Source organism: Dermacentor albipictus, chromosome 8, assembly GCF_038994185.2.
Source record: "Dermacentor albipictus isolate Rhodes 1998 colony chromosome 8, USDA_Dalb.pri_finalv2, whole genome shotgun sequence".
In the NCBI taxonomy this organism is placed as follows: Eukaryota; Metazoa; Arthropoda; class Arachnida; order Ixodida; family Ixodidae; genus Dermacentor; species Dermacentor albipictus.
Window position 1 is genome coordinate 57,903,048 of NC_091828.1, and position 144,179 is coordinate 58,047,226.

Sequence of the window (144,179 nt, forward strand, 5' to 3'; positions counted from 1 at the left end):
CGTTCAGGTTCACAGAGGACACTGCAAAGTGACTTCGGGAGAGTTCTTTTTTCTCTCGTTCCCAGCAAGCGTTAGAACTACGCCGAAACTCAGCCGCTCAGTCAGCAAGCACGGCACAATCCTCACTAAGCCATGCCAGGCTCTTTCCCCTTTTATACTACTGCCTAGTTCCTTACAGTAGTCTAGCAGCACTCAGAACGCGTCCACAAATCGGAAAATTGCACTACAAAGCACATCATCACTTTGAAACACTACACAAAAGCAATATGTTAAAAATCCTGCCTCAGGAAGAAAAACAACAATAACAAACAATTTTGAGGCTGATTCCCACGTTAGCGGCTTCGACTTAAGCCATCGGCGTTACCGTTGAGACTCCCCTTTTTGTAACGCACCTCAAAGGAATATTGTTGCAAAGCGAGGCTCCAGCGCAGGAGGCGGCCATTTTTGGGAGAGATGGTCTGCAGCCATTGGAGAGGGCAGTGATCCGTCTCAATGATAAACCTCGAGCCGGCTAGGTAGCATGACAATTTCTGAACGGTCCACACGAGACACGCACACTCTTTCTCGGTGGCGCTGTACGCCTGCTCACGACTGGTCAGCTTACGACTAGCATACAGGACGGGGTGTTCTACTTCTCCATTTTCCCGTTGGCACAGTACAACGCCCATGCCTCGCTCACTAGCATCGCACTGAACAACGAACCCTTTTGTGTAGTCGGGCGATCGTAGCACGGGCTGGCTTGTTAGGGCGCTCTTTAGGGCGCTAAAAGCTCTTTCCTTTGTCTCGTCCCAGACGACTGTTTGCGGCTCTGTCTTTCTTAGAGCATCCGTCAGGGGAGCCGCGATATCAGAGTACCTGGGGATGTACCTCTGATAATAGCCGGCGACACCTAAGAACGACCGAATATCGGTCTTCGTGCGCGGTTGCGGGAAGTCTCGCACAGCGGCCACCTTTAGTTCAGAGGGGCGGCGACGACCTCGACCAATCACGTGACCGAGGTAGACAACCTCGGCCTGTGCTAACTGGCACTTGGGAGCCTTGACTGTCAAGCCCGCTTCGCGCAGGCGTGTTAGCACTGCCCGCAATTGTGCCAAATGCTCAGACCAGGATGCGGAGAATATCGCTACGTCGTCTAAATACGGTAAAGCGAATTCTTGCTGTCCCCGCAACACTTTATCCATGAGGCTTGAAAAACAGTATGGCGCGTTCTTCAAACCAAAACTCAACACTTTAGGACGGAATGTTCCCATTGGTGAAATGAACTCCGCATACCTACTAGCCTCTTCTGTAAGTGGAACCTGCCAATAACCCCTGACGAGATCTAGGGTGGAAATACACTGAGCGCTACTAACTTTCTCAAGGCGCTCCTCGATGTTAGGGATCGGATAAATTTGATCCTTAGTTATGGAATTTAGCCTGCGGTAGTCGACACAAGGACGAGGTTCCTTGCCCGGTACCTCAACTAAAATCAAAGGGGAGGTATAATCACTCTCACCCGCCTCAATAACACCGAGCTGTAGCATCTTCTTTACCTCAGCCTCCATAATATCGTGCTGGCGGGGTGACACCCGGTACGCCTTCGATCGTACTGGCTCTGGGGAGGTAAGTTCTATATCATGGGTAAGGACAGAAGTCCTACCAGGCCTCTCAGAGAACTGACCTTGAAACTCTTGTAAGAGCTGGTGTAGTTCGGTTTTCTGCTCAGGCGAAAGCGGTGCTTTACTGATTAAGTCACTAATGACTTGATCGGTGTCTTCCCTGTTCGTCACTGAGCCTAGTCCCGGAAGCTCGACCGGACGCTCTTCGGGAGCGTTTACCATCATACACACTACTGCTTCCCGTTGCTTATAGGGTTTGAGCAGATTACAGTGGTAAACTTGCTGTGCTTTCCGTTTTCCTGGCAGACTCACCACGTAGTTAACGTCCGACAGTTTTTGAACAATTCGTGCTGGGCCCTCCCACTGCACGTCGAGCTTGTTCTTCAGCGATGTGCGCAATATCATGACCTCATCGCCCACCTCAAAACGACGGGCCCTGGCTGTCCGATCATAATAAACTTTGGCCCTCTGCTGGGCCTATGCCATTGCTTCACCTGACAACTCCTGTGCCCTTAAGCGTTCGAGGAGCTTAGGCACGTACTCCACCACGACTGGGTCGTCGCCCCTGCCTTCCCACGATTCTCGAAGCATGCGAAGCGGAGACCGAAGCGAGCGACCATACACCAGCTCAGCTGGCGAAAACCCCGTAGCCGCATGCGGTGCGGTCCGTAATGCAAACATCGCCCCAGGCATACACAGCTCCCAGTCAGTTTGATGTTCAAAACACAATGCTCTCAACACGCGCTTCATGACGGAGTGGAGCTTCTCAACGGAATTCGACTGGGGGTGGTGCACTGAGCTGTGTAGCAGCTTTACCCTGCACCTTTCGAGAAAGGCTGTCGTCAAAGCGCTAGTAAACACTGTGCCCTGATCTGATTGGATTTCCGCAGGAAAACCAACTCGCAGAAATATGGACAGTAGTGCACTGACTATCTCAACTGAGCTGAGTTCTTTAAGCGGCACTGCTTCAAAGAACTTTGTCGCTGGGCAGATCACAGTCAAAATGTGTCTGTACCCCGTGGCTGTTACCGGCAGAGGTCCCACTGTATCAATAACGAGCCGTCTAAAAGGCTCCGTAATGATAGGTACCAACTTCAACGGCGCCCTCGATTTGTCCCCTGGTTTGCCCACCCGCTGACAGGTGTCGCATGTCTTCACAAAGTGGTCTGCGTCCCGAAAACACCCTGGCCAATAGTACTCTTGCAAGAGACGGTCCTTAGTTTTCTTAACTCCTAGGTGTCCGGACCACGAACCTCCATGCGACAAGCGCAACAGATCCTGACGATAGCATTGAGGCACGATCAGTTGATCGAACTCCACTCCCCTGCGGTCTAGATACTTCCGGTACAGGACCCCACCTCTTTCCACAAAGCGAGCATTTTTCTTGGCGATACCTTCCTTGACAATGCAGCGTATGTTTTCTAGGCTGCCATCCTTCTTTTGCTCGGCTATCAAAGCCGACCGGCTGACGCTGAATTTTAGCAACCTATTAAGTCCGTCTGACGTAGGCGCGATGAGCAAATCTTCAGATAGCTCTTCTAACTTTCCCGTGTCGGGCATTTCCTCTCCAGTATCTGGTGCCTTTAACGCTACAGGCTCAATTTTATTCAGTTCGGGCGTGCTTTGAATATCAGCTTGCTGTGCTTCTGACCCTTTCTCATCGTTCGACAACGTCGGCCCCGCAACTACCGCCTTTGCAGCGAGCTCCCGAACCTTCGATCTGGTTAAGGCCTGAACGCTAGCCTCACCAAACAAAAGCCCCTTCTCGCGCAGGAGGTGATCGGACCTGTTCGAAAATAGGTACGGGTACTGGGGGGGGGCAGCATAGAAGACACTGCCGCCTCCGTCTCAAGTGCTCCGAAAGGTCCTTCAATAAGCACTTTTGCTACGGGCAGACACACGCTATGAGCTTCCACGGCTTGTTTGATCCATGCGCACTCGCCCGTGAACATATCGGGTTCTACGTAAGAGGGGTGAACTACATCCACCGTAGCTGCGGAATCGCGAAGCACTCGGCACTCTTTCCCGTTCACGAGGAGGTCTCGCATGTAAGGCTCGAGAAGCTTCATGCTCTCGTCAGTGCTGCATAATGACAAAAACACTACTTTTGTTTTTGTTTCCGGACACTGCGCCGAAAAGTGACCCGGCTTCTGGCACGTATAACACACGCGCGCTTGCCTCGTCTCGAACCGCTTTCTGCGTTCGGCTTCGGCTGCCGCCGTCTCCTTACGTTCGGTCGGAATGCTTTCACTCGCATCCGCACTACGTGTGTCCCCCTTTGCTCTCATGGGCGCGAACTTCGGCCTCTCAAACTTGGAGCCAAATTCACCCTTTTGACCGTCCTTAGCTCCGCGAGCCCGACGCGTCACAAACTCTTCGGCTAGCTCAGCGGCTCTAGCCACCGTACTAACGTCTGGCCTATCCAAGACCCAGTACCGCACGTTCTCAGGTAAGCGACTATAAAACTGTTCTAGCCCGAAGCACTGCAGAACTTTCTCGTGGTCACCAAACGCTTTCTCTTCTTTGAGCCACTCCTGCATGTTTGACATAAGCCTGTAGGCAAACTCTGTATACGACTCACTTTTGCCTTTCTCATTTTCTCGAAACTTCCGACGGAACGCTTCCGCTGACAGCCTGTACTTTTTTAGCAGACTCGATTTCACTTTGTCGAAATCCTCTGCCTCCTCTCTATCCAAGCGAGCGACTACGTCGGCCGCCTCGCCGGGTAACAAAGTGAGCAAGCGCTGTGGCCACGTTTCCCGAGAGAACCCCTGCTTCTCGCACGTTCGCTCAAAGTTAACCAGGAACAAACCAATGTCCTCTCCAAGCTTAAACGGCCGCATCAGGTCAGTCATTTTAAACAATACTCGTTCTCCGGCACCGTGTGCCTGACTTCCATTACGAGCGCGTTCCATCTCTACCTCGAGACGCTTCATTTCGAAAGCGTGTTGACGGTCGCGCTCTCTTTCTTTCTCTTGCTGCTCTCGTTCTATCTGTTCTTTACGTTCACGCTCATCTTTCTCTTGTTGCTCTCGCTGTTGCTGTTCTTTAAGTTCGCGTTCCTGTCTTTTTGCCGTCTCCCTCTCCTCAATGGTCTCAAGGCATTCCGACAGCTCGTCATCCTCAGCTCCTAACTCAAGAATAGCCCTTAGCAGTTCTGGTTTTCTGAGTTCGTCTGAGACATCCAGACCCAACTCTCTTGCAAGCTCCAACAATTTCGGTTTGCGCAACGACTTCAAATCCATGGCTGCTCTGTATGCTGCTTTCTCTGCTGCCTACTATTGTCTTGCCGCAAACTAACCCGGCAGCAACGACAACCACAATTACCAGCTCTGTTTCTAACACTAACAAAAGCCTGGCAAAACTCAGAAGAAGAAAGTCCCGCACTCACCAAACCTCGCAGCCAAGAATTCAGCGCAGTCGTTCCGCTGCAGGCAACCAGTCATCACACAGGGCTCGTTGCACTGCTCCCGGATGGTCGTTGTGCTGCTCAGCATACAGTCAACCGCATATCTTCGCCGCTGGCCTCCATTGTCGCGATCTCACCGCTAGCAACCAGCTGTTTTATCCGCACCGATGGCACCGGCTGTTGGAATCTCAGCGCGGCCACCAGCTGTTGGAACCTCAGTGCTGACGCCCGTTATTGCAACTGGGTCGCAAGCCCCAAGGGTAGCGTTGGCCTGGCGGCCTGGGGCACACTGGAAGCATCCGAAGGTCCCAGCAAAGCATGAGGCGACTGCTAACAGAAGAACTTGTTTATTCTAGCATCGCAAAGAGCGGGCGGTCAGGTCGACCGAAGTAGAGAGACGGGAGAGCACGTTACTCAACAGAAGAAATCGGAGCCTCTCTCCTGGCGTTCGGGGGCAGCTGCTCTTATACTCTTGGCGTCGCGGGCAAGAAGGAAGGTCACGGGACGACACCACGTGACAGCGAGGCACGGACGGACTGAAAGACATGTAGAGACAAGGAGGTGACGCATCAGCCGGGCCGGCGCCGGTCAGACCTCCTCGCTTCACACTGGGGGAGCTCCTCTCCCCAGCTGCCACGCTTTGACAAGCGTGGGCACACACACACACACGCACACACGAAGACACGTGGCACTGAAACATGCCGGGACGCGCTCGGCGTTGATGCGTCGCGGCCGCTCCGAACGGGCCAAAATGTCCGCCGCTTTGAACGAAGCCCCGGCGTCCGTTGAATCCGCGCCGGCTACAGCGCGCGTCATAGGCGAAACGTAACAGTAGTCAGGGCGCTGGTGCCTAGATGCCCCGATCTAATCAGTGCAGCTACCTAATTCAATCGCAGGTACGTAGCACGCGTTTCATCTATAGCCAATATCAAAGCGTAAACTACCAATGTTCATTTATCATATACTGTAAACTTGTTCACTTACTCCCGTAAAATTAGGGTGTCAGTTAGAGAGACTGGAGTGTGCCAAGGGTGTTTTCTTATAGAACACCCTTTTCGGTTAAAGAAAGTTGTTCCAAGGGTGTTCACAAGAGTGAAAAGATAAATACACCTGCATTACACGCATAAGGATGTGAAAATGTTAAGTGTAGCTGCGTACACGAACGCTCATTGGCTATTTCTACTGTTTTCTTGACCGTTACTACCACGTGACAATAGTGCGTTACCGGGCCTTCCCGCGGTGGAAGTGAAGCAGGCTTTAAGCCCTCCCCGTACGTGGCCGTTCCCGAACATAGTGCAAAACCGGACCAGCGCGCGGTGGAAGGGCAGTTCGCCATTAAGGGTTCCACATACACAGCTTCGCTGGTCATCCTTCTTCAGAAAGTGGAACGTGGGTGCGTGCGTGCGTGCGTATGCGCGCGCGTGTGTGTGTGTGTGTGTGTGTATGTGTGTGTGTGTATGTGTGTGTGTATGCGTGTGTGGATATGTGTGTGTGTATATGTGTGTGTGTATGTGTGTGTGTATGTATGTGTGTGTGTGTATGTGTGTGTGTGTGTGTGTGTGTGTGTGTGTGTGTGTGTGTGTGTGTGTGTGTGTGTGTGTGTGTGTGTGTGTGTGATAGCTTTATTTGGATTCCGCCTATTGGGAGGCCTGGGGCCGCCAGATAGCCACGGGGAGCTGCTGCTCCCTTGCGGCTTCCTTGGCTCGCTGGACCGCCCAAAGTTGGTCTTGTAGTTCTGAGCTGAGCAGCACGGCTAACCACCGCGCCATTAGCTTTTGCGGGGAGATTTTGGTGTATTTCACATCCCCACAACATGTGTTGAATGGTGGCTCTAACAGAATTGCACAGCTTGCACGTATCGCTCTCGTATATATCGGGGTAGAACATTTTTAGTTGCACGGGTCTCGTATAAGTTTCTGTTTGTAATCGCCTCCAAGTAACGGACTGAGCTCTGTTCAGTTTAGTGTGAGGTGGTGGTAATACTCGCCTCCGATTTTGATAGAATTTGGTAATGTCGCTTAATCTTGTTAATCTATCTTTTTCTCTCCAGATCTCCTCCTCCGCGTTCTCCCGACCGATGAATGTCACTGTTTGCTCATTTCGGCGAGTGAGACCTCGGTCTTCGCGGTGTGCTACCTCGTCGAGGTCGATTGCGGGAATCCATGGAGTCGTATCCGCTTTGAACCAGAGCAATTGCCTGCCGTTCTTCTCTGGGTTGGAGAATTTTTCTTCATTGACTCTGGTGATGCGCCATACCTCAGGAGAGATCCTACCTTTTCCATAATTTCTAATGGCCGCTTGAGAATCGCTAATGATGTACTGAGCATTCGTGGAGACCAATGCTTGTGCAATGGCTACCTCCTCTGCTGACTCGGAAAGTTTGGTATTAACTGATACACTTGTAAGGGATTTTCGGGTGTGATCTACGATTTCTGCTGCGTAGCTATTTCTGTGGGGGTATTCAGCTGCGTATACGAAGGCTGCTTTGTCGTCTGACCCAAAGCTTCGGGCACTCAATTATTTAGATGGTTTTATATCATTTCATAGTTAATTACATTCTTTACCACCATATTCAACTTGCTATCAGAATTACGTTCTGTACTGTTAGTGCAACTCAACAAACGTTTGCTGGCACTTTTCTGCCTAATGATAGACGTGTGGCGGTTTCGCATCGCTCAAGTAACCTAGACTGGCCGGCACATTAAGGTTGACAATAAAAAAAAACTCATGCCAGCCCTGCGAAAGTGGATGTCTAGCGAAGCTGTTCAAACCACTGTTACAACTGCAGAGGGGGGTATGTAATATGCTTTATAGGCTTAGAGTAACGGTAATAGTGCTATTTTAAAGTAATAGTAGAAATTGGAGTAACGGTAATTTTTACAGCAAGCCGCCGCCCTTAGCGCTGCTGCAGCAACATTGAAATCAGTTGCTAGGCTGGTTACAGTGTATACGAAACGCTAGGGACGTCACACCCCACGTCGCAAGTTAGCGTCGTCGCGGCAGCTGGCATAGCAGTAATCTTTAGCGGGAAGCTTATGCTGGGAGCGCTACGTGCTTCGGATATATATCACACGCGCCTATCAGTTATGTGGTGTGGATGCTTGTTTTGAGCTTGGTATTTATTGAGGCGTATGCTGCTCTTTTTGTTGTATGCATGATTCGAAATAGAGCGGGCACTCTTCGCTTCATTTTGCTGAATGCTGATGGCCTCTGCTTTAAGCAAGTATGAGTGCTGTTACGTACTCGGTGCAGAACCACAACTGGTGGATAAAGAACGGACGACCAGCACCGAGGTCAGGAAGACAAATTCCATTTATTTGTGTTAAACGCGCTTTTTGTGGCTTTCCTGACCAATCGCTTTGGCGCGAACTAAAGAAATTCGGGCCGAACCATTCATACGGTGGCGGATTAGCCGGTGAAGCTGTCGACTATAGACCGAGCAACTATGGCTAAACTCCGCGTCCAGAAACTTTATCGTGAATTTGGAATTTGCGCCGGTGAAAGTCGAAAGAGGTGGCAGGTCACGCTTCTACCACTTAGACGCAGACTTGAACGACCTAGCTTGACGCTTAAGATCGGCCTCCAGTGCACGATATTCATCGGTAATTTGCGCTCGATTCCGATCATTATACCCTCGCAGCTCCTCTCGCTGACGTACTTCGGAGGCAAAGTCATTGGCCGCATTCTCCGCTTTCGCAGGGGCACGTTGTCGTTGGTTATAGTCACGTCTCTGCCGTCAACGACTCACCTCGTACTTGGCTTGTTCTTGGGCCGTGCGCACTGTACGTGATCTTCCAATTCTTCCCATTTTCGTTTTGGAGAAGGGAAGAGAAAAGTAGAAGGCAGGGGGGTTAACCAGAATAATGTCCGGTTGGCTACCCTACACCGGGGGAATGGGACAGGGGAAAACAAAGATCACAGGGAGAGAGAGGAGGGAAGGAACGAAGGAAATTGGCGCGAGTTCGCTGACGCATGTGGTCTCAATGACACGTGCCCACAGCGGGGTATTGGCCAACAAGCGCAATGGTACATATCGTGCCAACTCCGACAAGCCGTTTGAAATGATCGCCGCGTGTTGATGGACGATTGTAATTTACAAATTGAGGCACATAACCACAACATTGGATCGGCCACGAAGCGGCAGACAAATGTTCACTTAAATGCGAGCGAGTAAAGAAACGCGGGCCAACATAGATTTTATCCTATTGCATAGCACGGGTGCTCAAAATGACATGCGTGCGTCAGTTTCCTCTACGCCAAAGACGCGGAAACGAAATGTGCAATTTTATAGCAACTCCTTCGCGAAAGCTTTCGCTTCACGTAGATTTCCACGTGCGCATTGGATCTGCACATCTTTTTAACACGAAAGCATTTTATGCCGGGCTCCACCAAGAATTCTCATGCGTATTCTCATTCAATGCCTCCCACATTCGTGAAGCTGAGCTCGTCGCCAGTTATCGGGCTGCTGAAGACACTGCCGAGCCGGGCCAAAATGCTCCTACGCTATAGCGATAGACGCTGTACAAACTGCTGGTCTTGCATTTATTATCCTTCACCAAAGCTGCGACTACTTTTTTTATTATGCGAAGCATATTAACGTAGGTTTGGGGCCTTCGCGCGACGCCCGGCGGTGGCCACCATTGACCCTGAAGTGGGATCACGTGACATGACGTCACGTGATGACGTCACACAGGCTGCAGATGGGGCCTCATATCGCGCCGTCGGTCGCCTCCCGGCGGTGGCCACCATTGACCCTGAAGTGAGTTCACATGATGTGACGTCACGTGATGACGTTACACCAGCTGCAGATGGGGCCTCATATCGCGCTGTCGGACGTCGCCTGGCGGAGGCCTCCACGCTTCGGTTCGCGGCGGCGCTACCATCGCTGCATCACGTGGTAAGTGACGTCACGCCAGGGATGGAGCGGCGCGCGCCCGCCGTCGCGTCAGTCTCTGTGCCCGCAACCGCGCCAGCGTCTTTGCGCCGGGCGTGTATGCGGTCAAGATGCCTCCAAACGCTAAGGAGCCCAGTTAAGCCCAGTGGATGCTTCGCATCCACTGGGCTTAACCTTGATAAGCTTCCAATTTTTTTACTTTACGTATTTGCAGTACCCTTAAAGACTGACTTCACAGAGGTATTGGATAAGGGGGGAGGGCATTATTGGACACTCACAGATAACATAAAAACAAGAAAAATCTCAGGCTTTTACAGAAGATACAGCGGCACGAAATACATCAGAATTTTCGATAGACGCATCGTCTTTAAGCGGTTAATTCTAAAGTGTAATAGCTAAAAGCAAAGGAGAAAATTTCAACAAGTTAGTCCTGCAATGGGGTAGGTATACTTTGAATGGATCATCATTGCGCTGGGAGATGTATGAAGCAGGGCGAATATGTTGTAGTGGGAAAGTACAAATGCTGTGGTAAGCTTGAAGAAGTAATGAAGTAAAGAAATGCATCTTCGTTGCTGAAGTGTTTAAAGATTAAAAGTGTTTCGACGCTATGTAATACAGTAATACTTCTATGAAGACACCATTCACTTTCGTGTTATGGGCGATTCATACGAAAGAGGGATCAGCAATTTTTTTACGATTGTCAGTGAAAACAGTACCACCAGGTGTTTGTCATCATTAATGGTTGCGGCCGCGTTATTTGCAATAAATCTTGACCCCAACGTCCGGTGGAATATCTCATCCTGTTGTGGAAGCTTTCTGTTCAGATGGGGGTGGTAATGTCCATGAACGGACCGAGACAGGCATTTGTTGCGTTTTCGTGGTTACTATACAAGTGTATCCTGTTAAATTACAGTACCACATTTCACCAATAGCTCTCCGTGTACAACCACTCACATGTTCAGTAAGCTAGAGCCGCCCAATGTAACATTCTATATCTAGCATGCGTACTTCTGGCAGCATTATTTACGCTATAAGGCAGCTCACCACGAATTGAAGAAAGCCTTGAAATGCAGCGAAGGCACTTTCAGCGTACACCGTTTCATTTCTTGTTTTGCGTTGTCGAGGGTTCCCAACTTTTAAGGAGTCATGCGGATGCGTTCCGTATGGGCTCCCTAGCTCTTGGTCTTTTCCGAGCGACTATCTGTACTAGAAGACCCGGTCCTGCTCCCACAAGGTCACGAAGAGTACCTGGAACACTGCCGCTGTTTGTCGAGGCCCGCAAGACCCCTTTTTGCCCCTTTAGGGGGTATTTTCGTTCACCGGCCGCAACTAGTCGAACTGGGCCTACTCCAGGCCTAGCGCGATTAGGGACGCTATCGGCATCGCCGCCGGCCCCTCGAGCCGTCACCGACGCTGTGGCGATGGAGTACGCCGTAGACGGAGAAGAAATCACCCCGGAGGAATATGAAGACCGAAGCCAATGGATACAGACTGCCATCAAAGCCTATGATCGAGCTCGCCCCAAGCATGGGGACGCCAACGCCCAACAGGCACCAGCTATGACACCGACGGTCGCCAACGGCAAGGCCGTCCAGACCAGTGGGGTGAACCCATCGATAAGACACCGCCCATAAAGAAAGAAGCCGCTCCAGCATCTGCCAGAGAACGACTACTAGATCGTACACCGGCCGAGAGGCGGACTTCGGTTCCGAGACTACACGGCCACTACACTACTGTACGCCCTGTGCCTGGCCATCGGAGTGAACTTTGGGGAAATCAAGCAACACGACCATATAAGGATCAATCCTTTTAACAACTCCTTTACCGTGAGCACCCCTTCTATCGAACGCGCAGGGAAATACACGGAAGTACAACATATCAAAATCCTAGACCAAGTCTATTCGACGTGTGCCTACGTAGCGGCACCGGACAACGGCATCAAGGCGATTGTGTATCACGTTCTAGAAGACCAAAGCCACGCCGAGATCATGGACGGCATCGTTAAAGTGAACCCACAGCTAGAGATTGTGGACCCAAGAAGGATGGGAAAATCATCAAAAGCCCTGCTCATCACTTTCGCCAACACCAAGAGAGTCCCGGACTCCAATCGATTCGCCGGGGGAATCTACAACTGCTACCTCTTCAGACCCAAAGTGGAAGCATGCTACAGCTGTAGAAGACCGAGACATCGCTCGGACGTGTGTCCGGAAGAACGAAGAAACCTTTGCTACAGTTGCGGCGATGAGCATCCGGTCCAAGACGAGCCAACGTGCACGCCGAAGCGCATCCTGTGCAAGGGAGAACATTTCACGGGATCCAACCAGTGCAAGATCAGATATGAGAGACCGCTCGCCAAGGGAAACAGGAAACGGAATGGCAAGCCTCAAGTGGAATTTCAGCGACCAGAGGGACAGGGAGCGCAACGTGCGCACCCGAAACAGCAGCAGCAACAGCGAGGCAGAAGCAGATCGAGAAACCTAGCCCAGGGTAACGACCGAGGAAAACGAGACCGCTCGGAGTCTTACCCGGCGCTACCGAACGCCTGGCGGGAAGGAGCACCACATCAGGTGAGCGAGACGCCGCAATCCTCCCACGAAAGTAATTAAATTAAAGAACTGAAAGCAATAATTCGCAAACCGGAAAGAATCATGCAGGAACTAATGAAGGCAATAACGCAACAGCAGCAAGAAAGTAAAACACATATTGCTTAACAACCCGCGATCTTAACACAGGAACCGCGGAAGGCCTCCCTCCCCCCGTCAAACGCTTCCTCGAGGGCACCCTCACCTGCAAGAGGGCCACCGGCAAAAAAGAGGTTTATGCAAGACTCAGAGAATCACGAAAACCCGAATCACGAGGAAGTAATGAGCCTATTAAGAACAGTGGCAACGAGATTAGACAAAATTGAGGAAAGGCAAAACAATATTGAAGCAAACATAGAAGCACGCTTCACAGCTCTCAGAAACGAGACCACAGAACAATATCAAACCTTAGTAGAACAAGTGGGAGTCCTTAAAAACGCAGCGAAGGCTACAAAAGAGCTAGTGCAGAAACATGACAAACAACTGGTTAAGGTGATGGGCAAACTCTTTCGGGTCCCAGGACCCATGACCTCCACCACAGCGCAGTCCATCTCTATCCCTAAAGCCAGTTATGGGGAAGGGCCAAACGGAGATAAGAATATGGTAATGGAACTGTAGGAGCTTCCGCGGAAAGTGGGAGAACCTAGAGCTCCACATTCAAAACCTTGAAAAAGAAAAAAATCCCAGATGTCATAGCCCTACAAGAAACCAGAAAAAAAGTAAAGTTACGGGATTATAAAACATATGAAAACGGCAAGGAAGAAAAACCACTCACGGCCTTCTTGGTCCATAGAAATCTAACGGCAATAGAGCACGAAATTCAATCGAACGGTGCAGACTGCCTCATGATAGAGGTCATCCCACTAAAAAGAAGCGAGGCCCCACTCTTCATTCTAAACATACATAGCACCCCCAATACGGAATCCTACCCCATAATAAAAGCCATGAACGAAGCCAGAAAAATCGGTAAAACGAATCCGCTAATATTAGTCAGAGATATGAACGCACAACACATGGCATGGGGTTACAGAAGAAATTTAAAGAAAGGAACTAGCCTCTGGCAACATGTTCAGGACGAACGATACGCGCTGCTGACAGATCCTCTAGTGCCAACTAGGATAGGGAACAGTGTGCAAACGAACACATGCCCTGACCTGACCCTTTGGAAAAGCATAGTAGACGCACAATGGCACGACACGAAAGAAAACCCCACCCGCCGTGGTTGCTCAGTGGCTATGGTGTTGGGCTGCTGAGCACGAGGTCGCGGGATCGAATCCCGGTCACGGCGGCCGCATTTCGATGGGGGCGAAATGCGAAAATACCCGTGTGCTTAGATTTAGGTGCACGTTAAAGAACCCCAGGTGGTCAAAATTTCCGGAGTCCTCCACTACGGCGTGCCTCATAATCAGAAAGTGGTTTTGGCACGTAAAACCCCAAATATTATTATTATTATTAAAGAAAACCCAGGGAGCGACCATTACATTATAGAGACCATTACACCCAGCAGTACGCTCAAGAAGGAAAGAAGAAGGGTGACATGCGTGGTAGACTGGGATAAATTCAGAGAAAGGAGACAAGGTAACGCAGATGGCAAGAAGATTGCAAACCTAAATGAATGGATGCACAAATGCTTGGAAGACGCAGAGCACTCCACCAAGACGATAGAGATAGCAGCCGAAAACAAATCCCCTGACAGCAGATTATTACACATGTGGCAGGCACATAATAGCTTACAAAAAAGATGGATGAAACAAAAACACAACAGAAAAGTTAGAATTAGAATAGCCAAACTAGAAAGAGAAATCGAAAGTCATTCTCTAAACTTAGTAAAACAACAATGGGACAAACATGCGATCACATGAGCGGAAAATTGGGGTTCAAAGACACATGGCATCTTCTGAGACATCTTTTAGACCACGAAAACAGCAGAGCCGCTCACCAGAGGGATGTAGCACGCATAATTCATGCAAGCCCACTTAATGACGAAGAAATTATAACGGAATTACAAAACCGATGCTTATGCACAACGAAAAACCTCACGCTTCCCAACTACAGCGGCAACCCCAACCCCGAACTTGGCGAAAACATAACGGAAACAGAGGTAGAGGCGGCCATGCAGAAGCTTAGAACACCCTCCGCTCCAGGAGCGGATGGGGTGACGAACAAAATACTAAGAAATCTCGATTCAGGGGATCGCGGAGTACTTTAACAAGTGCTGGAAATATGAGCGGATGCCAGAGACGTGGAAACACGCCAAGGTAACTCTGATACCCAAGCCAGGCAAGAAACTCGAACTAAGCAACGTCAGACCCATATCCCTAACATCATGCTTAGGGAAGCTGTTGGAGCGCGTGGCGCTATCTAGATTACAAGACCACATGGACAAGCCCAATCTCTTTCCACACACCATGATAGGCTTCCGGCCCAACCTGTCTACGCAAGATATAATGCTGAGGCTTTCGGAAGAGGTAATAAATACACCGAATAACACCAAAATTAAAGCAATAATGGCACTGGACCTCACCAAAGCCTTCGATAATGTCACCCACAATGCCATCATAAATGCTCTCTCCGACTTAAACGTGGGGGAGAGAATATACTCATACATCAAGGCTTTTCTAACCAGCAGAACGGCTAAAATAACATTCGCAAGCATCAAGTCGGATACACCGCAATTACGAAGCAAAGGCACACGGCAGGGGTCAGTGCTGTCACCCTTTCTGTTCAACATAACCCTCCTACTCATGGCTAAGCTTCTTGCCGCCATACCAAACTTATCCTCGGCACTCTACGCAGACGAGATCACCCTCTGGACAGTCAGGGGAAACGAAGGTGATATCGCGAGCACGCTACAGGCCGGAACGAATATAGTGACCGGATATGCCAGGAGAGTTGGACTAACGCGCTCGCCATAAAAATCCGACCTCCTAGTTATCAGACACAGACCTAAGAAAAACGATCCCCCGGCGCAATTTGATGTTAGGGTTGATGGTACAAAAGTTCCAGAAGTACAAACCTTAAGAATCCTGGGAATGTACATTCAAAACAACGGGAAAAACACAACTACACTAAACAAACTAGTCGCATGCGTTGGGCAAACCAACAGGCTCGTGAGACGAATAGCTAACAAACACCAGGGAATGAAAGAAACAGATTTAAGGAGGCTAGTGCACGCTTTCGTGCTCAGCCGTATAGTATAATTTCTCCCCTATCTCAAACTTCAGGCAGCGGGCAAGAACAAGGTTGAATGCCTCATTAGACAATCATACAAGGCAGCTCTTCATCTGCCTAAGTATACATCAACAGAAAGGGCGCTAATGTTAGGCATACACAACACGCTTCCCGAGCTAGTTGATGCGCACAGAATCGCACAGTGCGACAGGCTAACAAAAACACCCACAGGAAGACGCACTCTAAGGACCTTGGGTATCAGGCAAGAATGCATAGCGACGGATGCCTTGCAAATGCCTAGAGACATACACAAGTATCTGAGAATAGATCCAATCCCGAAAAACATGCATCCCGGACACCACGCCGAAAGGAGGAAGGCGAGAGCCAAAGCCCTCCACAGGCAATATACAAACCATAAGGAGGCAGTCTGTACGGCCGTCGCAGAGCTCTGTGATCGCGATGCGTTTTCGATAGGCGTCGTGGGCATAGATCTAAAGCCAATCTCAGCCGCCTCTGTATGGAGCGAAAAGGCACACGAGGTGGAGGAAGCGGCCATCGCCCTAGCCATTATAAGCACTGAAGCCAACATGATATTTAGGGACTCGAAGACAGCCATTCGAAACTTTGCAAAAGGGAGGGTCGACAAGCCCGCCAAACAAATCCTAAAACCCCAAAATTTCAATGCCAGACCCATTCGAATCATATGGCTTCCGGCCCACGCGTCGCATCCTGGGAACGAGGCAGCCCACAACTTAGCCCGAGGTTTCGTCAACCGGGCAGTGGGCGAGCCGGTCGTGAGGTCGGCCAGAGAGATCTTGACCGCCTACCACGACATATTATATTACAGAAACAATAGAAGGACGCTCCCGCCGCCGGACAAAAGCCTTAATAAACATCAAGTGGCCTGGCAGAAGCTACAAACTAACACCTTCCCCAACCCCTATATATACTCAAAGGCCTACCCAGGAGTCTACACCCCCCAATGTAAGCTCTGCGTGGTCACAAAGGCAGATTTAAAACACATTTTATTCGACTGCGACAATCTAAAACCGAAAAGAGAATGGCAACTCTTTAACGAGCAAGAGTGGGAGGATGCGGTGTCCAGCTCGGACCCTGCGGTTCAACTGCAGGCCGTCAGTTCGGCTTTGGATGTCGCCGACAGACAGGGCCTCACGACCATAACAGGTGGCACTAGAGGAACTGACGGCCATCTCACGCACCCTGGAAGCCCATTAAAGTAAACCAAATCCTTTCTGTTGATGAAATAATGTTGTTACCACCACCTGCATTGTCGAGCGAATGTCGACCGCTCGCCGAGTTAGCGCCCTTGCAGCGGCGACGCGCAGTCACGAAGTGAGCAGCACCGCAGATGGCAGTCGTGCTAGAAAGCTCCCGGCGTGTGAGCCTACTGCCGCCAATCGAACTACCCCGCGCAACTATAAAACCGCTGACGCGCCATGAGGTCGACGCTCGCGCGATATTGTTAAAAAACATGGCCGGTGTATACGTTCTTTAATGCTACTTTGCACATCCACGCATTGTGCTATGATACGAGTGGACAAGCTTGCCCATAATGTATGGGGGCGATCGCCTTGAGGCCAACGGAACATTTAGAAATCGCCCGTGGTAGATAGCATAATTGTTATATCGAGCTGGATTATTCCAAGACGCGGACATTACTATAACGAAAAATCCAAACTTATCTTCAACTCATTAACGAGAATTTACTGAATAACTTCTTCAAAAATTACTTTACGGCACATATTACAATTTAGGAATTGCAGCCGGTGAGATTACAAGAGGTGACCACTTGAAATCGATTTTCAGGAAGACACCAGTTTCCAGATATATTTTCCCATAGTGTGGGACAAAATACATGGGCGGTCCAGTTATATTTGTGCTTCCTTCTTAAAAGAGTGGTTTATTTAAAAAGTAAGTGGAATAGCAGTGCATCTTTACAGTGACATTGATGGCGCATATCTCAAAACTGGTGGCATTCTGGAAATTTATTCCAATAGTACGTGCCTAGCAAACTCATCGGCTACAATTAGTAAATTGCAATATGTGCCGTAAGGTAATTATTTAAGAAGTTTATTACTGGAATATTTGAGTTAACTGAATATTTGTATGGCTTTCTTGGGGATGCGATTTCACCTCTGTATAATTTCGCTGAAGGACTAGAATTATGTGCAGAGACGATTTTGAAAAATTCCGTAAAACTTAAAAATAATCAAGGGCACTAACGGATCCAATGAATGAATGAATTCGCGACGTATTCCCGATAACGACTCGTTTTACGAAACGTAATGGTATGGCTTTCACGTTGCCTTGTATCATTTCTCGCATCACGTGTCTCGGCCTCGTTCGCGTACATGCGTGGACGTTCAAAGGACCCGGGCGCAGGTATTAATTTAGAAGTCCAAGGTTCGTCCATCAGACCACACAACAGAGCACACCGATGTCACCGCACCGACGGGCAGTGCGCCAGTGCCGCCAGCATTATGGGAACGTTTGCATGATGAGTGGCATTCGTGTCAGCTGTGCAAGAAGACGACGAGGAACGCGCGAGCTGTGGCACGACCCGCATCTCCGTGACCACGTGACTTTTCGTACCATCTCCGGCCACGCCGCCGGATTTTCCGCTTCAAGAGGCATATAACACTTTCGCATTCAATTGTCTCGAACCTGCGCTTTGAGGGTGATTAGACAGCTAAGCTGTAAACGACAACTAGAGCGATTACCCATTGCGACGTTCCCTGAAATTATACACAAGGCCACATTCACATGCACTTTACCTAATTATTAGCCTAAGACGTTTCAACGGCCTGCGACTTGGCTTGGCCGCTTCTTCGTGCACCTAAAAGGAGCAGACGAGAAGGAAGAGAAATTCACTTGACCATACTTTTGCTGCGCCTCGTGTATACGCTGCTCTTCAGTAGTCCTCACTATACGTGGCCTTCCCATAGCACTGTCACAAAACAAACCACTTGCTAGGCGGGTTATTCTTTTATATACATAAGTGTAGTTACGTCACTCCCTGCTTCGTGTACTGCAGTTGCCGCTTCCCGGCAACTGCAGTTTACGCAACCGTAATCTTTACCGCTAAATGCTTGCTTCGAACGCTATGCCCAAAGGCGAGCTTTCTGGTTGTTTTCTTGCTTTCCCCCGTACGACCGGTGCTTCGGCTTCCGCAAATACGTGGAGGCGAGCGCCCTCTGCTTGTGCTGCAAGGAACCCAGCGGCACGCGTGGCTCGCGCCTCTGGAGTCTTTGGCTACGAACACGACAGACCCATCGAAAGGTAGAGTTCTACAGCTTCATTGTAAAACACTCACCTCCTATATCGCAGTAACGTAGCGTATTGTACCTGGACTTCAATATTTTCCGCTGCGGAGCTGTTTCCGTGCCCAGTGGTCTCAATGTCTCGCGTGCGAAAGCGGCCCTGCTTAAGCCGTGAATCAATCATTCGATTTTCGCGTTACCTATTTTCAGTTTACCTATTTTCGACCCTCATTGATCGCGCATGTGATAAACGCAACGACAAATATTAAAAAAAGTTGGGCATGCGAACACTTGTAAATCCTTCTTTAATGTCCTCTTCGAGCTGCAGAGCACCAACATCGCTCTGCTAATGCTAGCCCCGTGGTGATATCAGGTGGTATAAGGTCCGCCTCGGAAGGATGTTGGTACCACTGGTTTGATCCTCGGACGAGGCCAATTTTACAGCGAAGCTGTGTATGGCTAGCCGATTCGTCCGTCCGTCTGTCATTGTACGCCGAAAACTTCTCCGGGCCAACCTCATGCACACGCATGAAAAAAAAAAGAGAAAGAGAGGCGCACGATTGGCTGCGCCAGTAGTGACATCGTTGCTCTCCGTCGAAGCCGAGCGCGCGTGCAGCAGTTTCTCTCCGGCTCCAAAATGGGTAGGCAACGCGTCATACATACTCATGTGGAGCAGGCAGCTTTCGATCAGCAATGCCGCGAGCAGAACCGCGAACGAGCTCGCCTACGCCGTGCCGACGATGAAGCCCCGGCACGAGAACAGGCTCGTGCAGCACAGTGCAAGCAGCAACTCCGTAACGAGGATCTGGCAGTCTTTAAGCCGTCGTTTAATAAACAGTCAGGTTAAACCCAGTAATAAACATCGGGACCACTCGTTTAAGCTTCGCTGGTTAACCATCAGTACGGAGTGGTTGGTCGGTGATTTTTGTATATAATTGGTGCTCCCAATCTCGTTGACGCAAGGTTCGCTTTGATCCACATAGGTCTTTCCACACGACAGCGATATTTGATATGCAACACCAGTAGCAAAATTTACGTACACTGCGGTGAGTTTCTTCTGCCATGCGACTCTCTTGTCAACGCGGCTGATACGTAAACATAGCGCAGCTAACTTAGGCGGCTCCAAGAAAACAACTGGCGCACCGCAATTATTCAACTGCGAAGCGTTTTGTCTCAATCAGCCGTAGCCGTATGAATTTAAATATGGACTTCTTTTTATTGTCATAGCAATTCACGCCAATTTCTGCCGGCGTCGCCGTGATGTTCGGTGTAGAGTCCGAGGAAGATAACATCGTCGCCGCGTGCCGCATACTGTATGTGCAAGCGAAAGCGTGCGAAGGTATGCCCTCGATGGCGACTCAATTTCGCGCCTGGAAGAGAAGAAAACAGAAAGGAAGCGTGTCGTCTTCCGTCGCGCGCAAGGTACCGGGGTGAGGGGGCCGGGGGTATTCTACTTTGGGAGGATCCGGGCACGGTGCGGCCGCGCGGGCCCTATCTTGAAACCTTCTGCGATGGCGACCGAGTGCGCCGAGTTCTCATAGCTTCGTGTGGGCTGTGTTCTCGCCACTTAGTTCACGTTGAAGCGACAGACAGCACGAAGCTCAATTCGCTCGCAGCTGCAAACGTGCTTTGTCACTGTAGCGTTTTGCCAGCGAGTGTGCGCGGTCATCGAGTGAGATGGGTTCATGTTTGCTTGCGCGCGCGTGGTATTATGCTTGGTAATTTAGTTAGCAGGCCAAATGTTTTTATACGGCCGATAAAACACTATCCTTACTTCTTATAGCTGTCTGCTAATTTGCTATCGGAATGGATCTTTCGCCTTTTGGGCAAAACTGCCACGTTTTTCCATTACGTATAAGTTTTAGTATCGGTTCTGGACCAATTCAAGAGTGCCTATGATATTGACCTGACGGGGCTATCATAAATAGCGCAGGAATATCCTAATGTAGATCAAATTTGCACGTATAAGTGCCAAAAGAAGTGGAAGAAAGGATTCGTTGCGAAAGGGTGAGCTCTGTGGATGATATGTGGGCTGCATTACCCGTATCAGGGCCTGTGACCTGAACGAGGCTGAATAAACTAAATGACGCTAGCGTATCCTTGTATCGTAGAACCACAGAATTGTGGCATACGCCTCCAGTCGGTTACAATTGTGACCGTTTTAATGACTGAATTGCCTTTGACCTAAAATTTTTGCCGGCGCACTTGTTCAGCTTTGACCTCAATATAACAGCCCGCATGTTCTCTGCCGTACATGTATCTTCGTGAGGAATAATGAGGATTTAATGAATTCATAAACTATCGGGCTTGAACTCTTCTTGATGTGGTTTCTGTGCTCTTAGTGAGTCGCTAACTGCTTCGAAAATCAGTCGCTGTTGCTCATACTGCGTGGTCTGCTGCTGAAACAGCGCTTGCAACAAGGCGTTATGCGAGTGCTCAGTCTCGTTCTTGGAATCTATCCTTGAATGTCCCGGAAACATAACCTCAAATTCAGACATAGAAGCATCGATTCTTACCACACCTTTCTCAACGAGGGCTGCTTCGTTCAGTTGACTCTTCTCAGCGATGATGCGAAGCAGTTCCGATGAAGTCGCTGATTCCTGAAGAAGCACTGGATCTTCGCCGTCAAGCTGGTAGGTCTTCACGGTCGTCTGCCCATCTGTTCTTCTTGCCAACGTTACTTCGAGCCACATGGTCGGCTGCGCCAAATATCAAGTACGAGTTAAAATACACTCATTTATTTACAGGTATCCATCTTGATCACTTCTTTCTCTTTCCCCCTGCTGTTCTTGTCTCTTCTGTCTTCTTCTTCTTCGCCGGAACATCACATCCTCCCGGACTTCGGTTTTCATCCCTCCTGGGATGATAGGGTATGACATTTCCCACTGTTGCTATTTCAGTTTTTCCTTCCGGTCCCAAATAGTGTAGCGATTTCAAGATTCCTTGTTGCTTGACGGTCTTTATCACTGTGTAGGGCCCAGAAAATTTGGACTTCGGTCCATCTAAACTCCTCCGGACTAAAACTGTATCGCCAGGCTCTATTACAGGCATCTTTGGGCTATGTCGCAGATCGAAGTGTCTCTTCATTGTTGATCTGTAGCGTGAAAGCTCCTCTTCTGTTTTGCGCCTTTCCTGCAGATCTACTTTCCCAACGATTCCAAGGTCGTAGTCGGCCGGTAGCCAAGTTGCTTCGCCTGATGCAGCAAAGTTAGGCGTGCATCCTAATCCCATGGTATGAGAATGATTGTGGTGCCTGACTGCTGCTTCCAAGGCACACTTCCATCCTCCATGGAAATCATGGTAAATTGCGATGAATGTTTTCAAATCCCGAATGAGCCTCTCAGCTAGGCCGTTTCCTTCTGGATGGTAGGGTGTGGCAAATCTCAGGGCAATTCCTCTATCACGGGCCCATTCTTGAAGCTTCTTACTGCGGAAAGCTGGCCCGTTGTCGGAGACCACTACCTTGGTGTTCTTGAACATATTCCGCTCCAGTAACGTCAAAACAGAATTGGCGTCTTCCTTTCCTGGCTTTGCAGCAGCCATGCGTGTGCATTCATCTATTGCGACAAGGAAAGCCTGAGTCTTACTGACTCCCTCTCCTCGCTTTTTTAGTTCGGCAAAATCTAGATGAATTACTTCAAATGGGACTTGGGAATGATGGGCGATGACCATTTGATTCCCTCTTGGACGATACTTGGCCTTGTTAATTTGGCACTGGTGACATGTTTGCACGTAGTTCTTGATATCTTCCTTCATATTTTTCCAGATGAATCGACTTTTTATCTTCCAATAAGTTTTCCAGAATCCATCATGCCCTCCTGACTCTGGGCTGTCATGGTACAGCTTCAAAACCTTTTTCACCAAAGTTCCTGGCACACAAAATTTGCCATTATTGCAAGTCAGATCTTCGGTGCCTTCCCACAAGCTGCAAACATGTTCATGATCAGATGTTCTCACTTCTGTGATGTGAAGCCTGGAAAGTGCATCTGCGTCAGGAAGCTTATCACCAGGTCGATGGCTTACATCGAAAGTGAACTGTTGTATTTCACTGATCCAACGCGCCACTCTGCCCTTGGGCTGGGTTAATCCCAAGAGGTAGGTTAACGCTCGGTTGTCAGTGAAAAGCCGGAAATGACGACCCTCTATGTAGCTTCTGAAATACCGGAGTGCCATCACAACAGCCAGAGCCTCTTTTTCTGTGGTCGTGTAATGTTCTTGAGCTTTTGAGAACGTAGAAGAATAATAGCCAATCACCTTGAGCTGGCGTCCTTGCTGTTCCGTTGTGTCTCGTTGATATAGAACGGCCCCTGTACCATATTGTGAAGCGTCCGTACACAGCTCGAAAGGCTTGTTGAAGTCAGGTAGCACAAGCACAGGATCCGACGATATAGCTTCAACAAGGTACTCGTACGCTTTCTCGCACTCTTCACTCCAGATAAATGGCACATCCTTTTGCGTCAGCTTGGTGAGGCATCTTGTCTTTGCAGCGTAATCCTTAATGAACGCACGAAAATGACCGGCGAGTCCGAGGAAAACACGGAGTGAGTGTAGGTCATATGGCTTGACGAGCTTCTTCATCCTTTGTATAGACTCCTCTTTGGTTGTTTTAGTTTTGCCGTCAAAAACTCTTCCTAGAAAGACAACATTTGTCTGAAAAAATTCACTCTTGTTCTTGTTAATCTTTAACTTTGACTTGCTGAGGGCTTCTAACACGCACGAGAGGTGTGTTTCATGTTCTTCTCTTGTACGTGAGTATATGATGATGTCGTCAATGTATACGTTACAAAACTTTCCCAGGAACTCATCAAGAATGCCATTCATCATTTTCTGAAACCAAGCTCCAGAATTCTTCCAACCGAATGGTAAGCGGTTGTACTCGTACACATCGAAAGGTGTTACAAAAGCAGTGTACTGCTTGTAATCTTCTTGTAGTGGCACCTGCCAGTATCCTTTACAGAGGTCGATCCGAGAGAAAACATTTGATCCACCAGTTTCATTGATGATCTCGTCTATTCGGGGCATGGGAAAAGGAAACAAATCAGTCTGGCCGTTGATCTGCCGGTAATCTGTGCAAAGGCGAAATGAGCCATCGTCTTTCGGTACTATGGTGACTGGTGACGCGAAAGTGGATGTTGATGGCCTTATAATACCGGCATTTAGCATTTGCTGCAGTTCGGCCTTTAGCCAGGTCTTTTTCTCGAGGGAAAGACTGTACGGCTTTTTACGCACTACTGTGACGTCACGAAGCTTAAACGGTACCTCGAAGACATCTGCTGCTGGCGGGTACGTCTCAACACAAATAAGTTCGGGAAAATTTGTCAGTATCTCATCAGCATTTCTAACTCTTCGATGTGAATTTTCAATTCCACGCAAGTTAGGCTTAAATGATCCGTCAATAGTCACTTCGTCTCTCCAAGAAATATTCATCTTCAATCGCTTCATATCAGGCCGAGATAAAAGAAACAGGAAATCAACACCCTGCATGACAAGGGCATCTACTTTTAGGTGATGTCCACCAAATTCAACCTCTACTTCTGCCCAGTGTTGCAACCTTCTAGTTTTTCCATCATAGCTTTGAACACTAACTATTCTTCCTTCATAAACCTTGCTCGGTTGGATGATTTCCTGATTTACCAGGCTTACAGATGCTCCAGTATCAACCAGGGAGTCCAGACATTTTCCATTTACCATCATTTTAACAAATAGGAGATTTGACTTCAGAAGGTATACATTTTCCATCGTGTCACATTGGTCGGACTCGGTATTAAAATATTCTACCGTTTCGCCATGTGCGTCAATGCTCAGTGGTAGAGTACTATGCCTTTTGATGGGACCGTGAATCAGAAAATCACTGGACACATACTTAAGGCAAGCAAGTAAGTCATCCGTGGAGGTTGGACGGTGTACACAAACCTCTCTTTGCGATTCGTTAGTCATGCCTTGAATTATCAGGGGAAGGATTGCAGAGTCTGGTAGATTAGGGTCGGCAATGTAGAGTAAACGTCTCTTCTCGAAAAAATAATCCATGACTGTCCCTTCTCTGTGTCTGAAAGCTAATGCGTCGTCCCATCTGTCAACCGGATTTCGCTCAAAAGCAGAAAGAAAACTATCTTTCCACTTCTGCCATGAATCACGGCATTGACTTGCGATTCGCATGTCCCACCATGTTCTGGCATTGCCAGATAAAAAACGGCGCATGTTACACACTTTGTCGTCCAATGACGTCCAGTGGTTTTGCGCACATGCATATTCATAAAATCTGAGCCACAAGTTGGCGGCATTAGACACCCCATCGAAACTATCGGGCTTGAACTCTTCTTGATGTGGTTTCTGTGCTCTTAGTGAGTCGCTAACTGCTTCGAAAATCAGTCGCTGTTGCTCATACTGCGTGGTCTGCTGCTGAAACAGCGCTTGCAACAAGGCGTTATGCGAGTGCTCAGTCTCGTTCTTGGAATCTATCCTTGAATGTCCCGGAAACATAACCTCAAATTCAGACATAGAAGCATCGATTCTTACCACACCTTTCTCAACGAGGGCTGCTTCGTTCAGTTGACTCTTCTCAGCGATGATGCGAAGCAGTTCCGATGAAGTCGCTGATTCCTGAAGAAGCACTGGATCTTCGCCGTCAAGCTGGTAGGTCTTCACGGTCGTCTGCCCATCTGTTCTTCTTGCCAACGTTACTTCGAGCCACATGGTCGGCTGCGCCAAATATCAAGTACGAGTTAAAATACACTCATTTATTTACAGGTATCCATCTTGATCACTTCTTTCTCTTTCCCCCTGCTGTTCTTGTCTCTTCTGTCTTCTTCTTCTTCGCCGGAACATCACAACTGTGTCTCATGTGCCTTCATTCGTGGCTATAAAATGTGCGGGCGCAGTAACTGAGGGCGCAATGAGGGCATTCGTTGCATTTTGTTGAGAAACATAGCCGCTGTTGAAGGGTATTTTTTTTTCATTGCCTGACAAGTTATATAAAACAAAATAAAACATGCCCAAGCTGTAGGTATAAAGCATAGCATCCCTAAAACGGAAGCAAGTTTAACGCGACTACGGCGTCGAATACCTTTTTTAAACCAGCAAAGGGCTTGTCTGGCTTCCTCCCCGCTGTGCCTATCCTGTAAAGAAGATAACACAATTGTTCCTTAGCCAAGGCTTCTATAGGCGGTCCGATCTTTCCATATTGTCGTTTGTCTGCTTATGTCACGGCTCCTCGCTTTCGAAGGCATGTCAACACGCAGGCAGTGTCAGACTTCGCACTGACTAGCGCTGCGGATTACCATCATCTTTCACAGCGAAACTGTTTATCGCCAGCGTTCAGCGCATTTTTCGTGCCCGTGAACAAATCTGTGCGAGCAAAACTATCATAATCAGCGATGTTGTTGTTGTTCTTGTTGTAGCCTGTGATGCGTGTGGCTCCTACCCACGATCGGGGATTGGCCAAGAAATGGGCGGATTATTCGAAATTTTTATGGAGCGTAAATTTCCTAATAGCTATTGAAATAGCATTGAATAGCGCAGAATTACATGTTAAATAAAATCAGGAAGGTCATATTGAATGAGTGATAATTAATTTAAAAGTAAAAACAAAAAGAACGGAATTTAGCAGGACATTCGTTTAGATTCCGTAAGGAATGTTCGTACAGCGAAGCATGCATCCCTGTGGCTGAATCTCAAAGTGGACGCTCCGAACGAAAGAATTGCAAGTTCTGTCAAGTCCAGGCCGATTCTTCGAAAAGGTATTTCCAGCCACTTTTTTCTAACCGCAGTAAAGCGGCGACAAGATAGAAGAAAGTGGTGTATCGTCTCTTCCTCATTACAAAAAGAGCAGAGGGGGGAGGGAACCAAATCTGACCTGTGTAAATAGAAATTCAGCGAGGGTATGCCGCAGCGTAATTTGGTGAGGCCGACCTCAAGCATCTTTGTGTCACAGGATTCGCTATGCCAAGGAAATGCCAGGTGCTTATGCTCTGGAGAAGCAGTCAAATGTGGGTTTGATAAGGTTAATCTTATTGATCGCATCCGAAATCATGCCGCCATGATCTGTGCTGTCACTGGTAGAATAGGAAGAACAGGGCCGGATAATGATGCACTTGCCAGTGAATCAGCAGTTTCATTAAAAAACAAACCTTTATGCCCTGGCACCTAAATCAAATGAACACATTGCACATGGGCTGGAACTAGTAAGTGAAATAGTTTTAGCATGGGTGACTCATTAGTTGCGGTAAGGCAAGAGCATACTGGAAGGTAGTCAGCCAGAATGGCAGCCGTTGTAATAATTCGGTCTAATTTACGTAAAGCTAGGATTACTGCTAACAACTCGGCCAGAAAAATAGGCACAATATCAGGCAACCTTAAAGAAAAAGACCAGTCGAGTGCAGGACAAAATATTCCAATGCCGGCTTTTTCCTCGCATTGTGAGGCATCTGGTGCAATGATAACGTTTGTTTCTAGGTTGCTGAGGTGGTCTTGCAACATGGCGTTTAAGATGCCGTAAGGGAGTAGTTTCGCGTGGTTTGGAAACATTTCATTGAACCTGATCTCTGGGCGATTTGAATGCGTATTATCATGAAGCACCTTGCGAATTTCCAAATTTAGTGGCTCAAGTAATGTTTGCACAAATATAATCTGCGGTCTATGAAACCTAGGCCAATGAATAGGAAAAAAATAATTCTGGATCAGAGAGGAAAATAATTTGAAGGCGCTTTAATGGGGATTCATATAGCCTTAGGAAAGTCTGAATTGTCAGAAGGCGAAATCGGCATATTATGGGTGGGATTCTTGCCTCCAGGCATAATACGGCATTCGAAACGTATTTTGGGAGGCCTAAACACAGACGTAGCGCCTCTCGTTTTCACAAAACTAGCGGCCGAAGCTTGCATGCAAGAACACCGGAGAATAAAACGCATCCAAATTCTAACACCGGACGAACATACATCTTATATACCATCAAGAGGGATTTTCTTCGCATACCTGTTCTCCGGTTGCTCAACTTGCGCAAAATGCCCATTGAACGAGCTCCTTTTGTCGCAATATGTTCAATATGCGGCCGTCAGTTAAGATTTCCGTTGTAAATAACTCCAAGGTATTTTAGTGACTCTACTTGTGAGATATCTTAGAGATGATAGTTAAGCGATATGTATACTGGGTCTTTAACAGGAAAAACAAGGACAGCACACTTATTAGCATTCAGGTTTAAGTGTAAGCAATCCAGCGAGCCTTCCAGGTCCCTTATATACGACTGCAGTATTTCGTCAAGCGAGTATATGTCGCTAGCCATACCAAAAAAGCCAATGTCATCAGCATAAACGTATGTACTGACAGCTGGGTGAACGGGGATTCTGCTCAGTAAAATATTAAATAATACTGGTGAAAGTACCGATCCCTGAGGCACACCTCTTGTTTGCTTCCATTTACAGGAAGAATAGCCGCTTCGAAAGCAATAGAACTCCCTGTCTTTCAAAATTCATGCACCCATGCTACAATATAGCCTGGAAAGCAATGGCTCTGTAACCGATTCATTAAAATTGTATGTTCAATGCTGTCATAGGCTTTACATATATCTACGGTAACTAGAGCCGCGTATTGTTTTTTCTGTCTGGCGATGTTAATGCGACTTTCAAGGTCTACATGCGCGTGCCATATTGAATAGCCAGATCGAAATCCAATTTCACACGGACTCAACAATCGATTGTCGTCAATAAACTCTAATATATGTCCGAGAAGCACTCTTTCAATAGGTTTCACTATGTTTGATGTCAACGCAATTGGTCTGATGTTGTCGATAGTATACCCTGCACCTTGTTTTTTAAGTAACGGAATAATTTTCGCGATTTTCCAATCTTCTGGAATCCATGCGTTACTAACAGAGTAGTTTAGCAACTTCAGAAGCTCACGTGGAGCTTCTTGAAACAAAATCTTTAACATTGCATTTTTACGCCGTCCGGGCCAGGCGCTGTAGTTGGCAATTGTAGCATAACATTTGCTACTTCCGAATAGGATATCTCGTTGTATCCGAGAATGCAGGAGAAAAGGCAGAAGTTTGGAGGCGCGTTGCGAACCGACTCTCCAGTCCTTTAGCCAGTAGTTCTAAGGAGTCCTGCATCTCCTGTGAGGTATAGACAATTGAGTCTACATTAATGCTCATTGGGAGTTTGTTTCTAAAACGAAGGTAAATAAATAAAGCACGTTTGTTTTTGGATTTAGATCTGTCCAATCTGTCCAATTTTGTGGGCTCTGATTATGTAGAAGTTTTTTCCAAGCAGCTTTCCTTCTTCTATAAACTCGTGTGCACTCGCTGTTCCACCAGGGGCTAGATGAGGAACGCTTAGCTGTCTCAATTACAAATTCAGACTTTTCTCGGGACGTCTGTATTTCTGAACAAATATTCAAGCCAATTTCTTCACCATTACTATTACTTAGTGACACAATGGTGAACCGCAAGCAGTCTTTATATTTTTTGCAATTCACAAAGATTCTGCCTTGTCGTTCAACTGAAATTAAAGGGCATGCAACTTCAAAGTATACCGGGACATGATCACTGTTTGTACAGAAATCAATCGTTGTCCAAGATGTCACAGTGGCACTTGTGCTAGAAAACGTCAAATCTAATACTGAGCGAGATTGTCCGCGGACAAATGTAGGTCCACTGATAGTAAGGCACGAAAGGTTTTTATATGGTCCAGTTCCACAGACGTGTCCCACCTTAATCTGTTTTGTAACCCCAAGACACGTGATGCGAGTTGAAGTCACCAGTAAGAATGACTTCATTTTTGCAGCTGGCAAGCGCACTATCCAATTGGTACGTACTGTGTACGCCCGTAGGGAAATAAGCATTTATAATTGAAAATGTACGGTAGCCTGGGATGCTAAGGTGCACTGCCAAAATTTCACAATCCGGAGACATTAACTTGAAAGCTATTTTCGGCTTATGACAGAATTTAGATGACAAGAATATCATTAGGCCACCTCCTTGTGAAAGGCGATCTAATCGAAAAGATCGAAAATCTTTAAAATGAAAGTTTTTCTCAGGAGTAAGCCAGGTTTCATTTAAGATTTTGAAGCAGGATTAAGATGAGTTGTTAAGCAATGTAAGTCTGTTGAAGCAGAAAACAGGGAACGACAGTTCCACTGTAGCACTTTTAAAGCTATGGCGATGATCTAATTGATATAGTTACTTCAGCGACTAACCTTGCAATGAACTTTCTTGGATGCCAGAATGAGAAATTGAATTACCCTTTTTGTTTTTGGTATATGGACAAAAAGCAGTTACTGGAGACCCAGTTCGTTTTTGCGGCCTGGTATCATGACCTGTTTCCATGTCGACCTGCGAGTCTGACTGACGCGAAGAACCAGGATCGGATCAAAGAAATGTTGGGTCCGATGTGGTACTCGGCACTAGGACTGAACTGGCTACCTGTTCTGCAGCACAAGCAATCGATTTGGTGATTGGTGTTGCAGCTGTTTGCAATAGCTGTGTCACCTTCGCAGTAAACACTTGGGAAAGACAGTCGGTAACACTTGTGACAATATGTTGCATAGCCTTCGTCATTGCTTTTTCTACGGCCGATTCAATGAGTTTCGACACGTTGTCTTCCTGTAAAGTAGATTGCCTTGCAGTGACGCCAGCGTATCCAAAGGCTCTTTCCTTGACGACTGCAATAGCTTCTCGCCGCGAACATCGTCGCCTGTCAATTACTTCGAGTACCTGTATCTCGTTAGCTCTAGCCGAGCAGTTTGCATAGTCAGCCGCATGGTTTCCTCCACATAGGCAGCAAGTTTCGGCTTCAGCTTTGCACTCATTGGGAGAATGATCGGCACCACAGGCGCGACAGCGTTTATTTGATTTGCAGCCTCCTGCACTATGGCCAAAACGCGAACAGTTCCGACACTGAAGTGGGCGGGAAGCCAGATGTTCCACTCTAAAAATAAGTGGCCACACTTTCAGTTCAGAAGGGCAGGACATGCCAGCAAAGGTAGCAATGACTGATTCTGTGGCAACTTTTTCTCCATTTACCAGTCGGTTACACCGGTATACAGCTATGACGCCAGCATCAGACAGTTTCTCCAGAGTCTCAGTTGGGCTCAATCGAGAGTCTACGCCCCGGACAATGCCTTTCGTGCATGCTAGATGAGGAGGAATAAACGCACTCACCGGGACAGATGCGAAAGTCTTACACTTTAGGAGGTCTGCGACACAGGTCGAATCTGATGACCTCCAGACTATCCCACCTCTTCCAAATTGTCGGACATCACTTATCATCTGGAAATCACGCATCATGGCCTGGAGCTCGGCCTGAACAGCTTGTGGGTTGTTCAGCCGGATGAATCCACCGTTCGAGGGCACCAGCACGACAGGGATGCTGCTAACACCGCTGCGGAAGAAAGCTTGCAAAGGCAAATCATCAGGGCAAAGGGAGGCTGACCAAGGGCTGGGCCCTTGCCCAGGAGAGTTTTTAGACATCAGCGTTGCTTCAATCACGGATAAGTCCTACAAAAATAAGATAAGGAAGATAACTAGGTCAAATCCACCCAAAACTCAGCCAAACCACCAAATAAGTTCCAGCTTGGGCACACCAGGGTGCAGATCGAACGCAGCTCGGCTCGAGCTCGAGGCCTTGCTCGAAGGACACGCGCACTGCTGGTGCTTCTTCTTTTCCACTTCTTTTCCACTTCTTTCCCACTTCTTTCCCACTTCTTTTCCACTTCTTTTCGCCCCCACTGGAACTCCCTCCTATGCATCACGCGTGACGGAAGGGGGCGCGCTTTCTTCCCGCTTTTATTAGAATGTGAAGATATCTGTCTAGCGGTCGAGTTAGGCACCACTGGCCTCCTTGAACTTGGGTTCAGCGAGAGCAGGGGAAAAGGAGAAGTGTTCCCAACAGAATTAGATGCGATTGAAAGATTGGTGGAAGAAAAGTAGGGAAACGAGGAGCAACGAAGCCTTACAAAAAGTAAAGTTTTCAATCGAGTTTCAGAAAGCTTGTTTAGGGGAATTTGATGTTATTTTCTTACTTTTTTTCTTTCTTTCTTTAACATAGCTAGAGCATTAGGTAATATAATAACGAGAGCTTGGTGGCGCAACTCACCACCCCGTAATAAAGGGAACGTTCACAATGTCCATCCATCCATCCATTTCTCCCTTGCGCACGCAAGACTACACCACCATTCACGGCTCATCTATTCCCCCCCTCTCATGCTTTCACTGGCACATACAGCATGCTTCGCGTGCTGTATTTATCGCACACATGCTGTATGTTATCGCTTCGCACGATGTTATCACCCTTAGACTTTATACGCGTCATGACGGCGACGCTAGGAATGTGCCTGTAGTGTCCATATAAATGCCATCGGCCATAATATAATAAAAGTATCCGGTAACTGAAGAGTCCCGTGACCCATTACTTTAAGAAGTAACAAAATCGAACTTTCACCATGCGACAATTCGCTGCGCCACAGCGACGTCTTTTTTTTGTTGGGCACCAAATGTGGCTTCTGAAGGAATATCGATGAAACTTGAGACTCTTGGTCAACAGAGAACCACACGCATACTTCTCGGTATCTTACACCGGCCAGACAAAATACGTTCCCTAGAGGTTGCGATAACATCGAATTGAAGGCAGTGCCCTCAACCGAATGCGTTGTAATCCGTCGAGTACCCAGAGTGATGGCGGCGATGACCATAGCTTCTTTTTCTCACTTGCTAGCCAGAAAGCATCGACCAGTCAGCTAGGCCAAAATCCACTCGTTCAGAGAAAAACGATCGCGCTCCGAAGTGCGCCGCGGGGTGGTCAGGGCAACACGAGAAAAACGCATGCGCTCTGGCTGGCTCTGGCGACCCGCGGGTAGCCAGAATTAGAATAAAAGTAAAAAAAAACATAAAGAAGAACGTCGTTACCTTTGCTAGCTTTAGTGTCTTGACATGCATGCTTTGGCGTTGGGGAAAAATGATGATATTTTTTTTCTATGGCATGACAGCACAAACGAGCCACCGCAGCACTTCGTCTCACCAGACCTCGCTGCGTGCTTTGTAAACTTGTGTGGTAGTTTGTTGGCTTGGTTTGTCCAGCTGTATGGTCCGATGTACGACTTGAAGAAAAGTCAATGCACCCATGAAGTTATGGAATTGAAAATCTACTGCACCACTTTGTAAATATCACCGCATCTTTCGCATCAAAAGCTTATGAGAACATCATACAAATAAAGTTTCGGAATAGAAATCCATGCGCTCCGTAGATCCCGCGGCATCCGCCAGGCGCCGCCACAAGCCCGCTCGCCATAGAACGCCCGTGAAATTTTGTGCTCGGATGGAGCTCCTTGCGTTATTGGACTCCAGGTGCATGGGCGTTGCCATGAAATCCGGCCCGAGGTCGCGCCGTGATGTCTTTTCAAGCGTGAAAAAGACATTCTAGAAAAAATCCAGAATGATTTCTGGTGCAGTGGGTTGCTTTGGTCGGCGGTACATGACAGCACGGAAAAAGTTCGGCGAGGGGGGTGGGGGGGCTGAAGTACCATAAGCTCCCCTCCCCCTCTGGCTCTGTGAAGGCGATAACGGCACTGGCCCACTGCCAGTCGGTGTGGTGAATTCGGTCTGAAATGAACTGCCTCAATATATCACGAAATGAAATACGAATGTATAACACGAACTAACGAGGATTTACACAAATAAATGTGTGCGTACCTTTCGTCACGATGACCACCGATCAAGACAATAAATGTGTTCGTATCGTTGTTCAAAATTCTGCGTCATCTGTTTGTCATATGCTACACAGCGTCGCTGGTCGTCCACTCGTACAGAGTGAAATAGGTCATGATATTTGTATTCCTGGGGCAGATAGTTTGGCAGGAATGAAAAATGGAAGTGTCCATCAGGGGGCCGTGCTCTGACTGACCGGCGCTAAATTTCTATCCACACAGGCCTGAACTGGTTCTCTCACCACTTTGCTCATTCTAAGTCTAGTAAGAAGAGATAGGCAATTTAGCTTTGTCCTGTAGACGCTTCACTGTGATAAGAGAAATATTACAAATTCCCCTTTGCAGAGTGTGTATAAAGAAATACGTGCCTGTGACTCGGTCTTTGGGAGCCTCTTGGTTTCATTGACAGAAATGTTTCCTCCACAGACAGACAGACAGACAACGAACTTTATTTAGTCCTGAGGAGCTACTTTCAGGACCTCCTAACGGGAGGCCATTGTAGCCGCTGGCCGCGCCCATGTAAAGGACAGAACGCCGTGACGCTCTGCTCTTTCCTGGGCCCTCTGGATAGCCTGGGCTTGCTTTCGGAGTACCGTGCTTCTGATGGCCTCCTCCCATCCGGCTTCGCTGGAGAGGAAGTCGTTAGGCAACGCGGGACATCGCCAGAGCATGTGAGCCATTGAGCAAAAGGTTTCAGTGCAGTCAGGACAACTAGGGTCCACATCCGAGTACATCCTACTGAGGAATCCCCGCGACGGGAAAGATGCCGTCTGCAGCATTCTAAGTGTAGCTGACTGACCTCTACTGAGCTTCGGGTGAGGCAGAGGATAAATTCTCCGACCAAGTTGGTAATGTTTAGTGATTTCATTAAATGTGAGGAGTGGATCGTTCAACTGAGGCCCTTCCTGCCCCTCCGGAGCCTCCAGACCGTCGCGGCGCGTTAGTTCTCGCGCACGGTCGTGGGCAAGCTCGTTGAGGTTTGGGAATCCCTCGAGAACGTTCGTCCCCATGTGTGCGGGGAACCACGTGATATAATGAAAACCGGGGCAAGCCCTTTTTTCTAAAATGGAGGCCGCTTCTCGTGCGAGGTTACCCGACTCGAAAGCTCTGATTGCGTCTCTCGAGTCGGTGTAAATGTAGGAACGCTCTGGATCACTCAAGGCCAGCGCAACCGCAATTTGCTCTGCTATACTCATGGTGGCCGCTCTGACCGAGGCCGAGGACCGAAGCACCCCCCGCCCGTCTACAACCGACAGCGCGAACACTCTCATGTTCCCGTACTGCGCCGCATCGACAAAGACCGCGGAGTCTCTGTCATCCCTAACTTTCTTCAATATGGCTCGTGCACGGGCTTTACGTCTACCCTCGTTATGCTGCGGATGTACGTTCCGCGGGAAGGGCCTCACCAGGTATTTTGCCCGCGTTTCTCGTGTCAATGTTATACGCCGGTCCTCCATTATCCTAGGAGCCATGCCAACCTCGTCGCGAATTCGCCTGCCAGCTTGGGTCGACGATAGCCTAACCACCTGGGCAGTGACCTGTGCCTCTATGATCTCGTCTATGCTATTGTGCATACCGAGTTGATCTAGCCTGTCGGAGCTCGTGGCAAGAGGCAAACCTAGCACTTTCTTGATGCTCTTGCGCATGAGTGTATTTAATTTGGTCTTTTCCGTTTTTTTCCACACTAGAGCTGATGCCACATAGTTAATATGGCTCATGAGGAACGCGTTGTACATCCGAAGGAGGTTGTCTTCACCTAACCCCTTCTTTCGGTTGGACACCCTAGAAATTAGCCGCAACATATTCTCTGTTTTAGCTGTGACGTGGGTAATTGTTCTGGCATTACAGCCCCTCGCGTCTATGAGCAGGCCTAGGATCTTAACTGAGTCGACTCTGGGAATTTTCTGCCCATTATTCGCGTATAATGCCACGGGTAGCTGGTTGAGGGGTGTCAGACCCCGAACCCCTTGCCTTGCGGGTCTGTAAAGCAACAGCTCCGATTTACTCGTAGACAGCTTGAGACCCGTGTCCGCGAGGTAAGCCTCCGTCTCGTCCAAGGCCGCTTGTAGAGCTTGCTCCATTTCAGCGAGGGAGCCCCCTGGGCACCAGATCGTGATGTCATCTGCGTAAAGTGCGTGACCTATGCCCTGGAGGCCGCCCAGCCTATCTGATAGACCCTTCATGACGATATTGAAGAGCAGTGGCGAGATGACTGATCCCTGAGGGGTACCCCGAGCTCCCAATTCGTACACGCTCGACCGAATCTGCCCCACCTGAATAGTAGCAGTTCTATTCAGGAGAAAGGACCTGACGAAGGCCTGGAATTTGACTCCCAGGCCTATCCCGGCCGTGGCTTGCAGAATGTATCTATGAAACACTGTGTCGAACGCCTTAGTGAGATCCAGGGCGAGAATCCCTCTCACGTCCCGGGTGCCGCTATCAAAGATTTGCTTCCTTAGCATTAGCATAACCTCCTGCGTCGATAGGCCGGGCCGAAAACCAACCATATTATGTGGGAAGAGGTTTTGGCGCTCTATGTACCCGGAAACCCGGTTCAAGATCGCGTGCTCCGCTACCTTGCCTATGCACGAGGTTAGTGATATTGGCCTCATGTTGTCCAAATGAAGAGGTTTTCCTGGTTTAGGGATGAGTGTCACTATAGCCGACCTCCATCCGTCAGGCACCTGTCCTGTCTCCCATACCCTGTTGACCTCCTTAGTAAGTAGTTCCACTGCTTTATCGTCCAGGTTTGCTAAAAGCATGTTAGAAACGTTATCCGGTCCCGGAGCCGATCTGCTGTTTAAATTGTAGATCACCGCCCTGACCTCTGATTCTCTGAAAGGCGCGTCCAGTTCCTCTACCGTCGCGCACTAGATCTGCGGTAATCCTCTTCCTGCGTCGGCCCTATAGGAAGGTATCTATCCGCGATCGCATTCAAAAGTGACTCTTCACTACCTCCCTCCTGTTTGTGCCGGTGTATGACTTTACTTTGTTTCCTCCGCAGCTGGAAATATTTCTCTGAGAACAATCGATTGCCCCGCTGAATTGATTCTCTGTTTAAATTGTTTAGTGGGTGATAATTTTTTCCATCCCTCACAATAGACTTCCTAGCTATATTTGACCACTGATTTTTTAAAAATGTTTTCCTTCTCTTGTTCATGTCACCTAACTATCCAATTCATAGCTCATGCCGCGATATGGGTATACGCTAGAATGATTCAGAAGCATTACAACAGCAACGACTGGGAAGGCATCGCGCTAGAGCACAAAAAAAGCACGCACACCGGCTCTATTCAATACACAGATGTTGAGCGGACGTTATCTAGTCGTGGCAGCTGCTGGTATGTTTGCACTCTCCGGGATCAGTATCCTACACTGCTGTCCGCGTTTTCCACAAGTCATTTGTGCCTGAAGTAAATGCAAAACAAATGCGTCGCGGACATGTCTCCTTTTTTCGAGCATTATCTGTCTATCTACCGTTACCTCGCGATACAAAGCAGAATGCTATAAATGGCAAATTATTTCCTTTTTGAACATTCAGCGCTCATTTTGCACATCTTTAGATGTTTATAGACAACTGTCAACATTATGTCAACTTTAATTCGCATTCTCGTGGCTTTCTTTTACATAGACAGAAAATAAAAAAGAAAATGCAAGGGCAAGAAAGCAAAAGCTGCTCAACAGAAGCTTGATGGGATGCCTGCTTCTTTCTTTAATGGTCACTTACAGCGAATACAAAAATAGGAGAATGCATTGCAGAGGTACAAAACATATCCATAACGGTGCATATACCAACACGCACGCACGCGCACACGCACGCACGCACGCACATGCACACACACACACACACACACACACACATATGTACATATATATATATATATATATATATATATATATATATATATATATATATATATATATATATATATATTGTCACAGTCGGTAATGCGGGAAGAGGACGATGCTGGTGCCCTTGGCGACGACTAAGAAGAGGTTAGTATTATGGCTGCTCTACGCTGGTTGGCTCAGCCATTAAAAACCATCTGTAAATAGACGCACGCTTCTTCCTTCCCGTAAGATTGGTGGAGGTGCGCGGTAATCATATGCGCAAAACGGAGCTCCGCAGCGGACGTAACCTGGCCGCCATGTCATCGGAAGGAGAGAGTTCAACCACGGCCCCGTCATCGCCACCGACGGTCATCCTGGCCCAGCCTCGCGACCCTGGCATGTTTTCCGGGATCGACAACGTTGACTTCGATGACTGGTTGCATAATTACGAACGCGTCAGCGCACACACCAGGTGGGATAGCACGCTTATGCTGGCCAAAATAATGTTCTACCTCAAGAAAACAGCACGGGTCTGGTTCGAAACACACGAAGAAGTGATTACGAGTTGGGACCAGTGCAAATAGAAGCTCACAGATTTGTTCGGCAAGCCTGTCGGCCACCATCGTGCTGCGAAGAAGGACCTTGGGACCCGTGTAGAGACGTCCACTGAACCTTACGTTGCGTATATCCAGGACGTCCTCGTTCTTTGCCGCAAAGTGGATAACAATATGGCAGGGGCAGACAGGGTCAGGCACGTTTTAAAAAGCATCGCGGGCGGCACATTTAACCTGCTTGTTTACAAGAACATACCAACGGTCAATGAGATCATTAAGAAATGTCGCCGCTTTAAAGACGCGAAGATTCGCCGCATAGTTCAACAGTTTACCCGTCTACCTAATACCGCACCTTCATCGACGTGCGAAGACATTTGTCCACCGCGTGAGCCCACCTCCTGCGAGAACGTCGTACGTATCGTACGGCGAGAAATCGAAGCAGCGTCTTCTGCCACGCTAGTGACGCAGTGCATTGACGATTCCCGGCCGCTTGTGTGTCTCATTCAGTCGGTAATTCGCCAAGAAATTGTCAATGTGGGTCTTCCGTCCATCTGCCACGCCAGCCGTTCTGAATTTGCTTCGCCTGCTGCCTCTGCCCCTGCTTGCCGGAGCCAATACGGTCCGTATCCGAGCTATCGCAGCCCGACCGAATGGCGCACACATGACGATAGACCCATCTGCTTTTACTGTGGACGTGTGGGCCACATCTCTCGCCACTGTCGAAGTTCCTGGCCAGCCCACTTTTGACCGAGCTTTCCCGCCTACCACCACTCCCCACTGAATCCTCCCCCGCCATCATTCTCCACCGAGGTTGAAGATGCACCTGACAGCGCTCGAGCCACCGCGACCAGTCACTCGCTATCAGCACATAGTCACCGCTCCCTTTCGCCCCAGCTGGGTGACTCTCCATCCGATGCTTACCGTCGCCGCTCTCCGACGGGAAACTGGGGCAGCTCCTGGAGGTGACGCTGCTCTAGAACCCCGGCTTGAAATTCCTCTGCTGACCCTGCCTACTAATCGGAACCTTCTGGACGTGGATGTGGATAGTTTGCCCGTTGCAGCACTCTTCGACACTGGAGCCTAAATTTCCATCATGAGTGCGGAGCTTTGAACGCGCTTGAGAAAAGTACTTACTCCTGCTCCGACTCGACTGCTTCAGGTCACTGACGGTGGGATTCCGGCTGTGCTTGGAATGTGTACTACTCGTGTCCGTGTCGCGGGTCGTCACACGTCCGTTTTGTTTAGTGTGCTCGAACGTTTCCCTCACAATTTGATTCTCGGACACGACTTTTTGGCCGCCAATTCTGCTCTGATTGACTGTTCCGCAGGTGCTATACAACTTGACATGCCCCTGCCTGTTTCCGCTGACCTTCATCTTTATGCTCCAACTCAGCTTTGTTCCGCGGATCTTATACGTCTGCCATCGCTTGCAGCAACCTGCATCCCTGTCTTAGCCTGCGCACCTGTACCTGACTGAGACTATGTCCTTACTCCCGCCACTTCAGTCCTGCTTTCTCACACTGTTCGTCTCTTCCCGCACACCATCGTTTCTGTTGCGGCCAATCAGTCATGTCTTCCCATCCTAAATTTCAGACAGTGCCCACAAGTACTTCCTCGAGGCATGTCTCTCGCCACATTGTCACCGACGCACGAGTGCCACATTTCTGCTGCGCCGTCTTCGACCAAAGCTCATTCTGCGCCTTCTGCAGCAGCCCCGACAACGACTTTAAACAGATGATTGCACTGGACTTCTCAACCCAACAAGCAGTAGAGCTTCGTGGCCTCCTCGAGTGATATTCCTACATTTTCGACCTGAACGATCGCCCTTTGTGTCAAACTACGGTCGTGAAGCATCGTATAAATACCGGCGATGCAGCACCTACTCGCCGACCCCCATACCGGGTGTCGCCCTCTGAGCGACAAGTTATGCAGAGCTAGGTTGACAAGATGCTTGCCAAAGGGATTACTGAACACTCTTCAGCCCGTGGGCGTGCCCTGTCGTTCTTGGGAGACATAGAGAGAACAAAGGTGCGATTGCGTGTTTTTCCTTGGCACCTTTTTTACACTGGATCCATGTGGCTTATGAACCCAGTGCAATCCCAATAGTTGTTTTCGAAGATATCTTGTATGCTATCTTCACACTTTGACTGCGCAATGCCTCCGTGACAGCTGATATCTCTGGTGAATCGAACAAATATTCATAACCTGTGAAGTTCAATGAAGAGGCAGGTTGCATTCCGCAAATCGATTTCACGTGGCTATATCCATTCTTAAATAAGGTGTTGCACGAATTTTGTTCACAATTGCACAAGTGATTATTTGACAGAACAGAGATGCATATATGTTGAGTATGAAGGGGACAATTTATTTTTTATTTATGTATTGTTTGCACCAAAATTACGTTAGAAGTCATGAAGCGTTGCTTATAAAACGTGGGAGCTTTCCGGGTAAACTATCCCACTCGCCTCTGCAGTTAAATTACGATAGCCTGTCATTTTTCAGTTACGCGAAGCCTAGCAAATCTTTCTCTTTGTGAGGAATGGGTTTCCCGCATTTATTCATGGCACATAAAAATGAAAACGAAATCATGCAGAACTACGTAGCTGCGCGACCTCATCCGGCATAGCACAGACCGGAAAGGTGGGCGCCCAACCCCAGCATAGAACACGCGTCACCTGCCATGGGCGCTCGTTCTTCCACCTGCCACTCAGACGCGCATGACAACCCTTAGCTATCGCTGTGACTGCCACGATAGCGCTGCGACTTTGCATATATCGGGAACGCGGACGTCCCATGCCGTTTCTTTTGTTTTCTTTTGCGATTGTGCTTCTTGAGTCTTTAACGCTGCGAATGTCTCAAATACTGAAGTTTGAAACTGTTCACATCGTCAACTTGTACTCGTATGAGGGATATGATGGCGGTGCTGTATTTGCTGCACTCCCTGCAGTAGTCGGCTACTGCAGTAGTCGGCTACTGCAGTATAATTAGGCGATACGTCTTCGCAGGTCCGGAACAGGGAAAAAGAAATGACTACCGTCATGTGCTTTTGCTCAATATCCCAAATCCACTCTAATAAATCTGCACCAGAAATTCTGACGTTTTATTTCCGAAGTATGAAAGGTGCATTTTTGAAGGCGCAGACATGCTGAAGAGCTGTTCTCAGGGAAGCGCCGAAGTTTATCTCAGAAAGGTTGTCAATTGCTTTACTGAAGAGAAACTAGAGCAGCTTCCTACTGGTAAGGAGGGCGGCTTGGTGTTCTTGCGAGGGGCATTTATGACAAGAATGACTGGCGCCGTTATTTCAGGGGTTCGGATCTGCAAAGACATATCGCTTAAGAAGATTCACAGCTGAGCAGAAATGCTCCGCAAAAGTGTTAACTTCAAAAGGATGGTTTATTGGGCGAGTTGGCATTCCATTCTGGAGGCGAGCGGAGCAACAAATAAAAAATTGGAGGATGCTTAGGCTTCGTCTTTAAGAGTGGGACTTGAGAGCATTCAAAGATCTCGAAGTGCTTCTCAGGCTTCCCGGGAAACACAGATTATGTAGCCGTCATGTTTACCCGCAAACGCTGACGGCGAACGCTATGCACGAAATCTAGCTTTCTGGTTCCTTGTTTATTGTACACACACCCCCTCCCTTCAAGGGCGAACGCCGCCTATGCTGCGGATGCGTGCAGGCTTCTATTTTTTTCAAACCTTCGAATATTTAAAATGTCTTAGCAAAATTCAGGACCTGAATCAAAATTTCGCTTACAACAGTCACTATAATTTAACTTTCTTTCTCACATGCAACAAACTTCGTTAAAATCGGTCCAGCGGTTATCTCAGAAAAACGTTTTTGCGTTTTACATGCATTTGAATAGGCCGCGTCAGAGTTGGGCCCGAGCTAAAGCTTCCTCTAAAACGCGCGAGTCACGCTGGGGGCGGGGAGCGCGGATGGGGAGTAGCGGCAGCGAATATATCTGTTGAAGTGTTCAGGTGTTCTGTGCGCGAGCGGTGGATGTGACGGGTGGAGAACTTCCGGACAACGGAAATATGGTATTTTTACCTGTGAACGCGGCGACGTTGCCTCAGCAAAAGAAACTGTGCTTGCAAAGGTTGACAACGAGTGAAGTGCGACTGTGCATTTCTTCGAGTTGCGCAATACATTTACGCTGAAGCTCTGAACTCCTACAACGAAAAGCAGGTTTTTGCATCAGTTGATGTTCTTTCGCGAATGCACATACTTACGTTGCAGACACACCGTACGAACAACAGGCAGGCAAGTACTGATACAATGCACTATTTTGACGTCGCCTTGCAGTTATCTTCAGGCACATGACGAGTTCTAGATGAGAGATAGCGGCAGCTTAATTATACAGCACACGGGGTTGATTGATGCATGTTACTTTCGCACGTGGTTATGAATACTCAACGACGAGTCACTAAGCATTTTTTTTTGCAACCTAGATTGTTGTGTTGGTGATGTGTTCATTCAAGCAGGGAGGATATTTTACTGCTGGTATTGGGCAAGCTTTAGTGATCTGCATAAACTTTTACACAGTTTATTATTACAATACAAAGGGTTCCCCAAACGATGGCATCTAGTCTTCTTCGGAATCTTCAAGCAGTGCATTGTCGATACGCGGGCTCGCACCACAGGCTTCCCTTGAACGACCAGCGGTGAATATCTGTGCAGCAGATACTCTTTCATGCGTCGCTCGTTCGAGAAATGGCATACCGTTGAATAAAACCGTAGAGTGTGAAAATTAGTCGAGCATGCGCAAACGATAATTAACAGCGGAAATACGAATGTGGGGTATGACAGGCCTGTGGATGATGTCTCGCGCAATTGGCGCAATTTATTCTGACCTCGCTATAAGGCGATATCCGAATCCACGCTTCAGCGACAGCTCCCACCGAGTAAAAAGAGGAATCTTGAAGGTTATGCTTTGGCTAACAGCAGGCGCCGCATGCAATCGCGCCGCCGGAAACACGTCATGGACGCCATGTTTCAAACACCACCCATACGCGTCTCCTGCCCGGCAAGGAGCGATAATTTCGCAAGAGGTGCAGCCAGTCTGCGTGCATTGCTAGTTCCCTGGAATACTGCGCGGGGTCGTTTCAACAACGTAGAAACGAGAAACAGCTGTTTCCGTTGCCAGTCGCCCTGTTGTCATCACCCACGTTACTCCCCTCTCTTTGAGCTTAATTCTTGTACTGGAGAAAAGGCTAGCCTGCGTAGCGGTGCAGTACAAATACGAACTGCGTTCGTGATGAGTGTATGACACTACATTGCTCCTACGATAGAATGCTAAATAAAGCCTAGTACATACGCGACGAACAAGCCTGAGGGTGTAATTGGGTACGTATGCGATTTTCTTCTTCGAATGTGTGGGACTCTTCTGTATCGAATGTGCGAGTAGAAAAAAAGAGAATTTTGTACTTAAAAAACGGTCGTTTATCGAAAGGAGTCGGTGATGCAGTTGGTTCTGTAGGGTCATTTTTTTTCTAAAGCTGACTGAACAATTCCACCATTGTAGTAAACAAAGTACTATGACATAACATTGTGCATGTTTAAAGTTTTTATGCCATACGAAGTAGCATTTCTCATTGCGTTAGCGGGTAACCTGTACCTGATTCAGCAACAGGATTATCATTCGATAAACACTCACGAGGCAAAGTGAAGTAAATTTTCAAGAATGCAATTTCGTGAGATATTTGGATGTTCATAGGCTTTAAAACAATCTAGCTGGGAATTCTAATTCTTCAATGCATAGCAGTATTAGAGTCTAGAAATGAAACAGCCCAATTTATTAAGTTTACAATAACCACACCAGAATAATTTATTTCGCTATTGCGAAATAAGGTTAGAAGTTGCCCGCACTATAGTACCGACAGTGTAACAGCATATATTGGGAGAACACCAATATATAATGATACTGAGTGGAACTTAGCACTATTTTATTACGGCTACTAGCCTATTTATTTCTTCACACGGTCGCGTATTCCTGTATATTTAGAATTTTGTTCAATTTTTCAATTGGTATATCTTGCTAAACGTATTATTATTATTATTATTATTATTATTATTATTATGCATTTGTATTAGGTCTTTTATTTACGCAAGACAATTCAATATGCATGCTAAATACCTGCAGATAGCATATCTTCTTTGGAACTGTACTTAGAACTAGAATAACAAATGAATAATTCGTATTCGTTCTCTCCAAATAAAAACGAGTTTCTTTTTCTTAATCTAGTATAAGCCGTTGGACTGAGCGTAAAAGGTAGTGCGCTAAGTGCCAAGAAAAGTAGAATTGTGCGATGTGAGCATAGAGCGTCACGAAAGTTTTGCTCTTTGCAGAGTGATTTAACATCCGAGTGCATCCTGCAGGAAGGACGCTACAGGCTTTGAGAACGGGAGGAAAGAGACCTATTCGGCGATGAACGTCCTGGAATATGTCCTGTTCGGAGTTCTGGTCCTCGCAAACCTTTCCCTGGGTCTTTGGTTCTCCTTACGGAAAAAACATGGTCGACATAGTGGTTCGAATTCCGCAGCGGTTGAAGTGTTTCTCGGAAGTCGGACGCTCATGATGCTTCCTCTGGCAGCTTCAACCGTGGCATCCATCCTTTCGTCGACGGGGCTTGTCGCCTTGCCTGCCCACTACTACGCGTACGGCTGGCACGTGCTATGGAGTGCGGGGACGCCTCTATTACTTTTCCCTTTGGCTACGCGCGTATTTGTGCCCGTAATCTACGACCTTGGGGTTACTTCAATCTTCGAGGTGAGCGGCGTTCACTTGTTCTTGAATAGATCATTCTTTGCGAACAGTGCAAAATTCATAGACGGCAAAACGACCGATATGCTGTCACATATATCACTTATGCTCCGGCACATTCGACAAGAGCAGTGCCGGAAATCGTATTCAGTGGTTTCATCACGGTACAAAAGCAACTCGCTCAGCGGAGCCCTGCTTTTTGGAGGTTAGGCTTTACTTCAAAATTGAGCATGAATGCTTCTTTTCAGAAGTTTTCCCTGTCCATCCGTTGTATGTCTGTGTCTTCCTATCAAACAATAACAACAGTAATAATAGCAATTATAATAGTAATGATAATACACGGACAGGTGTATTGTTGCGAAAGCATTGAGTTGAGCTCATTTTGTTTGCGTTGTGTCATCTCAAGCGCTGTACCAATATAAGCGATGTCACCATTAGCCTATCTTTATGTCGAATGCAGGACGAAAGCAACTCCCAGTGATCTTCAACTACCCCTGTCTTGCGCTAGCTGATTCCAACATGTGCCAAAAAATTTCTTGATTTCATCGCCCCACCTAATTTTATGCCATCTTCAACTCAGCTTCTCTTCACTTGGCACCTAAGCTGCAGCTCTAATGGTCCGCTGGGTATGTGCGCTACGCCTTACAAGCCTTGCCCAGCGCCATCCTCTAGCCTTAATCTTTACATAGAATATCAGCTATCTCCGCTTGCTCTCTTATACACACCACTTCATTCATGTCTCTTAACATTAAAGAAAGAATTTTTCGCCCCATTACTCCTTGCGCGGTCTACCCCAAGTTTCTATCCCATATGTTAGCACTGGTAGAAAGCAGTGATTGTACACTATTCGTTTCCACGACAGTGCTAAACGCCCAGTCAGGATTTGGTAATGGCTGCGGTATGCACTGCAATCCATATTTATTCCTCTGTAAGTTTTCTTATGAGGATCACAGCCCCCTTTGAGTATTTGACCTACATACACGTACACCTGCACAGATTCTAGAGGGTGACTGGAAATCATGAATTTTTGTTGTGTTACCAGGTTGATGAATATTACCTTTGTCTTCTGAATATTCATCGTCAAAACCGCCCTTACACAGTATAACTTCTTGGGCGTGTTCTTTGATAGGCACTGATGTCACTGTAGCGCAAAGAAACACGGACAAGAACCAGGACCGGACATGACAGGACCCGTGTTGTCCTGTCCTCTTCTTTGTCCGTGGTTCTTGGCGCTACAGTGGCTTCTGCTCTTACACTTTCTCGGATAAGGTCCTTAATAATTTGACGATATGCATCCCCAGTGTTGCTGAACAGGACAATGCCATCTGATTGAAGGTTTCTAAGATATTGGCCGTTGATCTCCGCTCCTATGCCTTCCCATTCTAATAGCTTCTAAGCGTGCAGTGAATAGCACTGGGGAGGTAGTCTCTTCTTGCCTGACCACTTCCTTGATAGGTAATCTTCAAATTTTCCTTGTGGAGAAGCAAGGTACCAGTGGAATCTTCATAGATATTTCCCAAGATGTTCCCGTATACCACCTGTACTTCTTGAATATGCAATGCCTCTACGGCTGTTGGTATCTGTACTGAATGAAATGACCTTTCGTAATCTGTGAAAGCCATTAAGAGAGGTTGGTTGCATTCCCCGGATTTCTTAGTCTTCTGATTGATCACGTGGACGCGTTCATTGTAGAATATAAGTTCCTGAAATCTGCTTGTTTCTTTTTTTGGCTGATTGAAGTCATAATATATGTTGGGCTGATTCCGTTGAAAATTATCGTGATGAATATTTTATTCAATACTGAAATCAAACCAATGAGCCTTTAATTATTTAAATATTTAGCGTCTCGCTTCTTATGGTTCACTATGTGGGCCGAAAAGTGTTTACTAAGTGGGTCTCGCGCTACCTGCACGTGAGCGGTCTTCTTTTTGACCGGTTCTGAAGGTGATAGTCGCACCGCTACAAGTACGATGTGTGAATTATTCGAACTCTCTGGTGATCTTGAAGCCTTGAGACAGTGCGTATAAAGGGCCAAAAGTTTTTCAAGCATAATATCTCCTGCATCTTTGATAGAACAGACTGTTACTGAATCTTCGCAGCGGTTTGATACAGTGACGTGTCTTGCAATGCCCTTCTACCTTCATCGCTAGTTGTTACCTTGTTCAAAAATGTATGTGCTTGCAATTTCCACGCTAGTGACCGATGCGGCTGTTAAAAAATACTGATGTCTTTATCAAATTGGTCACCTTGGAATCAACTGCTTGTATTCCATCAAAGGAGTACTATTAAGTTTGTGATAGCTACCTCGGGCGTTGTCACTCGATAGACTAAGAAACAACGTGGCCTCACAAAGGCCACCCAACGCCAACAAAGATGGCTGCGCAAACTGAACCGTTTAACCTTTGGCAATGGAATTGTAGGGTCTATGTCCGCAAAAAGGCCCCCCGTGCAGCAATCAATTTGAGCCAAAGAAGACAAACCCCAAGTCATTCTCCTACAAAAGACAAATACCGCTACACCCTCGCTATCCGACTATGACGTGACCGCTACATCACCGCAACACAAATTCAGAGGTATCGCCACGTTGGTCAGCAACAAGCTAGCCCACACGACACACAACATTAATCACGACCGCAGAAACTGCGAATTCATTCTCACGGAAGTCTTCCTTAGAGCCACGAACGCCAAGAATAAATTTATCATAAACGTTTACAGCAGCCCCAAGCACAGAGCACAAAAATTTATGCAAATACTACAGCTCGCCCGCAACCGTGCCGGCGACAACCCCATGATCGTGGCCGGGGACTTCAACGCCCCTAACCAGGCCAGGGGATACGTCGCCAGCAGGGCCAAAAGCAAGGACTTACTAAACGACGCCGATGAACTTGACTTAATGCTCATCACAAACGCCGCATACCCCACAAGAACGGTTAACTCGGTCAACCACGACACAACGCCGGATCTCACTTTCGTCCGGAAGGTTCCAAACTATCAGTGGAACAACCTCTTCGAGGATCTGGGTAGCGATCATAACATTGTTGAGACAACGACTGACACCCCATCTAGAGAACCCAGAAAGATGACGTACGTCGACTGGGACAAGCTCCGCAAGTTAAGACACTAAGGCCGAACAGGCAAAGAATCAATGGAACAATGTACTTCGAAACTAAAGGCCGACATTAAGGCGGCCACGAAGGAAATAGAAACAGATCTCCCCGTTCAAAGCTTGGACAGCTGACTGACTCACATGCTCGAAGCCAAACAATCGCTCACCAAGAGATGGAAAGAAGAAAGACCCCATCGACGGCTGAGGAAAAGAATGTCTTCCCTCAACCGCCTGATTGCAGAATATTGCAGCCAACTATATAAGCAGCAGTGGAACGAAGTGTGCGACGCTGCGGACGGTCGCATGAACAGCGAGATGACGTAGCACCTGCGCAAACACATTTTAGACAGAACCAGAACCAAAACGGACCAGAGTCGCACGCTCAACAGGATCATGCACGAGAAACCCAAGACTATCACGGGAAATTACCTCATCGACCATCTCGCCGATAAGTACCACGCGCTGGCCAAAAATGCTGTAGTCATGACCGCCGAAACATGTCGCGGCAACACCAACCGAGATCTAGAGCTGGACTTCTCAATCGAAGACTTACGCATGGCGCTTCAGAACCTAAACAGCAAGTCAGCGCGTGGGCCGTACGGCGTAACTAACAAGGCACTTAAAAACCTCGACGAAAGCTCAGTCGAAACCCTCACAGAGGAACGGAGCACTGCCCGAAGACTGGAAAACAGCCCTCATCGTGTTCATCCCAAAGACTGGTAAGGCGCCCAACATCAATAAGCTCCGACCGATCTCGCTGAGGTGTTGCGTCCGCAAGGTAGCCGAGCACGTGGTCATAAACAGGCTCTCGAAACATCTTGAAGAAAAGATATCTAGCCCGCAACAATGATCAGCTTTTGACCCGGGCTATCCACCCAAGACGCCATGAAGCTCCTGAAGCACGATATCATTGACGCAGACACGAGAGACGCGAGAGTAAGCCCCTGGCTAGACCTCGAAAAAGCCTTCGATAATTTATCACATGACTACATACTGGAGACGATCTCTAACCTCGACCTCGGCACTAGACTCTACGCTTATACAATATCGTTCCTGAGCGACAGAACGGCCACCCTTCGCCTAGGAGAAATCAAGTCCCAGAAATACAAGCAGGGCAGCAAAGGCACCCCGCAAGGTTTTGTCATCTCTCCGACGCTTTTTATCCTTGCCCTAGCCGGCCTAGGCAAGAGACCGGATCAAATCGAGAACGTAAAATACACCATATACGCAGATGACGTAACGCTCTGGATACCCGGAGGTAGCCGCGGATCAACTAAAAAAGCTCGACAGCAAGCGATCAACGCGATCGAGGAATACCTCGCTCCCACAGGCCTGCTACGTTCGCCCGCGAAGTTGGAGCTCCTTGTCTACAAACTATCGAGAAGCAGTCCCAAGCCAGAGAGCAAAATCAGAGACACACACGCCATCACTCTCTGAACAAAAGATGGATGAACCATTCCACACGTCAGCAAAATCAGAGTCCTCGGCATGCCCATTGACAGCAACGGCTCTAACGCCGTGACAGTGGAGAAGATCATGACAAAGTAGAATAATTAATGCTTTGAATCTCATACGACGCGTAGCAAAAAGACAACATGGCCTTAAGGAAGAAAATATGCTCAAGCTAATACACTCCTTTGCGCTATGCCATTTCACGCACGAGGCGGCCATGCACAGATACACAGGAACCACTACACATGCGGCCATGCACAAACTCAATGTGCAACTGAGGAAGCTAGTCAAACTAGCGCTGGGAATCCCCAACAACACCGAGACAGAGCTCCTGCTGCAACTGGGAGTACACAATGCACTTGAAGAAATCGCCGGAGCTCAAGAATGGCTTCAACTGAACATACTCTCTGTAACCAAATGTAGAGAAATCGTAGCCAAACTGGGTCATAACATCACAGCTATCGAGATTCTATACCAAAGCGTTCCGACGGACACCCGCAACTCCTACACGGTTCGCCCAATCCCGGCGAACATAAACCCCGCGCACCATCAACCCAGAAGGCTGGCACGCGGATCATTCATCCTGCGCGAAATACATGATAAGAAGATCCTAGCCTGTTTCCTAGACACGGCGCAGTACCCTTCCAGGAAGGCCTTCGTTGCAACCACGATCAACAAGCTAGGTCAAGTCACAAACGCTCTCTCAGCCAAGACCCACAAATCCGAGATAGCAGAACAGGTGGCCATCGCACTCGCGCTCATAGATCCGACCACCACCCACGCCTACAGCGATTCATGCTCGGCCGCGAAAGCCTTTCAGAAAGGAGCCGTTGTAAGAGAAGCACTACAAATAGTCAATACATCCGCACCACTGCAGCATTACACCATCTGCTGGTTCCCGCCACACCTCGGATAGATCGAGGACGTCCCTCCCAATCTCAATGAGATGGCTCACAGGAGTACGCGAGACCTAACCCTCCGCGACGCCACCTATTGTGGTCGTGGCCACCCCAGCGAGAATCGGGACTCTCCCTCCACATACAACGAGATCACAAAGCACTTTTATCTAGATCGCAGAATATACAGCACACCTCACAATCAGCTCACCCGGCCTCAAGCCCTCTCGTTCAAAATGCTTCAAACCAACACGTACCCCCCGTAGAAAAGACTACATCACTACATGCCTGAGCTCTACACTTCATATTGCGAAAATTACCATAGCACACTAGACGTGCACCATTTGCTCTGTCCGTCTGGTCGGACCCCCGCAAACAAGAATCACGAGTACGGCAGGCTACAAGAAGCATTACGCAGCACGGACCTGGCGGAGCAGCTCTGGGCTGTCCAGCGAGTCCACGATGCCGCCAGGGAGTTACAACTCCCAGTCACAACTTGGGAGTAACCCTCTCTATGGGGCTTTGCGCCCCGTAGCTCGCAGAACCTTCCAGTAAAGTTATTCCATCCATCCATTAAGTTTGTGATTATCTTCTGTAAAAAAACGGCATTCAAAGTCGTGAGATGCCACTAGTCAGCTGAATTCTCTATTTATATGCATACCTAATATTTATCTATGTATGTGACGAATCTGTGAATGAACTTAACAGGAAGTTTGAGCTTGCACGCTTCCATGTGAATACATCAGAATGAAGAAATTGTCTGTCTCGGAAACCAGTGCACTGAATTTCATATGATTTGTTGCTAATAAAAGAAAATATATAAGTACAATGCAGCAAGCGTCATTTTTATATAGGCAGCGAGTGTTCAGAAAATTTGTTGAAATTCACAGAATAATAAATGTCTAAAATATCAAGTCTACAGCTCTTCAGCAAAACAGAGAACTGAACGAGTTGGTATTGGTTGACCAATAGAACTCTAAGTAAGCAATGAAAAGTGATACCAAAAGTCTCTAAACAGAATTGGTACACTACACACTGTTCTGAAATATACAACGAATTCCGAAGTAGTACTTTTGCAGAACCCTCGTAAATAATGCAGTAACTTCACGCAAGCTCTGAATTCGCATATCTAATTTTTCCGCTACAGATATCCTAACAGAAATAGTGTACAGAAATGCGATACCTATTTCTTGTGCAGGATTATCGATTGATAAAGTTCGAGCTTCAGGTTTTTAAGCTGGCCATTTTAGGGTAATGTTCCCGAAATAGTACAGGTGTTATGCAAACATTTGGCTTCAAATAATTGCTCAAGCTTCCTAAGGCTGCTTTCGAGTGTTCTAACTGCTACAACGTGTAAAAATGTATTCTGGTGAACGTAATGTCTGATCAGAGTAAATAACTTTTCCGTACAGAAGACATCATTCATAATGCATTACAGCTCAATAGAACGCTAGCAGAACTGCAGAATCCAGAGGCGAATACATTACTGTGGAGTCATATTGAAAGACAATGTTTTTATCGTATTCTGGTCGCATGCATTTCGATAAAAAGCGGCACGGAAGTGAGACACCAGATAAATTTTTCTCAGTTGACTCTTCAGTGTTCGGTAGCATAACTTCGTCATCCTTATCGCAAAAGGAGGTACAATATCTGCAGCGTGTTTCGTCTGGCACGCATTTGTAGTGGGTCTGCACTGCTTTTACTGATTCCTTTCATGTACACATACACTATCGCTTCCGGAAGAACAACTGGGGTTGATAGTTTAATGTTTCTTATGCCCCTACACTCAATGTATGTGCGCGTCTTTATTCGTTGTGCTAGAACATGGGCACTCTCTCATGCCAAACAACCAACGCAGATAGTCAACGTATCGAACACGTATTAACGCTATCCTTTACGATTTCTCTTTCCGCAGTACATCCGTATGCGCTTCAACAGCGCTATATCATTCACTGCATGTGCTATTTACATCTTTTTAACGGTAAGTACAACAAAGATCTTAATGACTACAATGCTGCTTCGTAGTGCCCGTTCCTACGATCAGCACAGAATCTTGCAGCGCGTGGATAATCCGAATAAAAGCAATGACGAATAAAAATAAAAATCGGGTGATTTAAGGGCAACTTGCACTTTTTAGTGACAGGTTACTGAAGTCCATATCCCCCCCCCCCTTTTTCCCCCGCTGTCTCCAAACCCACGAGTAGGAATATCGTGCGAGCTATACGTTGTCATTTCGCACTATTTGTGGCATGCGGACTCTAAACATTAATTGGAGCGTTTTAACAAGGCTTTTATGTTTTAAAGAAACTGCCATATTGTCTGGTAGAGATAAATAATGAGGGCAAGCCTGATTGCTTAATGCTGGGGCCATTGATCAGGCGCCGATTCCGGGACACCGTCTGTAACGGGCCAGGTGAAAGGCAAAATTCAAAACGGAAAACAATCACTGAGCACAATAGTTGCGAGATACGAATACAGGACCATTTGAGTCTAAGACCGATGCTTTGCCTTGTGGTCTTTTATCACATCATAACCACAAGTGTCCGCACAAAGTCGGCGGCTGCTGCTGCTGCCGCCGCCATGTGCATATAAGAGGGGAGTAAACCCGATGACAGAACAGTTTCTTGGTGAACGTAAGCAAATGTGCAGAAGATGTCGACGGGCATAACGAGAAAGCGTAGTGAGCGTGCCTACGCTGTGCTCTCGACCAACTAGCACAGACGCATAGGTTGCAGACTTAAAGCTAGAAATATTTTACATTTCGGGCACTTTATGAAATGTGACATAGTAACCACTATTACGCATGAACATGATGTGGCAGCCGTGCATAAACGAGGTGTCAATGAATTCATGCAATAAGACAGAAGCCAGAAAAGAAGATCACGCAGCAACAAGGAATTTTATTTGCTTGTTGCTAAAAGCACCTAACCGGCATGTGTTGATAGTGTTGGAGTATTCCGTGAGAACAGTATGGCGGACGGATGCAATATGAAGCGTTCTTCGGATGCGGGTGTGTAGAATAATCTTTCTTTCCTTTGCGCTAGTGCCTTCTCTTCGCAAACTAAGGCTGATTTCTATTTCTGCCAGAGTGTCGAACATATTGTCAAGCATCCGAGGTATAAACGACATTTCCAAATGCAATTTATAGAGGCCATGAAACAATGCTGGCTAAAAAATGTGTCATATATGCTACCTATGCATAGTTTTCGTTGAACATCTGCCATTTTCAGCATTACAATCAATGTGTTTTAGCATAGACATATACGTAGTGCTAGAAATTATTTTGGGCACGGCGTGCGAATCCACCCATAGACGCAGTCCTGCTCATAGTTGTTTTACGGGCTTCTGTAAAAATTGTAACTTCTTATGCAGATTCCATCCGGCTATTTGCAGTCTTTGACCGATTACATCCCCCCATGGCATTGACCCTTTTATGTATTTGTTTCTTCTACTGCGTGCCATCTGCATGTGCTATACTTGCAAATTGTTCATGCTCGGGGATTTCTCATCTTCTATATTCTGGCTACAGGGGTCAATAAATGTCGTCAGGAGTGTACAAATGCATCATTGTAGAGCCAAAGTGCTTTCATTTCTTGTAAAGATTGGAGGCTTAAAATTCGGAATGTGCGACGGAATTTCGCATTCGCAGCAAGATTGTTTATAGTTTCGTTGTGCGTCTAGAACTTACCTGTAATCAGGACGCGTGGAAATTTTATGGACGGATGTTTCCAGCCTTTATCGAAATGTTGAATGGTCTGCTTGCGCAAAGTGTTTGTGGGCTTGACGAATTTAGCCCAGTCAACGTCACAGCACAGTGACAAGTTTGCCTTCCTTCACACATTACGTGTATTCTTGGAAAATGATCAACCGACATTTTTTTTAGAGCTAGAACGCATAGTGACGATAAAGTACATAGGCGACGAGCAGTTATGAAAGTTACAAGAAACTAAGATTATCGCCTTCCTTCAGATATTTAGACGATGAAGATTCTGACTACTGGGGAAGCTTTGTTAACACTACACTTTCATTTTTTTTTCTGGTTCCTTGGAGACATTATTAGTTGACCTGGCGCAGCGCTTTACAGGCTATTTTTCGCGAAAGGCCCAAGAAGTACATTTGAAGGTGTTTTCCTACAATGTAAGCAGGTCAATATCGCAGGCCGTAGAGTTTAAATAAATTGTGAGACTCGTATGCCAAAAGCCCGATATGATCATGACGTATCCCGTAGAGGCATACTCGGGATTAATTTTGACGAACTGGGTTTTTGTAACGTGAACTGAATGAGTGGTACAAGGGTGTATTTTTATTTAGTTCCCGTCAAAATGTGCCTGCCACTGTAGGTGGGATTTGATACAGCGCCCTCGGGCTCAGTAACGCAACGCCAAAGCCATTACGTCACCGCGATGCGCACGCCGTCAAGTAGCGCACTGTAACGGCGAGTGTAAAAGTAGCCCTACTATCGCGCAAATTGTGCTATTCACCGAAGCACGTTAATGCATACGTTTGAAACATCTTCCCTTTTGCTTCTTTCAGCAAAGTGTCGGTGCTATCTCTATTTTCGCAGCGTCCTTGGCACTTGAAGCAGGTAGAGTACATCTTATTTCACGTGTTTTTTTTTATTATTAACGAAGCCCAAACGCCTGTTACGGGAATAGCACAGGCCGTTGAGAATAACAATAAAATATGGTTACACTTACCACTCTTACTAAAAAGTTAGAAAAGATAAAGTAAATGCTGGTGCCATGGCACATCTGACGAAATGTAAAGGCCTAGATATTTTACTATAGGAGCTTTTTTTTATGGCAGCGTTATTATTTCTGTAAAAACAGACATAAGGTACTTCACGCACTTTCAGGAGGTCAACTATCTGTCTTAATATCTATGTTTGTATGTAACCATCTTCCCGCCTACCCGGGAGCCTGGGAACTGCGTGGTTGAATGGGTACGGCAACGGACTCGTGTGCTCAGAGTACAGGATTCGAATCCGACAGTCGGACTGGCTTTGCTCATCGGGTATGTTAACATGTGTACATATCTGGCTTTTACACTTTACAGAAAAGCCCAGTAACCGACTGCAATTACTCCATTCAAAAATATGGTTGAACGCAGTTACCAATTAGCGCCCCAAGAAATAAACTGAGTAACTTATCAATAGTAATCGAAAATTTGTATGTGACTTTCGTACGAACCTTTATCAGCATTGCGCAGATACAGCAAAAAGAACCAGTTGGCTTGGCAGTTTCAGTGCGTCCTCGGCAGCCCTTGATAATGTTCATCGGCGCGAGCAATTGCAATATAAAACTTCGTAGGTCGTCGTCCCTAGCTTTTGTTGTGAAGGCATCTGGCAGCGTCACTGAAACTTTATCCAGGAGAAATAAAATGAGCGAAATGCAGGGAGATTAGCCAGTTTGGTCCACGTGCGCGCTGGAAGGTAGGGCAGTGTTGTTACATATACAGCTATTACGCAGGGTATTATGGTTAGTCAGCATCAGGGTCTTCTGTGAAGCACGCCCTATTGGAAAATCCTATTTAAATTCAAACTGGGTTATACAGGTTTAAACTAGTTTTAACAGGGACCTGTTTAGCAACAAACAGGTACAAACAGGACCAGTTTACACACGAACAGGTTTGAACGGGGTCCCGTTTGGCATGCAAACAGGTATAAACTGGACCAGTTTACACACGAACAGGTCTGAACGGGGTCCCGTTTGGCATGCAAACAGGTATAAACTGGACCAGTTCACACACGAACAGGTCTGAACGGGGTCCCGTTTGGCATGCAAACAGGTATAAACTGGACCAGTTCACACATGAACAGGGCTGAGCGGGGTCCCGTTTGGCATGCAAGCAGCTATAGGCACGACCAGTTCAAGCAGAAACGGGTCTTAACAGGGGCCCTGTTTGCAACTAAACTGGCTTATACTGGACACAGTGGCACCATATAGGGTCGCCTGTTTGGCACAAAAGCTGGTTTATTCTGGAGCTTTGTGGCAACCATACTGGATGGTATCATGCATACGAGTTTAATGCTTGAATAGAACTGGGGAGGAACTTTTTATTGTTCGACATCCTGACAATTCAGCCACTAGTGCTAAATTGGGGTCATTATTAAGCTCTACAGAAATTGCGTGACTACCTCGGAACATTCACAGACCATACTGCGATATGCTAGCTGCGAATTTCAAACCGATTCCCGGTCCTGCCCAGTTGAAAAAGAAACAGGAATTCCTGCTGCAACTACAGCAATTTCTGTTGTACGACAGAGGTTCCTAACGTTTCTGAAGTTGCGACAGACATTTCTGACGTTACGACAGCGATTCTGACGTCGCAACAGAAACATTCGGTCGCGACGGCCAAGAGTTGTGAAGTCGCAACAGAAGCACTTTCCGTCGCGGCCCTTTAAAATGTCAGCTTCGCATCGGTGGTGTACACTGTACTTTTTTTTCTTGCGCGGTATTCAATCGTGCTTCTAAGAAGCCGGCAATACTGATAGCACCGACACCGGCATTAAAGTCGACGTTGCCAATTGTTATAATTGTGCCGTAACGACGCGGCACCAGCAACGCCCTACCAATTGGCCCTACCGGCCTCCTCAAAATCGGCCGCTGATATAAATCATACCATCTGCGGGAATGGCTGCGTATCCGCGTTGTTTTATTTGGTAAGATGGGGCACACAGGCCTGTGGACTTGCATGTGCGGTTACCCTGACACATTAGTTAATTTCCCAGAAATGTTGCACAGGTATATGCGAAGCGGAAAAGAAGCTTTGGATTGTTCCACAAAGTTGCGTGAAAAGCTGTCTCGCTCGGGTCTCATTAATCTGGTACAGCGCTGCCGTGAGAAGCCAGTATTCTGTCGAGATGAAGACTCACCCACGAGTGTTTATGTAGCTGTATTGCATTGAACACACGAATTATATGCGAGCTCAAAAGTGTAAAGAGCAAGAGACAACTGTCGAAATTAGCAGTAACAACCCTCAGTGTCCCCGGTCACCCTCGTCTATTTCTGAATTTCGTATGAAATATGGATATCGTTACAGCACAATCGATGGTCTAGCACTCCACGATGTACCTGTCGATGGTAACAACGCTTTTGCTCATCTCTTCGAGATGCGGCAGTTGACGCGGTGAAGTGAAAGCGCATCATGGCTTTTAAAATGCAAATGTAAACAGCAACCCAGACAGCAATTTACACTCTTGACATAGCTTAAACGTACTGGCAGTGATGTTCGGCGTGGTGCAGTGCAGTGGAGAAAGAAGAAGACGGCGTTCCGAACGGTCGCTTTTCTCATGTTCTCCGCTTCAAAGGATTTATCGGCCCCTGGCCGAGGTGCTACTCAGGCTTCAGCCAGCAGCAATGACTACCGTGTTGTGTTACCCCGTCTTCCTACCGGTAAGCTGGTTGTAGACTCCGTTTTCCTGCATGCTGACTTAAGTGGTCGACCGTACCGAGCCCAAGACTTCAGAGACGCCCTTCGGACCGTTATTGACCTGAAGGAAATAAGTTCCATCGGACAATTTCAGATGTCGCACGTGTGGATGGTGACGTGCAAATCAGGGATGACAAAATCAAAGCTAGTCGCATGCGGGGAATTATCCGTAAAAGGTAGACGCTGTGTCGTCATTGATCCTGAGCCCACGGAAGTTAAAATGAAGCTTTTGTGGCTTCCTGAGCGTTTGGAAGACGACTACATACGAGATGCGCTCCAGGCTTACGGGAAAGTCAAGTCTATTTCAGCAGAAAGCTGGAGAGTATCGGAGATGGAACAAATGCGTACGCTAAATCGGGACGTGGTGTTGACTCTTGCCGATGGAGTGAGCGTGGGGGACGTTCCACATCTACTACCTGTTTGTGGAGTGCAGAGTCTCGTATTAATTCCAGGCCGGCCCCCACTTTGTCTGCGCTGTAACAAGGTGGGGCACATTCGTCGAAACTGCAGAACCCCACGTTGTGAAACCTGCCGGCGCTTTGGTCACACAGCTGAAGAATGTGTCGTAACATACGCCGATAAGTTACGACACAGAACAAAGCCTCCGGATGAAAGCTTGCAAGAACACATAATGGACATTACGGAGGTTCTTGACGCGACGGGAGACGTTCCCTCTTCAGCGGAGACCCGCTGTGCCACTAAGGCCCCTCTGCCTGTTGAAGACAGTCACAATGCCATCGCCCGTGAATGCCAACTGCCCACTGCCAACTGCCAACAATGCCAACTGCCCGTGAATAAAGAAAGTAGCGAAGAGAAAGATGACCAACCGAAGCAACAACCCAAAGGAGCACCCGCTACCACGGAGCCAGCTGCTGCCCAGCAAGCGAATGAGGGAGCCGGAAATGACTCATCTGATGCACCCAAGCAACTCGACACGTGCACTGAGCCGGCAGAGGACAGCCGAAGTAACGCGGATACTTCAGTTCCGAAGCGCCGTGCGACCAACAGATCGGAATCAAGCACAGACAGCGAGACGACCAGTACCACAAGAAAAGCACGTCGCCGCAAAACATCGAAACACTCAGGAAAGTGCCGACGATCACGGTCCAGAAGGCCTGGTGGGGTTTCGGAGGGAGCCTCACCGTTGCCCTCTAGGACCGATCACATAGATCATTAGGTCCAAATACTTGGTAGTCACCATGGCCCTGTCCCAGCAACTTCAATTCGCAACCTTGAACGTACGAGGCCTTAGGTCTTTGCAGAAACAGGCGCAGCTTCGCCGGCTTTTGTCTAGGAAGCGCCTCGACTTCGTCGCCGTGCAGGAGACGAAGATTGAGAGTGACGACGAGACAGAAAGGGCTTTGCGACCTTTTCTGTCTGAGTATAATGTTTGCGTTTCACACGCTCTTGGTTTATCCGCGGGCTGTTTCCTGTTTCTGAAAAAGAGCCTACTTTATTCAGCTTTTAGTTATCATGTCGACACTGAAGGTCGATATATATGTTGTGATTTTGTGTTGCAGGGTGTGCCATGGCGCATAGTCAACGCCTATGCATTTAATGACGCTGCAAAACGAGCTCTTTTATTTGATACTGAGTCTAGTCTATTGGACTGTGATCGCTGCATTGTTTTAATGGGAGATTTCAATTGTGTATGCGATCCGAACGATCGAAGCGGCCATAACACTCAGCGGGACAGGAGTGGTGAAGTTTTGTCTAACATAATAGAAAATGCAGGGCTCGTTGATATAGGAGTGTCGGGACAGGGAGCTCGCTCTTATACAAGAATTCAAGGTCATTCCTACGCCCGCCTTGATCGGATTTATGTTTCTTCATCAATCCTCTCTCGAGGACTATCCTGCATTACTATCCCCGTTTCATTCTCTGATCATTGTATGGTTATTGCAAACATTGGTGAAAAATTTGTAACTAATTTCCGACCACAGTGGGCACTCTGGAAGCTTAACTCTGAGCTCCTAAATGATCAGGAATTTATTAATCGCGTGCGCATGGCTCTAACCAATTCTCTGTCTAGTGACTTGCCATTATTTGCTGCTTGGGAACTCTTTAAACAAGAGGTTCGTACAGTGGCTATAGAAATTGGATCGGTGAAATCATTCTATAGAAAGTATGAAGAAAAAACGCTTCTTAAGAGCCTATGTAGCCTTTATGAGATTGAATGCGAAATGCCAGGCACTTACATTGTTGACATAGAAAACATTAAATGTGAGTTACAAAAGTATGACGCACTGCGTTACAGAGGTGCGCGAATTCGATCTCGAAACATGCGCGCTCTGCAATCTGAGCAACCAACACGTCAAGCTTTACTTGACGAGCGACGTCACGGTATTTCCAAAGTAATTCCGGAAATATACTCCGAGGGTAGTCTTTTAACAAATACTAATGACATCATTTCTCAGTTCGAAATTTTCTACACTATGTTGTTTAGTGCCCCTCCGAATGATCACGATGCAAAAGTTTTAGAGAGTTTTGTATCTCTTGTAAAACCATTACAGGATGATGACTGTGCAGTCATCAGTGGTAGCCTTACGATTCAAGAAATTGAGCTAGCTATTGATCAGCTGCCTCTGTCGAAAACACCCGGCCCCGATGGACTTTCAAGTGAATTTTACAAAGCTTTCAAATCAATTATCAGCCCCATATTATTGGATATTTTTATTACAAGTTTAGAAGTTGGCGCCCTTCCGCAGTCTTTTTGCAAAACCCACACAGTTTTAATTCCCAAAAGTTCAGATAAAGAGAAACTGCGTTCTGTTGAAGGCTATCGACCAATCACATTGTCAAACGTGGATTACAAAATTTTTGCGAAAGTTCTATCTAATAGATTGCAATTTGCGATGTCAATTCTAATTGGTTCCCATCAGACGTGTGGAATCAGGGGCCGATCAATTCAAACCAACATACATATCGCCCGTACCCTTCTTCAATACTGTTATGGTTCCACTGAGCAGCTTGCAATGCTCCAGGTAGACCTTGCTAAAGCTTTTGATCGTGTGAGCCACTCCTATTTATTTTCTCTTTTGGAGCATGTCAATGTTGGCTCCATTGTGCTTAAAGGCGTTAGGCTTTGCTACACCTGTTGTACTACTCGTTTAATTATTAATGGCCAACTCTCCGAACCCATTTCTATTTGCTCATCAGTAAAACAAGGATGCCCGATGTCCCCACTACTATTCGCCCTTTACCTGGAACCGCTATGCTTAAGCGTAATTCAGTCGAGTAACATCCATGGCTTCAATATACTGGGTAATGAAGTTAAAGTCTTAGCTTACGCAGACGATCTAGCGTTCTTCTGCACGGATAAGTCCAGTGTTGAAAAAGTAGTATCGAAAATAGAAGAATTTGGCAGTGTATCAGGAGCGCGAATGAACTCCTCAAAAAGTTTAGGCTTATGGTTTGGCTCATGGTGCTATACACCAGAACAGTTTGCAGGCGTTAAGTGGACTGATGTCCCGCCAAAGTATCTTGGCGTGCCGCTAGACGCATATAAATTAAGCGCACACTATTGGAAAGAACGGGTTTCGGTACTGCAAAGTTACGCCCAGACATTCGTTCCACAACGACTTTCTATTTTTGGGAAAGCCGAAGCCTGCAATAAGTTCTTGGCAACAAAAATTTTCTATGTATTGCAAGTTATCCATTGTGCTAGGCTATACATCCAACGCTTTCACCGTATCTTTGCGACCTTCGTATGGTCTTCAACTTTTGAGCCCATGAGGCGAGACAACATTTTTAGGCCTGTTAGCGAAGGTGGGCTGGGCTTAGTACACCTTTATGTGCGGCAGATAGTGTCTCGTTTCTTCTTTTTTCGCGATACTTCCCATCCTGTAATTCCTTCATACATGCAAGTCACACTTGTTAATGCGTTACCTGATTTAGTTGTTTCTTCAAGTTTTTCTTCGCGCTTATGCTTGTGGGGGTTCATGCAAGAAGTTTACTTGGCGGTTCGTTTCCTGACAGTTCGGTTTTCCACTGAATACTTGTATTCTGTGTCGCGCAAAACGTTGTACAAAGACTTACTATCCATGCTATTCCCGCCTCCACTTTACCGATCAATATACATTAAATTGCCAGGCCACGATGTGCTAAAGCGAGTTCGCAAAATGTATTTATCCCCTTGCTGCAAAACATTCTTTTATAAAGTTCATAGTGAAACCATACCGGTTAAAGCATGGCTACAAAAAAAGGGTATCTTTGTCTCTTCTGTTAACTGTCGCCTTTGTGATGTACCAGAGACAATTGAACATTGTTTTATTAGCTGCACCGACGCCATCCTTTTTTGGGATGTCCTCCAACGGACTTTAAAGAAAGACTTTGAGATTAACGCTCATACTGTGCGATACCTGCTGCCAACCTCTGATAATAGTGCACCTTTCGATATGTTTTTTGTGATGGGAATGCACAGTTTGTGGAAAACGCGAATGATGGACCGCAACGCCGAAACGGTTGTACCTACAAGGGCAAATTTCATCCAAATGACGCTACACCTAAAGCAGGTTTATGATGGACTCGGTGTGCAACCGGACTGGTACCCTATTTTGGTGAGGTGCTTATCCTTGCCACCCTTCTAAAGTGACACGAACGTTTCTACTCACAGTATGAACGCTGCCTCTTCTGTGTGACTTTCATTGTGCCCTCGATTCTCTGACTATGCAGAACTGGTGAACGTCTAGTTGAATGCAACTATAATAAATACCATGAAAGAAAGAAAAAAAAAATTCGGCGTGGTGCAGTGGTAAGATGCTTGTCTCGGAACCGTCAGGTCCTAGGTTCGAATCCTTGGCGAAAGGCATTTTTTTTCTACCTTTGTTTTTTTTATTTTATTTCGTATTAATAATTTTACATATCCTTAAACTGGCCTCTGTCAATTTTTATTAAATATTGATCAGGAACTACAGAATTTTCGACTACAGGGCGTCACACTACAGAGCACAGAACGACAGTCACAACGTCCCAAAATACGACAGACTGAAAATTTGCTGTTGTGTTTTTCAAGTGGGTGAGACGTCTATACGGCGTATACGCAGATTGCTGTCCTCTCTATTAAAAGCAACGTTGCTGAAACACGTCGTGCAAGACGCTGTACGACTCGCATAACATCGAAATACAACGCCGTCACCATCCATGAGATCACCGAAAGCACGGTCGCTTTCGGTGGCGGCCTACAGATGGCAGCACAGGGAGCGCCGGTAAAGTTACAGGTGATATTATTTTGCCGTCCTCAGTTGTCGCCACATGTGAATGCTTGCTGCATTGACGCCGTCCGATGTAGTTGTTTAATCGTGTGTACGCTGTGCCGAGAGAAATTGTGGTGCATTTTGTATGCATTTAGAATCACAAAACCCCTGGGACCGCGTAATGTAGCCCGCAGTATCCTTCGTGTGGTGCGCCGATGTCGAAGATATGACCCTTCGCGCTTCCTTTGTTCCGGGCTCATGAACAGGATCTCCTCCTCTGGCACTGTCGCATCGTATCGCGCTGTACGGAAGAATTTGGTGAAAGTTGTGCTCTTACATCCTGTAGTTGATCCGCAATTCAACAGTGTGTGCGCCGGAAGGACCGTTGGTGCAGTCGATGCCACGGCACCTGCGACACTAAAAGGAGCGTTTTCCGAGTACGCCTAGAAAGGTAAGTCCGGCGCTTGCGCGCATTCTTCCTGTCTATGGTTCGTGAAGTGTGCGTTGTTGTACGTATCGCAAGATCCGTACAACAACCGGATCCGGATTTGTAAAGCAGCAAGAATTATAAATGTGCTTTTCAAATGGTTGTTCTTCATGTCGCAGTGCACATTTAGCAAAAAGTTCCATGGAAATTGCCCTAAAACGTGTTCATGTTACCAACAGCTCTATCTGTGGTTTATTTACTTTCACCTATGAAGCACGCTAGCGCGGGTGGTTCTTTGATCTAAATGGGCACAAAAATTCAAGCAATGAAAGTTACTGTTTGTGTACATAATTTTTCATTAAGAAATGGTATAGGCATTTCTAGAAGTAGTACGTCGATGTGTCGTCGTCACAGCTAACAGCTGCGCGAGATGGCACCCGATTTCTTCGTCGACGCATGGCCAGATTTTTAGCTTGTATGGAAATTCTTCTGTTTATAGAGTGTCGTCAGATGACGTGTATTAGTGTCCTGTGTGTTTTCGTGTACTTGTAAAGGATTCCGATCTAGCAGAGAAGCCGAAATTACATAAGCAATGTTTCTTTTTAATCGAAAAATCTTTCTCTTTTCTGTATTGTCCCTCCAGAAATGAGGTGGCCTGTTGTAATTTTAAGCGCATCGTCCTTTGGGAGTAGTGCTTTGTTGCGCCGCATAGACAAGTTAGGTTTTGGAACGCTTTTCATGTCCTAAGGAATTTTTTGATAGTACAATTCACATTTCACGTTATACAGCTGTACGTTTGTGCGAACCTTTTCATAGTAGATTCACGTTCTCTACAGTTCGATTTACGTGTTATTTAACCGCCTGTGATGTTACAATCAGATATTTGCACAACCAGTTGCAGCTTCATGTAACTGGTTGTATGATACTTTTTTCAAAATATGACGTGATCTTTTTATATCACAAGTTTGTAGTTTCAGCAGGGATTACAATAAATAAGTATTTATTATTGTTTAGGGATGGCAAGATTTTGTGAACCAGAGGCACCTCCACATATGCACCTGCGGCACTTCTGCAGCCTCAACAGCACGGAAAAGTACCTGATGTGCATGCTGTGACAAGGTGTGTGCAAAGTAGTTGCTGCCACTTACACGAGCTGCAGATTTTGTTGGTATCATCCATGTTTGGAAACTCTCCTGAATTTTTCGTGGGTTTACAAATGTGGGCTCATTTTACAATTTTATGAATGTCATTTTAGAAAGACAATGAAGTTCTGTTGGTTAAGATGTTTTAAAGCTGTTGAGAGATTGACGGCATGACATTGTTAAAATGCATGTAAAAAATTAATTGTAATGGTACTTGTACTGCTTTATTATTAGCGATGCAATATCTCTAACGAGAACATCAGAGGGGCACTTGCTTTTAGGAAGTTTAGTCAGATAAATTCCTGAAGCAGCGTAAAGCTCTGTAATATAAAAAAAAAATGTTGTCAGTTACTGGTTTCAAGTTCGCTGCTGCTTTTCATGCTGCACGACAAGTTAAATAATGGTTGATAATGTGTGTGTGACGTAATAGTTCTGCGCAAACACACGTGGTGGAGAGAAGTAATTAATAAAGGGAAAATCAGGCATCCACCCGCTCGTACCATTTGCTACAAAGGAAACCTGTATGTGTTCCTCAAAAGGAAAGCCGCACAGTTGAAGAAAAATTCGTCCTGGTCCGGGACTCGAACCCGGGACTACCGCCTTTCCGAGGCAGCCACTCTACCATCTGAGAATACCAGCTGGCTAGCACATGGCAGGGCGAAGTCGAATTACTTGACAACGCGAAGCAAAAGCAAGGGTTTGACGTAATATTTTTTCTCCTTTATTAATTACTTCTCTACACCTTGCGCGTTTCCGCAGAACTATTACGTCAGACCCTTGCCTTTGCTTCATGTTGTCGACAAATTCGACTTGGCCCGGCCATCTGCTAGCCGCCTGGTTATCTTAGATGGTAAAGCGGCTGTCCCGGAAAGGCGGTGATCCCGGGTTTGAGTCCCAGACCTGGACGGTTTCTTTTTTTCAACTGTGAGGCTTTCCTTTCGAGGAATCCGTACGGGTTTCTTTTGTAGCAATTGCTACGAGCGGGTAGATGTGCGATTTTCCCTTTATTAATAATGTGTGTGTGTATGCAACAATGGGGGTGCTGAGAGCAAGCTTTAAAATAATGTGTGCTATGTCCCCAACAAAGAATTTAGTGTCTGCAGCATTTTTACAAAATATTATGTTCACAGGTTGGCAGGTATGACATAATGTACAACACTTTTGCTGTAGATGCATTTTCATAACGTCCATTTTCTGTCTACTTGAATCGTATATTTAGAATTTGGCCCACCTTCAGTTTGATCAAGTTACATAGGTAGCCCCCTCTGAGTTAAATATAATTAGGAGCTATTGTAGATATGCATGATATACCTACTCACTGTATTGTGACAGATATTTTTAGGGACTGTGTTGTGAGGCATGCATATCCTTTTACCTGTATGTCTTGATGCAGGTTGCCCGACAAAAGCATAAATACTTTGCCCACCTTTATTATTATGCTTTCATGTAGACTTCTAACATGTGTGCCCACATAGACTCCATGTTCTTATTTACATTTTTCTAAGTATTCACTGTTGTGCATTACATTATTGTGTTACATTACTGTGCATTACATGATTTTCTTTGTTTTATTTTGGAGGGGGGTATTCATTTCTATAATAGTACAGAGAATAGGAGTTCAAAACAAAAAGCCACGAAAGATGGCTTAAAAGTGTATGAAGCTTGGAATTCTACATTCCATCCCCTAAAGCGCTACCAGTAGTAAAACATTCCTAATTGTCTTTTTTAGAAGCTAGCTGCCAGATACATAGTCCCATTATGAGAGTATGTTATTTTTTCTTCTTTGGTCTGACTTGTTTTGTTGAATGTTCTCCTTGTTAGTTCAGAATTTGTTTTCTTGCCACCTCATGCAATACTCCAACTGGAGCCTATGAGCTATGTGTATAATAAATAAGTAAATTCCTAAAGCATGCAACAAACCATGCAGCATAGCATTTAAATGTTGCCAGTTTATAATGCTTCTTGACTGCAGCGCATCATGGAGCTTGAGGTTGATCTCTTCAGATGTAAAACAAATTGCAGGTTATGAAAATGTGGTCCTACAAACTGCTGGTTACGCATGTCAGTCAGCCTGTTGCAGTGGTCACAAGTGAGAATGTAACCAGAAGCTGGGCGTGCTCGGCCATTTTGCATATGGCACAGGATAAAGCTTCACCTCTGCCATTGCTTCTCTTATAATAATGGCCTCCGAGTATACATGCCGAGTTATGCTTCTGGGGACACCTATTAGTTAACCTTATCAGGTAATACCATTAGCCTTATGGGTGCTATAATGTTGCAGTGCCTGCAGGATGGCCAGCATTACAACACATTAAAATTATTGTACAAGTCATGCAATGGTATCGGGATTGGCCCACCAAGTGGCAACCTTTAATTACACTATACCTGGGATCAGCTCACTCAGTCAGGGAGACATCCATGCATAAGGGGAGGGGTATGGCAAATAGAGGGCGTTCGATTAATCTTTCTCACATAGATAGCTGATACATATAATCTTTCTTAAATTGGATGCTTTGTTGCTCAAAGTGAAGTTACTTATGGGCATAATGTCAGCATTTCGATCCTATTTATGCTTAACGAAAGTTGCTTTGTTCAGTGTCACTTTTTATATTGTTTCGCTTGTGATTCTAAGCTCACTTGTTTTATAGCTGCTGTAGGTATGGCTGGACCTGGAGAAGAAGTGTAAGCAGACCATGCTATGTTGCTGATCTGCGCTGATCTCCACATCCAAGTTGGTCCCGCGACAGTTGGGCACCTTGTGCCTTGCTTCATTGACAAGGTGATATAATATGGTGAGCTTGTACTTCAATATCGGTATTGAAAATTATGTTAAGGAAAAAAGACAAGGATTGGTCTTTATGATAGATACACTCATGTTCTTTCTTTAAGGTGTTCTTTTGACACTGTTCTGCATGGACAAATTTTTAGAGAATTATAACAGTCCTGTATTGCAAAGTGCCATGGCGCTAGTTTATGCGTTCAACTAGCACTCTTTCACCAAAAAAAGCCTTATTTAGCACACAATTCACAAGGAAAGAAAGGAAGCAACAGGACAGAGTGCTACTAACAGTTCAGTATTATTGCTCGCACAGTGATATTGTGCAAAAGGTGAAAGGGGGAGAATAGATCTGAATACATGCTGTTCGCACAGAAACGAAAAGGACGCATCACATGGTGAGCGTGACACTTGTTTTACAATGATAAGAAGCAGTCTCACTGTCTAGTAATTCTGTGCATGAGGAGCTAGCGCTAGGTTCCTCGTCATACATATAAGAAAAGCCTCAGATATCTCCAGCGCTTTTGTCTTTATATTTTGTCACGATCAAGCAGTTTTCAAACATAGGTGCATGTGCGCCGAGAGCAGTGCACTACCACTGCTAACTGACCCATGCATCAAGTTTGCTTGGTCACGCTGCCAGTCATTTATACATTGGCCGGTTTATCCGAAGTAGCCTCTACTGCACGAAATGGTATGTGACAGACACTGCACCTGTGTACTGTACGTGCTTTGTTACATGATTTTTTTCTCAGATAGTGATGCAGGCCTTTTCATTATTTACATGCCTACACAACAAACCAAGCCAGCATGAGGCAACTGTTCTCGGCACGAAACAAACTTGATTCGTTAGTTTTCGTTCATTGGTGCGATCACACTAAGGCAGACAAGCTTGTAGGCTCTGCTTCTGCAATTTGTACAGCACACTGACAGCACTGGTGTGGGCCTCATCTGTGGGCTGACTGATGGCACCTTCTACGGCGCAGACCACTTGTGTTGGGCGAGGCACCAATGTTGACGTTTGTTCCCTTGTGCAAAACAGCAGTCCTAGGTTTTGAGTAGTTGTAGGAAGACAAGGTAAACACAACTTCCATGGCTTGAGTGGGCTCATTTCTCTTGGGGCATCTAGCTTTTTTTCTTGCAACTGTGCAGAGGTGCTTCCCTAGAGTCGGTGTGAAAATGGCATAGAGCTGTGCATTCGGGAACTCCTGAACAATGATCTGCTGTAGTTAGGGCTTTGCGAAAATGCACTGTCTACCAATTGGTAGAAGGTGCATTATTCAGCCACTGATTTCCTGTTGGCATGCTTGCACTCGGGCTGTCAGTAATTTCTTGGCTTGCCGAATTATCTTGAGGCCCCACGCTGAAGTTGCTACCGATGTCTTCATGTGCAGACTTTTCAGGATGAGGTTTTTTGCTTTGCAAATGTTGTTGAAAGGTAGGTGGTGCTTACAGGTAGCTATTCTAGATATTAGTGGAATGAATTGGCCCATCTTGCTTCATCAAACATCGTCACGCCGACATCAGTTGCACAAACAAAAAACCTGGCCTACTCGCAGCGTCGTGCACGAAGAAACAAACAAATCAGCTGCTGGATTGTCTTGACATGGCATACTAAGCTGAGACCGGAACTGCTGTAGCTACAAACCAGGCAGAGACGATGATGATGAGCAGGGATTTGCAGTAGCGCCACTTCGTGGGGCAGCAAGGAGGCTCTGTTCAAAACAAAAATGTCGTTCAGCAAGTAGAACGATGCAACGGTCAGAGTCGGTGCATGGTGCTCTCGATCAAGTTGGCTCAAGGAGTGTCCGAAAAACCAGACGAGAGGTTGCAAGGCGTCCGAACTTTCGGAAGTTGTTATACATTATGGTCCATGGGGAGAATGGCGGTGCCGTGAAGCAGACCGAGTAATCAAGTCCGAATTTTTGGAGTCCGGAAAATCAGTCGGCGACTGTACCTATACCTATGTGTCTATGTATACCTAGGTGCAACAGTGTTTGCTATGATCTGTGCAAGAATTGCTGTTGCCCGTAGATGCCCAACATGTCGGGTGTCAAGTTGTAAAATACCTTGCAAAAGTGATCTACGGAAAAATACCGCTTCTGCTATATTTCGCTTTTGCAAGAAATTTTGCGGCTGCTGGCACCTACCTTAAAAGGCTTTATATGGTCTTCGCATGGCCAGGGCCTTCTACTTTTGTGAGTTTGCTTATCTCGAAATTTACCCCGGTTTTTATAACTTCAAGTTGGCGGGATCCCTAGTCTCCTTTATCGTGTACCCAATAGACCTTACATAGGGGTTTTGGCATTTCCCTGCCATCTAAATGCAGCCATTGTGGCCGGGATTCAACCCCATGCCCTCTGCCTGAGCAGCGCAATGTCAAAGCCAGTACACTACGGTATTTTGCTGGCAGAAGGGTTTAGTTTCTGAATAATTTATTATCTCAACCTGTCGGTGTTGTTTTTAAAGGTATTTCATGTTTGTATTCTGTTGCTTCAATACTAGTAATTATTGCTAATCAAGCGATGTGTCCATCTTTTTCCTATAACACTTGCTTCAATCGCCTGCTAATTATGACAGCTTATTCTCCCACAGTAATTCATGTTCCCTTGAAACATAGGCATTGCATGAAACCACATATTTTTCAATAAGATTTATTCATTATCTCCTATGACCGGAATGCTGAACCTTTCTTATCTGTGGAAACATAGGCGAATTTGCCTATGTGCCAACCTGTTGCATGAATCAAGATAAATTATTGGCTTTACTTTTTCAGGTGCCCTGCTCGCTCTCACCCAAGCAACCCACTCCAGCGGTCTTCTCTCGGCAGACTGGATGCATCGAAATACCGTTAGAAGGTCCAATAAACAGTGCTTGGGACATTTATGACATGCTTTTTTTTTAAGCCGGATGACTTCAGGCTTAATGAAAGCTCAAGTTGGTGTACAGAAATACCTACGTAAAGTATACTTGTCTTTTTCACTTACAAGTACATGCCAATACTTTGCCTGACATTTTTCACCCCAAAATTACGCTTTACTGTGGATTTGTGAACAAACCATTACAACGAAAAGCACTGCATTAAAACGAGTACAAGTAATCGAACAAATACTTAATCTGCAAGAATTACATTTGCATACTTGTAGTAAATATGAAAATGAGGTACAGTCTTCTTCAGGGTGCATTTTCTTGTAGGTCATACATAAAGAACGTACTCGTGGGTCGTACAAAACTTGTTCATGATGTATCACATCAGTGTTGGTAGTGCTAATCAATTTATGCCGAAAATTGTGTTCATCTTCGTATCAAGCAATGTGCCAGGCAAACCTACATGTGAAAGTGGCATTCTTGTTGCAAACATAATGCAGATCTACTTCTCTTCAATGCTGATCGCAAATACACAAATGTACAAAATAGGTTTAAGAGTAAATTATATTAAGCAACATCAATCCATTCTGAAAGGACCAGGTATGATTGCAGCAAAATATAGGTCTGAACAGGGGCAAACAGGTCTGGCTTAGATAGGACGGGTTTAAACGGGTCAGGATTAAACAGGATTTAAACGGGTCAGGATCAAACAGGATTTAAACGGGTCAGGTTTAAACAGGATTTAAACGGGTCAGGTTTAAACAGGAATAAACAGGATTTAAACAGGTCAGGACTGAACAGGATCAAACGGGGTCCCGTTCCATAACCCTATTTGATGAAACCCGTTTGAAAACAAATAGGATTTTCTAGTAGGGACAGCGCTTGATTATTCTACGGCATTGGCGATTAGGTTCATAAGAGCACCTGTTAGGTTGAGTTGGTGCGGATACATACAATACAATACCACGCAATACAATACAATCTTTATTGCGCAGAAAGAAAAACAAAATACAGATAGCAGGCTTGCCAAAGTCTCAGAGGGCTTGACTGGCAGTGCCTGACAGTCAGGTCACAGAAAATAGCACGCAGTTATTGGCGGAATTAGCTATTAGCGGGTCGGAACGAAACACTGAAGAATTTATGCAAAATAATATTGCCGCGTTCTTCCTCCATGTTTCGTTGCCGTCTTGGGAATCACATACAGTACTTTCTGTCTAAGGAAAGGGCTGGTGTATACCCTATCTCAAAATCATTATTCCCGAAGTGTTTAATTACAATACTTTCGACAAACCAGGGAAGTGAAGTTTGGCAAATTCAAAAACTTGAAGACACCTGTATCTTTCCTTGGACACAAACCGTACACCATTATTGACAACAGTGAACATTACATGTAATTCGTCACGTAGAAGTCTGGTACATATGTGCTGATCATTGTCATCATGACATCATGAGTTCCCTTGTGTGAAATATCTTAATTCTGGCCATTCACGTGTCAAAACTGCAATTATGAGGCACGCCGTAGTGGGACACTCCAAAATAATTTAGGCCACCCGTGGTAGCATGGCTGTTTAATGTCGAACAGTAAGAAAGCAACATCGTGCGTGAGCCTCATGACTGTTCGCCGCACGTGAGCACGCTTAAAATAATTTATCAATTTATTCGCGCGGCCTTCTTGCTGGAATGCTAAATCATTTTACTCCTATTCCAGAACATAGCAGTATCACATTTTGGTTAAGTCTCAGTTTCAGAACGGTAGGCGAAATCTGCTGCAAGGCTCATTTCGCAACAAAAATATTACGGCGGAGCTCATGTCACGATGACGGTCGATGGTAATGCGAATAGCCATTTAGCAAAGTAGCGAAGGATACTAGACTTCAAGTCAGGTTTAGTAAACACGTGTAGTGATAATTTTGATACATCTGTTGCTTCGTTTATGTGCCACATACTCCAATATCGTCGCACTTTGCTATGGCACTCGCTTGTCAAGTTTGGTCGTGAGCTTAAAGGAATGACGACGGCTGAATGACGCCTATGCAGTGGCGATAGAAAGACGAAGACATGATATCGATCAAACGTCAAAGGCGTATAATGACGACCATATCACAAAAATGATACTCGCTATTTCATTTATGACCATCGGATAAGGAACACAACATGAGAACTACAGAGGACAATGAGATGGCGAAAACTGCATGACGACAATGGCTTGACGTCGGCGGTATGGCGATAACCGGATGAAGAAGCGAGAATGGCAACGAAAGCACGACCAAGACGGCATGTCGATGGCACTTGCACAGCGTATGCATAGTAGCGTCTGTGTGACGATGACACAATGTCGACGATAACATGACAACGCCGGCATGATCACGACTAAATGAGACAGTATGATTGCAACAGAATAACAAATAAGAAATAGCATTGATGGGTCGACGACGGTGGTATGACGACCACAGCATGACGAGAATTGGATGAAGATACTGAAGTAATGGCAATGGTGAAACGACAACGTGACGACGATTGCATTGACGCCAACGCTGGGACAACGACATAAAGCGAGCCGGCCGTCGACGGTATAACGATGATGATGAAACGATTGCGACAGTACTCCGACAGACAGACAGTATGGCGTGATGGCGACGGCATGACGAGCCGGATGACAAAGCTGAAATGACGACGACGCTACGAGTAGGGCAGCATCACGGCCCCAAATACATACGAGTACCTAGTGGCCCAAGCTATTAGAGAGCTTGGACCACTCGGTCGGAGTAGCAAGACTGACGACGGACGCATAAGCAGACTAGAGCCACTAAGCTGGAATCACGACTATTGAACGACCATGACTGTATAACTATGTTAGTGTAACAACGAATTTTCACCAACTGTATGACGACGATGGCGTGACGACCACGGCATGACGAGTGTCGGATGACAAAGCTGGAACGACGGCGATGCAATGACCGCGAAGGCATCACGACCACAAGCGGACCACAGGCCCAGTGGTCCAAGCATTTGAATAACTTGGGGAAGCTAGAATGATGACAATGAAAGGACTATGATGCATCACGACCCCGAGCACGTACCTAGTGACCCAAGCCGGTAGGCTACTTCGGACACTGCGTGGGCATAACAGACTAGATGCATGGGCTCAAAACGGATAAGTGGGCAAATAATGCTATTTATATTATTGTTCGAATAGGAAGTGAATCACAATCTTAATGCATTACATTATGTGGGCACATCAAGCACTTTTCGGGGGTCTGTCTGTCTGTCTGTCTGTCTGTCTGTCTGTCTGTCTGTCTGTCTGTCTGTCTGTCTGTCTGTCTGTCTGTCTGTCTGTCTGTCTGTCTGTCTGTCTGTCTGTCTGTCTGTCTGTCTGTCTGTCTGTCTGTCTGTCTGTCTGTCTGTCTGTCTGTCTGTCTGTCTGTCTGTCTGTCTGTCTGTCTGTCTGTCTGTCTGTCTGTCTGTCTGTCTGTCTGTCTGTCTGTCTGTCTGTCTGTCTGTCTGTCTGTCTGTCTGTCTGTCTGTCTGTCTGTCTGTCTGTCTGTCTGTCTGTCTGTCTGTCTGTCTGTCTGTCTGTCTGTCTGTCTGTCTGTCTGTCTGTCTGTCTGTCTGTCTGTCTGTCTGTCTGTCTGTCTGTCTGTCTGTCTGTCTGTCTGTCTGTCTGTCTGTCTGTCTGTCTGTCTGTCTGTCTGTCTGTCTGTCTGTCTGTCTGTCTGTCTGTCTGTCTGTCTGTCTGTCTGTCTGTCTGTCTGTCTGTCTGTCTGTCTGTCTGTCTGTCTGTCTGTCTGTCTGTCTGTCTGTCTGTCTGTCTGTCTGTCTGTCTGTCTGTCTGTCTGTCTGTCTGTCTGTCTGTCTGTCTGTCTGTCTGTCTGTCTGTCTGTCTGTCTGTCTGTCTGTCTGTCTGTCTGTCTGTCTGTCTGTCTGTCTGTCTGTCTGTCTGTCTGTCTGTCTGTCTGTCTGTCTGTCTGTCTGTCTGTCTGTCTGTCTGTCTGTCTGTCTGTCTGTCTGTCTGTCTGTCTGTCTGTCTGTCTGTCTGTCTGTCTGTCTGTCTGTCTGTCTGTCTGTCTGTCTGTCTGTCTGTCTGTCTGTCTGTCTGTCTGTCTGTCTGTCTGTCTGTCTGTCTGTCTGTCTGTCTGTCTGTCTGTCTGTCTGTCTGTCTGTCTGTCTGTCTGTCTGTCTGTCTGTCTGTCTGGTTGAGTGAAGAAACTTTGTTGCAGGTGTTGCGAGGACGCGAACTCGTCGCACACCCGGCTGGTCCTACGTCGGGACCGGCAGGTCTAGCCCACCGGCCCGGTCGAGGGCACGCCGCACAGCCAGAATTGGCTTTTCTAGAGCGGGGCTAAGCAGAAGCGTGTCCCACTTCTCCTTGATTAACTTGGGGCTATGTCGACCCGCACTCCCAGAGCATGTGCGTGATCCAATCGGTGCAGCACATCCGGCTGCTGGACTGAGGTAACAGGGTTTGATACCAACCATCGGACGCACTTGCCTCGCTGAGTATGTCGCGATGTATGCAAACTGCCGCTCTTCGGTGAACCTCTTTCACCCCGACCAGTGTCACTGTAGATGGTAGACTGGGTACGTACAGCTGTTCGAAGAGACTCTTAGACGCTTACTTGGAGCACTGGGCATGCACCACGCGGTCATTGCTGTCCTTCAATGTATCTCTCACGCCAGCTTGCGTCGCTGGGCATGTGACATTAGGTGTGTGCTTCTCCTGATTGAATGTCTGTGACGCGAATTTGGGTAACTAGGTATGTGCCGCTGGAAATGTGCCGGTCTACAATGACGTAAAAGATCCGTTAAATTTCTCCGATGCTGAGCGGAATGGAACCCACGTCTCAAGGGTTCCCGAAGGATTCCACCGAGTATGTGCCGGTTTTAGAATGAATGCCTTTCATGCCAACGTTTCAATGAGCTGCGCCTTGAATGCACTGGGTATGTGCCCCTCTTCATCGAACGTTTCACCAAGATATGTCACTGTGTTTGGGCCACTGAATGGGCGACAAGCGAGGGAACAGATTTCAGCGTTCGCAGGCACCGGAACGCAACGCTTGTCCTCTCACAGGCCCTGCGCGGACTTCTCATCAGCGCCATTAGATGGCGCAGCGTGTCCAGAAAGAAGCGCGAGAGAAGAAACCGGTTGTCGCATGACGTGTTTGTTTGCGTTCGAACGCACCGGCGCGCTGTGCATGTCGGAGGTCACGCACAGGCTTCGCGGCGGCGTCGCTTGATAGCACCGAGTGTTTTAAGGGAAGCGAGAAAGAGTAGTCCCGCTGCTGTGCATGCCTTATGCATAATTGGTTTCCACGAGAGCATTACATTTAGTCGCTATATTGAGTCTACCCTAACGCATTACTGTCCAGTCATCGCGAGATGCGTTCTGCTCCAAGTTTTTTTCTTTTGCGATGGTGACTTTGTAAGTACCAGACTGTGTGGTCGTCCCACTGCACAACTGTCGCTGCTCTTACTGAATTGCATTCCAACTATTTTTCAGTGTTCCATGCACCTGTCCTCTGGTGCAACATCGCAATCGGATTATCAGGAACTGTTTATACAGCACTGGTAAGACCTCCGTGGGCTGGTTCTACCAGAATAGATTTATAGCTCTGCTGAATAACAGTTACATAGCAGTAGTGCGTTTCCTTCTTTAGCGTATTAGATGCTAGCAAACAGAAGAGTTAGCTGTATCAGCGGAAACATAAATTTTGGGCTTCCTAACTGGGCTGACGTGTTTAGCACGTAAATATTTATGCGCCAATAAATGAGACTCCTATTTAAACGCATACTTCTGGCGCACAAACGAAGTAATCATATTGCTTATTTGATGGAAAGCAGTTAGATAAAAAATGAACGGAGACGGCAAAATGCTTGCCGGTATGCTTTTTTGTGAAGAGTTCTGTGCCTTATTCCTTTACTGTGCATGTCCCTGTCTTCCGATCTATTCGGAAACTGAGTACCGATAAAAAAGAAGAGGACCAACATAGAACAACATAAGGCGATAACCTTGAACTGCTTATTTCGAGAAACGTACCCATTTTTCATACGAATCTAATTGAAATGTTAACAATTTTGATTTGGATGTTTGTTTATTATAATCGAAAGGGGAAGCCAAGGCAAGAGGAGCTAGGCCTGACTGGGCCTTGGCTCCCTCTTACTGATAGCAGTACACACATCCTGTGCATATATAACAAAATACGCGTCTATACCAAATGCACATCTTGATATAAAATTAAATACACTAGTTCTGTGCATAGAAAACAACTATGACAAGGCGTCGATACATTCACTGAATATACATAGAAAATATCACACAAAAAACTCGTCCTACAGCATCTTCAATACTACAGTACTATATGAAGGTATGATATTATGTCAAAGATGGCGTGCGTACATTGCCATTCCACAAAACCAGTTTTGTTGCAAACAGTTATAGAAAGAGCAATGCTCACTGTCTGCTAAATGATGAATGTTTACTGCTTCAATAGGTTATGTCTAAACCATGGTGACTGGGACGCATTGCAGGCTCCGCAATCGCTTTCAGAGAATGCAGCTGGCAAGAGCATAATTTTCAATATCTGTTTTAGTTCGAAAACGTGAAATGCCCCATTACGCGAATACACGGCGTCGTAGTCGATAGTGATCATCACCGAATGATAGTATCGAAAATGACGTACGTCGAAAACAGCAAAAAAAAAGAAATGCTCATATTGACGCAAATTTTCGCAGGGAGGTTCCTGTAAATGAAGAATGGCTTTGAAAAGAAAAGTTGGTGAATTGGGTTGTGGGTAGGAATCGAACCAGGGCCTCCGGGACGCGAGACGAGCTCGCTTCACCAACGCCACTGCGGCTTTTTTTCTTTCTTTATTGCATGGAATTTTCGGTAGTGTCAAACCAATGCAGTTACAATACATATGAACATACATACGAAACAAATTCACACATAGTATGCAGTCCAATGACAGTTCAAAATTCTGGCAAACAAACACAAGCGTCCAGACGCGAAATCCATTCAGGAACGGGATCATAGCGCCACATGGTGTGGCGCAGCAAGAGACTGAAGAAGAGGAGAACGAGGTTCGTCTCGGCATCGTGCGTCGCCGCTTGCGTTTTTGTAAAGCGCAACCGCCTGTATCTGATTCAGTTTGTATACCCCAGCAGGGTATACGCGACAGTTTGGTGGAGCTTGCTGGGTACGCTAAACTTATGCAGGAGACCCCACTGGGCAGCAAGAACCTCGCCCCACAGTTGGAGTTGACTCCAGTTCACCGCACAAGCCGGCGAATCCGAGGCCTCGCCCCAGAGTTTGGAAACCTGCAGGAAAAAGTCGTGACTGCGACCACTGCGACTTCTACGGAACGGGTGACACCAACTTACCTAACGCTGCTGAACCCTCAAGTCCCGACGGCTTTTCATGGCGACACATTTGAAGACGTGGAAGACTGGCTGGCAGAGTTCGAGCGCGTGGCTGCGTTTAACGAGTGCGATAACAACGCCAAACTCAGGAACGTCTACTTCAGCCTCCAGGATGGTGCTCGCACGTGCTTTATGAACCGCGAAAGTGCCCTGTCATCCTGGCCTGAGTTCCAGGGCAAGCTACTGGAGACTTACTCGAGCCCCGATCGCCGAGCAAAAGCGGAACGGGCCCTTCAGTCACGCGTCCAAAAGCCCAACGGGAGCGTCACGATGTGCGTGGAGGACATGACGCGTCTCTTTCCGCGTGGCGATCCGAGCATGTCGGAAGAGAAGAAGGTGCGTCATCTGATGAGAGGCGTAAAGGAGCAGCTCTTTGGCGATCTTGTTCGGAATACGCCCAAGACTGTTGCGGAGTTCCTCACCGAAGCCACCGCGATGGAGAAGACCCTTCAGCAATGGTCGAACTTGTACAACCGAAAAGTAAATGCCGCCTGCACTCCGGATACGTCGGTAGGCTTAGGGTGGGACATCGCCTTGCTTTGCGAGCTGATTCGCTCAGTGGTTCGCGACGAGCTGCAGAGGCACCCCGGTACCGCGCCACCTCCAGTCAGCTCCCTCGTCAGCGTCGTACGCAACGAAGTACAGCAGGCACTGCAGGCATCTATTTCCAGCAGTGAAGCACCACCTCTGCCAAGCGAATCCCGGCGCAAGACGTACGCAGAAACATTACTGAGCCCCGTCCAAGCTTTCGCACCTACTTATGCGGTGGCGCCAGTCGCGTTGCAATCGGCGCAAGCCGCTCCGACAGCCCCGCTACCGTATTTCGACGATCGTCAAACACCCGCGAGGAAATCAGAGGTTTGGGGCGCGATCGGAGATATTTTGTTCGATACGCGTTCTGTTCAGTTGCTGCAACGTCACAAAGTTGCAGTATGCAAAATTTGTGACAGCGGGGCGGAGAGAGCAGCTAATCAGGAAGCGGTCACCTCCCCGGAAGTTTACCTCCGTCGTTTGTCGTCTGCTTGCAAACAGTATACTACAAAGCCAAATGTTTCTCGTCTTCCAATTGAATGAAATCTTTGTCTAAAAAAACGTATTTTTTCTTCTCAAGCCCAAACACGTTTTCAAATAGCAGTACGTGTGACTACTACAATTTATAACTATTAGGTTCTTTGCGTCGTCCCTAGGTGGTGTCGCGCACAGCGAGAAGGAAAAAGAAAAAAACGATGAGAAGAGTGGCGCACTTTTCAAGAGGCAGCCACAACATCCCAGTGGCTCGCTGGCACCGATGATGTTGTCGATTTCTCTGTACAACCAACGAATTATTTGTTTCGAGAAACAAAAACGACGCCAGAATTCACTTTCTGCCATTTCTTCGAACGCGTTTCGCACCGCCACCCACTCTCCTCCTTCCTCTAGAAACGCCAGCGAAACAACCGAAGTTTCCAACGCAAGCGCCATTTTCTAGAATTAAACTATGGATCGGATTCAAACGTGCCATTCGTGCCATTCCGCAGCCGAAAAGGCCGCCTGTTGGATCCAATCCAATCCACCAGACGCGCCATGCGAAGCCGTATGATCGCTCCAAACTTCTCAACTCCCGTCGCGTTCGGACGAAATGCTCGGTAGGCGGATGATTGACAGGAGCGTGTCGTCATTTTGACGTCGCCAAAAACGGGGCGGCGCCCCGCCGCAGGCGACGTCGGCGCGGAGTAGGCCAATCGCGCGCGCCGGTAACCGAACGAACGCGCCAAACAACCATCTCCGATCGCACCCTTGGTGAGCACCCGATCGACGACCGCTGTGCTACCACTGCGGCGAAGCTGGTCATGTGTATCGGGAGTGCCCCTACCAACGACTCGGACTGCGGGGCTTTTCTATCGATTCACCTCGACCTAGGTTCGGCCAAAAACCACCCGACATCGCAGATTCTTTGAACAGCAGCGCAGACCGGGCCCATCGCAGCGGCAGTCACGCTGACCCTCACCGCGGCGATATTTCTCTGCTCGCGATTGCACCTCGAGGACGACGCAAGGGCGATCACCAAGTCTACGCTGGGAAAACTGACGTCAACGGCCCCGACTCGGAAGGTCGCTGACGTCAGCCACCACACTACGGACTTGAGTAGTCTCTTCTCGGAAGATAGACCTTGTCGAGCGAGGTGAGGAGCGAACGGTGATAGAGACCCACGTGGTGCGGAGGGATCAACTTGAACAGCCTGGTCAGCAATTTTTGGAGTTTGGTTTGTAGTCTGCTTGTAGGATCATAAGCCAGAGGAGCGTACGTATGAAAGTCTTCGAAACCATCATACGTTCGATGATAATGGTAGTCTTCGAGACCAGCGTACGTATGATGGTCTTCGTGTTGCTCTGCACGAACGGATCAGCCCCTGCAATCTACGGCCTGCCGAAAGTCCACAAACCTGACGTCCCACTTCGTCCTATCGTCGACTTCACCAGATCACCGCTATACCGACTATCGGGCTACCTTCACCAATTGTTGAGCCCTCTTGTCAGTAAGACCTCAACGCACGTAGAAAACTCATCCGCATTTGTAGCAAAGATAAAGGACATCACGTTGAGTGAAGATGACGCCTTGGTCTCGTTCGACGTCACATCGCTTTTCACTAGTGTCCCAGTGGATTTGGCAGTAGCCACGTGCAAAGAAGCCCTACAAAAAAACAGTGGTCTCCCTGGTCGCAGGCCCTTCGACGTCCCCGAACTTAGCGAGCTGCTGCAGTTCTGTCTAAGCAACACCTATTTTTCTTATGGTGGCTGCCTTTATCATCAAACGCATGGCACGGCGATGGGAGCGTCAATATCGGTCACCACGGCCAGTCTAGTAATGGAAGCCTTGGAAGGGAAAGTGCTGGCCACATTCAACCCGGCACCTAACGTTTTTTACCGCTACGTGTATGACTGTTTCTGTATTTTGAAGACAAGACATCCAACGCTTCCTGGACTGCATGAACGCCCAAAATGCACGCATACAATTCAGTGTGGAACACGAGAGGGACAACTCGTTGCCTTTCTATGATGTACTGGTTCGTTTGGATGAGGGCGCTCTCGCCTTCTCGGGGTACAGGAAGCCTACACACACAGGTCGCTACCTCAAGTTTAATTCTTGTCATCCTGTCGGCCACAAGACATCCGTAGTGTCGTCCCTGATAACTCACGCCGTACGCGTCTGCTCAGGCGAAGATGCACTGAAAAAGGAATTACGGACGATCCACCGTGAACTAACCCGCAGCGGCTAGCCTAGTCGTTTCATGTGCAGGACCGCGAAGCGGATATTAGAGCCAAGCTCAGAGAACAACACGACAGTCTGTGCACGTACAACCATCCCTTACGTTCAAGGAATGAGCGAGGCACTGTCGCGCGTATTTTCAAAATACAATTTTCGCATTGCCCACATCCCGACCAGCCAGCTCCGGAACCAGCTTATGAATGTGAAAAACAGACTACCTATGGAATAATTCCCAGGTGTTGTGTATAAGATACCATACGCTGATTGCCACAGAGTATATATTGGTGAAACAGGGAAGTTCTCCAGACGCCTCAAGGAACATAAACGTCACGTAAGAAATAATAGTCACACGACGAACGTCATTGCCGAGCATGCGTAGGAACATAATCACACGATTGACTGGGACAATGCCACTGTTGTTGCCAAAGAAAAGAACGTGTCATCCCGACGGCTGCTAGAATCTCTAATCATTCAATCGACGCCAGCTACGATGAAGCGGACATCAGGGACTATGCCTGCCGTTTACGCACGTTCATTACGTCAGGTGCTGGCTATATAAGTGACGACGACTTCCTGTCCAACTCAGTGAACAAGGAACCCGTACGCGGTTCCGAAACGTCAGATTATTTATCGGGCTTGGTCAGTGACCGTAATTCCCTTCACGTATAGTAACTGCTGCTGACGCCTTATATTCCAAAGTCCAGGTACGTTGAGTGTCGCTACACATAAGGGGAGGGTGAAGGCGGTGGCCATATTGCTCACCTAAAGCTTTTGTGTTTCATCGCCCTTGGCCACAGCTAAATCTGTGGTCTTGCTCCCTTTGGACATCTTTGTGGTAATAAAACCGGCGTGACTACGGTACGGTAATAAAACCGTAATAAAACTACGGTAATAAAACCGGCGTGACACATTATCACCAGGAGAGGGAGCTCGCTGAGCACTAGGAGACACTGTTTCGGGCCCCTGTAGTGCACTTTCAGTTGGTTCGTCGTTGCATGGTGCCGGACGCTTCCTTGCCTCACTTAAATCCATCGGCTCTTCCTCTTCTTCCTTATCATGCGGGGGCTTTTCTTTAAGGCTTGCTAGGCCAGGTGGGCAAACAGTCATCGCCGCCTGTAGCTTCGCTAGTATTACTTGCGCTGTTGTGACTGCTTGGCATTGGCTTCAAGGACTCCTGGTCTTCATCTGTAATGCCATCTGTAGTCTCTACCGGTGGCATCTACTACCTCTGTAGAATCTATGCGATGGCCCAGTTGTGGCTCGGCTGCGCTATATTGCCCAGAACGAAGCTTATTGGCGTAGGTGGACACGTAGGCGTCCGCTGAGTGACCAAATCGGTGGCACTGTAAGCATCTCGGTGTTCTGCATTGCCGCCGAACGTGTCCCACACGCTTGCAACGAAGGCACAGCGGAGGCCTACCGGGGATAAGTACGAGGCACTGGTGTTCATAAATGGACATAATGTGCGGTATTGAGCTTATGGTGATAGTGTCCTTGAGCACCAAGGAAACCTCCCGGTTTGTCGTCACCTACTGTTCCGTACCAGTGCATCTCCATACTTCTCTCTCCACCGACTTCACCTGACCATAGGCCTGGAACGCCTCTTCAACCCGACGTGATTCAAGGTGAGGTAGAAGCAATAGTAATTCAAGCTTGATGTTTTTAGTCTCCGGATCTATTACCATGCACCTTAGCCCTTTGACACGGAGCTCACTACAGGCGACGAGAGTCTGTTTTGCCGCACTACTAGCGCAAGTAACTATCCATACATGGCTCATTTGATACTGTCCGACACCTACTATATCTGAAGTATTCTCATCCTCAAGCAGATCATCTCGGAAGTCAGGAGCACGGTATGGTCTGCCACTCAAGTGCGCATGAAGGAAAATAGAATTCAAAACATCGTTACCGGTTGGCAGACGTGGGAGGACAACTTTGTAACTTGCATCTTCGGTCAAAAACGGGTTCGAGGATCCTCGGCCTGGGGCCAATACGCTGTTTCCAGCAGAGAGCATTTTCGAGCACAGCCGTTCCACGTGGCTTCTACTCCCACCCCACAGCAGCTTTTCAATTTTTTTTTTACTTTCAGTTTGGTTACAAGCCTCAGAAGAGTTTGTGATCATAGATCACACTCGTTTTATATGGGTTAAAGTATCAAGCAAGACGAATGACTGTGATGAAGCATTGGTGTCAACGCCAAAGCAGTTACGCGGTTCCCGATGCGTACAGGTGTGCCCAGTACCTGCGTTATTGTACCCATCAGGTGGCAGACGTCTGCCTGACTAAAGGTCAGGCATATGTCTGTGCGTAATGGTCAGGTGCGTCACTGGACACGTCGCGCCCTCTCACGTCCCGTCATGCGTGTATAAAATGAGTGCATAAAATGAAAAATTTGCAGTGGCTTAGCTCGGCTATGCCAGGATATACGTAGCGAAAGCTAAGGCATAGCATGGTTAGCCTTGGTTAATCTTGATTGCGAGTCCAGGTTTTTCTGGTTGTCTAGCTATGTTGCGGGGTTTAGCCAGTCGTTCGGCGTGCTGTTCGTCTGTTTCCTCGGCGATTTGTTGCCTCTTCATCTCGTTCCGATGTCGATTCCAGGCCTCCTCCTGCTTATCAGGATTGTCGCCGTCCATACTGCCGCCTCAACTGTGGTTGCGGCGCACGCGAGCTCTCCTTTTCAATCCTCCGACAAGTTATCAGGCATGCGACGCAGCTCGCGAGGCAAGCGGAGGCGAGCGCAATGCCGAGGAACGCGCTGTGACGAGAACGCGGTGTGACGTCATGTGCCTCCTCGGAGCACGGCCACGGCATAATCCCAAGTTCGCGGCAAGTGAAGCTTTCGCTTTAAACAGCATTAATGACCAATTGAACGGCGCAGAGCGGTCCTTCTGGTTATGCACTCCGCGCGGGCGAGCGAGCGCGTTGAGACGCTTGGTGCATTTTGATTTGGCCTTACCAAGGCATAGTTAGAAGACAGGCTAGAGCTTGCGCGGACAAGGAATGCGCGGAAAAAGACATATCACCAATGGGAATAAATGCTTCCGCATACCCACACGTAAGCAGGCTTAAGGGCTTCTGCCAATTTTTTGTTTTCTTGCGAAAGCAATTATATGGACACAGCAAGCGCATTTTTGCCGTCAGCGTGGCGTTCCATACGAAGTCCCAAGGCGATGACACCGTCGCTGCGCGTCGTTTGATGTACGTGCGAGTGAAAGGACGTGAAGGAAACCTACGATCGCGGCTGAACCTGGCGCACGCGAAGGAGAAAGCGGAGAGCAAACGCGCTGTCTTCCGTCGCGCGAGAGAGAGAGAGATAGCACTTTATTTACACCCGTCAGAGAGTATGGGTGATCGGGTGAGACGCAGCTCTCCCTATCACCGTCTACCTCCCCCCTAGACGTCGGCCGGAATCAGTTGGCTTCCGGCGGCGGCCTGGGCTTGACGGATGGCCTGTTTTTGGGCTTGCTCTTCCTGGCTATGGAGGGAGGATTCCCATGACTCTCTGTTTCCATGTAGGCCGTTTAGTGCTGGGCAAGCCCAAAGCATGTGATTTAGCGTTGCTGTGCCTTCACAGTTTTTACATTTTGGAGAGTGCATCTCGGGATGCCATTTGTGCAGAATATACGGGTTTGGGAAGGTACCTGTCTGCAGTTTTCGCCATATTACCTCTTCCTGCTTTGTGAGAGATCTATGGGGGGGAGGCAGAGTTCTCCTCCCCATTCTGTAGTGTTCTAGAATTTCTCTGTATGTGGTTAACTCTCGCTTTTTGGACAGGAAGTAATCTGCCTGCGCTGGGGCCCGGTGTGTGAGTCCTCGGGCGACCTCATTGGCGATCTCGTTCCCTGTGAGTCCACTATGAGCGGGTGCCCATATTATCCTAATTAGGTCGTTAGGTACGTTCTCCTTGCCTGCTTGCAGAATTTTGCCGGCCTCTTTGGAAACCTTACCTTTGTCATAGGCTTTGATTGCAGTTTTAGAATCGGTGATGACTATTCTAGTTGATGGGTGTGTGATTGCCAGGGCAATCGCCGCCATCTCTGCCTCATCTGGTGAAGAGTGTCGTACGCTACAGCTAGAGACTAGCTCGCCTTTGTCGCTCACTACTACTGCAGCATAATGCCCTTCTGGGTATTCTGCCGCATCGGTGTACACTACCCCTTGTTTTTGGAGGAGGGAGCCTTGGAGTCTTTGGACCCTGCTTCTCCTGCGTTCCTTGTTGTGTATGGGGTGCATGTTTCTTGGGATAGGGGTTATTCTTAACTTGTTAGCAATTTCTTTGGGGATGACGGTTATCCTATCACGTGATTCTGGGTTTTGATAGCCCAGGTTTCTGAGGATGGATCGGCCCGTTTTGCTGCCAGTTAGTCTGATATATTGTGCCGTGAGTTTCGCCTCGCACATTTCCTCTAGGGTGTTCGACACTCCTAGGTTCAGAATCATCTCGGTTGATGTGCATGCTGGTAAACCTAGTGCTGTTTTGACACCTTTCCTGATGAGAATGTCTACCTTGTCTCTCTCTGCTTTAGTTGTTTTTAAGTACGGGATAGCGTAGGTGATTCTGCTAATGATGAAAGAATGAACGAGCCTAAGTAGGTTTGCCTCTTTCATCCCCGCGTTTTTGTTTGCTATCCTCCTGAGAAGCCTGCATGTTTGGTTGGTCGTGGCTTCTAGTCGGTTAATTGTTTCGGTGTTTCTCCCATTTTGTTGTATCCACATACCCAGTATCCTGATCTTGTCCACCCTTGGTACCGGGGTGTTGTTGACCAGGAGCTGGATATTGACCTGCTGCTTGCCCATGATGAGCATCTCCGATTTTTCCGGCGAGCATTTTAGCCCTATGGGTCTCAGATAGCATTCCGTTTCCCATATTGCCCTTTGTAGGGTGCCTTCTATTTGGCCATCGCTCCCCCCTCTGTCGACCCAAAGGGTGAGGTCGTCAGCATAGAGTGTGTGGCAGAGGCCTTCTATCTTTCTGAGTCGTTCTGGCAGCCCGATCATTGCAATGTTGAACAGGGTAGGGGAGAGCACTGATCCCTGCGGTGTTCCCTTGTTGCCTAGCTTAATGTTTTTTCTTATTGTGCCCCCGATTTCTATGTTCACCGTTCGGTCCGTGAGGAAGCTTTTGATATAGTTGTATAGCTTGCTTCCAACATTTAGGTGACTGAGGTGTGACAGGATCGCTCTGTGTTTGACGTTGTCAAATGCTTTGCTGACGTCCAGTCCGACTATGACTCTCGAGTCGCTAGTCTTCCGTTCCAATACTTGTTCTTTGAGTTGTAGCATGACGTCATTTGTGGACAGTTGTTGTCTGAAACCAATCATGCTGTCTGGGTAGAGTTCCTTACTTTCCAAGTAATCGTTGAGCCTAGTCTGTATGACGTGTTCCATGAGCTTGGCTACACAGGAGGTTAACGATATTGGCCTAAGGTTCTCAAGTTTGAGTTCCTTTCCTGATTTGGGGATGAGGACTAGATTTGCTGTCTTCCACTCCCCGGGTATCTCCCCCCGTTCCCAACACTTTTGAAAGAATGCTGTCAGTTGCTGGAGGGAGTTGTCATCGAGGTTTCTAAGCATCTTACTGGTGACCCCATCTGGGCCAGCCGCGGTTTTTCCGCTGAGCCTGTTTAAGGCAGCTTGGACCTCTCTTAAGGTGATTGGTTGGTCCAGCTCTTCGTTGTTTTCGCCACTGTAGTCGGGCAATGTTTCGGTGTTTGTTTCTCCTATGTACCTGTCTTTAATCTGGTTTATCATATCCTCCTCCGACCCCTGGAAATTGTGGGTTAGTCGTTGCATTTGTCTCCTGGTCTCAGCTTTGGTGTTGTCTGGGTCTAAGAGGTGTCTCAATAGTTTCCAGGTGGTGACGGAGCTTAATTGACCGTCTAGTCTATCGCAGATGTCGTTCCAGTGTTGTCTATTTAGGGTTTGGGCATGGCTCTCAATTTCCTTGTTGAGAGCTGCTATTCTTCTTCTCAGGTTACGGTTGCCCCTTTTTTGGGCTAGCTCGGTTTCTGCTTCGTTTTTCATCTGCCACAGCTGTCTCATGTGGCTATCAACCCAGTTTTGTTCCTCACCTAATTCTACTTCCTCCTCAGCCTCTTTGCACGCCCGCTTGATGCCATTGGTCCATTCAACTATGTCGGTGATCGCCCCACAATCCGCTCCATTGGTTCGGAAGGACTGCCAGTTGATAGATTTTAGGGTTTTTCTCTCCCGTTTGATGTTTACTCCGTTTTGGACAACGATCTCTATGATTCTGTGGTCACTGCCTAGGTTCTCTCTCGTGTTGTGCCAAGTAGCCTCAACGTCCGCTCCGACCATGGCCAGGTCGGGGGAGGTGTCGAATGACACGCTGTTCCCCTGCCTTGTCGGTGCGAGTGGATCGTTGAGGAGTGTTAAATTGCATTTTATCATAGCGTCCCATAATTCCCTTCCCTTTATCTGGGAGTGGTGGTATCCCCATGCTTGGTGGGGAGCATTAAAATCCCCTAGTATTACGAGACGCTGCTTACCCTGTGCTAATGCTTGCGCTTTGGCAAAGAGCTCCCTGAAGCCACAGCCTTTCCTTAGTTTAGGAGAGCTGTAGACGTTTATGACTAGCAGGCTGCGTTCTTTCCGCCTCTGCGGAATAATCTCCGTTAACACATAGTCAATCTGCGTGCATCCTACCTCATGCTGTATGACGGTGATATTTCTCTTCACCAGGGTAGCAGTCTGAGTGTTTGGCGACTGGCCTGGGTATGTTTTGTATCCGCTGAGTTTAGCGTTTTTCCCACACTCTTGCAGCGCGATGATGTCGGGACCATCGCATCCCGCAAGGTAGGCTTGGAGAACGTTTCTTTTTTTTATAAAGCCCCTACAGTTCCATTGCCATATTGTGTTTGCCCTAGTGTTGAGTCTGGCCATGATTCAACCGCAGAAGGAGTTGGTTTTGCTGTTCTGCCAGTTGATCGAGTCGAGTTCCCATTGGGATGACTAGTTGGCTGAGCTGGGCTGAGAGTTGGTCTATCCTCTCCGCGTTACGCTGGGTAGCTATGGCCGCCTGCTGTACTACCTCTTTGAGTTGCTGCATGTCTACCTCAAGTTTTTCTGCCCTGCCCTCTGCGATTTCAAGGCCCGAAGCGGTCTTTTTAACTCGCTTTTTCTTTGGTGGTGCAGATACCTCTTGCTCGGATTCGGAGGACTTATCGTCCATGGCATCCTGACGCGCTGCCGGTTTTCTAATGAGTTGAGCCTTGAGCTCAGTGTTCTCCCTTTGCAACTCGATAACGTGATTACGGAGCTCCTGCATCTGAGCTACTGTTTGCTCCTGGTAAAGTTTCCATTGCTCCTGTTGCTGTTTCATCATTTCGTGTTGTTGTTTCATTTGCTCTTTGAGCTCCCTCACTATGTCAGAGTCATGGGAATTCCCCGCTTCCCAGCCTACCTTTTTGATGGTTGTTGTCCCTTGCTTCTTTGGCGGGGTGGGGGTGGCCTGCTGTGGTAGCCTCGGAAAGGATGCTGACCGGCGGCGCTCCTTGCTCGTGGCCCGCGTCTTGCTAGCGTCCCGCCGGCTGCGATGCTCTGGTAGTTTCTTCTCCTCCTCCTCCTGTTGCTGCAGCTTCTCCCATTGTCGTTTCTTAACGATGTATGGTGTTCTGAAGATCCCCTTGCAGGTTCTGGCGCCAGTGGGGTGCGGTTGGCCGCACAGCTTGCAGGTGGGGTTGCAGTCGTGTCCCTCGCTTGGGTTGGGGATGCCGCAGCCTCTGCATTTCTCTTCCTTGCTCTCGCAAACGTCGGAACGGTGTCCCAGGTCTCCGCACTTATAGCATACGTCGTACTTTTTTTTGTACAAATAACAGTTCAGGATGGCACCTAGACATTTGATTTTCCTCGGTACCTCCTTGGTGGCGAATGTGAGCATGATGGTCTTGCTCTGTCCTAGTCGCCTGATCTCCAGCACCTTGGAGTTCTCCTCATCTTCTGCTATCCCCTGCGTGATCTTTTGCAGTGAGGTCTTTAGTCCTATGCCGTGGATGACGCCTCTCGAGAAGTCGTCGGGTACTGCCAGGTGAACGGTTACTTCGTGCACTTTTCCTTCAATCTCCAGGTTTGTGAGGCGTAGGAGCTTGTCTCTTGCCTCCGTGCTGGGGGTGAAGAAGACCAAAATTCCTTGCTTCTCGTTCTTGACGAGCTGGCACGCCTTGTTCCATTCAATCTTCGCAGTTACATGTATGGCTTCGGTCAGGGTTGGTCCATCGTACTGTTTGACTACCATGCCTCCCTTGGGGCGGAAAATGATTCTCCATCCATTTTCGGGAAGCTTGACTTGGTTCGAGGCGATCGATTTCTCCGCTTGCTGTCTGCCGTCGCGCTTCGCTGATGGTGGTGGGGTGTCTTCTGAGACGCGCTTGGCGTTCCGTGCCCATTTCTCCTCGAGGTTGCATTTGTTGAGTACTGTGATCCAATCCGGGGCGTCGAGCTCGCCCTGTTCGGCGCTGCGACCTTCCACGGTGATATTCATTCCTTCTGTTGGCTGCCGCACAGCTGACGCGGCGGCACCGGGGGCTTCGGTAAGCCTTAGCCCACGTTAGGCCTAGTGGCCGGCGTTCGTGTTAGCGCGTCGGCACCACGGCTGGCAGACGTGTGGCTCTAAGGTGGCGAAAAATCCACTTACGGACCAAACGCTGGTGTCCGCAGAGTCCTCGCAGCTTCCGATTGATGATTTTAACCAGCTCTGGTCGATCCGTCAACATTTGCCGCTAGAAATCACTGCAGGAAGACAGAGCCGACGTGATACACGTCCGCTCGTCACGGCCCCCTAGCGGCGATCTCTCCGTCGCGCGAAAAACCATGGCGGGGCGGGAGGAAGGGCGGGTGTTCGGCGTTGTGCTCCGGTAGCTACTGCGCATTTCTCGGTCGGGCGCAAAAGGAATTGACGGTCGTGGCTCAATCTCGCGCACCATATATGGAAGAAAGTGGGGAGGCAGCTAGGGAAGAGGGGGCGGGGGGGGGGTCTTCGACTCCGCCAACAAGTGCGTACATTGGGTGGCCGCGCGTGGACGCGCGCCGCGTGTTGAAAGGGTTTTGCACACGGCTCATATCTTTGTGCGCGCTATGTTCTCGCCGCTTTTGAGGTGTGGCGATAGACCGCACGAAGGTCGCTTTGTTCGCTAGTACTGCCGCACTTGCTCATACCAGCGTCCAGCACATTGCAGAGAATGTCCGCGCTCACGGAGTGTGCTGTGTTCATGTTTGCTTGTGGCCGCTGGTACTACGATTCTCAATTAAATTATTAGGCTAATGTTTTCAAGTTTATTCGGCATAAAACTACTATCTTTACCTTGTAAAGGTGTCTAATAATTTGCCATCGCTACCTTTCGGTAGGAACCGCAACCTTTTTTTTTTACGCAGAGTGGACAAAGCGTGGATTTTAACACCACCAATTAACTCACGGGTTAGCATTCGTAGAGCAGAGTTTCTCCTCATACGAATAGTTGGAAAGCAGCGCATTTTTTGTGAGCATTAGCGTGTCCGTCTTTGTTTTTCTTTAGTACGGCAAATCAACTAGCGCGAAATAATGCATTGGTGAACTTCCTGCTTATATCGGATTGTCCCAAGCCCGCGCGCGCCGTCCCGACTTGGAAGACATGCTATTGAACGAGTTCGGAGCGTTGGTGCAATGCTTGTCAATGACATGCACATGTGATACCTGTGGCACAAAACAGTGAGAGCTGTTGACTGCGCATTGATGAACTTGCGGGCGATTTTCAAATGAGCGCTTCGGGCACGAGAGAAGACCGGCCGAGCTTGCAGGAGTTGAGTAGACCTTGCGGATGTACCGGTGAAATGCCGACGCAATAAAATACTCGAACTGAAATTCATAACGAAATTTTCAATGAAGCTTGGAAGAGCCAGGAGGCGCCAAGCAACCAGCCGAGATATTTCTTGATGGTTGTAACGATTTTCATGTGTTCTGGTGAGGCACGGAATGTCTTCGAAGGTTTAACAAAAACTGCCAATAACTACATGTGCGAATCTTCATTTTCTTTCTTCGGAGGGAGGGGGGGGGGTATAGTGGCGTTGTGCTGACGTTATATATATATATATATATATATATATATATATATATATATATATATATATGCCTACTTCAATTTTGCACAGATCTCTTATTCTTCGTACTTTCTTCATATCTTCATGCTTCAAAAAAACAAATTTTAGTACTACTGAATTACAAAACCGTAGATTTGCTTCAGTATCGCAAGGAATGTTTGTTCTTATTTAAGCCGATTATACGCCTTCTATATTTCAATAATCACTGGCTACACAAAGGGCGTTTCCTTATACTGTTTTGAATTACAGCCCTTTCATTCCTAAGCGGAAATATTTATGAGCGAGTTCAAAAATTTTACGTTCCAATGAAAGTTTGATACTCTTGATTTATTAAACTCTGGTAGAATGTTTTTCTGCACCGGGCACCTCCACTTTTAACATTGGCGAGCGATAAAGCAGATGTAGGCGTTACAAGTTTCATGCTTGAGCTCATGAGCGCAGAAAGTTTAAACCATTCATTACAAAATGCTATTAAGTTACTGCGATATCAATAGGAGATCGCTATATCGCGAAGATATTGGTAAAATCTTGTACGGTATTTAGCTGCTCGCCAACCTACCTTTCCGTTAATCTTTTTGTCACTCACAACTACTTTATCTAATCAAACATATATACATAGCTCTGAATCCTTAAGCACCGTGCCACCGATGCAATTTGATTCCTTTAAGAGTTTGATTGTTTAAAAAAATAAAATTATGGGGTTTTACGTGCCAAAACCACTTTCTGAATATGAGGCACGCCGTAGTCGGGGACTCCGGAAATTTCGACCACCTGGAGTTCTTTAACGTACACCTACACGGGTGTTTTCGCATTTGGCCCCCATAGAAATGCTGCCGCCATGGCCGGGATTCGATCCCGCAACCTTGTGCTCAGCAGCCTGTTTGCTTGTTTAATAGTTTGAAGATTTCGATTATTTTAAGAAACGAAAAACAAAATTGATGCTATTTGTACACCGCACGATTGCTTCCTTTTAAGGGTGGACTTCGAGGTGTCGTTTGGACCGACTGTGCGCAGTTCCTGATGATCCTTTGTGCCCCAGCAACCATTGTCGCTAAGGTAATAATTGATTCTATGTCACCAGGTGCCGCAATTCAGCCACTCAATGACCTGGACATCAGGAAATATATCGCAGGGTAAGTGGACAAAAATTGAGACATCACCTTCTATAATAGCTCACTTCGAGTTGTCATCATCACCATCATCAGCTTAGTTACGCCCACTGCAGGGCAAAGGCCTCTCCCATACTTCTCCAACTACCCCGGTCATGTACTGATTGTGCCCATGTTGTCCCTGCAAACGTCTTAATGTCATCCGCCCACCTAACTTTCTGCCGCCCCCTGCTACGCTTCCCTACCCTTGGAATCCAGTCCGTAACCCTTAATGACCATCGGTTATCTTCCCTCCTCATTACATGTCCGGCCCATGCCCATTTCTTTTTCTTGATTTCAACTAGGATGTCATTTATCCGCGTTTGTTGCCTCACCCAATCTGCTCTTTTCTTATCCCTTAACGTTACACCCATTATTCTTCTTTCCATAGCTCGTTGCGTCGTCCTCAATTTCAGCAGAACCCTTTTCGTAAGCCTCCAGGTTTCTGCCCCATATGTGAGTACTGGTAACACACAGCTGTTATACACTTTCATTTTGAGGGATAGTGGCAACCTGCTGTTCATGATTTGAGAATACCTGCCAAACGCCCCCCAACCCATTCTTATTCTTCTGGTTATTTCAGTCTCATGATCCGGATCCGTGGTAACTACCTGCCCTAAGTAGAAGTATTCCCTTACCACTTCCAGTGCCTCGCTACCTATCGTAAACGGCTGTTCTCTTCCGAGACTGTTAAACATTACTTTAGTTTTCTGTAGATTAATTTTCAGACCCACCCTTCTGCTTTGCCTCTCCAGGTCAGTGAGCATGCATTGCAATTGGTCTTCTGAGTTACTAAGCAAGGCAATATCATCAGCGAATCGCAAGTTCCTAAGGTATTCTCCATCAACTTTTATCCCCAATTCTTCCCACTCCAGGTCTCTGAATACCTCCTGTAAACATGCTGTGAATAGCATTGGAGAGATCTTATCTCCCTGTCTGACGCCTTTCTTTATTGGGATTTTGTTGCTTTCTTTGTGGAGGACTACGGTGGCTGTGGAGCCACTATAGATATCTTCCAGTATTTTTACATATGGCTCATCTACACCCTGATTCCGTAATGCCTCCATGACTGCTGAGGTTTCGACTGAATCAAACGCTTTCTCGTAATCAATGAAAGCTATATATAAGGGTTGGTTATATTCTGCACATTTCTCTATCACTTGATTGATAATGTGAATATGGTCTATTGAGTAGCATTTACGGAATCCTGCCTGGTCCTTTGGTTGACAGAAGTCTATGATGTTCCTGATTCTATTTGCGATTACCTTAGTAAATACTTTGTAGGCAAGGGACAGTAAGCTGATCGGTCTCTAATTTTTCAAGTCTTTGGCGTCCCCTTTCTTATGGATTAGGATTATGTTAGCGTTCTTCCAAGGTTCCGGTACGCTCGAGGTTATGAGGCATTGTGTATACAGGGTGGCCAGTTTCTCTAGAACAATCTGACCACCATCCTTCAACAAATCTGCTGTTACCTGATTCTCCCCAGCTGCCTTCCCCATTTGCATAGCTCCTAAGGCTTTCTTTACTTCTTCTGGCGTTACCTGTGGGATTTCGAGTTCCTCTAGGCTATTCTCTGTTCTACTACCGTCGTGGGTGCCACTGGTACTGTATAAATCTCTATAGAACTCCTCAGCCACTTGAACTATCTCATTCATATTAGTAACGATATTGCCGGCTTGGTCTCTTAACGCACACAGCTGATTCTTGCCTATTCCTTGTTTCTTCTTCACTGTTTTTAGGCTTCCTCCGTTCCTGAGAGCCTGTTCAATTCTATCCATATTATAGTTCCTGATGTCCGCTGTCTTACGCTTGTTGATTAACTTAGAAAGTTCTGCCAGTTCTATTCTAGCTGTAGGGTTAGAGGCTTTCATACATTGGCGTTTCTTGATCAGATCTGTCGTCTCCTGCGATAGCTTACTGGTTTCCTGTCTAACGGCGTTACCACCGACTTCTATTGCGCACACCTTAATGCTGCCCATGAGATTGTCGTTCATTGCTTCAACACTATGGTCCTCTTCCCGAGTTAAAGCCGAATACCTGTTGTGTAGCTTGATCCGCAATTCCTCTAGTTTCCCTTTCACAGCTAACTCATTGGTTGGCTTCTTGTGTATCGCTTTCTTCCGTTCCATCCTCAAGTCTAGCCTAATTCGAGTTCTTACCATCCTATGGTCACTGCAGCGTACCTTGCCGAGCACGTCTACATCTTCTATGATGCCAGGGTTAGCGCAGAGTATGAAGTCGACTTCATTTCTAGTCTCACCATTCGGGCTTCTCCACGTCCACTTTCGACTAACCCGCTTGCGGAAAAAGGTACTCATTATCCGCATATTATTCTGTTCTGTGAACTCTACTAATCACTCTCCTCTGCTATTCCTAGAGCCTATGCCATATTCCCCTACGGACTTGTCTCCAGCCTGCTTCTTGCCTACCCTGGCATTGAAGTCGCCCATCAGTATAGTGTACTTTGTTTTGACTTTACTCATCGCCGATTCCACGCCTTCATAAAAGCTTTCGACTTCCTGGTCATCATGACCGCATGTAGGGGCATCGACTTGTACCACCTTCAATTTGTACCTCTTATTAGGTTCACAACAAGACCTGCCACCCTCTGGTTAATGCTATAGAATTCCTATATGTTACCAGCTATTTCCTTATTAATCAGGAATCCGACTCCAAGTTCTCGTCTCTCCGCTAAGCCCCGGTAGCACAGTACGTGCCTGCTTTTTAGCACTGTATATGCTTCTTTTGTCCTCCTAACCTCACTGAGCCCTATTATATCCCATTTAGTACCCTCTAATTCCTCCAATAACACTGCTAGACTCGCCTCACTAGATAACCTTCTAACGTTAAACGTTGCCAGGTTCAGCTTCCAATGGCGGCCTGTCTGAGTTGTACCTGGTTTTAAATCCCACCTTCTGTGTATGAAACGAATTCGGAGCACTTGCATATCTCACATTCAAAACTTGCGTCTTCCGAAAGAGATTCATTCTATGCGCCTTTTCAAACCCGGTAGGGCTATTCCCTCACAGTTTCGTAGCTAGGTCACCGAAATGTAGAAAGGAGAAACAGTTCAGTGGCACTGCGTCAGTGTTCAGAAATACTGCAGTTTTAGAAAGACATGTCTCTCATGACGCAATAAACTTCAAGCGAAATAAAAAAATGGCTGTGGCTTAGCTAAGGTTAAGCCCAGGATGCGAAGCATACTAGCCTTTATTTTAACGCGACAGCGTTAAGGAGCTCGTGTCGCAGAAAAGCCGGTGTCGTCGGCGTCGGCTCAGGCGTGCGGCGCTAGCTCAGGCGCACATTTCGTTGTCGCGCCGAACGCTACGTTGCTCGACGCTCACCGCGTCCGATGCGGGGGGCGACGCCGCGAGCGACGGCGCGAATTGGAGCATCGTTTCTCCTCTGTCGTGACGTCACGGTGTCACGTGGTATTGAAGGCGACACCGCCGCGCCTGAGGAGCTGGGTTGAGCACTCGTAATGTGCTTCGCATAATAAAAAAAGTTCGCCATTTTGTCGGAAGGGCGACGAATTTACAGCGATATCCAGGTTTCGCGTTTTGTTTAAACTCCTCGGAAGGTGTTGTGTCTCTATACGGGTGCTACAAATTTCGAAGTAGCACGCAAGGCAACTTCCGCTAAACATGAGAAACAGCGCCCTGACAGGTACCAGGCGTCTGAGAATGCAAGCGTCATGAGCCGTGTCAGGGGCGTTTCATGCGGTGCACCTCAATGCTGCACGAGCGGAGACTGGACGAGACCGGCAGGAAGCTGTCGAGATTGGTCAGCGCCCAGTGAAATATCAGGGGCCCGATTCACAAAGCCTTTCATTCGTAAGTGTGCTTTACCATTGGCCGGCCAACTTAGCTAATAATATGTCAAGCATCAGGATTAGTGCGAATTTCCTCTTACGAACAATTCTAGGGAAAGAGAGTTGTCTGAATAGTGGCCTCAATTCGTAAATAGCACTGGCCAGTGCTCTTTCATTAACGGTTTAGACTAAAATGCCTCCACTGTAAACGAAATGCATTGAGGCCTTTCTTTGCACTCTGCTATTGCGAAAATTCTGAGGAATCAACCAGTCAGGTACATAGAATTTGATAATACAACTTTGGTGTTTCGATAATACAGCGTCTATCTTTCATATGGAACAATTAATATGGACAACGTCCACCTCGACAATGGCAAAAATTCGCGAGGCGTGTCCGTATAGTTGCTATCACAATAAAAAAAAGGAAGTCATTCTGAGCCATGACATTGAAATCTGCTTGCCTTAACAGATACAGCCTGGACTTTACCAGCGAAGAAAATGTATGGAGTTATATTTTCGGTGCAGCGGCTCCAGCAATGTGCCGCTTATGCTTTGACCAAGTTGTTGCACAGAGGTTGCTAGCGTCCAGAACACTCAAAGATGCCAAAAGGTAAAATTGCGTGCCCAATATGTTCCTTAGTTGAAATAACTGCATAAACCAGAATATAGGTAAATATATCTTATTGAAGAAAGGAAGCTGAATTCGCCGCTCGTCTAATATAGTGGTCTTTAGCAGAGTGTAAGTAGATGACTGACCACCTGTTAAGTCCACGTTGGCGAGCGCATAGTGCATGCCCAAATGTGACTAGCTCTTTTTTCTTTGTTGTTGTTGCGTTTTCTTTTTGCTCTTTCGATCGAGTTCGTGTGTGATTTCTTTTTTGTTTTTGTCTGGAGAGCGAGGAGTAGCGGCACACGGAGAAAATTTGGAGAGGCGTTGAAGATAGCACTTTTAATTCCTATTTTCTGTATTTGCCTAATGATTTTGAAAACAGGTTGCGACAGATTAAAAAGTAATGACGCTACTATTTGCACCTGGACAACTGGCACGTCTTACTGCCAGTTCAACTCAATAAGAAAACGTTATGCGAAAGCTAAAACTCGCTGGTTGCCATGCAAAAATGGACTCTTATTACGAACCGCTATTATGGATCATGTGTTTCGAAATCAGAATCTTAAACATGAGATACAACTAAATAGTTTTGACGTCAGCAGAGGGTTGAGGAAGGTAGGGTTTATGATTAATTAGATACTCCAGAGCATGTAATTATACGGGCAAATTCATTATGGGAAACTTGGAATGTATCAGAAAATAGACGACGACAAATTTTTGCGGGGCTTGATTTTAAGATTGACAAACATGTACTGGTGAATTCGGTTGCAGTGTTTATACCCAGTTATACAGCGCTGCGTCAATGCCGATTAAACAAAAAGTACTAACAAAAAGAAAAGAAAAAGTAGTGTTTAAACAGAGTTATAATTAGTAACATATATTTAGTTGGAATTGAAAGTGAAAGTTTATTTCCTTTTCAACGAAAAGAGGGCGCCAAGACAAAAGGCAAGAGCCTGACATGGTCCTGGTCACCCATTGCATGAGTATTGCATGAGTATAATCCCCAAAATGGGCGTCCCTCGCTGGAGTTTGAGGTATAGTAGCGGCGCCTGGTGGCGGCGCGCGAAATGTTATCTGGGTAGTACCAGCTTGGGTAGTATTGAGCCCTGGCTGTAGGGAAACGCGTTTCTAGCCCATGTTTTGCATCGATTCGCCCTTTTTTTTCCCCTGTTGCGAGTGCGAAAAAGCTCGTCACTTCTCACAGACCACGCCGTCCACGCTGCGAGTTCGCCGCAGCCTATAGCTAAACGAAAACGGACTCTACGTGAGACGTAATGCTGGAAGCAGAAGGAGCCGGGGACGCCGATCCGGAGAGACCTAGCTCATGAGCTGCAGCCTCAAAAAAGCGTCGCCGTAGTTACTGCTGCATCGTAGGCTGCCATGAACAAGAAGGCTTGAATTAGAACATCAGATTCTACCGTTTTCCTTGAAGGCCTCACGAAGCGGAGTGTCAGGCGCCCTGGCTAGCTGCAGTTTGTCGTGCTGGTTAAGCGAAACTTCGCGCCATGCTGAATGCTTCGCCTGCTTTGAAACTTGCTTATCTGCGTTCTAAAATTTGGTCTCGTGCAACTACAGCCCCGACAGCAGAGCAACATAGCAGCAGGCATGGCTGGTGAATCACGATTCAAGACCGTTGAGCACGTTGAGGCAGCGCAGCAAGGTAGCATTGATTGCCGCACATCGGCGTTCGAGCGCTGTCATTAAAAGATACATCAAGTGAGTAGCGCACGAGCTTGCGCTGCAGCGCGATTCGCACGTACGTTACTGAGAGCTCATATGCATCGCATCAGTTATTTATCAGTGGCTAAAGGGAAACAGGGCCGCTACTGCAGTGCAGGCATTACTACTGTCGTAGCGCGAGCTTTGTGTGTGACGTAAATGGTCAGCATGCACAAAGCGCACTTCACCCGCCACATTCACAAGATATGTCACTGGGCTTACAATCCGAGTAACTACGGCGTCTTCCCAAGCCACATTTTCACCACGAACGCATTTAACAAACACTTTGTCACTCACTAAGAATCCACGTTCAGTACCCCGGTGCTTATTTTTCTGCCGCTTGCTGTTCAGCTTTTTGTTGAGCATATCTTGCTTAAAATCCGGTTTGAGGAATGACAACTTGGTCGTAGGTTGCCTCATTAAGAAGAGCTGCGCAGGAGTGCTGCCTGTCACACTATGTGGCGTGTTCCGATAGCTCATCAAAAAGCTGTCTGACCCGGTTTGCACCGATTCTCGGTTTTGCGAGACATCTGATAGCAGCTGTTTCAGCAATGCACGCTTCGTTGTTTGGACTAGACGTTCGGCTGCCCCGTTCGAAATTGGGTGATAGGGCGGCGTTCTTTGTACGTTTTATCTTATTCTTAGCCAAGTCTTCGAACCCTTATGATACAAATTGCGGCCCATTATCACTTACAATTTCGTCGGGAAATCCGTACGCCGCCAAGACACTTCGAAGTTTGGAAATCATTTGTCTTGTGGCGGTTGAGGTCCTTAGCCATACTTTAATCCATTTAGAATACGCGTCCACTAAGACTAGAAAGTTAAGCTGTCCTTTCATAGCAAAGTCAACATGCAGCCTTTGCCAAATATTGGACGGATAATGCCAAGGGTGTAGTGGTACAGGCTGTGCGGCTGGTTGCGCGACTTGACAAACCCGACAGGTTCGTACGTAATCTTCTTCTGCTTTATCGAGACCTGGCCACCAAATGAAGCCTCTAGCTAGCATTTTCACGCTTGAGGTGCCTGGGTGGTCCTCATGTAGCAAGGACAACACAGCTGGTTGCAATGCCTCGGGCACGATCACCCTTGTGCCCCACGTGACACAACCTTGCTCGAGTGATAGCTCTAGACGTCTAACGTAGTATGGCTGGAGCTCATTAGGCACTTCTGAAGGCCAACCATACCGCGTGTACTCGACCACTATGCGCAGTTTGCCATCCCGTGCAGTGGCCTTAGCTACGTCAGAAGAGTTCAGCGGAGTGCTTTCGAACACGGAAAAGGATTCCGAACTCTCAGATTTGCGACAAGACGGTAGAGGTAGACGACACAGAGCATCAGCCACTTCGTTTTCAGCCCCTCTGCGGTACTTGAGCGTTTACCGGTACGCGGACATTATCAAGGACCATCTTTGCAATCTCGCAGCTGCTTGCGACGGTGTCGCTTTGTTTTGTCCCAAGATGCTTACGAGTGGCTGATGGTCTGTGTACAACATAAGCTGTCTACCGAAAAGAAACTTGTGGACCTTTTGAAGCCCAAAGATAAGCGCTAGGGCCTCTCTTTCACATTGAGCATAATTTTTCTCAGCTGACGTCAGAGTTCGTGAAGCAAAGGCTATCGGACGCTCTTCTCCGTACGGTAGCACGTGAAAAATAACAGCTCCAACGTCGTACGCAGACGCGTCACATTGCAACCCGAGCGGCTTGCGTGCGTCGTAGTAGGTAAGAGCATGGCTGTTTACCAGCAGATGCTTCGTCGCTTTAAAAGCATTACTACACTGCTTCGTCCACAGCCATCGTTCTCCCTTCCGTAACAATCTGTACATTGGTTCTGCTATAGATGACAGATTCTTCATAAATTTGCTGTAAAAATTGAGCAGCCCTAAGTATGCTCTAAATTCGGTTACATTTGTTGGCTCCGGAGCGTGCAGGATTGCCTTCACTTTCTCTTCTGTCGGGTAGATGCCATCGGCGCTGACCATGAGCCCAAGGTTAGAGACAGAATCTTGGAAAAACTTGCATTTTTCCAGCTTTAACGTTATGTTACTCTCCGAAGCTTGCCTAGCACCCGCTCGAGCGTTTTTTGTCAATCGTCCACGTCCTGGCATGCAATTATGACATCATCAATATAACAACCAACACTCGGAATACCAAGCAAAACCTTATCCATCATGCACTGGAACAAAGCAGGGGCAAGGAAGTCTGTTATATTGATGGAGCCCCTTGTGTGTGTTAACCGTCAGAATATTTCTTGATTCCGGGCTCAGTACCACTTGTTGGTATGGCGATGACAAATCTCGGACACAAAATACTTTGCCTCCACACAGTGCTGTGAACAATTCCTCTGGTTGTGGTAGTGGGTAGTGGTCTATTTTATGTACCGGATTTACAGTGATTTTGTAATCACCACAAAGGCGTATTTGATCATCTTGTTTCTTTGGGACCAGGACCAGTGGAGTTGCCCAATCGCTTCTACTCACAGGCGTGATTGCGCCTTGGCTTTCGAGCTCAGCGAGGCGTTTTTGTGCTTCTTCGCGCAAGGAAAAAAGGAAGCGGGCATGCTTTACAAAACACCGGCGTAAAACCCGGTTGCAAAACAACTTGCGCCTCGAATTTCCTGATAGCACCCAGCGATTGCGAAAACACGTTTGGAAACTTTGCCCGAATCTCATCTACTCTGTCTTCGCTGCGCACACTGCGAAGCGATTTCCAATTCAGCCGAAGCTTGTTAAGACAGGTCTTCCCAGCCATATAGGTAACTCGCGTTCACGGTTTTTCACAACAACGATCGGTGAAACTGCATTCGGCGCTTCATAGGTGGCGGTTACATTGCATTGCCCTATAACGTCCATTTTCTCGTTTGTGTACGTCTTTAGAACAACCCGAGGTGGTTCACAATGCACATGCGCAAACTTCTCTTCGTACACACTTTCAGGTACAACTGTCACTGCGGCCCCCGTGTCCACCTGCAATGACACTTTCTGGCCCTCCACGTTTAGTCACCACATAACCGTTCTTCGCAGATGTGTCGACTGTGCAGTTGTACAGAGTGTGCTCGTCTTCGTCTGACGATTCCCTTACTACATGTGCCTTCAGCTCACTTTTGCTCGTTCGACACATGTTTTGAAGGGGTCCAACTTTTGAACATAGCTTGCACGAGTAGTTTTTAGACCAGCAATGTTCTGGCGCGTGTGTCTTGCCACAGTGGTAACATTTGTTTCTTGGTCCTGTTTCGCGCCGAGCTTTTACCCTTCGCTTGGTCACGGTCGCTGCGCTGATGCTCGTTAGTTTTCATTTCCACTGCGCATATGCTCTCCGCGCGGGTTCCTGCTTTTATTGCGGCTGTTTGTTTGGCGGCCAATTCGCTGTCAAAAGCTATTTTGCGTGCCCTTTCAAACGTGAGTGCGTCAGCCGTGAACAACGCCTTCTGCGTTTCTTCACTTCGGATCCCAGCTACCAATCTGTCCAGTAGAGCGTCCAGGAGAAATGGCCCCAAGTTACATTTGCGGGCTAGGTGCTTCAACCCTACTACGAAGTCTTCGACACTTTCGTGGTCAAGTTGCACTCGGCAGTTGAATTTGCACCTTTCTGCAATTACAGACGTCTTCGGGCTGTAGTGGCTTTGCAAGAGCTCCTTTACTTCCGCGAAGGTCTTATCTCCTGGTAGCAATGGAACAACCAAGTTTGTGAGAATTTCATATGCTTCTGGACCAATTACTGTCAAGTAAACAGGCAGTTTCTTCACTTCCGCCATCTGGTTTGCCCTGACGTAATGCTCAAATCGTTCTGCATAAGATTCGAAGTTCTGAACCTTAGGGTCGTACTCGTCCAGTCTGCCGAGCCGAGACATGGCTTGGTAGAAGAAGTAAAAGTGTTACTTGTTTGGATTCCGTATCTCTTGCTAGCCTATGGTAGCGACGCCTCCGGTAGTAGTGTGGCCTCGTTGAGCCGCCGCGTGTTCGTTGATGCTGTCTAGTAGGCCAGGTCACGGTGGTCCTATCCCATCCTCGTCGCCAGATGTACTAACTCAGAAGAGCGACAACGGTCCAGGAGCAGAAAGGCAACTAACTTTATTGCCAAGAACGGCTTGTTCTTATACAGAAAACGCTATGACGTCACGGGGTCGTGTGGCATCACTACATCAGAGCATAGGTAGATATCACAAGGTGTCACACACAAAGCTTGCGCTACGACAACTACTTGTCTAGCGGCATGCAGTCAGCAAAGATTGCAGAAAGATTTCCCGGCATGTCGAAAGACCGCTGTCGTCGCGGCGCGTACCATCGTGCGCTCAAGCAGTTCCGTACACATCACGCCTGCTTATCGCTGCTGTGAATTCATTTATAGCCAGCATTTCCTCGCGTTTGTGCGCCTGAATTTAGCAGCGTGCAAACATTAGCTGCAGTTCAACTTCGTACGCGACTCGCTTAACTTGCGGTTGACACCGCGCTAAAACTTCGCCGCGTACTTCTTGAACGGCGTACACGTATGCGGCTTTGCATAATTTATTGAGTTTACGCAGCGACCACCCGTGAAAAAATCTTCGGCGCCCAATATTCGCCACAAGCCGTGGTACAACAAAACCGAAAGTGGCTGCTCCATATTGGAAACGTGCTTCCCGAAGAAGACGACCGAGCTTGGTACTACCCAGTTCAGGATACAGGGCGCTTTTTAGAACCATTTTCGCAGCGCCCCCTTGGCAATGCAAGAGCCCGATAGTTGAAACGAGGAAACATTGAAAACAAGCAAGTAATTTCATCGCCTTTAGAGTAGCGTTACCTTTCGATAAACTCTGAGACCCGCAAGCTGGTATCTATTTACTAGCGCGCCCAGCGGTCGTGTGGTAAGTTACCTATTTTTTCAATGTTGATAGTTCAGGCTTTTTTTTTTTTCAGGGATCACTACCTGCAAGATTTACATCATAGCGGTAGCACGCGCGCTGGTCATTCTTCTTTCCAAGGTTTCTTTTGCTTACTCTTTTCATGTGTATGCTATTGCTGCACGGATTCTACAAAACTTGGAGGATGCTTAATCATCGCCTTGAAGTGTGGAACTCGATAGCATTCAAAGATACCTGACTGTTTCTCACGCTTCCCGGAAAGTGGGGCGTATGTAACTGTAATGTTTACCAGGAAACGCTGGCCGTGAACGCCTTGCACGGAGGCGGGCCTTCTCGTAGAAACGCGGGCTCTTGTGTAGGCCGCGATGCGACGGAGGCGAGTGCCAGCTCAAGGTATTGCAAGGAACCGGGCGCGCCGCTCCGTGGGCCCCGAGACACGCGCGCGCCGGCACGCGCTAATGGCGCACGCCGCGACTGGTCTGTGAGTGGTAGAAACCCAGAAAAATGGGTTTCTTTGAGTTTGTGCTTAAGGGAATTATGTTTTCTTGCATAGCCAAATTACAATCCGACTGCTACCATGATTGTAGGTTGCGCGCAAGTCATAGTTTACGATTTTTCCATGTATTTTCGCCTGGGTATGCGTGGTTCGAAAATCTTTTCGGAAACAGCGCCGGACGCCGGGCAACAGCGGTGGATCTTCTGCGACACGGGCTCCCTTACACTCTCGCTTTATTATGCACATATGTAACAGTAACAGACGCATTTATAATCATTATTTTAAGATGTTGCCATTATGTTCTTGAAGAATTCCATTGGTGATCGTGACCGTATGCTAACATGGCGCAAGTGTACGTAACTGTAGCGAAACACAACAACGAAGACGACGACGACAGTGACGACCTGTGCGGCGCGTCGCGCATGAAAAGAGAGCACGAGTGGGTGGCGGCAGGGAAAGAAAAGAAAAGAAAGAGGAGGTGGCAGGCTCGAGCGCAGCAGACGCAGGGAAAAGAAGACTGGTTCTGCAAGGTGTTCGAGCAGTCGGGGTTCGAGAGGGCTACCCGGGTGATCCACTGTGCAGCCTCCTGCCCATTTATGCTCCTGCGGATGTCGTGTCCAGTGCGGCTACCACCGAGCTGCGACTGTTCCCGGCCAGTACTGTTCCTGGTCGACTCGATCTATTGCCGTTCCGGAACGTTCGGTCCGCCACCACCGCTCACCCAGCACTTTGGCAAGTCGACACGCTACGTTCTGCTCAGCGACCAAATCGTGCCGCCACCTGCGCGACCTTCTGAAGATGACGAGTCCAGCGTCGATCACACTTGTCTAGAGTGGCCCGAAGGCTGCTCCGCACTGCGCCTGCGACGCCTAGCGACAAGCACCGGGTTCGAGATGTGTTGGCCGATAGCGCCACTCGCGTGGACGCCGCGGCATTCGCGAGCGGCCAAGATACAGGCCGCAGCATTCTAGCGTGTCACGTTCGCCGCTCAGCTGGCAGTGCTCGTCCAGTGCTAAAAAGCCGGGGCTCGCGACCCGCAAATCACGCAGGCCTGTATCTTGTCCGCCCGCGAATGCCGCAGCTTCCACGCGCGTGGCGCTATCGGCCAACACATCTCGAACCCGGTGCTTGTCGCTAGGCGTCGCAGGCGCAGTGCGGAGCAGCCTTCGGGCCACTCTAGACAAGTGTGATCGACGCTGTACATGAGCGCAAGCAAGGACTTGTAGCGTAGGGACAGCCAGAACGTGTAACATCTATTTGAGTTCATTTGTGACGCGGGCATCATACCGTTTGTATAGTGTATGATATAGTACTTAGTCGCAGTATATGTTATTTACAAGCCTAAACATCCACGGCACCATCCTTCACCGCAACGCACGTCAACAAACGTGACTCCGCTATCTACATTACAGTAACATTCGGCCTTTATTTGTCAAAGGTATTAAGCCGACATTGCTTCGGAGGTTCAGGTTTACCGAATCAATTTCCGAGAGGCCAAACCCGATAATGGCGAAATAGGGTGTCGATTTGCAGGTAGACTGCTTGGTTATTTTGATCGTTGGCAAGAGCTGGCCAAAACCGAAAGGACATATGAAGCCTTGAAAGACAGGGTCGTCTCGGAACAACTTTTGCGTTGATGCAACCAGAAGCTTGCGGTATTTTTGAAGGAGCGAGGTTGTAAGGATTTGGGCAGTTTAGCCGCAACAGTGTATCATTATCTTGAAGCCCAAGGCTTTACATGTGTGGCTAGAGGCACATATGGCTAAAGTGGGGCGGCGCCAGAAGAGCCAACAAGCGCTCAAGGAAAGCCCCATTGCTTCACAGGCAATAAACGAGGCCACAAGCCGTCTGTTTGTTGGTTAGGAGCCACTGGAAGTCCATCCGTGCGCAATGTGAAAGGGAAGAAGCCGCAGAGCTTTCCCAAAAACACGGAGGACCGCAACGAGGCTTTGTGTTCAGTTTTGAACGTGACCAAACAACGCAAGAAAGCACTCTGCGCGAACAGTGCCGAATTGCAACAGGCACTGAAGACGCCGAATGTGACAAGATTAGTTCGACTGTGGACAGCCCCGTCGGCCCGAAGCTTCGAACAGAACGAATGCCTACAGAGCCAGGCTGTCTGGAAGGTGAACCTGCGACCGTTCTCAGAGATTTAGGTTGCGACACTGTCATTCTAAAAGGCGCTCTTGTTCCATCCGAGAAGCTTACTGGGGAATCACGGACTGTTTATTTATTGGACAGTTGTGCTCAATACCTTCTAGAAGCAGAAGTTGATACTGACTGCCCCTTCTTCAAGGGCACAGTACATGTCGTATGCATGTAGCGGCCTCTGTATGGTGTTGTGTTAGGCAATATCAACGGTGTCTGCCACTCTCTCGAGTTGCCTGGAAACGAAGCCGCGCTAAAGCCTGAAGAACGTACTGGCTGTACAACACAATGCAAGCATAACACCGATCCTGTTTGCGACGATGCTATGGCAGCCGTATCACGATTCAGTGGCAAATAATCACCAAAACAGCCAGCGGTCATGCCAAACCCGTTGGACGTTGGTTCCGACAGATTGGCGGCGATACAAAAGGAGCATCGAAGCCTCAGTGGTTGCTTCGCTGAAGTGGGCAAGACTAAAACGACAAGATCGACCCCTGCCGTTCCGTAATCATGAATGGACTTGTCTGTCGGTGTTACAAGCCCTAAACACAGAGAGAAGTGGAACAGATGGTTGTTCCGAAGGTCCTTTGAGCATCCGTCCTGAAGATCGCGCACGAAGGCATACTTTCCGGTCACCAATGGATAAAGGACGGCGAATAGGACTTCATAAATGTGCTGGCCTGGTGTTGGAGCGGAAGCCACGCAGTTTGTGAAGTCTTGCGACATTTGTCAGAGGACCGTCCTAAAACATCTTGTAGGACGTGTACGTCTTATAAACATGCCCATCATAAATACGCATTTCCAGCGTGTCGCTATCGATATCATTGGACCCCTGTCACCCACATCGATCAGTGCTAACCGATATGTTCTAAGTATGGTGGACTTTGCAACCCGGTATCCAGACGCGGTTGCGTTGCCAAGCATCGCCACTGAAAGAATTGCCGAGGCATTGCTTGAGACGTTTTCCAGGGTTGAAATTCCACGAGAAATAGCAACCGACCAAGGTACGCAATTCAGCTCACAACTAATGGAAGAGTTGAGCCGTCTGCTCTCTTTTAAACAGCTACCGACCACGCCTTACCATCCAATGGAGAATGGTCTAGTGGAACGCTTTAACGGAACGTTGAAGAAATGATGCGGATAATGTGTGAAGAAATCCTGAAAAACTGGGACCGACATTTAGCCCCACAGTTATTTGTATACAGGGAAGGCCCACAGACACGCTTGTGCTTCTAGCCTTTTGATTTGCTATATGGTCGCTACGTACGTGGACTAAACCTCGAGGCGCTATGGTCGGGAAGTCAACTACATAACGAGACATAAAGAACGTACAGCTACGTTGTGGAGCTGCAAGAATGGTGACGCCGAACATGAGAACTTGCCCACGAGGTGCTTCGAAGGCTGAAGGCTACCCGCAAACAATATTGTAACGCGCAGCTGAGTGACGCTGCTTTAATCAATTTACCTTGGGCGAACTTGTGCCCGACAAACAGCAAAACGAGAGCCACGCTAGAACGTCCACAGTCTTTTTGCAAGATACCCGCACCTCTTCTTTCCTCGTGTCCCGCGCTGATGGCAAGTTGCTCCGCTTGCACGTGCCTTGCGAGCCCGTGTTGCCCGCTGTACTACCGTTATCTTTCACAGGTAGCAGTAAACAGCTGGACGGACGCAGGAAGTGGTTGGCGCGCGTAATTTGAAATCACCTTGCGTCATTGTCCCCCTTCCAAGAGCGCATCGTCCGATGCTCATACAGAAGGCGGTGGTTTCTAGACTGTCATTAACTCGCGATGTTTGTAGGCGGAAGCAGTTATTACCTGTCGTAGTATGGTTTCATTCGGACGACATGAACGATTTCTGTTCGATGCCGCCATTGTCATCGGGTTACTTGACTTTCTGGAGCAACTTCGTAGTTCAATGGACTAATTCGGCGAATTACCCTATACGGGCCCAAATAACGACGAAGAAGCTTCTCCGACAGGCCGCGCATCCATACGGGAGTCCACACCCATACTTTGTCTCCAGGTGCATACTGAGCGTCTCTTGGTCGTAAGTTGTATCGGTCCGCGTCAGTTTGCTGCTGCTGCTGAATGCGGTGTCACGCCAGCTGCCGTGCTTCTTCGGCTTTTTGTGTGAAGTCGCTGACGTCATTGTCATTTTCGAAGGTCTCATCTACTGGTAGCATTGCATCTAAGGTTGTGGTGACGGTCCGGCCAAAAACGAGTTGGAAAGGTGTCATTTGAGTCGTCTGTCGCACAGCGGTATTGTAGGCGAACGTTGCGTAAGGTAGTATCCTGTGCCATGTTCAGTGCTCCATGGCCACGTATATTGACAACATTTCAGTCAGCGTTCTGTTCAGCCGTTCAGTCAGCCCATTTGTCTGCGGATGATATGGGGTGGTTTTTCGGTGACTGGTGTGCGTCAATTTCATGATGGCCTGTGTCAAATGGGCAGTAAATATGGTACGTCGGTCCGTGATGAGAACTTTAGGAACGCCATGCCGTAGTACTATGTTAGTGACGAAAAAATCAGCTACTTAACTGGCCGTTCCCTTGGCAAGACACCGTGTCTCGGCATATCGAGTTAGGTAGTCAGTTGCAACTACGATCCAACGCTTTCCTGATGACGATGTGGGAAAGAAGCCTAGTAAGTCCATTCCCACTTGTGCGAATGGAGTTTCCGGTAGCTGCATTGGTTGTAGGAGACCTGCTGGCTTGAGTGGCGGTATTTTACGTCTTTGGCAGTCCCGGCAGATTCTTACGTAGTGTTGCACAGAATTCAGTAACTTTGGCCAGTAATACTTCATGCGGATGCGAGCGAATGTTCTGCTCACTCCTAAATGTCCTGCTGAGGGGTCGTCGTGGCATGCTTCCAATATCTCGAGTCGTATCTTTGAAGATACGACGAGCAGAAATGTCTCTGCACTATGCTCAAAATTTCTTTTGTACAGGACATTATTTCTCAGGACGAACGACGGCAAGCTGCGGACAGAAGCTCGTGGGATGTCGACAGGATGTCCTTCTAGGTAATCAATGAGCAGGCATAACTCCGCGTCGGATCGCTGATGCTGAGCCATTTGCGATGTTGTCACAGCTCCTAGGAACGGGCAATCCTGTTCATTTTCCCTAAGCGTAGATTCCGTACATGAGAGTGGCTTGTTGGGCTAGTTGGTACATGGTTATGCCAGGAGAATGGCAGCAAACTTTAGAGTAGGAAAAAATCGAGAGGCAGACATAGACAAAGAGACAGGAAGGTGGCTGGACTAACAACTGAACTTTATTCATGAAAACGACGTCCCCCAAGTCCGTACTGAACATGCGCAGGCACAACAAAACAAAAACACGGTCAACACCTTATCTATACACGTCTACAGTTATCAAGAAATAAAAGCTCTTTCTTGGTTAGGAACACAGATGGGGCGCTTACACACTTCTCGGGGCCAAGTTTATAGATGCGATAGGCTTCAATCAGTTCTCTTTCTTGCTGAGTCTTCGCCTTCGCCAAGATTGAAACGTCATTGAAGATAGGATCACAACCGCACTCCTTACAATGCAGCGGAAGATTACCTCCTGTGCCTGTGGGTATTAGATTTGCATGCTCACGCATGCGATCATTGACACAGCGACCGGTTTGTCCTATATAATCTCTACCACATGTCAAAGGGATACTGTACACTACACATGTGTCGCACGTGCGGTGCTTCACAACATGCTTGGTAGTGCACGTACTCTTTCGCGAACTGTGCTGTGAGACCCTACTGCAAAGTTTTGCAAGCTTACAAGGCGACTTGGGGGACGTCGTTTTCATGAATAAAGTTCAGTTGTTAGTCCAGCCACCTTCCTGTCTCTTTGTCTATGTCTGCCTCTCGATGTTTTCCTACTCTAAAGTTTGCTGGCATTCTCCTAGCATAACCATGTACCAACTAGCCCAACAAGCCACTCTCATGAACTCATTTTCTTGTTCCTTGGGCTCTTTCCTACGTTGTTTTCCTTCTTGAGTCCGTACTAGCGTGTGTGTGGACGGCATAGTTTACTACACGATCAAGGCACGATACCTTTCCAAGTGCATCAAGAAAGGTGTTCCACCCGGTGATGTGATAGCGCTATTCGGTGCACTTCCGCCATCTGAGGGACACTGGAAGAGGATTGTGAAGATTCTAATTTCGGAGACATGGAGACAAGTCAGGCACTGGCAAGACTGGCTGAGGCTGACGTTCCTTCAAGGTCATGATTCCTGTTTGGGACCAGCTTTGTTGCGTCAACACATCCACCGAGCTGGATTATTGGTTGAAGCCTTTTGGCGTGACGTGCTTCGTCATGTTCCGAAGCGGAGCAAGGTAAACCCGGGTACTGGACGCGTCATCTACCTCGACGACGCTACGGTTCCAGCTGGAGTGCACGACCTACTGGTCAAGGGACCCAAGCTCGCCTTGGCACCGAGCTTGCGTGGTCACCAGCTTCTAGCCACTGTCCGGGAGATGTCACGAAAAGCGCCTTCCGAGGAGAAGGAAAGGTGCATATCAGAGGGTATCGAACAACTCCAGCATTCAGGACCTTCCCGTGGTCCCACGGAAAAGCTCATGCGGCCTGTCGTACGTTTCTGCGTGGACAATGACCTTGGACTTCTGCAGTCCGATAAGGAAGGTGGGTTTGTTGTCCTCCCGAATACTTCGTTTACTAAGAAAGCTAGAAAAGCTTTGAGCAAAAACTTCAAGGCTGTGTGCGTAAAACCAGAAAAAGTGAAAAGAAGTGCCTTGGAGCTGCTAAAAAGGCTTAACCTGGAGTTGTTAGAAAAGACTGTTAAGAAGAGCAAGGGTGATGTACTTTCCGCTTTTTTCACTGTAAAAACTCACAAGCCTGACTTCCCTATGAGAACCATAGTGACAGAAGAAGGCTCATGGCAGAAGCCTGTTGGAAGGTTCTTGCAACGTTCCTTGAATGCCCTTGCCACTGAGGACCCATTCGGCATTGACAGTTCAAGGGTAGTGATCGACGCTTTGAGATCGGGAGTGCTAACAGCGAACACGGCATTTTCTGTGGACATCGAAGAGCTGTATTATTCTATTCCACATGAAGAACTTTTTATGGCAGTGCGGGAAGCTATCGAATGCCAAGGAGAGACTTCTTTTCAAGGTAGTTGCGGCCTCTCGACTGAGAGTTTTATGGAACTGTTACTTTTTTATTTGTCGGCAACTTTTGTTAAATTCGATGGCAAGATGTTTTTACAGAAGAATGGTATCTGTATTGGGTCAAGTGTTGCGCCGATACTGTGTGGTATTTTCTTAGCGAAATTCGACAAGTCTTTGTCAGACGCCATTACCGATAACCGTGTTGCCCGGGTGTTCACGTATGTCGACGATTTCCTGGTTCTCTTAAATATCAGACGAAGGGATTGTCTCCCTGATATCATTTGCAGTATTTTATCAGTTTTTCAGCATTGCTCTCGGCATCTTAGTTTCACCCACGAGGCACCACAAGAAAATTCCATCAAGTTTTTAGATTTGACTCTAACCTTTCACCCTCAAGGTCACATTTGCTGGGCTTATAGTCCAAGAACTAAAAAGACGTTGCTACCGTACCAATCGGCTCACTCGAAACTGGTCAAGCGTGGCATAGCCTCTTTGTGCTTGTCGAATGCGGTGGAAAAGAGTTGTACGCATCTAATGCAAGACAGTGCCGCCCAGCCAGAAAGGAGACTGTTAGCGGCAGGCTACCCAAAGACTTTGATCACTGCAGTGGCTGAATCTGTGTACAAGCGTTTGAAAAAGAAAAACACGGAGGATCGCGAAGTGCGAGACAAAATAAAGAAGAACTTGGTGGTCATGCCGTATGTACATGGCATTTCTCATCGATTGAAAAAGATCGCGGCAAAAAACGACGTCAGTTTGGTTTGTTCTGCGCCTTGTAAGCTTGCAAAACTTTGCAGTAGGGTTTCACAGCACAGTTCGCGAAAGAGTACGTGCACTACCAAGCATGTTGTGAAGCACCGCACGTGCGACACATGTGTAGTGTACAGTATCCCTTTGACATGTGGTAGAGATTATATAGGACAAACCGGTCGCTGTGTCAATGATCGCATGCGTGAGCATGCAAATCTAATACCCACAGGCACAGGAGGTAATCTTCCGCTGCATTGTAAGGAGTGCGGTTGTGATCCTATCTTCAATGACGTTTCAATCTTGGCGAAGGCGAAGACTCAGCAAGAAAGAGAACTGATTGAAGCCTATCGCAACTATAAACTTGGCCCCGAGAAGTGTGTAAGCGCCCCATCTGTGTTCCTAACCAAGAAAGAGCTTTTATTTCTTGATAACTGTAGACGTGTATAGATAAGGTGTTGACCGTGTTTTTGTTTTGTTGTGCCTGCGCATGTTCAGTACGGACTTGGGGGACGTCGTTTTCATGAATAAAGTTCAGTTGTTAGTCCAGCCACCTTCCTGTCTCTTTGTCTATGTCTGCCTCTCGATTTTTTCCTACTCTAAAGTTTGCTGGCATTCTCCTAGCGTAGATTCCGTGTATTCAATCGGTGCACGTGACAAGCAATCAGCATCACTATTCTTGTGACCGGACTTGTATAAGACTGTTATATCGTATTCCTGCAGCCGTAGACTCCTTCTTGCCAGCCGTCCAGATGGATCTTCGAGATTCGCCAGCCAGCACAAGGAATGATGGTCGCTGATTGCTCGGAATGGTCGGCCATACAAGCATGGTCTAAACTTGCTGATGGCCCATATCACCGCGAGGCATTCTTTTTCTGCCGCTGAGTAGTTCACCTCACCTTTCGAACGTTTTCGACTAGCATACTCAATGACTTGTTCCCCTCTGTTTTGCCACTGAATGAGGACGGCACCGAGGCCTAAATTGTTTGCGTCTGTGTGAATATCAGTTTCGGCTTCCTCGTCCAAATGAGCAAGAACTGGGTGGTTCTGAAGAAGCTTTCGGAGCTGATTGAAAGCTTTCTCCTTCTCATTCAACCAGACGAAAGGTACGTCTTCCTTTGTTAGCCGCGTTAGTGGTTCGACGACCCTTGAAAAATTTTTGACGAAGCGTCTGTAGTAGGCGCAAAGTCCTATGAATCGCCTAACAGCCTTTTTGTCGGTTGGATTTAGAAATTTCTCCACTGCCGCAGTCTTCTCAAGGTCCGGGCGAATGCCTTCTGAACTGACGACATGACCGAGGAAAAGAAGCTCGCGAAAGCCAAAATGGTATTTCTGCGGTTTTATCGTCAGACCTGCTGATCTAATAGCTTCCATCACAGCCCGCAGTCGTTCTACAGGCTGCTCGAAGGTGGTAGAAAAAACCACGACATCGTCAAGATAAACGAGACAGGTTTGCCATTTCAGACCGGTGAGCACAGTGTCCATCATCCGCTGAATTATGGCAGGTGCGGAAAAAATGCCGAATGGAAGCACTTTGAACTGATATAGTCCGCCTGGCGTCACAAACGCCGTCTTTTCACGATCTCGTTCGTCCACTTTTATCTGCCAGCAGCCGCTTTTGAGGTCCAGCGAGCAAAAGAATTTGGCATCTCGTAGTCTATCTAGATTGTCATCGATTCTTGGAAGTGGGTACACATGCCGCTTTGTGACGGCGTTCAGCTTTCAATAATAAATGCAGAAGCGCAAGGTCTGGTCCTTTTTCTTTACAAGTGCCACAGGCAAGGCCCACGGACTTGCCGACAGCTGAATTACATCATCTTCCAGCACTTCCTTAACTTGCCTTCCTATAACTTCTCTCTCTTTTGGTGACACTCGGTAGGGATGCTGGCAAATGATTCGTCGACAATTATCCGATGTTTGGCAATAGATGTCCGTCGGGCTTTGGATGATATTGAAAAACATTCGGCAAACTCTCTTACGAGGGCCTCTATTTATTCCTTCTGTCTGGGCGATAGACCTGGTTCGATGTCGATGGCTGCAAGGCCAGAATCCACATCTTGGAATTTCTATGTTGAGATCTCTGGAACGTTCAGGTCTGTAACTTGGACGAAGTTATTAAGGCTGGTAATAACGGTTCCCTTCGCGACATATTGCACCTCATTTCCAAAATTAGTGAGGAAAACGTTGGCACATCCACCACGCAGCTAAACAAGCCCTCTTGCCATGCAGATCCCTTTTTCGAGTAGAAGACTGGTGTTGCTGTCTGCAATTCCTCCGTAGTCACTGAACGCCTTGCTTCTTACTGCGACGGCTACGCTGGATCTAGGAGGAAGCGTCACGTCGTCATCGGCAATGTAAAGGGAGTCGAATTTTTCTTCAGTGTTGAATGCTGCGACAGCGTGCTTTGTTGAAAAGGAAACACATGATTCCCGCAAGTTGATGACAGCGCCATTATCCTGCAAGAAGTCCATGCCAATAATCAAGTCTCTTGAGCACTCGGGAAGGACAATAAAGCTAGCGACGTACGTGAAGCCTCGTATTCCTATTCTAGCCGTGCACTTTCCAGTGGGGTCGATGAGGTGTCCTCCTGCGGTGCGAACTTGTGGCCCTTTCCAAGGAGTTAGCACTTTCTTCAGTTTCCTGGCAAGCTCACTACTTATTACAGAGTAATCTGCACCTGTATCCACTAACGCGTTCACTTCGTAGCTGTCAACAAACACACGTAAATTGGAGGCAACGTCGCTCTTACGGCACTGGTTTATGAGTTCCTCGTCGTCGCTCGGAGTCATCGATGGAGGTTCTTGTCTTTTCGCGTCGGCAGCGGCCTTACCTCCTGAGGTCGCTGACTCTAGTTTTCCTGACGCGGGCTCTGTGAACGGCGTCTTGGGGAGCTTGAAGACGGGCGGGGGCTCGGTAAGCGATGCCTAAACGGCGCTGCTGGTCGAGGTTGGTGTTGCTGGTAGGTGTATGGGGTGCTCTGACGAGTGGACAGGTACTCTTCCATTTCCGATGGACGCTCACCATTTCGGGAGCAAGGTGCGTTCACCGGATAGCCACGAAGCCCTGCCTGGCGATAGTGGCACACTCTGTACTGGTGACCAGCCTCCTCACACTGGTAGCAGAGAGGTATTCGGTCAGGAGTGCGCCATACATCAACCTTCCTGAATCTTCCCCCGGGCGTCGGCAGCGTCGTTCGAGGCATCGAGCTATTCATAGAAGAAGTGGCGGCGATGTCAGCACGTGCGGGAGTTTGCCGCAGCACATCAGCATATGAGACGCTCGGTTGGCGCAGTCGTGGCGCATGGGGCTGCGCACTGAGCTGTGGTTCCCGGACCACCTGTCTGACCTTTTCAGGAACCAGGTCTACCAGTGAAGAGGGCGTTGGAGCGTTCTGGTCAAGCCGTAGCCGCTGGAGCTCTTCTCGCACTAAAGATCGCACGAGCTCTCGTATGATCTCCAAGCTATTTCCAAAGACGGCTGGAACTGCGTCTATAGAGGCGATGTTCATCTCCCGGTTGTACATCCTTGATCGCTATTGTAACGTGCTTTCTATTGTTGTCGCCTCTGAACGAAACTCAGCGACGGTGCGCAGCGGGCTCCGAACTAACACTGCAAACAATTCCTGTTTTACGCCCCGCATTAGAAGGCGTAGCTTCTTGTCCTCGCTCATGTTCGGATCAGCTCGGCGGAATAGGCGGGACATGTCTTCTACATACATGGCCACGCTTTCGTTATTACGCTGGTTTCTTGCTTGCAGGGCAGCTTCGGCCCTCTCCCTGCGGTCGGTACTCGGGTAAGTTGCCAGCAACTCCCGTCGGAAAGCATCCCACGACACAAACGTCGCTTCTGTGGTTTTCAAACCACGTTCGAGGGCTGTCCTCTAATGCGAAGTAAATGTTTCGTAGCTTGCACTCTCCGTTCCATACATTGAACTCAGCGACGCGCTCAAAGCGTTCCAGCCAGTCCTCTGCGTCTTCAAATTTGCCACCGTGGAAAGGCTCTGGTGTCATTGGCGAGTTGACTACGATGCGAGTCATCTCGGTAGCGTTTCGGCTAGCAGATGCTGCCGCTCCGATAGAAACCAGCAAAGGGGAAAACTCGGGAGGCTCACCACGTAGGCGACGACTGCTGCGTTGGTGAACAGGAGTCAACTCGATGGGTCCAAGTAGCCATGAGTCCGGGCTCCTTTCTCTGACTTGAGAAGGGCTTGAAATCACACCACCAGATTTGTAACGCACAGCTGAGTGACGGTGCTTTAATCAATTTACCTGGGGCGAACTTGTGCCCGACAAACAGCTAAACGAGAGCCCCGCTAGAACGTCCACAGTCTTTTTGCAAGCTTCCCGCACCTCTTCTTCTTTCCTCTTGTCCCGCGCTGATGGCAGGTTGCTCCGCTTGCGCGTGCCTTGCGAGCCCGTGTTGCCCGCTTCACTGGCGCTATCTTTCGCAGGTAGCAGTAAGCATCTGGACGGGCGCAGGAAGCGGCTGGCGCGCATAATTTGAAATCATCTTACGTCAATATTATTACCGAAAGTCGAAGGTTCGACACCTTGCCGTGGCAGACAAAGGGTTACTTCTGCTTCCATCCGACAACAACAAATTAACACTGAAATGTAAGGGGCCTTTTTCTATTACTGACAAGAGAAGCGACATCGACTTCATTGTAGACTTAGGGACACGAGCACCTTCCATATCAATCTGATTAAAAAGCATGAGAAGTGGGAGTCATTAGCGCCGGCAGAACACCAAGCTGTTGCTGCGGTCAACACCCACAAAGGTGTTGAAAATAGCGACCCTCCATTTACAGTACTCAAGCAGAAGGAAACGTACGAGAAGGTAAAGATTGCCACGGGCTTGCCCGTAGAGCAAGGCGATCAAGCAAAATATACAATGCATGCATTTGAAGACATTCTCCGATGTCCCTGGCAAGATGCATCTCGTTGAATGCCAACTAAGACTGACCACTGAAGCGCCCGTGCTAAGGTGGCTAGAACGGAAGGTGTGAATACCGGCGGCGAAAACGTGACCCCACAGCGCACCGATGCCGCGGGGTGGCGCTGTTGACCGAGGCGCGGGAAGCAGCCAGCCGAACTGAGCGCCTCGCCAGCCTCGAGTCGGCTGCATCTCTAGAACCGAAGTGAAAGTGAGCCCGTTTCAGATATCCCGGGCTTTCTGCGAGCGCCAAAGAATAAATATTTATCATGAAAACGATCTTACGTCAGACCACATCATTACTCCTATGAAATTTTACGCGCCCAGTTCGCAACTGTATCGAGATTCAAACGCGTTTTGTCTGTGGACATTTCGTGAAGCGGCTCAGGGTGTTACGGGCTAGTGGGCGGCTTCGAAATAATGTCGACCACTTCGGTTTATTTGACGCGCACTAACATCATACGGCACACGGGCGCCTTGCATTTCGCCTCCCTGAAAATGCGACCGTCGTCCTCTTGATCAGCGCAGTCAATCACCTTATGCGTGACGCACGCATAGTAGTCATTCACCCTATGCAATCAACCTATGACGTAGTCACGCACAGTAATCAATCACCCTATGCGTATCAGGTAATGTCTCCAGATTAAGAGACATTACCTGATAACTCGTCTCGACGTATTTACAAGCCACTTTCTGTCTGCACTTGCACACCTGTAGCATGTCATTTTGACGATCATATAAGCAATTCCCCATGACTGCAGACAGTGAAGCAACAGATCTGGGGTGCTATGCAGGATGCGTCGAGTTTGGCGAAACTCGGGATCTTCACGAGCTCTGGCGACACCCCAAGATGAAAGCACGAATGGTACCGAGACACAGTTTATCTTTCGACAAGCCTCCAGTTTCATTGGTTTATCTAGATTCACTCTGGCTGGCTATCATTCCTTGGGCGTTGCCTTCTGGGCGGTCGACAAACTGGGGCTCACGTGATCATACCGTCGGTGCATGGTCGTGCCTTCTTTCACTTGTTTGTTTCCACCGAGTGCATTACATGCAGAAGCAAGTTGTAAAACAAATGCATTTAGTACAATATTATTAGTTACTTTAACGTGGTTTAGAAGCATTTTGAAGCTTACGAGATGTGCACTGAATGCGTCTTAGACTAATTTGTAATTTAGTACGCTTCGCATTATACCACGAGGGAGCGCTGTAGTGGCGTCATCACATCCATTCACCGGGCAAGCATGGCGGCTAAGCATCAGAGAGGCCCAGTGTAAACAAACCCGTACAACGAGCTTGCAGTGCGTGACGTAGTGATCAGGCTCGACGATGACCACCATTTCTTGGATAGTTCTGTTCCTCCGTGGGCAATCTTCCCGTGCACCCGGTAAGACTGCCAATAGCTTCGGCGATTTTACAGATCGCAACGCGCACCTACTGTTCACGGCGAAGTGCTGAAGAAACAACTTTTCCGGTGCTGCTTCTGCGAGTGCGCTGAGTTCCTCCACTCTGCGTGACTGCGAGCGTCACGAACATTACATAGTGTGGGCAAAAGGTAGACATCCTATATAGCTACGATGCGACGAGGTGGTACCGACGATGGATCTCGCTACCAACACAGTGAAGGAGACTTCGACAAACTGCAGATAAGTATATTTCTACTGTTTCATATTTAGCATAATAAGAGTGCACGGATTAAGTCACTTTCGTAGTAACGAACTGAATGTCCAGCAGTTTAAAGAAGGCAGTGAGAACCAATGAGTGTTCGTGCTTTTACGTGCAAGTGGGCCCGCGAAATTATGGAATAGATGAAGGTAACCTTCACTAACTTGGTGAGGCAGCAGAAATTCATGAGTGACATTAAGCTAGAAAATTTATGGAAGAGTATCTTTATCCAAGTGAAATATCAATAGCAAGTACTGATATAAAGGAGGAAACTTATACAAAAATTTCATGGGTTGAACAGCACATGGAAGGCATTACCGAATCGTGATCGCCACGTTACCGCTATCCTTGAAAAAAAGTCTAGAATCATTGCATTCCACCGGTTATGCAATATGGGACATAAACCTGGAGGTTAACAAAGAAACTTGAGATGTCAAGGACTGTGTAGAAAGCGAAGTAACAAAAATTGTTGCAGATAGCATTAAGGCAGGAAGACAGTGGCGTAGTAAACCGTGGCAACTGATATGCTAGTTGAGATTAAAAAAGAAAGGAATCGGCAGGCAGGCCATGCACGTATTCGATCACTTGTTGCCAATTCATATCAGGTGATTACATAAGCATTACAGAATGAATGTCAAGGAGAGAGAACTACAGCCAAGGATGGTAGAAAATTGCGTAATGGGACAAGAATATGATGTTTGTAGGCATAGGATGCAATCAGCTCGTATAAGACGGGATTGTAGGGTGAGGCATTTGTTTTGCAGCGAACAAAAATAGGTTTGTAGTGCTGACAGTAGAGACTCGTGAAGGTGCAGGGCCACCTCAGCGGCTGGCACACTAATCAACATGACAATTGGCTCTGAAAAAGAAAACCCCAGTTTTGAAAAATAAAGCAATGTTGTCCCAACGCATTGTTTTACTAAGCATACTACACTAGAGGCTTCCACATTTAAGGGCACTTAGTACTAATAGTGCAACGAGCATTTTTCTTTGTAAATAATGGTTTGTATGTGGCTGATTCATTCCAATACACTTTTTTGCAGCAAAACATTCTGCTGCTGGAGCCACTCAACCGCCTGGTGGCAGTAGGCGAGCGCCAGGCACGTGCTCTTGAGAGTGTGGCAAAGGTCCAGAGGGCTGCTCCGCAACAGTAGTATCGGTGCCCTCACTGCTGTCCTGTTGAGCCCACAGAAGGCACCTTATAAAGGAGCTTTCAGTTTAATATTTTGTTTATTATGCAAGAACATGAATAAAATTATTGCAGTAAACATTGTGCTGTGCATATTAGGAGACTTATAACATGCACTTTGTGTCCCTTCAAAATAGGCATAGGCAAAAACGTAAGACAACCTGTGCCACTCTTGGACCATGTAAATAAAAAATGCACTAATGCAGCATACACGTCATCATGCTGTTTGTTCTTTCTATGTGCAAGAATACAGTGCGTGTTCATTAGCCACAAGATGAACGGTGTGTGTAATTCACAATGAAGAAAGGAAACAGCAGGAGCTTAATAATGCTATCACCTATAGACTGTGCATATGACTGCAACACTCCCCGATTCAAATGTGCCATTACATGCATGTTCGATACCACATATTCTTTAACATTGTCTTATAATTGCATGTACCATATTTCACACATCTTAAGCCCTTGCATAGCACACTTCTGAAGTATCCATTTCATAGGCCAAATAATTGTACACTTTGTCCTTTTGTGTTGTACGAAAAGCAGCATCCTTTACAGTCGGATAAAACTTCAGAAGACAGGAGAGGCCCCACCCAGATGACCAAAGCGCAGCAGCCGATTGCCTACACGTCTAAAGAAATAGTCCCTCTCCAATGAGCAATATTAGTCTGTCTGGCGGCACGATATCAGTCTCGAGTGCGTGCCCATTGGTGCAGGCTTGTGTTCACCTGCCTTAAAGTGCAGATTCCGCAGCCTCCTAAAGTTGTATCCGACTATAGAAACACGTAATGCCTTGCACCAGTTGCATAGACTTCTGCAATTTGATAGCACACAATGATCAGGAGCAGAAATCTATAAAGGCATCCAAGCAAAGCTGGCTGACCACACTTCCATTATGAGGGGCTGAAAAAGGTCTCGCCAAATATTCCCATGACGTCCTTGAAAAAGAGGTGGTGTTTGGCACTTCTTTAGAATCAAAAACAGATTACACTGAATGTTGTGTAGCACGTCAAAACAAACTGAGCTTGGTTATTTGCACAGCATGTAATGGGAGGTCGAGCTTAACATAGGAAACAAACTGCTCTGTCCAGTACAATTTTGAGGCCGGTATGGCACCTATTATGGCACCGGTATGGCACCTATTATGTCAACAGTGTCTATATACAAATTACACTTTTCACAGGCCATTGATTTCACCATTATTTTTGTGTGATGGTTCTTTCAATCAGCGCTTGTATTACATGAGCAGTTGGATTTGAAAGCAAAGCTTTGTTTGCAAACCTTCCGACTTCCATAAGTGTGTGGCAAGGCACTGGCATGTTGTCGAATAGCTCACACTTCCTCGGTCCTGCACCAAAGAAGCCCAATTCTCTATTTTAAGTTGGATCGCACAACAATTCAACGGCACACAAAGAAGTGTAACACACACAGCAAAGCATTCTGCTGTGTGTATTTCTCTTTGTGTCCCGTCGAATTGTTGTGCAAGTAAACTTCAAGCTTCTATACCAATACACCGTCTTCAACCTCACCAATGCTCTAGTTATTAGGCTACAATGGTGCACATCTTTGAAATTTCCCAACACAAATTAGTTCCCCAAAAAATCACAAATGTAAAATTTTGCAGCACAGCTGTATGTATGAACGTGCCATATTCTTTACCACTAAGCTCACAGGAATCAAAGAGGCAAGCATTAACCAGCCTTGCTGCTGCCGTTACCATTATCATCATGACACCAATGGAAAGACAGTGCCACGTTTCAGTAAAGGGAGTGCTGGAGGGAAAGGTGTGACAGCGAGGGCTTACAATAAAAATAACAGTTACGAGACATGTTCAATGCCAATATATGCTGCATGTCGCTCAGCCTACTTTGGCAATGCGGCAAGTGTTTACTCGTTTGGGCATATCACGTTTTGTGTAATCGTTGCTCTAAACCTGTACAAATGGTCTATTTGCTCTGCAAGTTTTATTTTTATCATGGTAGGTTAAAGACCCACTTTTCATTGGCATCTGCACCACATTTCTTCCGATATGTAATAATGCCTTGGTGGTTCATGACATCTTCACGTACAGAGAGTTCTGCAGAGTATCGGATGTGCATTGTTGTAATGCTTAAGAATTAGAGCCCCATTATGAGACGAAAATATACAATTTATCCATCCAGAATAACGCCGCCCCCCCCCCCCCAAAAAAAGAAGATGCACTGAACCTCTGGCACATGCATCGTCAGTGAACACAGCAAACAATCTGAAGTATTTTCTTCATGCAAGCCAACACACTAAGATTCTCAATGCATTTTCATTTCGCCACAAATGCATAGGCACAACCGGCTTGGCGCAACATCCACATCTCGCGCTGCAACAAATTGTGCAATGCCTCGCTGTTTCATAGTGCGGCCGATAGATTACGCATGACCAAAAATTCAGCATTGTGCATACTTAGTAACTTCACCAATGAAGAACCCCAAGTTGTTTATGAGATTAGGATTCATAGGTTACTTCACACAATTAGTGATATCCATTTATCTATTTATACTTAACCCCTTTCCCAAGAAAGTGAGCCATTTGGAAGGTACCCTGACAGATAAGTAGAACAATCGACAAAAAGTGATCAACCAGCGAAAAAGTCTGTTAATCACAGTAACGCTGACATTGAAGGCACCTTAATTCCTACGTACGTTCCGTCGACACACCCGACTACGTTCGTAATGTTCCCACGATGTGGGAAGCATTCTTTTATATATGCCCGCTCCGCCGCAGTATTCTGGAAAGCTAGCCACCGCTTACGCACTGCCGCATCGATAAGCGCGTCATACACATCTCTGACACAGTGGCTAACAGTAGTTTGATGGCGTCCGATGTAACGCACGGCGCCGACGCTTCCCTGAAAACTCACAGTCCCGTAGAAACGGAGGGCACAGATGACTTGCTCTACGACGGTGAGCGAATGAAGCCCGCCACGCTGTCTCCGCAGACGAGAGTCTTCGCCTAGCTCGTCACACAGCCAGCACACTGATGTCTTCGACAGGCGAAAATGACGCTGAAACTCCCCGTCGGTCATGCAGGTAAAGAGGTCCGGACGGTCATACTGACGCTTGCTGCCGCTGGATGCAATGAAACAGGCTGCTGCTGCCGCCGCCATGTTCCCGAGTTGAACTCGGAGGGGGTTTCGCGATGTACGAGTTTAGCACGAGTTCGCCTGTCAATCAAAACCAGAGGTCACGCCCCGCGCGAGGCATGTAACTATTGCGCGCGCACCCACTACAGTTGGGCCACGCCCAACTTATCTTCCGGCAACAGCGACGCGGTGTCGAGCTGAGAGGCATCAACAATCTTGACCGCCGACATAAATCACGCACAACGCACTGTCATCGGTGATGTACTGAGCACCACTATCGAAAACAAAGCGTTGACTGTCGCTGGCATACATCCTCTCGGGCTGAGATGGCCGCACAACACGGTTTCACTGCCTGCATTGCGGCGCGTAGGGCACAGTAAATAATTATCGGCACGTCACTGTAGGTGCTTGCAAGGCGTCGAGGCGTCGAGGGGGACGACGATGCTGAGGAGTGCTTATTGCAGCAGTCGTTTCAGATGGCTGCTCTGTCATCGGTGATGAAACGGAGCCACAACGTCGTGAACACGATCAGCGTCCGAGAATCGCTCGCTCTTCTAGGCCCAGTGCAATGGCATTTCTTCATCACAAGCACTGCGCACTCAACAGTTCCAACACCTCTCTCCGTTCGAAATCTGATTTCATAAATGCACACAAGAGCCCTCACCTGCCAAAATGCGAGTGCTGCGGTGTCGTTACGATATCCATCTGCGATCGCTGCTGGCTCCAGCAGAGGTAATCCGCAAGCACCTTCGACTGCACAACACACTCATATACTGCGTACATGCGCTCAGAGGCGCCTTCACTGGGCAAGCGATGACAAGCGATGAATTCTGTCGCTGGGGAAGCACGCACGCTTCGCAATGTATCGCAGAGGCTTCGCGCACAAAGATAAACTGGTACATTTTCACTAAACTGCGTCACTACGCACTCTAAAATAACATACCGCCCTTTTACAGCGACAGCTGTTGTGTCGTTTTTAGTCGGTAAAGCGGGGGCCTTAAAGCCTAGTGAAGCGCCTGCGATGAACAGCCGTACCGCGGCGCTGCGTTTTTATTCCCCTAATAGAGAAAGAGTGGCCATGACCCTCCATGGATCATGACCGACTTCATTGAGAAGAGCACTGCAGCGCCCCTAGGCGACTTATCACCGTATGAACGCCCTCGTGCGTGCGACCCGCTTCAACGTACCGCTTCTAAGCTTTCGCCTCCCTGTCGCCACTCACGGCAAGAAGTGCAAAATTTAATCATTTGCTCGATCTCCGTTTGTCATCACAAATTTCTAGCATTGAAAACGAAAAACAGATACCTAAAGAAATAAAAATGTGCCTTATTTTATTTGTCGTATTTTAACGTATTCGTTTGAGTGAAAGTGTAGGTGCAAGAATGCGCCGCATGTACCCCGTTCACATTCGATGGAGGATAGATAGATAGCGCCCGAAAGATGAGGCACGCCCTTGACGCGCCTGGGAAAGGCGTGGCAAACGGCTCACGGCAAGTGTGCTGACAGACAGCGGGGCAGTCACGGTATCGCTAAGTTGCGATAATCCGTTGATAACAACACGCGGCGCTGGCGCGTTTCGTTGTGCAGCCTTCTGCGCTTGAAACGTGGAAGCAGCGTGCCGCGCAGGGTGCGCTCATGTTGTCATACGCGACTTCTTGTCTACATATTTTTTTGCCTACACCTTCGGCCCGTTCCGCGCTATCTCCGTTCACTGAGTGCCGTCGAGCAAACTCGGGCAAAACTCGGGTGAACGAGAAACTCGACGCATCCTGCATAGCACCCCTGGTCACGAAATCGTTTATTTACAAGTGAGGAAAAAAATAGTGAAAACTTCGCAATACACAAGGTTTCAGTGCTTTCCATTTCTTCTCACTGCCCTGCTGATTGACACCTTTAAGCAAAAACTGAATCCTTGCGAGGCAATAAAAACGTGTAACTCAGGCTGTCAGGGTAGCAGAACGGTCCAGGCAATCAATTTTTGGCATATCATGAATTGACTGCAATATTTCGGCCACAGCTTTGGCATGCAAGCGTGTTACACTGAATGAACGAGTGAGTTTCTTTTCAGGGGCATTTACCAGCTTATAGGACGATTCTGGGGGATATAAGATACCCCCAAGGTCCCGCTCTTTGGATGCCTGTGATGGAAGTTCTCTGGGGATATTGCCTTTATCATTAAGACATGCTGCTTTGCAGTCTTCACAATGTGTGGGCAAAACACGCCTTCTCGCCACATAACCTGCAATGTAATAAACTTTAAGCCGTGCGTCGCTGCGGTGCTCTACACAACTTTGGTGGTCCACAGCCACTTGCACGGCATCTGTTGGCACAGCCTTCACGCTGTCTTCACTGTGGCTTTCTTGTTCAGCCAGCACCTCTTCAACAGATAACAACTCCACGGCATCCGACGACACATTGCCGTCCCTGGGTCTCCTTGTGAGGCTCTAGAAGCTAAGACACCTGGATGTGCACAAGCAACATTTGTTACGTAATCATGCCGAATTCTGCAAAACATAGGTACTATTTACCAAGCTTGCACGTATACATGCCTTATGACTAGAATGAAATGAGGTGGGGTAGGATGATTAATTGTTTGCCCCACTCGCTTCTCTCACAACGCCAAAACATTGCTCTAGGCGGTCTTGGCTCAGTTTCGAAGTCATCATGTACATGATGTCATCATTGTCGGTAAGGTACTTTAGAAGGTGTTTTGTTGAATGGATGGTCATCGTCAGCCCCTCAGAAATACTGTTACTAAGAAAGCCAAACCCATTGGAGTGAGCCTTCCATTCATCAAGAAACGGAAGAGTTTTATCAACGGTGGCCTCTTTCTTGCTGCCCCGTCTGGAATACCAAAGAGAACAATCACGCACCATTTTGAGAGAAAAACTATGTTAAAATAACCTCATGACTTCTGCAGGGACGTCATAGCTTCAATGAGCCTGGCCTGACCATTGGGACCACTCGATCCCGTGTGGCAAACGCTTGTTTGCAGGCAGGGGCACGGAAGAGATACCTTTTCTGGGGTTTTCTTGCACCCAGTATCACATCCGGGCACAAAGCTCCGTCTTCTTTTTCGCTGCCGACTGCATCTCGCCCTCGAATTACGGATTGTCGCGAGGAACACTCCCAAAGGGGCGCCGAGACCAACTGACAGCGGAGGCGCAGGCCAGCACGGCTGCGAGTCCCCCGCCGCGAGGGGCAGCGCCACATTCCCCCTGGTGGCATCGGTGCGCATGGGGGTCACCCGCGCCCGAAAGAAAGCGCCACCGGCATTCACACCTCCCCTTCTAGCCACCCTACCCGTGCACATGCGCCAATATCCGTTACCTTTTGCAGTGGAAAGGCAATCGAAGACGAACCATAGGAAATTCTGAAACGAAGCATCACCGAACCTTCGCACTCACCATACCAGATGCCGGTAGTAGTAAAGAAGAAAGACGGCAGCATGCGTCTGTGCATTGATTTCAGGCAACTAAATTGAGTGCTCATTCCGGACCATGAACCCATTGCACAGGTTGACATGATGTTCTCCAAGCCAGGAAAGAGTCGCTACTTCTCAAAGTTTAATTTCGCAAAAGGACATCAGCAGGTACCAATGTAACCAGAGAGGAAGCAGACGACCGCCTTCCAGTCATCATCTGGCCTGTACCTGTTCCGATTCATGCCATTCGGCAACAAGACCACGCCAGCTGTCTTCACACGGCTGATGAGGAAGGTAGTGCACGACATCTCAAATATTTACCGCTATCTAGACTACGTGCTAATTGCTCCAGAAACACGGGAGCAGAATGTTCACACTCTCGGACGTTTTTTCCAACAAATGAAGAGCGCTGGCCTGATCATCAAACCCTCCAAAAGTGAAGTTGGGTTCACTTCTGTCGAGTTTATAGGACATGTTGTATTCCATGGTGCCTTACGTCCACAGACGGAGACACTTGAGAAAATAGAAGCCGCCACGAGGCCGACCATTAAGAAGGAGGTCCTCTCATTTCTTCGCCTTACCGGTTATTACCGAGACTTTGTGCCAAGTTATCCCGAAGTGTCAGCTACCTTCACAGAACTAACTCGCAAACTGGCACTCAACAAGCTCAGATGAGAAACGCACATCAGGAAGCCTCTGATAAACTTCGGCACTTGCTTTCTGCGCAGCCAATTCTCCGGTCCTGAGATTTAGAGCAGCCGTTTGTAGTACGTACAGACGCCTCATCAACAAGCCACGGCGCTGTCCTACTGCAACGTCAAAACGGGGTGTTACACCCGGTTACATATGCATGCCGGAAGCTACTATCCAGAGAGACACGCTACTCCACCATAGAACGGGAAGGCCTCGGCCTTGTATGGGCCATCCGAAAGTTCCACGTGTTCCCCTACGGGAAGCGTTTCGTTTTGCAAACTGCTCACGAACCACTTTCATACAATAATTCGGCAAAGCATGTCAACAACAGAGTGCTCCGCGGGAGTTTGCTCGTACTGAAGTATGAAGTACTGAAGTACACTGTATCAAATGCAGTGATAACATTGGTGCCGACTACCTCAGTGGGGTCTCGTGGCTTTCAAATACGATACCGACTATTGTTTCTCTATATGCTGATGTTAACACTTTTGTGTATCGTGTGTGTGTGCTTCCGAAATGCGTGAACAGTGCGAAAGACTGTGATCTTTCACATGTGCAGACAAGTGCCAGTGTAACCATTGCTCTTTCTGCAAGCCCTCTCTTCCGGGGAAAGTTGTCGAAAGAGAAGCAACTTTCTTGTGTGAGGTTTAGTGTGGTTAACCACAACGACGACGACGACGACGACCACAGTTGCGACCTGTGCGTGGCGTCGTGGACAAAAGATAGCACGAAGTGGCCGCGGCAGGGAAAGAAAAGAAAAAAGAGGAGGTGGCAAGCTCGAGGGCAGCGGAGGCAGGGAAAAGAAGACTGGTTCGACACGGCGTTCGAGCAGCCGGGTTTCTAGAGGGCTACCCGGGCGAACCGCTCGGCAGCCTCCTGACTGTTCACATTCCTGCGGGTGTCGGTGTCCAATGAGGCTACTGCCTGCGCGCGACTGTTCCCGGCCAGTACCAATGCGGTTCGACTTGATCTATATCCTTTTCTGAACGTTCGGGCCGCCACCACCGCTCACCCAGTACTTTCGCAAGTCAACGCGCTACGTCCTGTTAGGCGACCAAATCGTGCCGCCATGGGCGCGACCTGCTGAAGACGACGATGACGTGAGCGCGAGCAAGGACTTGTGGCGTAGGCACAACCAGAATGTGTAACATGTATTTGAGTAAATTTGTGACCTGGACATAATTCCGTTTTTACAATGTATGATATAGTACTTAGTAATAGTGTATGTTATTTACCAGCATAAACGTACAAGTCTCCATCCTTCAGTGCACCGCACGTCAACAAACGTGATGGTCTGCTATCTCTACATTGCGGTAACACTCGACATGTTTTTTTGTACGAGACTTAATAAGTTTTCAATTGCTTTTGCTTTTCTGGCTGTCTTTCAGCTACTTACATTTTGCGAAGTTACATGCGATGGCAGGAATTATGAATGCAGACGCAATTTTTTTTGCGTAGGCTCTTACGTGAAAACGAGGCAGGGACGTTTGTGTTTCTGGCTGCTTGGTAAAATGACATGCAAATCGTTCTAGCGTTCGTGCTTCTCCTCAAATAATCCAATTCGGCTGACGTTTCTGGCATTATGCGTTTTTATCTGTAAGTGTTCCTTTCATGTCGTTTTTATACTGTGTAGCTTCACACCCTGTCTACGCATCCGACTTTCCTTGACGCAGTCATTCTGTGGCACCCCTCCCATACAAATTTGTGAAAGAGAGGTGGCTACTGCAAATCTTCTAAAAGCGTTTTGGTCAACGCGTACACGCTAATAGCTTCTTCATTGAGCTGCTTTGGAATTTCCAGTCAATTTTCGGGCTTGAGGCCACCTGGAATGCTTATGTAACAAATTTCACCGTCTCTAGAATATTGTTACGTAGGAATACGCAGACGACAAGCTATGTACAAATATATTTACAAGGAAAATACGCTGCGCTTGGCCAAGAGGCAACAGCCCGCGCTAGCTTCTAAATCGTCGTCGTCGTCTTCACACTGCTGCCCTTTCGTGATCGCACATATTGTGCCGTAGCACTACCCCCGGCTGCAAAAGCGCCGTCCCGGAGCGACTAAAGATCGGACCCGGAAGCAGTGTAGTAGGCCTTGAGCCTACTGACGTGTACGACATCACTAGATGCCACAGGAGAGGACGAGCTTGAGCCCACAGGAGCAATTTCGTAAGTCACAGGCGTCACCTGGCGCAGCACGCGGTAGGGCCCTGTGTATCGCGAAAGAAGCTTCTCGGAAAGTCCGACGTGACGAGAGGGCGACCACAGGAGCACGAGCGCACCAGGTGAAAACTGTACGTCACGATGGCGGGCGTTGTACTGACACTGCTGAGTGGTCTGTGAGGCCGTAAGTCGAGCACGGGCAAGCTGGCGTGCATGGTCGGCGAGGGCGATGGCGTCGCGCGCATACTCGCTTGTTGAGACCGCAGCAGGAGGAAGTGCCGTGTCTAGGGGCAAGGTAGGTTCGCGACCGTACAGTAGATAAAAGGGAGAAAATCCGGCGGTGTCGTGCCGGGAAGAATTGTACGCAAATGTTACGTAAGGGAGGGCCATGTCCCAGTCGTGGTGGCCCTTGGAAACGTACTTGGCCAGCATATCGGTAAGAGTACGGTTTAACCGCTCTGTCAGGCCATTGGTTTGAGGATGGTATGAAGTAGTCAGTTTGTGTTGAATGGAGCAGGAATGCACAATGTCAGCGATAACTTTCGAGAGGAAGTTTCGACCACGGTCAGTAAGCAGCTGTCGCGGGGCGCCATGAAGCAAAATAATGTCACGCAAGAGAAAGTCCGCGACGTCAGTGGCGCAGCTGGTAGGGAGAGCCCGAGTGATAGCGTATCGGCTGGCGTAATCAGTCGCGACGGCTACCCATTTGTTCCCAGAGGATGACGTGGGAAAGGGACCGAGCAGGTCTAATCCAACACGAAAGAACGGTTCCACAGGGACGGTGATCGGCTGGAGATGACCGGCAGGTAGCACCTGAGGTGTCTTCCGACGCTGGCAGGGATCACAGGCAGCAACATAGCGTCGAACGGAGCGAGCGAGACCAGGCCAATAGAAGCGGCGGCGGACGCGGTCGTACGTGCGGGTTGCCCCAAGATGTCCTGCAGTGGGTGCGTCATGCATCTCAAAGAGCACAGTCTGTCGTAGATGTTTTGGCACGACAAGAAGAAGATCAGGGCCCTCAGGGAGGAAGCTCCTTCGGTACAGAATGCCGCCCTGGAGGACATATCGGCGAACGGATGCGTCGGTAGGTGTAGAGCGCAGACGCTCGATGAGTACTCGCAGCGATAGGTCTCGGTACTGCTCATCGGCGATGTTAGCGAAGGTAGACACAGAGTAAATGCCGTCGGCGGTACTACTGTCGGCGTCGTCAGGCTCGTCTACCGGGTAGCGAGACAGGCAGTGAGCGTCCTTGTGTAGTCGGCCAGATTTGTAGGTGACAGAGAACGAATATTCTTGGAGGCGTAAGGCCCAGCGACCAAGTCTTCCTGAAGGTTCTTTCAATGAGCATAACCAACAAAGCGCGTGATGGTCTGTGACAACGGAAAAGGATCGGCCATATAAGTATGGGCGGAATTTCGCAAGCGCCCAAACTAGGGCCAGACACTCACGCTCAGTGATGGAATAGTTGCGCTCCGCGGGTGAGAGGAGCCTGCTGGCGTAAGCGATAACACGGTCGTGGCCACGCTGGCGTTGTGCCAGTACTGCTCCAATTCCGTGACCGCTGGCATCAGTACGGACTTCGGTAGGCGCAGAAGGATCGAAATGGGCCAGAACGGGAGGCGTTGTGAGAATGTCGATTAGATGAAAGAATGCAGAGGCCTCGTTATCGCCCCACTGGAAAGGAGCGTCTTTTTTCAAAAGGTCGGTTAGTGGTCGTGCTATGGCGGCGAAATTCCTCACGAAACGGCGGAAGTACGAACAAAGGCCGATGAAGCTGCGCACATCCTTGACACACTTCGGAACAGGGAAGTGCGTAACAGCATGGATCTTGCCTGGGTCCGGTTGCAGTCCGTTCGCGTCAACGAGATGTCCAAGGACGGTAATCTGGCGACGGCCGAAGTGGCACTTCGATGCGTTGAGTTGCAGACCGGCTCGCCGAAAAACGTCCAGGACTGCTGAGAGGCGCTCGAGGTGCGTAGCGAACGTTGGGGAGAATACGATAACGTCGTCCAAGTAGCACAAGCACGTGGACCATTTGAAACCGTGAAGAAGGGAGTCCATCATGCGTTCAAAAGTGGCAGGAGCGTTACATAGGCCGAACGGCATCACCTTGAATTGATAAAGGCCGTCGGGTGTTACAAAGGCAGTCTTCTCGCGGTCGAGATCGTCCACGGCAATCTGCCAATAGCCGGAGCGAAGGTCAATAGAGGAGAAATAGCGAGCACCGTGGAGGCAGTCAAGGGCGTCATCAATCCGAGGTAGGGGATACACGTCCTTTTTGGTAACCCTGTTAAGGTGCCGATAATCCACGCAAAAGCGCCATGAGCCATTCTTCTTTTTTACCAGCACAACCGGTGACGCCCAAGGACTACATGACGGTTCAATAATGTTCTTGGCAAGCATTTTGCCAACTTCTGCGCGAATAACTTGACGCTCAGCTGGTGACACTCGATACGGGCGGCGATGAATAGGAGGGGCATCGCCGGTATTAATGCGATGTTTGACAGCTGTAGTTTGGGCTAAAGGACGATCGTTAAAGTCAAAAATATCGTGGTAGGAAAACAGAACGCGGTAGAGGTCACGAGCGTGCTCGGAGGGCAAGTCGGGGGCAATCAGTTTCCGTAAGTCAGCGATGGTACAATTTGTCAACTGCGATGGGAGAGGAGTATCGGATGAAGTGTCGTCTACTGCAATGGATGCTACTGAGTGATCCTCGAATGAACAAAGCTGGGCCAAAGACATTCCACGTGGCAGCACTTGTGTCGTCAAGCCAAAGTTGACCACTGGCAGGCAGACGCAATTCGCCGTAATAGATAAAACTGTATGGGGTACTGTGATCCCGTGTGTGAGGAGGACGTCTGGCATAGGAGCCGCGATGTAGTGACCGTCGGGGACTGGTGGGGATGACACTAGGTCAACGTAGGTCAGTGCCGAAGGTGGCAAGCGAACGAAGTCGGCGGAACTGAGGCGACTGGGGTGTGGTTCAGCAGGATCCAGAACAGGCAGGTCAAGGCGGAGAGTACTGGCGGAACAATCGATGAGAGCAGAATGTGCGGAGAGGAAGTCTAAGCCGAGGATAATGTCGTGGGGACAGTGGGCGATGACTGTGAATAGCACGATTGTTGAGCGATCGGCGAAGGAGACGCGGGCGGTACACATACCAATGACGGGGGCTGTTCCGCCATCGGCGACACGGACAACAGGCGTCGTGGCGGGCGTGATAATTTTCCTGAGCCGGTTACGAAGGTCAGCGCTCATTACGGACAAATTCGCCCCAGTGTCTATGAGAGCAGACACAGAAACACCGTCGACTTGCACGGCAAGAAGGTTCAGATGAGTGGGCAAAGTCAGTGGAGGATTTGGCGGCGTAGGGGGCAATGCAGCGTCACCTCGAGGCGCTGCATCGTCTAGTTTTCCGGCTGGGAGCGGCGTCCGAAGGGAGTCGGCGAATAGGAGCGACGGGGCTGGGGAGAGCGAGATTGTCGTGGTTGGGGCGAAGGCGAACGAGAACAGGGGCGGTTCGTTGCAGGAGAATCAGTGGCGGCATTATCGGAGCGTGCGGCATAGGGACGAGAAGGGCCACCTGAGGGGCGAGAGTAGGCAGTATAAGTAGACCGGATCGGGGAACTCCAGCGACTACGACAGTGCCGAGAAATGTGCCCGATGCGATGGCAGTGGAAACAAATAGGCTTGTCGTCAGCAGTGCGCCATTTAGATGGGTTGCGGAAACGTGGTGGGTAAGAAGATGCGGGACGGGACGAAATCGAAGAAGCCGGGCGGGTATCAGGGCGATGGGCCGAGCAGATGGTGTGAAGACCCATGTTTTCAAACTCCTGGCGGACAACTGCCTGGATCAGTGAGACCGTGACTGCAGATGTGGTGGTGGGACTGGAGTCGAAGGCAGCCGGATAGGCGGCCTCGATCTCACGCCGGACGATCCTGGTAACATCGGCACTGTTGTTGGGACGAGGAGCGTCGGCACAGGAAGATGTCGCTGGGGTGTTGGGCAGACGGGCAAACTGCTGGTCAATACGTCGGCTTTTGGCGAGTTCCAGGCGGCGGCACTCTTTTATAACAGCATCCACCGTGGCTACGTTGTTGCAAACGAGCAAGTTGAAGGCGTCATCGGCAATGCATTTGAGGATGTTGGAAACCTTGTCTGACTCAGTCATGTGGGTGTCAACTTTGCGGCATGGAGCCAAGACGTCCTGAATGTACGTGACGTAGGGCTCCGTTGACGTCTGCACACGACCGGAAAGCGCCTTCTGCGCGGCAAGTTGGTGACCGTAGGGGTTGCCGAACAAGTCTCGAAGCTTTTGCTTAAGCTAATCCCAACAGGTCAGCTCATCTTCGTGCGTCCGATACCAAACTCGAGGTGTGCCACCGAGGTAAAAGACGACGTTGGCGAGCATGATAGTTGGGTCCCACCGGTTATTGCGGCTGACGTGTTCGTAAAGGCTGATCCAGTCCTCGACGTCTTCCCCATCTTTTGCCGAGAATACGCCAGGATCACGGGGAGCGGAGAGGGTGATGTAGGTCGTCGAAGTGGCAGCAGGTGTCGGAGCCGGTGGAGTCGGGTTGGCGTCGCCGGGAGCCATGAAGGTAGGCTCGACGTACCGTCCACTGCGAAGCTCCGTGACGAGGTACAGGGAACGTCCACCTCCACCAAATATGTTACGTAGGAAGACGCAGACGACAAGCTATGTACAAATATATTTACAAGGAAAATACGCTGCGCTTGGCCAAGAGGCAACAGCCCGCGCTAGCTTCTAAATCGTCGTCGTCGTCTTCACACTGCTGGCCTTTCGTGATCGCACATATTGTGCCGTAGCAATATTTTTCAGTCTTTTCTTTACTTTTTGTAATAGAAATCTGTTCCTTGCAGGTGTGTCACTACATTCAATACTTAATCATCCTTCCCGATTGCCTTGGGCCCACCTAAAAGGCTACTACTGCCCGCGTCGCGAATCGACGCCCAACTGGCATTCTTACACTATTGCTAAAATGTATACGGACACTCTCAGGCGTGTACCGCTTTCGCGGCCTACTCGTTGCACTTCTCGGTTTGTGTCAGTGACCCTAACGTTCATCTCCTTAGATAGCGTTCAAATTTCCCAGTTTACTGCAAGCACCGCCCCTTTAATTGCATACTTCTGCCTTTCAACCTCTGGCACCGTGCACACTTGAATTTCAAACTTGGAACAAGAGAAAGCTGAGCTAGATGGTCAGGATTCATAATGCAAAGAAGGGGCAAGGCGTGCTGACATGGACGCAAGAGAAGTGGACAACATGGTGTTCGTGTTGTCCACTTCTCTTGTGCCCGTGTCTGCACGCCTTACCCCTTGTTTGCATCCTGGAATTTGAACTTCCTTTGAAACATTTCGAACGTCGGTAACCCCTTTGGCTATCTGCTTAGCGATTCCTCAGTGCATTCTAGAATGAGGACGCATCTACAAAGCTTCGCTTATATGACAAGCATGTTTATTCTCTCTTTCTCTCTCTCTGTCCCCGACTTTGCAGCAAGTCTATCACTCCGCCCATCATCACCACTAGGTGTCTCTCCTCGATTTTCTATATGGCTTTCCTAATAGGTTTCCCCGAAAGCGTGATAATCTGCACTCATACGCCTGCCCCTACCATTTCTGTAATCACAGGTTCTACCTTACGCATGCTTGAATCATAAACAAAGACAACTCGACGCTCTTCTTCCTCCTCGCTGGCTGCAGAAAGTTGCACCTGCACCTAATTTCTCGTTTATTTCTCGAATAAATTAAGTCGTTCCTGCACAATGATGTAAAATTTCTTGAGTAGGCGCAATGAGCAATCGAATTTTTAAAAAAAATTATTTTCTAAGTATGTGACCCTGAGTGTTAAAAATATACTTGGTGTAAAAAAATCAGTATGAAATATTCTAGCTTCAGGTTTTACAAGGAAGGATCGATATGCTCATTAGTCAATTACTGTAATGATACAAATATAGGAATGAAATCGATTTTGTTAAGCACGAGACTTTTAGCACGTACTGGTGAAGAATAAAAGTTTACGCGTGCCATCTTCAAAGTAAAACTCATAGAAGGCAAAACTCTGAAGCGCTTGCTATACGTGTTTTCCAGGAACGCGATTACCAGTTCAGTCCTTTTATGTTTGGTTTATGCAACACTCTTTTCAATGGGCCTGGCACTGACGATATGGTTTCGAGGCTGTGATCCAGTGTTACTGGGAGCGGTTGATCGCATTGAACAAGTGAGTATTTTACGCATTTTCTTCGAAAATATTTGTCATTCCAATGCGCGATACGGCGCTGGGCCAGTTCGTCAACTGCATAAGCGTCCATATTAACCGTTTCTCAATGAATAATTATCCTTGTGTTGAGGCGGCAAGGCGCGTCGAGGTGTGGCAATATATAAACACAAGACGCTCACACCAGCATGCATTCACGTAAATGACAATTTGGCTTATATTCGGTAAATATCAAACAACCTTGTTTTAAACAGTTCCATTTGGTGCGCGCGAACAAAAATTCCATGGCCGCCACGCGTACTTGGCTTCCCTCATATCATCAAGCCAGCATACTTTCGCGGTTTGCACCACGTTTCGCTGCGTAGCAAAGACGCTCCTGTTCCGCGCGAAGCTCATCTTGGGCCGAGGTGTGTTCGACGCTGAGTGCACGCTTTGGAGCCATTTTGCTGGCGCGTGTATACGCGCTCATTATGCATACGTGGCCAGCATGCTGTTGAGAAGCCAGCTCCAAGCGCTCTCTGCAATATAAGGACGATTGTAACGCTCACACTATCACAGCCCAGCACGCGACCTCCACAGCCCAACGCGAGCATTTCTGTCACATAGCAAAGCAAGAACACCATGTCCGATAGGCATAAACTGTGAACGCTGCCGCGGCGGCGCCGGCCAACATGCGCGGCGGCGAGCGCCATCTCGGGGTGTTGAAAGAAACCCAGTGGCGCTTGCGACCAAGACCATAACAGCAGCAGCAGTACCCCAAAACTCGGGAGAAGAAGCAAAAGAAGCTTCGTTTTAAAAAAATCATACCTTGTCAAGTGTCCGTGAAAATCCAAATGAACAGCATTTCCACTTAGCACTTCTTTCTCTACTGAGCTCGTGATTTTTGCCACTTGTTTAGCAGTCGACAAGCGAGGGCATTGAAGTGCGAAGGTAATTTTTCTTTTTCACTGGAGGGCTCGTCCGTAAGTTCGCCTCCGCAGATTGATACACGAAGTATGCCTCGGCTTGATTTAGTGTTTTGGAATAGGTGTGATTGAACAATGTTAGCCGTTGGCTTTCTCCTGTTTTGTCAATAAATCAATAAAGAAAAAATTGCGCAGCATCGTGGGCGTAGATTTTCCTCAACTGTGAGCGATGGCACGGTAGCTGCTTTCGCTATAGAAAGCCGTTTTTTTGCCTTTCGTGATTGAATATTGCTCACAACCTCCAAAGATGGGTTGCAAGAAATAAATAAATGAATAAAAGCCCACGAGGAGCTTACATGTGTAGTTCATACCTATGATTTCAACGCCGGCAGTGCTTGGTGGATAGAAGAAATTGTGCTTGTACATCTTAATCAAAATCGGCGGTCACATCAGCTCCAGCAAGCCATCCCTCTAATATTGGGAACTTCAATAGCGCTAGAAAGACAGCGACAGACATGGAAATGACAGCATGCGGCGCTAATTTGTAACAGTTGGAAGTTAGCGCCGAGTGTCGTCATTTCTATGCCTGCTCCTTTCTTTTTAGCGCGATTCAGGTTCTTAGTATGACAAACCAAGCAGTACGAATAAACGCCTGCCTCTAATAACAGCGCGCCAAACGGGCGACGAACATGCAAGAGCGATACGCAGCTCCTTTGCTATGCTCGTCACTCGTTTTACATGCCGATATTGTTTGAATTTCAATACAATCCTTATTTAAGACAGCCGCTGTCCAGGAGCCTGGGACTAAATACATCATACCTGCTTGACGTAATCCCTGGCCCCTATCGACAATCTTGCGATATAAATCGAGAAACTCTCAAGGTGACATACAACAGCAGTGATAATAGCGTAGCTATATGTCAGAAATCAACACGTTCTTACTAACAGTACGCAGATACACAGGAAGAGACTGTGGTAACAAGTGTGAAAGTAACAAATGATTAACAAGATTAACAAGTAATTATGTAAAAAAATATACAGGTAACTATGAATAACCTACTATCCCGAATGTATTTTGTATTGGCGGCGAGAAATTGCGGAGTCTACATCTGTCGAAAGCGCCTCCCTTGCGTAGTATGAGGGATCACGCGGCGCGCTCCTCATTGGTTTCGCTTACGGCGCTCAATAAAAACACCACGCGTCAGCCCTCCTGGACATTTATGTAGGTACTCTCAAAAGGAGGGAAGTTTTTGACTGTCTATCTAATAATCTTGGGCAAACTGAAAGCACAGAATCGTTTACAGACGCTATCTCTTTACCGAATACGTACAGTGAACGCCACTGCGCGCGGTCGCCGCGATGGAGTCTCCCAAAATGGTTTCTTTCTTGAAAGGTAGCCAAACGCTGAGAGCAAACTATGTGATACGTGTTCCTATAGTGGGCTGTCTGTATAACCAAATGGGGCATAACAGAATGAAGCCTCAATCTAGCAATCGGACGGGTTCGCAGCGACTGACTGCGCGTCTGCATGCATGTCAGCGCACAATGTTTTGCTTTCGCTGTGAGCGCATTTTCGCACCATGCCGGGAGCTTTATGTGCAGCATATGGGCATATGATATTACACTCGAGCAACCATTGTTGCACGGACGCTATCAGAACTGTTCAAAAATAATTCCGTTATACAGGCTTCGATACCTACGGTGACTGTGATGTGCCGTTGCGATGATTCAATCTTTTTTTTGTCTTCTAAATTCTTGCACACTTCAATATTATTTCTCAAGTTTCGTCGCACTGTATGTCTATCGGTCTTCTCAGCGTGCGATTTCCCTCTGCTTCTTTTTCGTAATCGAGTGCTTTAATTCCTAACCCAAACATGACCATATGCGGTGCCTTTTTTTATTGTGCGTCTTACCGCTTCCTTTCCGTTCCAGTGAACTTGCCAGTATCTAGCATCACCAAGTTCATAGACCAAACCATCATGGCATTAGCCGGGCAGCGGGCACGGGCGAGCGTCTCAGTGCGCCTTTTCTGCTACTCACCGAACATCGCGCAGTGCCGGCGCCATAGCAGAAATCTTCCTCGCGTCTGTGCTTGCTGCATACCCGAGTTGTGGCCGATGACTGCCTGCCGGTTCTAAGTTTCGCCAGCCAAGCTTCACGCAGCTCCTTGCCCTGCGGCTACGTGTGAATAAAGCTGATACCGGGCTCCGTTGCGTACGTCCGGCACGGCGGCACCGAGGAGCAGCCTACCATGATGCACGCCTCCAAAGCCAGCCACTACCTACTATAGTACTTTCAAATGTTGTCAAGCAGACACCCAAGGCGGTAAAGCCTCACCACTTAATCAGAACCGCGGCGCAGCTGGGACTTTAAACTTTCGTTTTCAGCTCGCTTCGGCGCTTGCGAAGCAGCAGACGCGGCCGCTGTGCCAACGTGATCCCTCATGCCACGTCACGCCGACGGTGGCGCTAGCTTTTCCAGTGGTGGAGCTCGCCCCTAATACTGAAGTCCTCACACGATGTCCCGTCCTTGGGCAGTTTTTTCACAATAATACATGTGCTAACCAGCCCAGGTGAACACAATCTTGAACCCAATAGTGGGTTTCCGTAATACAAAGGCCTTGCTGTCTCAGAAATCTCCTGTTGTCTTTGCCTGACGCTATTGATTCATTAGGTTTACCGCCTCAAATCAGCGCACGGCTAGAGAACGAGAGAGAGAGAGAGAGAGAGAGGCGCAGTGGTGGATGCTGGGTAAATTTTCAGCACCTGGGGTTTTTCGTCGTGCACCAACATCTGGTTGTGCAAGCTTCCATTCAGCAGCCTCCATCGGAATGCGGTCTATTTCTAGAAATGATATCTGTGATGGTTGACTGTAGTTCATGTAGAAAAGAAAGTTAAAAATAGTCAACTTTTCTTCTTGCTTATTGGAAACGTTCGCCGTAGTGTTCACACGTATAGCGCAATAAACAAATAGAGTGAACAATTCAAATCAGAGCTGTTGCTGCATTTATTCATCAAGGTTATGCCAACGATGACTGAAACTGAAGGTAACCTTGCGCAAGCACGCATCTGCAGGCGCCATGTTGACGTTACTTCAAGTAATCAATTACAGACAAAAATAATGTTTGCTAATTTATGTGCCTGCCTTCGAGTTCTGCCATACTACGTTTAATAAAATACTACTATTTACCACGATACATTTATTGTTGTTAAACAACATCCATTAGACAAGTTTAGTGAAACGTTTAAAGAAAAGCTATTGATATTTGTAATCTTCAAACAAACTATCTTGATACTCGCCATGACGGCCAAAAATGAAGCTGAGCTTGTTAAAACACAGAGCTGCGTTCTGTTGAAGTGAATTCAAGAATTAATTTTTGACGACGAAAAACGCTTCGTTCTTTCATTTCTCGAGCCTGTTTTCAGATTTTGCCGTACTACATTACCACTCATCTTGTGCAAGTTCCTGGATTTGTCGGTATTTTTCTCGCGGGTGTGGTCTGTGCTGCAACCAGGTAAATTGTTCATATGCTGATATTGCCTTCCCACTAATGCCGGAGTTAGAGATGAGACAAAGGTATGCATCGTTGCAGATAGAAATACTAGCCTAGAGAAACAGCTGTGCTACGGATAATATGAGTGCTAACGCTTTTTTTTTAGGTAATCAGCGCTATCACCTTCCCTACGACGATACACAGTGTGCCGCTTAGAAAGCTAATTTGTCTGCAAAATCACAATGCACATGAGCTTTTAAAGCTTCACTAAGAGAGGTTTTCTGGGGCATGAATTTCAATGATGCTAAAATTGACAGCACTATAAATGTTCTCCTAAAGCTTGTTTGAAAGGTTCTGTGAAGTCTGAGTCACAGCGAATGACTCACATCATTGCCCATAATGCTTGATAGTTGCTCACTCACTGACGGTACATGAGGTTTCTCCACTGAAAAAAGAAGAAAAATTCAATATGCATATCGTTGACACTGCAGAAACAAGAATTACATGCAGTAATTTAACGCTTATTGTAACACTCGACACACGATGCTGTAACCTCCAAACGGAATGTGATTTAATCTTAGGAACATTAAACAGAAAAATAAGTTGCGTAGTGTTAGTAATCAGAGGTTCTACAATACCAAAAATGTGACTCTTATTGTGGAAGGATTCTTCATAAGCCAGAAATGACGTAAAAGACGAATGGCGAGTGGCGCCACCACCTTGAAATTCCCGCACCAGCTTGGATCCAGTGAATATTGTTTGAATAAAGATGGACGACTTTGTACTCTAAAGGAGCCAAATACTGAGCTTAGCAGCTTTAGAAAACTTATATTGCGTCACAATGGCCTAAATACGCGAAGGTACTTTGCATTCTGTGACGTGACGTTGACGTAAAGGGGCTAGAGTTCGGGAGTGAGAGAGAGAAAGAGAGACAGAAATAAACGTTATTTAAAGAGCAGACAACCTTGTCGTCCTCAGGTGGCCGAGAGTTCTGCTTTCATTTTCTTATTTGTTAGTCAAGATTTTCGAGCAAGCTTTATAAATAAGAGAGTTTCGGTAGAGTGCTTTATCAGCCTGAATTGTTCTAGTGCTTCTCTGTATTATCACTTTAAAAAAACGTCTTAAGAGAAAGCTTTAGCTCGGGCCTAACTCCGACGCGGCCAATTCATGCAAATACGTGTAAAACGCAATAACGTTTTTCTGAGAACACCTGCACCGATATTAATGAAATTTGTTGCATTTGAGAGGAACAGTTAAATTGTAATGTCTGTTCCAAGGCGATTTCCGATATGGGGCCTGAATTTTGTTACAAAAAGTTTCAAAAAATTCGAAAGTTGGAAAAGAATAGAAGTACGAAGTTTACAAATTAATAGCTCTGCATCAAGAACAAATATCGCGAGGCTGTAAACGGCATCCTTTAGATAATTGAAAGCGGACAAATTCGACATGTCATTTTATGTCTTACGTGAATTTGTTACGTGGTGTACGAGGGTTCTGCAAAATCTGTATTTCCATGTAGCTAAATGTTTTTGAATTCATGTGTAACATGTGAATTTTGTCCGCTTTAGCTATGCTATTAGATGGAAGTCACAGAACTGTGGTATCATTTACCATTGCTGAGTTAGAGTTGTAAACTTGATAGTTTAGTTTCCTGAAAATTTTGATTTTCGCAAATTTTTAATAAAGCATTGACGACCTAGTTTAAAAGTTCGAAACTAACACTCACTAGACTTTCAGTTTTCCTTTTATATACGACAAACCTCGCCAAATTAGGTGCAGTCGTTGCCGAGAAAAGCAAATTCTTCTTTAACTTGCACTTAGATAGGAGCACCCCAGCAAACGCTTCCTCTTAAAACGCATGCGAAGTGCCGTCGCAATACGGCCATATATTTAGAAAAAATCGTACTGCTCTGTGATTTACGCTTTCTCCTTCTTGCTATCCACATCATTATAAACAGTGCAGCTTTTTAACCGCAACAATCAACCCTCACGTTGTTACTATTTCTTCACATCAGAGCTTGGCTATTTCTTTCTGGCTGTCAAGCGACAACATGCGCTAGAGCCTGGAATTGTGGCAGCATTGCAATGTGGTTTAGAAGTAATGGCATAATATCGTTATTCCCACTTTCTTTGTACAACTACAATTCCATAGCTCAATCGAACTTCGCAAAGCAAAGGGATTGTTGATTTCTATTTGGGTACTTATGATTCAGAACAATTTAACTCGATGCATTAGTCTCAGATGCTGAAATAGCTAGGTTCGAGATCTCGACCATTTGCGGTCTTTAATCGAACTTTCCCTGCCGGAATCAAACCTCTAACGTGGCTAAAGTTCTGCCGTGTGTTTCTTAAGCTAGAAGACCATCAATGTCATAGCATAAACCCCTGCCATTTCTCAGCATTCACATCTAACATATAAAGTTGTAACGGAAAGTAGCGCAATAAAACACAATCACAATGGAGAGTGAGTATATCAAAATAATTGTAAAGAAACTTTTCAGAGTAATTGCCATTCCTACGTAACGCTTTTGGGCCTTGATAGTACTAGCTAAACAACTCAATGGATCTTGAAAATCATTCCAATCATTCGCTCACGAGTATACTTAGAGGTGAAGGATTAAGCGAACCTGCGAACTTTACGCGAGACCACATTACGTGGCCAGCAGATGGAAAGAAGCGCCTGGCATTATATGTGCAACGGCATGAAATCACGTGATCGTAAGTCCTGTGCGTTCCGATCTTCAAATACACAGGGGAGTGTGCCTGCGTCTTTCCACGCAAAAAGAAAGCCCCTAGGCATTTCGTCTACAATGCAAAACACACTTTCTACAAAAAAAAAGAATTATGAAAGTGTCTCACTTTTTGCTACTTCTTCCTGTTCTGCTTTGTGTACGAAACATCTGCAGTTGAACATCTGCAATTCTGTGCTCCTGATGGTATTAGCGACTGACCAAACGTTCATGAATTTACATAACAAGCGGGTTGGTTGCCCGGGAAGGATATCAATGTTTTTTTCTTTCTTGTTTTTCAGTACAACATCGTCCACGATTAATTCGCAAGCGGCTATTCTCTACGTGGATGTGATTGCGCCTCGGTGGAAGGATTCCACACGTCACGTACTCTTGATTACACGCTGCACGGGTAACAGTGCTTTTCACACGGCCGACTATACCTTTTGTGGTGCTGTATAAAGGAGCGTTTTTTTTTTAATATACAGGCGGGAAATCACTGCGACAAGAATGTTTTATATTTTTTTAATGTGAAGCCAGCAGCTAAGTTCCAAGCCGCGCGTCATTTTTCTCCAGTGCGTGCATTGCGCCGGTGAGTATCTTTGAGTGGAAAGCGGTTTAGAGCACATTTTATAGCCCATATTTAGAGTAGAAATCGAGAATGCCGAAAAAAACCGTAGCTCATTGTGCTACAAAATGAATGGCGGTGCTTTGCCACGTTTTAACGCTTTTAGCGGCACTGGCACTATTTTAACGCCAATGAATTGGAATACTTCTTGCACTGTATATATTACGAGAAGTTTAAAGATAATACTTACAACAATATTGGTATGATTATATAAAATATTTATTTTTATTTTTGCAGCCCTGGGTTTAGGCATAACCATGACAGTGTACAGTATGCTGTGCGTATATATGGGATCATTGAGTAGGGTGAGTATGTCTCGTGAGAATATACAGTCGCGGACAGAATAAAATGGACCACGGGATCTCCGAAAACGTTCAATTCCCGAGCAGCCTGGAGCAGTAACCAGTAAAACTGCCCACGACAACGTTGTTAGCATATTCTAGTCGAGGTCCAAAATGCAAAAACCAGATTGCGTTGTGATGCTGCGGAGATATTCAGCTTTTTCTTAGATTTCATGGCCCATAATATTCTGTCCGCGACTGTACGTCTTCTATGATCATTCTGCACTGCGCACCTTGCTCTGATCAGCTGAAATTTATTCTCCGAATCAAAGTGGCATAGCAAGTTCCTGGACAGCATGTGCTGCTCATTACACACAACCATTATCATGTGGCATAATCATTAACAAGTGAATCACATAATATGGAGAATAATGGTAGCCAAACTTAAACGACAAACTCTAGCGCATCATTTGCCGAAACCGTGGCGGGATATGTTGTTGCACAATGTAATTTGGTTACCTCGGGTATTTGAACGTGCACCGAACACATGGTGGACGGGCGCCTTTGTGAGAAAATGGCTTGAATTAGCGCGCTTATGTTGAGTCACCGCATATGTGCACTGCTGCAACAACTTTGTATGGAAGCGACGAAAATTATAACCACAGGCGGCTTGCACCAACATATAATAAAGAAAATACTAAGGAATTTAATAACGCCTTCTACTGCGGGATATGAATTTTCTAGGGGACATTTAGGAAGGCGGTCTTAAATTCGTTATCATTTTCGTTATTAAATGTTCGTGCAAGCCGCTCCTTATCAACGTTCGCAGCCTGCGTAAATGTCTCAACGGAACCCTTTCATACTGGTGTGCCCTTCATGATGAACAAGGCGGCGGTGTTGGGGCAGAAACATTGTTTTTATGAATTCCTTTGTCTTGGTCAGCGTCAATTTCCTTCATGATTCTGCGCAAAGAGGGCCTCGTCAGGAAGAAGGAAAATGTGAGCCTCCAAAGAAATCAAACGGCAGCTGTTTGTAATTGCAACGTGCACGTCGCAATCGTACCTCTAACTAATGGTTTATGCTTTGCCTACGCCTACATGCACCTGTCACGAAGGGACAATATTCAGTGCAACACTTTGTCAGCAAGCTGTTTGCGTCAGCGCTGACTGCTTTTGTGTTTGGAGCTTAGAAGTTGACTGGTAGATTTAACACCATTGGAAAATATGCATAGTCGAAGCATGGCAAATGTGTAGTTTTGTATTCTG

General features: G+C 47.6%; 2 protein-coding genes and 2 long non-coding RNA genes across 5 annotated transcripts in view; all 4 read left to right on the top strand.

The window, feature by feature from the left end:
• The first annotated feature begins 44,367 nt into the window (after nt 1-44,367).
• LOC139049268 (sodium/iodide cotransporter-like) lies at nt 44,368-101,172 on the top strand. The gene is made up of 7 exons (XM_070524639.1): nt 44,368-44,778; nt 52,142-52,207; nt 54,760-54,811; nt 75,563-75,630; nt 91,795-91,952; nt 96,248-96,388; nt 101,127-101,172. The coding sequence occupies exons 1-7, from the start codon at nt 44,437-44,439 to the stop codon at nt 101,170-101,172; spliced, it is 873 nt and encodes a 290-aa protein (XP_070380740.1). The 5' UTR covers nt 44,368-44,436.
• On the top strand, nt 57,498-62,305 carry LOC139048794 (uncharacterized). The gene has a single exon (XM_070523448.1). It carries the CDS (start codon nt 57,518-57,520, stop codon nt 58,832-58,834), a length of 1,317 nt encoding a protein of 438 aa, XP_070379549.1. The 5' UTR covers nt 57,498-57,517; the 3' UTR covers nt 58,835-62,305.
• LOC139048450 (uncharacterized) lies at nt 62,902-70,932 on the top strand. Its single transcript, XR_011507710.1, has 4 exons — nt 62,902-63,303; nt 64,294-64,398; nt 67,070-67,213; nt 69,974-70,932. It is a non-coding gene; the product is annotated as an uncharacterized lncRNA (long non-coding RNA).
• A 38,036-nt stretch (nt 101,173-139,208) lies between the features above and the next one.
• LOC139048451 (uncharacterized) overlaps nt 139,209-144,179 on the top strand; it is a 5,544-nt gene continuing 573 nt past the window's right edge. Inside the window, exons 1-3 of one of the 2 annotated variants that reach the window (XR_011507711.1) lie at nt 139,209-139,297; nt 142,308-142,417; nt 142,871-142,938. This is a non-coding gene — a long non-coding RNA (uncharacterized lncRNA). Of the gene's footprint in view, nt 139,298-142,307; nt 142,418-142,493; nt 142,722-142,870; nt 142,939-144,179 lie in introns of those variants that run through there. The other variant, XR_011507712.1, reaches the window with a different exon arrangement.

Coding starts and splice junctions, on each gene's coding strand:
- LOC139049268 (XM_070524639.1), top strand. CDS start 44,437: ATGAACGTCCTGGAATATGTCCTGTTCGGAGTTCTGGTCCTCGCAAAC. Junction 91,953..96,247: donor ATCAGGAAATATATCGCAGG/GTAAGTGGACAA, acceptor TTGCCTTAACAG/ATACAGCCTGGACTTTACCA. Junction 96,389..101,126: donor ACACTCAAAGATGCCAAAAG/GTAAAATTGCGT, acceptor CGTTCTTCGCAG/ATGTGTCGACTGTGCAGTTG.
- LOC139048794 (XM_070523448.1), top strand. CDS start 57,518: ATGTTCTCCGCTTCAAAGGATTTATCGGCCCCTGGCCGAGGTGCTACT.